The sequence below is a fragment of the Mastacembelus armatus genome, chromosome 13 (assembly GCF_900324485.2).
Source record: "Mastacembelus armatus chromosome 13, fMasArm1.2, whole genome shotgun sequence".
NCBI lineage: Eukaryota > Metazoa > Chordata > Actinopteri > Synbranchiformes > Mastacembelidae > Mastacembelus > Mastacembelus armatus.
Window position 1 is genome coordinate 11,473,273 of NC_046645.1, and position 124,326 is coordinate 11,597,598.

The 124,326-nt window shown below is 40.1% G+C and overlaps 3 protein-coding genes across 10 annotated transcripts; all 3 read left to right on the forward strand.

The window, feature by feature from the left end:
- Positions 1-2,231: 2,231 nt before the first annotated feature.
- LOC113145705 (muscleblind-like protein 1) lies at positions 2,232-66,674 on the forward strand. Of its 8 annotated transcripts, none has more exons than XM_026332744.2 (11): positions 2,232-2,597; positions 20,170-21,218; positions 48,246-48,416; positions 52,237-52,452; positions 55,435-55,674; positions 57,679-57,732; positions 58,617-58,767; positions 60,183-60,218; positions 61,143-61,234; positions 61,593-61,666; positions 62,922-66,674. In XM_026332744.2, the coding sequence occupies exons 2-10, from the start codon at positions 21,045-21,047 to the stop codon at positions 61,647-61,649; spliced, it is 1,191 nt and encodes a 396-aa protein (XP_026188529.1). In that variant the 5' UTR covers positions 2,232-2,597; positions 20,170-21,044; the 3' UTR covers positions 61,650-61,666; positions 62,922-66,674. The 8 variants fall into 8 exon arrangements, with proteins under 8 accessions (XP_026188529.1, XP_026188520.1, XP_026188537.1 ...); XM_026332735.1 differs by lacking the exon at positions 2,232-2,597 and adding an exon at positions 7,976-8,117; XM_033325520.1 differs by lacking the exon at positions 2,232-2,597 and adding an exon at positions 47,902-48,050 and having other exon boundaries at positions 21,102-21,218.
- Positions 66,675-84,043: 17,369 nt separating this feature from the next.
- On the forward strand, positions 84,044-87,054 carry p2ry1 (purinergic receptor P2Y1). The gene is made up of 2 exons (XM_026299217.2): positions 84,044-84,394; positions 84,678-87,054. The coding sequence occupies exon 2, from the start codon at positions 84,705-84,707 to the stop codon at positions 85,764-85,766; it is 1,062 nt and encodes a 353-aa protein (XP_026155002.1). The 5' UTR covers positions 84,044-84,394; positions 84,678-84,704; the 3' UTR covers positions 85,767-87,054.
- A 14,943-nt stretch (positions 87,055-101,997) lies between these two features.
- LOC113123067 (ras-related protein Rap-2b) lies at positions 101,998-105,452 on the forward strand. The gene is made up of 2 exons (XM_026294836.2): positions 101,998-103,173; positions 103,710-105,452. The coding sequence occupies exon 1, from the start codon at positions 102,569-102,571 to the stop codon at positions 103,118-103,120; it is 552 nt and encodes a 183-aa protein (XP_026150621.1). The 5' UTR covers positions 101,998-102,568; the 3' UTR covers positions 103,121-103,173; positions 103,710-105,452.
- The last annotated feature ends 18,874 nt before the right edge of the window (positions 105,453-124,326 follow it).

Here is a 124,326-nt window from a genome sequence, read left to right on the forward strand (position 1 = left end):
TATACTGTGATTATGAAGTGTTCCCTTAAACGTTTCAAGCATCACCCAAGAATCCTGTACGAGAAAAAAGCAGCATGCACAGGTCAGAAACCTTGTTTTTTTTTCTCCTGCAGTGATAAATTAGTTGAGTTACTCTACTCAGCGCACACACGTGATGCTGTATGTAGGATTACTGTCGGTATACAGTATGTTACAAGGAGGCGCAATGTCGACACTTCTGGCATAAAAAAAATCAAAACCCAGCTGAACAAAAGTCTGAGTAGTAATAATTCCCCCAGAATTTCCAGCACTATCATTATGCATATGCCTAATCAATGGTCATTGCGCTTAAGGGGAGCTGTGACACAGTTAATGAATAGTTCCAATGAGCAGCAAGCTCTGTGTGTGTGTGCGTGTGTGTGTATGTGTGTATATGTGTGTGACTGGTTAGTGTTAATGTCTCTAATGAATAGATGTGGCACACAGGGCCCGTGGACACCTACTGTTGCCATTAGTTCCAAAGAGCAGACTAATCACCTTGGTTTTCAAATCTGAGCAGGTTATTCAGTGTCCCTCAAACTCAAGGACCCTTCATTACATGGAGCACATGAGTGCTGAGTGATAATGCCAGCTCGTTCAGATATATGCTTCTACCAGAGGCAAAAAAAAAAAAAAAAAAAAAAAAAGCAAAAGCCATGGAAAATCCCCTTTTATTTATTTAATGCAGCTTTTTCTCCCACAGAGCTGAACGCCCAGAGCAGTAGCTTTAACTTAATGGTGCATTCTCCACAGACCAAGAATAAAGTAGAGCAGCAAGTATGAATTGGCAACTTTCATGGCCAATCAACACATGCTGTATCTTGGCACAGAGTCACACTCAAAACCACCTGTTGCCACCCACTTTGTCTGTACCTTTCTCTCCTCCCTTCTCTTTCTTTTGCCAAGCCCATGTGTACAGTAAATTATATTTGCACGAATTAAAAACAATCAGCACTCGGTGAATGTCAGTTTTTACTTGTTCCCATGACTACCAGACAGAAAACTGGATTCTGGGAGATGTAGTTTTGTATTACCTGCTTCAACTACTCAGATTATTTTTAGGTCATGTGGCATCATTTGTCTTGATGTAAATATGAACACATAATATACATGTTATGGTGGCAGAGAGGAGTCTTGTCGAGTCAGGGTGGCAGCCAAAAACGGGGCAGTGCAAGACTGGGAGACAGACAAAAAGAGAGCGATGACAGCTACAAGAGAAACAACAACAAAAATAAAGAACAGTAAAGCTTGAGTGTTTAGGGTTCCCATTGCAATGGCTGCACTGGAAGACTCTGCTAATTTATAGGACCTGAAGGACAGCCCAGGCCTTCCACCCACTCGGTCGCCATGGGAGACGGTGGAGCGGAGTTCTCATCTCTTTTTCTTCCTCTTTTCTTCTTTCATTCAATCTCTTTTGTGGTATTTATCGTTCTATTTCTCTTATTCCCCTTCTTCCTTTGTCTCTCTGTGTTTTCTGTGTCTCAATTTCCTCCCTTTCTTGATAACCCATTGAGCTCCTATTATCATTCTAAATCAGCCCACTAAAGAACAGTTAAAACCAGCCTTCAGGAAGGCGAATAATAATGGAAATCGAAATAATTACACCAGAGGGCACAGTCTTTTCCATGTGTCTATCTGTCTGCAAGCATGTGTGTACACGACCCATTCATTTCATTGGTCAGTCCAGCTGTACTTCCCTTGTTGGTAATGTGACTGAATGTGTGTTATCAAAGGGCTGCAGGCCTCAGTGAACTGGCAGTAGCAATGGAGAAATGGAAAGAAACCACATACAGGAACTATAGCCTGCTTCCAAGAACCACCACGCCAACCCACACACACACACACGCACACACACACACACACAGAAGCACAGAGATGCGTGTGCATGCACTCAAACACTCAGTATCTTTGTCTGTCTCTGTTCCCTCTTATTACACACCGCCCTCTCTTTATCTTAGAAGGCAGAAGCAACAGTTGGTGATCACGTGACCACCAAGACTCTCTCCTCATTTTCTGTGTTAGCCACTTAGCTCAGGCTTAAAGTAAATGTTGAACAGAAGATATAGAGGCAAGTGGAATGGATGTGGATTGAGAAATGTTTTTTTTAATTTTTATTTTTTATTCCAGTCTATTTTACAATTTAAACAGAATATGTTGAGAGGGAGCCTGAAGAGCCACAGGAACGAGGTAAGAGTAGAGGGAGAGAGGGAGGCTGTTGCCACGGCAACCGGAGCCGCGGTGGTCGTCATCATGAAGCTTCTTCTGCATTGTGCATGTGTGTGTGTGGACACAGCGCATGTGAGTTCACCCTCTTCTCTCCAGACGTGAAGCGAGGACATCCCCCTCTAACACTGTGCCAACAGGGAGAGGAAATAAGAAAGAGAGAGACACCCACTCTGCTCGGACAGAGAGAAAGAGAGAGAGAGAGGGAGAGAGAGTGAGACTGAAACCCCATAATGCACTGCACGCTGCAGGGCTGAAGTCGTGCAGATTCATCAGTTCCTGTTTAGAGGGATTGTGTGTGAGCACACACACTCATACACCCGGACCGACAGCAAGAGAAACACACAGACAGGCAGGTAAGGCAGCTTTTCTCTGTCCAAGTGGACGGCTCCTGGGTTTACAAGCTGATCTGTTTATCCGCCTGTTACAGCCTCGTGAGAGGAGGTGATGGGAGAGTTGCTCTATACAGACGACAGGGTGTCATTAATATTTGACATGTTATGATTCCGACAACTTCCCTGCCTGTTGCTAATGACTGCTGCTGTATTTTTTTCGAACTTGGACATATCTGAGTTTGAGATTTTTTTAAAAGAGAGGAGATTTGAAATGGATGATATAAATATCTGTGTTAGTTTTGGTCTGTCACTGGCTTTGTTTTGTCACTGGCATAGGTTTTATTTTTCCTTGCAGCTTGAAGAGACTGTTTAACTGTGTCTGATTTGAATTTGCTGGAAAGGTTTTGTGTGTACTTCCATTACGGGAGTGTTGATTAAGAGTGTAAGTTTGAAGAAAGGATAACTTGTAACCTGAGATTTTACAGTATCCATATGTCATTCTGAATACGTTTTAATATACATTTCATAATGTTTCAGATACAAAATAATGAATTAAAATATAAATATGATTTAATTAATTCAGGAATAATATATAAAGTTTTGTTTCAAATGTTTAATTGTATAACGTCCAGTTAATGTTGCATGATTCTGTGTGATATGCTTCATGTAACACTAAAGTGAGATTAATAATATTATTTAAAATGTGAGCCTAATGTGGCCAATCAAAAAAACTCAAATCAATGATTATAAGTAACATCTATAACTGATGAGGCTTTTCATGCTTTTTTTTTTTTTTTGACCTATTAGATTTTGAAAGTTCTTTGTAATGGAAAATTAAATACACAGTAACTGGTTTCATATCACAGATGCTTAAAACAAAACTACACCTGTTTTTGAGACATCTATTTATTTGCGTAGTGCAAGCTGATTGGTCGGTAGAAATGTGGACCCTCCATTACAGGTCATTTTGTGGTTTAACGGCCACTGAGGCTTGTGACCATATCTGTTGCACCAGAAACCCAGACAGGCTGGAAAGCACGACTGCAGCAGCTTAGGGCAGGGACTCTTAAACTGTATTACCCCAGAACTCAAATGGGAAATTTCAGTCCTCCACCCTGGGACGCCATTGTGAAATCATGTTTCAACACAGTCTTGTGCAGACACAACAAACGGTCAAAATGAGGTCTTAGAGTAAGAAATTGGTTTGAAATAAAATGGACGGTTTGTACGTTAAGCCGCTGTCCCAAAGGGACATAATTTAAATGTTAGTCATACATGCTAATCCCTGAAGAAAACCGAAAAAAACATCAATTGTATTATCAAAATTCAGCTTTTTATACATATGGCTCAAGGTAATTTTATTTATATTACTCTTTATCACATGAAAGTCTCCAAGAAGCTTTATTTTTATATCTTGGCACCTTTTGATGGTGTGTATTACATGGACGTAGGAAGCTGTTTATGCTGAACATTGTAACGGACTATGCAAAGAGCTTTCGTGGGTTAGGAATTGAAATGCAAAAAGGCCATCATGCAGATCAGACCAAAAAAAAAAAAAAAGAAAAAAATCTGTTTAATATTCTGTTTGTCTCCATTTAGCAATGACAGAGCACTGCTTATACAGTATCTGCTCTTCCACTGCAGAAATCCACCTGTCAAAACTTAAAATGAAGAGGCTCCACTATTTCATTATGGTGGCTTTCATTAAGAGCTCCCTTTCAGTGTGTTGTGGCCTGATAGAATCATCCACCAGACACCTATAAGACAGTAGCATCCGTATCAGTCTATTCTCTGTAATAGTTTGCCACCGGTGTGTGTACATTTATGTTCGTGTTAACTGTAGTCATCTGGGTGCATAATGTGTTTTCGAAAGTGTGTATGTGTTTTTTTAGTGAGCACAAGATAAGGGTGAGAGATGAGTGAGAAAAAGATGCAGGTCTGTCTTAAGTTATAAGCTGGAAGAAAGCGGTTTGTTGGTATTTAATGCTGGCTCAAGTCCAGCAGAGCTCAGAATAACAGTTTTCATACCAGGATTATTTCAGTGGTGACTTTCAGAGTTTGTGAGGTTTCTGAACAATGGTCATTCATAGAATATATTCCACTACTGGTCTGTTACAGAGCTCTGTGTTGACTGATTCCCAGAGTTTCCAATGAGGTCACATCTTGGGATCCCAGAATATGTTGGTACCAGAACACCGAGCTATTCTGAGGAGAAAGACGCAGGTGTGTTAGGTCATGCAGTAACTGACTCCTTTTAGTTGATGAAGATGCTCTGTTGAATGATTTGAATGCTCAAACAACAGAACCACGGTCTGGTATGAATGTTGAAACTCTGAGATGCACACCGGGTTGTACTGTTGGATTTTCCATTTGGTAAGATCCTTGAGGTTTTCCAAAAAAATACTCTTTTGCTCTCGGCCCAGCTCTGGCTTTACTTAGCAGTGTGAATCAAAGATGATATATGGATCCAGATCTCCTCGTCAAACTTTAATTCCTCTTCTCGCTGTTATTTTTCTCAAAATTTCCCCCATTCCTGTATTTAATGATCTGGAACCTGAGGGATCACTGGCCCTTGTGTTGATATGATCAAAACGAGTGAGGATGTGAGGGATACTGGCTCGTGTTGGAAAGCAGTGCCTGAGAAGTCCTTTTTGTTCTTTGCTCTGTACACAGACATCACCAGAGCAGTGAGCAGGAACCTTAGTGTGCATTAAATTATCTGCAATTGCAGCAATTATCTGCAAGTGCAAAACCTTTCACTGTGCTCTGTTTCTTCATCACTGTGTCTCTCCCTTTAGACCAGATGTCTGCCAGAAGAAAGTACATCTACTCATGTATGGTACTTAGGCGTGATTATGAAGTACTTATTTACTTCCATTTCCATTTTATACTTATTTGAACTTCTACTTTACTATGTCACAGGGGTACAAGTGCTTTGCCAATCTATATTTTTAAAACCTTTCAATGAGCATTTTAAAATGTTTTGTTATACAATAACTTAAACTACTTATAATTGTGTCATATAAAAGCCATAAAACCAACAGGGGCCATTCTGCCTCCAAATTGAGATAATAAGTACATTTATCTTAATGCACCTCTTAAAGTTGCACTGATCGGTATTTTTTATGTGCGTTTATGTGGAACCTAACTACAATTTTAGCATTTTCTAGCTCCATGATTTGGTTTTCTGACCCGAACTTTTACTGTTTTGACGTTCATTCTCACCCATTCTCATAGAGCTAAAAGTGAATGTTACTTACCAGTTCATTAGAAAAATAACTTCAGGTGGATGGATAGTGATGTTGCTCCATATTTGTTGAATGTTTAAACTGACAATTGTTTGCTAACAGGTTTGGTTAAAAATAAATAACTGTGGTCTGTGCAGTTTGATTTTGCTGCCCTCATGTGGCCGAAAAAACATCTGTAAATGCAATACATTTTGCTAAAAGCACTTTTTTTGTTTTGCTGCATTGCTGTCTTAGCATATGTCTAAAACCAGCTAACCTGCTGTATTGTCGATGGGCAAGACACTAGATCTGTAGCTGAACCGTGCTCTAAACAAGCCAGGTAAAAATAAACATTTCCTTACAGAGCATAACTTGGGCATACTGTACACACAAGGCTTTTCTCTTTTTTTTTTTTTTTTCCAGACAAAAAGTGCTGTCATGTTATATTTTTAGAATCCATGTGTATGCTAGACAATCAAAATGCAACATGCACACACTTGGAGACACCATATGCCGTTTACAATTCACCGTAATCCTGGAGGACAACTGCAGGGCCTTTTTTGGGCACAGGACAGTGACTTGCCAGCTCTAAAATCACTGGTGTCACTAGTATGCTGCTTTGACTCTATGAACGAATTGATAAATATTTATAGAAGCTGAAGCTAAACATTAACACTTAGAGCAGCACAGAGATCCATCATAGGTGCTTTTGACAGCAGGCTGCAGGCTTCTGTTCAATCAACACCTTTCTTTTTACACTTTCTCACACACACGCACAAAAGCCAATACAGTGATAAATTCCAAACACCCTGATGTATTGCAGCCACAATTCAGTGATGTGGCTCTGAGTCACTTGGTAACACCCACCTGATACATACACACACAAACACACACACACACACACCTCCACAAACACACCCACGCACAATGCCACACACTCTCACACGTGTTCAAATGGACACACATGCACCTGATGTAGTGTTTGATGGAGTTGGACACCATGGCAACAGAGCTGTGACTCTTGCTGTCCTGTGAGTGGACTGGAGCTGTGGAGGAGGGAGGAGAAAGCTACCAGCTAGCACTGCTACTCAAGTGCAGCTATTATTATTCCCAGTCTCTCTCGTTCCCTCTTATCCCAGCATCTCCTTTTTCTTTCTTTTCTCCACGACTGCTGTCTGCATGCTACATTTCTATTTTTTTCCCCAAATGAGATATAAAAGCTATGCATTGAAAAAAAGAAAAAAAAAATCAACCGGGGGAAGCAGAAGAGGCAAAAGAGAGGTCAGCAAGCATGTATTTTTAAAGCCATCGATTGCGCAAAACCTGACACATCATCAGAGGGAATTGCGCTGACTCTCACGGCCGCAACCACACAGCACTCCGGATGGTTTCTTATTTGTTGACATATTATTTTTATTCTGCACTCTTCACTCATTGCATTTCCCTGTTCCAATCATAAGGACAAAAAAAAAAAAGCTTTAACTCCTCCTTTCTTTTCCTGGCGGTTTAACCCTTCTGAAATTTTATTTGTCTTGCAGTCTTTTTTTTTTCTCCTTCTCTCCCTGTTCCTGTCAGTCATGTTTTTATAAAGCTAGAAGCACAGATAGGCAGAGCAGATGGAGGTATAGCAAGGTGTAGGTATGGAGAAAGGGGCTCGTGGAGGTGGACAGGTCTCATAAACAGCATCTGTGTGAGATTTACTGCCTGCAGATACAGATGGTGAGGAGACAGGGAGGAGGAAAAGAGGGAGAGGGAGGTGTTGGAACAGTGCAGGTGAATTGCATTTTGGTCTCCGGTAGCATTTTCACGGTCTGATTGTCAGCATTTGTTAACATACACACATGCAGATGCAAACATACTCACACACACTGTGAAATTGTGGGAACGTGGCTGTTGACAGTAGAAGTTTGTCTGAGTTAAGTTCCCCCTGCGTTGCCCTCCCTCCCTCTCTGCTTTACTCTCCTCCCTCTTTTGCATATGATCCAAGCTCAAGCTGTGAAAGGTGAACTTGCAGCCTGCTGTGGATAAATTATGTGTGACATGTTTAGCTGTGCCGCCTTATATGGAAACTGGTGTATCTGAATACAGTAGAGCTTTGCCAAAGAGGGAAGGAAGGAGAGAGGAGAAGCGAGGGAGTGAAGGGCAGGGAAGGAAGGAGGAGGAGGAGGAGGAGGAGGAGGAAGGAAAAGAGGCAGGGGAGGGAGAAAGTGAAGGAAAAAGGAGGGAGGAGGGGGCAGTGCTGCGAAGCAAGCATGAGGTTTTCACTTTCCATTCTCCCCTCAGCAGCAGTCAGATGAGTCCGTGCAGAGATACAGTAAGTCTTTGCTGTTTACACTGTGTGCGCGTGTGTGTACGTAGGGTGTGTGTTACTTTGTGTTTGTTTTTGACACAAGACTGAATTGTCCCTGCTGACATTTTCTGCTTTGTTCTGCCATGTCGCTTGTGGAATTTTTATCCACCATCTGGATGTTGATTGGGAAGTGTTGATGTGTGTTTGAGTGAGTTGTATGTCTGGTTGTAAAGCATGTGTGTGTATAAATTCAGATGGCCACCATGCTTCACTCTAATGTGTGGTAGATTGAGGCACGACAGTTTTAATGTGGAAAAGAGCTGAGCAGACAAAAGAATGGGTAACGTTGGTGTTTAATGTTCCGCAGAGTAGTTAGCATGCACACACACTCACAGACACACACACACAAACACATTGACACACATTCTCTTTTCTGGCAGACTACACTCTGTCTTGCGCTTTTTCTCTGGTAATACGCTGAATGAATGAATGAAAACACAGACACAGAAACACACACACACACTCACTCACACACACACACACACACACACACACCCATACGAACAGCCCTATGCTCCTGTGTAATGACAGAACTACTGGTGTTTACACTACAGCGGCCCTCAGGAAATGATTAAACTCCTGCTTTACCCAGGCTGTCTGTGTCTGTCTGGTACACAAAAACATTAACACACATATATGTGCACACGCAAAATGGTCAAAATCATTGAAATTTCCTTGTTGTAAAAATGCCAAAAGTGAACATACCTTAGATAAAGCTTTGGTTGAATACACTTTAGGTATATTTGTAAATCAGTTTAGAGATTAATTAATAAAGCTGCATATATTGATGCTGTTATATTTTGTCAGATTTTTCAATATCAGTGATACTGACAGTCATTACTAATATGCATTATGGGTTTATAAAGGGCTATGCTGAATACATGTGTGCTATTTTTATGAAGGACATAATAGAATAAACAGACAAGTGACTTTTTATTTTTTACTAGTAGTCAGGATTTTAGAACACTTGTTTGATTTGTGTTAAAAGCCTAATTACTCAATGAGCTGAAAGTTCCTGAAAGTAATAATAAAATAATAAATAAATAAATATCAGGATCTATCCACATCACAGGTGTTGCAGTGGTTTGCTAGTGAAAAACAATTATTCTAAAACTGAGGCAGAGAGTGACAGGAAAAACTAAAAGTAATGAATCCAATAAGCTACACTGGAATAGAAGATGTCATGGTGCATGAATGTTGATGGGTATTTGTGAATGACCCACATGCTAATATGTAAAGGCAGTATGAGTATTTTCTATATTTGTTGATTGTTTTTAAACCGATTACTGTAGTTTCACCTGTCACACGTGATTTTCTGATTTACCCGAATCACTCTGTAACCCACTGCGTCTGATCTATAATTTCCCTCTTGTTTTGAGTACACACCTTCTTCTCACCCACTAATCTTAACACCTCTCTCGCTGCCGCTGTGTCACAGTTTCACTTCATCACCCCTCTCCGTCTTTGTCTGTCTCTCAGCACCTTTCAGCCATATTCTCTGTCTTTCTGCTTTTTTTTTTAATTTTTTTTTTTTATGGCTCACTGTGTGTTTCTCATTCGCTGTCTGGCCCTCAGTGGGTTGAAAAAGCTTCTCTGCAGATCAGAGCAGGCAGATTTACAAGGTCATTAGAGTATAGAAAAGAGAGAACGCAGAGGCGCTCAGATACATACTGAATTTCATAGCACATGAGTCTGACTAAACAACTATGTGTATGAGAGAAGAAAGATCAACAGAGGGGTAAGGGAAAGGATACATGGTTACTTTTGAGTTTATTTACATACATGAGAAATAAAGTTATTCTGTGGATTTCTTTTTTCCTCTTTTCTTTTCCTCCTCTGCCTTTTTGCTTTATCCCTCAAATAATTTGTCCTTTAGAAGTGATGTCATCTGCCCACTGTCCTCGGCGGGCACAGGGCAGTCTGTCGAATGCAGATGAGCGGCGAGGTTGTGTGAGAAAATCAGTGTTGATGTGCATAATGATATCAGCACACCTTTTACCCTGCTGTATTTTATTCAGTTAGCAAGAAAAAAAGAAAATAGGGCGGATGCTCAGGTCAAGGTGATCGCAGGAAAATACGAGTGAAGATGACTTTGAGGTCCCAAGCACTGGAAATTCAACACGGAGCATGTTACTGGAAGAGTCAGTCACTCAGACAAATGGCTGGGGAAGTCCTACGAGGCCATTTGGCGAGTGGCAGAATCACAGTGAGTCAGTCAATGGTGTATGATTGCTGTTTTTCCTGCAGTCTGCAAAGCTGTCACTGGTCTAATGCACACTAGTGGAAGATGTAATCTATAGTAAATACAGTTGGCTCCACGGAAGAGTCCTCTGTGATTTCCACAGATTAAGGTGTCAAACTGAATCACTGGTCACAGACAGCTGAGGAGAACAGATTATCCCCCCCTGTTTGGCCAAATGCTGCTCTGATGACAAGTCAGGGATTCTGCACTTCATGTGCGTGTGCGTGATTGCGCTTGGAAGGCTGACATTTTCTTTTGGGGAGCATCCACTCCTTCGGTATTTCCTGATTTGATCAAAAATACCAGACTGTGGAATGTGAAGAATTCACAGAAGGCTGAATCATTAGTGTTAATCATCTTCATCTCCTGAGCTTCATGATCTTCAAAATAATTGTGCTATTAAGCTTTTTAGTCGTTTAACTTCTAATCAGTGATCATGTTGCTGCTACTGAACTGTCTCCTGTCATGGATTTTCCACTGCCAAAGTTTGTCATAAATTATTCTTATCTTGCTGTACTCACTGTATCTCCCAGTCTGTCTGAAACCTCACTTACTGTTCTTCCATCCCATCATACTACAGTATATGCTGAACACCACTCCACTCCAGTACACTCAGGACATGCCACCTGTACCTCCTCCCTGTCTACCTGTCCGTCCATCTGTCTCTCAGTCTGTCTTTTTCGGTTTTATCATTCTTCTATTCACCTGTCTGCCTGCATTGTCTGAAAGTGCAAGTATAAGAATGAAAGATGTGTGTTTTTTATGTCTGATTAAGGTCTTTGATGCGACATGCGGAAGTGGTAAATTTACACAAAGATGCCACCCTTCAACTTATTGGATCTATATCCGCTGGACTTTCCATCATCCTCTGTCTGTTGCTTATACTCTGCCTCTCTCTCTCTCTCTGTGTGACTCTTCCTTTCATTCTCCCTGTTTTCCAATCTTTCTTGATCTATCCTTCCTCCCACCCACACTGGTAGTCACACCTCCTCCATTGCTATTCCTGAGAGGAGCAGACTAGTCTGGCAGTGGGTTGGTTTATGTCCATGAACTCAGCGACACCCTCTCTGCCGCTGCATTACACCACAATGGCACAACCACAGTCAGGTAGCCACACTGCAGTGAAAATAGGAGTAAAAAGTAGTTTCTGCCGCCCTATCACACACAAATGAATATGTAACCATGTATATAAATCTATATTATCTTGCATCCCTAATCATGTAGGTGTCTGCCATAACTGCCTCACATCTCTATGTGCATGTCGGGCTGTTTAAACACTTGCACTGATATCACAGCACAGACGACAGCTTGCACATGTGCCACATGACTGCCCTCGTTGCTTCCCCACCCCTTTGTTTGTCTTACATCTGACAGAGGGAGTCATAGATTGTGTGTGTTTATGTGTGGATGAGAGTGGTAGTTGATGTTGTGCATATGCATACGTATTACTCATATAGCTGTGTCCTGAATATCAATGCACTGACTGACCTTCCATTCATCTCTATAGCTGTCTATCTTCTATAGATGATGCAGATTTGCTGCCTCATGGTTAGTGGTCAATACTAATATATTTGTCTGTGTGTGTGTGTGTGTGTGTGTGTGTGAGGGTGTGTGTGCGTGTGTGTGTGTGTGTGTGTGTGTGTGCGTGCGTGCGTGCGTGTGTGTGTGTGTGTGTGTGTGTGTGTGTGTGTGTGTGTGTGCGCGTGTGTGTGTGGAATAAGGTCTAAGATTATCCTGATGGTACAATCTGTGGAAGCATCATTGTGATGGAGTATCATTTCAGAATGACCAGCAATGAGCTGAAATCAGATCAGATCTCAAGCTTGCATGGGTGGGGACTGAGCATTTGTCGAACAGGGTTCACACATGTGAGCCTTAATATAGCCCCTCAGCAAGGTGTCTTTGCTCATTAGTGTCACCAAGGTGTCCATCATTCATTTCCTCTAGTAGTTTTAGCAGGGAAAAAGCTGTTTTCACTGTGACTGAGGCATGCATTATGAAGCCCAAATGCAATATCTAAAGTAAAATGGGAAACTTCCATTGTCCATTATGCAGTGTCACGTAACTTAATTTTTTCTTAATGAGGAGTGTCTCCATCAATAATGAGGATATTATATAAATCTTGACTCATATTTATAGAAGAAAAAATAAAATCTCATCCTGCTTTGATGTCAGCTAGTTCCATACATCAAATTAGCACACAAACACTGCTCCTATGTGACTAAAGTGAATAAACATTGTACTGTATAGTTTGCTAATACAGTGAGATCCCTTAAATGGGTCTGTCAGTGAACATCTCTATATTAGCTTGGCTTTAAAGCTGCTGTAAGCAAATATTGCACTCATTTAACACAGAACACCACAGCAGTAATCTAATGTAGCACTAAAATACTAATCATACAAAAGAACCGCGCTACCATGTGTACTATAAAATACTATGAAATACTCAGGAGTGAGCTGCTTTGTATTCCTTTTGCAATTTGTGTTATCCAAATAAATGGAATCAGTTGCTTGGCACATAACCCCTGAGGGTGCAACTCATCTCCTGCCCTATGTCAAGTGATCAGCCAGCTGATGATCAGCAGTTATCTGTCAGTAATGCCAGCTAAAAATACACTGAAAAAGAGGGATGCACCAACAAAGCCAAGTGAGCTCACACTGTGTTTCCATATCACCAGCAAATGCTGTCATTTGCTGCATTTAGAGACAATAAAAGTCCAACTTACTTTGCAAGCTACTGTAGCTATTGTCCCTCTGGCATCGCTACCTCAATGTTCAGGATATGTCAAATCCATAAGTAATATTATACTAGATGGCAAAATATATGAAATAGGTCATTTTAAAAAGTGAGACTCGTAGGATAATGTAACACTATCTGGCTTCTGAGTCAGAACAATCTATGTTAAACTAAAAACTGTGATTTCTGTCTGCCAGTTTCTTGTCTGCTGTGACTTTTCTGTGCTAGACTCTTTTTTACTCTTAATCTTGCAGCCATTCAGTCTAAAATCCCCCAAAAAAGAACATTTGATAATCTTATTTTAACATTAGCCTGCTTTTTTAAAACTATTTGTCAGCATGCTGGCCTGCATGTTTTTCGTAGTTTGTCCCAGCTGTTTTCTTAATATCTTTTTGTCTGATTGTCAGTGGGATTGTAGATGAATTTAGTCCATAAATATGCCGCTTTTTTCCCCTTCCAATATGTGTTGACGCCAGCTAAAATTATTGGCAGAAACATAGAATTACTTCAATGTAAAAAATCTGCTATTCATGCAACAGGTCAAGCAGCTAAAATAAATGCTGATGGTTATGGGCAGACAACTGATCAATAGCATACAATGTGATGCAAAAATTGGAATATATTTCATCATAATGTTTTCACAGGTGTGTTTTTGTTTAGTTTAGTCTGGTTTTTGTCATGAAAACTGGCTTGTCAAAAATTTTCATCATAATTCATGTTGATGACATTAGCTGGATAAAATAAGACACAGCCTGCACTGATTTGTGAAAATATGGCTCAAGTGTGAAATTGGAACATATGAGTCAGGGATAATATCTAGAGGCCATCAAACTGACAAGGTCAAGCTCTATTGACAGAACATTATGAGAAATTTTAATGTGGGATTCGCTCATCCTTATTACTGCAATTGGATACAGCTTGCACAGTTGTCAAGAAGGTTGCTGAATTTTCCAGTCCTGTCTAGCCCTGTCAGTGTTCAAGCTCTGATTACACTGGCTCCCTTACATGCCCTTATAAAAGCGGCATTTCAGCGATTCCCTTCTAATAGAAGTCCTTAAATTTTGTTTCAAAAAAATTAATTTTTAACACATTTGCAGAAAGTCTGTCCATTGAGGAAGCCGGTGTACGAGGATTAAACCCATAAAGAGAGAGGGTGAACATGGGGTTCGAACCTGGAACCTTTTCGCTGTGCAGTGATTGTGCCAGTCACTGCAACACGGTGTCCACCACGCCGCACTGGAGAGTAAATTTGCTGCATGTATCATATTTGTTTAAAGGAAGCTTTAATAACAAAGCACCCTCAGCCAACTGCTCTGGCCTTATTAACCGATGATGTTCAGATGTTACGCGTGGCCCTTGAATCCTTTCACATGATGTCAACCATATTGCTATGAAATCAGCCTGGGCCCGACACCATTAAGCACTTTATCCTTGCTTTAAAGATGTTTTTTTTTCTAGTTGAGATGACCTTGCAGCACATTACATTGTGAAACTGCAGCATAAGGTGTTGTTTGAACTCACGACGAGAGGGGAGACAACGAGAAAGGGAAGTAGAGGGTGTGGAGACAGTGGGCGAATAAAAATGAGGACAGCTACTATTAAAAGATGAGCTTCGTTGACAAAGTTGTTTATGTCACATGATACTCGGAGTGCAACTTTACAGGAGGCGAACAGATTTCAGAAACGAAGGACGACTTGGGGAGAGAAAAGTGGAAAACACTGGAGCATATGCGTGAAGAGAAATAGGAAAGGAGAACAGGTGGGGATCAGAGAAAGATAAATGAAGAAAGATGAGAAATGTCAAGATGGTATCACAGTGAGGCACTAGCAGTGCTTTGAAATGGAACTAAATTCAGCTTTTTCCCTTTCTACTTTTCCCTGTTATTCCTGTCACTACTCACCCTGTTTCTCCTCTCAGTACCAGACATCAACCTCTGTCTCTCACCAACTTATACTAATTGCTCCTGTTTGCCTCCGATCACTCTTCCTCCAGCCTCTCTCCTTTCACTGTCACCACCTCTGATCTCCTTCGCTCTGTTTGTCTCACACAGCCTGTTCCCCTCCCCTCTCCCTGATGCTCCTATCAGTATAAAGGGCAGCTCAGGTCATATATACATAATATCCCGGTCAGCCGGTGATGCGATGTAATATGAAGCGTCCAGCATCTGCTTTTTGCTGCTGCAGTCAGCACCCTTTAACCTCTTGAATTACTGAATCCCCCCTCCCCTCCCTTTTATCTTTCATTCTTGTTTTTTCTTTCACTTTCTGGAACGTGCACAACTAACACCACTGACTTCTGACTTGTTGAAGAAACTTGCTGTGTAATTGCATTTCATCTGAATTATAATAATATGTTTTTTTTAACTGTATTTCCTAGCAGTCTCAGAGAAAGAGCATGGAAATCCGAATTTTAAACCCTCCATTGAATTTGTAACATTTAAGGAATGTCTGACCTGTCAACTTTTCGCCTAAGCAAACAATACCCTGATTGCTGGACAGTAGCTCCTAAGGCACTTTAAAAAGATCACAATTTATACTGTGATCCTCTTGGGAAATTTTGTTTTGAAGTGAATTTTCAGTGTTGACTACTGGTCTTTTCTGTATCTCAGTTGTATTTCAAAGGTCAGCCATAGGAAATCAAACATAGAGAGAGCTGTTTTCTTCTCAACACTTTCCCTCACTTTTTTTTTTTTTTCCTCTGGAAGAAATTCAAGGTGCATAAACGGGTCCCACCTCTGGCCCCGGTTCACTCCATTTGTATTGCTCTCAAATGCAGGGCTGTATGTGGGTTGTGTTAACGGATCGATTCCACATGCTTTGCATAAACACTGCATAAACAATGACCAATTTCTTGTAAACCTAAAGTCTTTCACATCATCGACTGTATTTTGATGCTCAGTACTAATTTGCAAATGCTGCAATACTAACACACTCAAGTAAGAACATGCTGTATATTGTATTTGCTTGACATCAGCACATCATCGTATTAACATGTTGATGTTAACATTTAGCTCAGACTGAGCCTCTCAAAGCTGCTAGTAGGGATAAGGTTCAGTCTGGTTCATAGATTCTCAACAATAACAAGTTCCAGCTTTTGCTATGATTTCTAAAGTTTCTTAATGTAGACTGTGGGAATAGTAGACAGATTAGGTCTTATAAATCAGTAATTCAGCTGCCTTAGTGTCACTGGAGGCTAAAATGGTGTGGTTTTTCTGGACAGTTGTCATAGACATGGAATAATCCAGAGTTCAGCCAAACGAGTGGCACCATTTTAGCACAGGGATTAGCACTGGATCAGGTGGCTTTCTTTAAACGAGGAGATACATGAACCTCACTGACACTCTCGGCATTACACTCAGCTTTGTGCAGACCACATGTCAAAGGCTCAAGATGGTCAAAAGTGAGACAAAATCTTTAACCACGATTTTGTATTCTGTAATAATTTTAATGAAGTGCATGCATTTGTCGTGTGCGGGGGTTTTTTTGTGTGTGTGTGCGCACACTATTATTGTGTTGGAGGACTTTGGGTGTTAGGCGGTTCAGGGTGCATAATATCCCCAGCCCTTCTCCACCTCACTCTCCTTTCCAACTTATTACCTTGGCTAGTTGATCTGATGGTGTAATAATATCTCCAGCCTCTGGCTACGGGAAATGGCCACATACATTATTCACACATGCTAAGATGCTTATTGATGACTCCTTTATTTATATATTTTCTCAAAGCCGGAGTCATTTCTCACTTTTTTTTTTTTTTTTTTTTTACCCTTTAGTTTTAATCCTCTGTTATGATGTGAGCCTTGTTCAAAGAGCCTTGTTCAATGCCGCTCATTGTCGGCGTTTAAATGTATTGTGCTTAATCATTTAGTTCAAGCTTTTGGCGAGAGATACATCTGTGTGGAACTGGGGCTAGTAATACATTCAGGTGGAGCCCCATTTATTAAATTTACCTTATTTCATATAAAAGCTCATGGGTGCTCATTTTTGTGTATTGCCACAGTGCTGTATAAACATCCACAAACAAAATAACTTCTGTAAGAAGACTAACATCACCTTAGAACTCCAGTATAAGTTTGTCTAATCTATTCTGTGTACATTCTCCAGCTATTTGTCAACTTTTCATTCATGCAATCATTTTAAATGGAGCATATGCACTTTTATGATGAGGATATGTCGGAGTTCAGTGCCGCTGGCTGTTTAGTTGGTTTTTCTCCTTGAACTCACCTCTCCTTTCTGCTTAGACCTATAGCCTCTGATGCAGCCACAGCAGAAAAGTGATGAGCCATATTTCTGGCAAGAAACTGGTAATTGTCCTGATAGACAATTATTTTACATTTTAAACCTTAACACACTACACATGATATAGCTCATGTTCCGGTGTTTGGTTTGCGTTAATTAAGCATATGTAATGTAGAGTAAAGCTATTCCCATTCCAAAATGCATACATGATCATGTCATCATCAGAAATCCAGATATTGGTAGAGTACATCATTTAGTTTCAGCAGTTAGCAGTTAGATACATAATCTAATGTCTGTTACTTTTGCATGGGGTGTTTATACAAGCATTCATAAAACTGAGGTTTACTTAGAAAGGTTTAGTAGGTGTGCAGCCTTTTGCCCAAAAATATGTTGTTTTGTTGGAGATGTGTTTGCAACCGTGTTAGCAGCAGAGCAGTAGCACCAGCTTAAATACGACTGATGACTGAAAAACAGGCTTGACACGCATCCTGTGTATACAAACCTTTTAACATGGACCCAGAAAAAATCAGCTATAGCTTGAACAACAAATGTTTTCCCTTTAAGTTCATGAACTCAATATTACTACTGACATCATGTACTTTCATTTGCAAGCAGGAAATTCCATGAAGCATTCCACTATAGGGGGTTTAGGGATGCAATAGAGAGAAAAAAATAAAGTTACGGGAGAGGTCAGGAAGTGAGTAAGAATAGGCAATGCAAAAGACTAATTTTGCTACTCCATATTTAATGTACTGTTAATGGTAGCCCTTTCTGTATTCTCTTCCTTACCACAGTCTTCCTGCCAGATACATTGGGCTGCCCTGGCCTCTTGTCTGCACAGGCATGCACTGCCTAAAATATCAGCTTTGGGTTGAAAAAAAGTAGTTCACCACAATGACTGACCCAAATAGGAAAAGGGAGCATGACACATAAGCAATCGATGTTTGACCAAGGGAGTATTTTTATTTCTTCCTTCCTCTCTCTTACTTTTCTCCTTTTTTGTGCTCATTTTTCTTCAAGCCACAGTTTTTTGCAATAGCCTATCAGTGACTGAGGATCAGAAAAGAATCAATCTTTAATGCTCTACCTGTTAAACGTCATCAGTCTGGGATGCTCAGTGTTTTCCAGGGTTATTTTGTGATTAATAACTGTAAATCACGTTTGTAGTATAGCTTACCCCTTTTTTAATGTGACTTATCTTGATGATTACTTTCATTTTCCAGATTGCATCGTACATGACAGTCCCAAGAGAAAAGTGTCAGTACATCCACTACAGCACATACAAGTAGTAAAATGTTAGTAGGTAGAGTGATTTTTTTTTTTCCCATTCAAATGAAGGACTTGATGTTTATCCATGGCCAGAGAAACATTTTTCAATTAAACAAGACCCATGCCATTTTTATTTGTAGTCCTAAAGCTGGCAAACGCAGTCTTTAAATGCAAGATACTGTACTACCAACAGCTTTTTCACATCATTCATCATTGTTGCTGTTTGTCTTCTTGGATTTAGTTCCTAATAAAATAGCTTGTAAAAGTGTTTGGCAGCTCACTGTCCAGTTTTAGATGTGTGTGTTTCTTAGCGCCCACCCAGCAAACACAGCCTGGGGCCATTCTGTTTTTGACTCAAACCAAGGTCATGACTAATAGTAAAAATGCACATCTGACCTGAACTCTGACATACAGTAGTCTGCTTAAAAATAAAGAAGTGGTACATCCTGCTGATGCTACTGGAGTATCTGGGGTTGCTTTAAATAAAGCGTTTTTAACGTTGCCCACAAGCTTTGTCTGGATGGTTGCTTTAAGATCATAGCAGTGCTGAATAAGTGCATATTCATTCATTCATTCAAAAAAAAAAAACAAGAAGTGATGTAACCACATGTAGGATGTAGGTTTCACGGTACTAAATGTAAGCGTAGCAGCTGTAAGAGTTTTTAGGAGGGCAGTGTGATCCTTTCTAAATCCGGATGTGAGCAGAGATGTCAGCTGGTGTGTTGATAAGGGGATTTATGGAGCAGGGTGACAAATTTAACAGCAGAAAAGAAAAAAAAAAGTCACATTCTCTCTCTCTCTCTCTCTCTCTCTCTCTCTCTTTCATTGAAACCTCATCTGTTCATTATCTCTTTTGTCTTACCTGTCCACCTACCAACAGTGATGTGGGGGCTATCTAGCCAGCTGATTGGCTGGTTCCAGACTCACCAGGGATGGGTAGATTGCTAACACCCTAATAAGCCCTTTGATAGTGTGTACAAATCTTTAATGAGTTTATTTCTCTTTCACTTTATTTTCTTTTTGTCAAAATGTATTTTTATTAAAGTTTTTAAAAGGTAATTTTGTCAAATTACACAATTTAAAAGTAATTACTATTGTATTATAGTATAATTCATATTGTTGACTGTTATAGTACTTATATCAGTACTAAAGTTTTGAACATCACAGTTCAGTCACAATGCAGACACACATTTTGGACACACACAAATGCATACACCAAATTCTTCCCACATTCTGTCTTTTTTTTTTCTGTTCCTTGATCTCTCTCTCTCTTCTTCAGTGTCTTCCTTTGAAATAAATTGTCTGCGCCTGAATGCGTGAGCTTTACTGTTAGTGATATGGTGTTTGATTTGATTTTCCAGCTGAGAGCCTGGCAGTCTCTGTGAGGGCTTCTGTGAGAGAGGATGAGAACGAGAATGAATGGGAAACATGTTCGTATGAATCCAAATGTGCGTCTGTGTTGTGTGTGTGTTTCCGTGCATGTGTGTGAGTTAAGCCCTACTCCACTGACACTATTCCCTCCTTCTCCACAGAGAAGTGCCTTCTTTCGCTGACTCCTGTGTCTGCTTGGCTCCACTGAAGCCGCCGCTGCCTCTGTGCCTGTCCATGTCTGCCGCAGTTGCCAGCCACACCAGGAGCCCCAGGACTGCCAGAACTGCCAATCCCATCCACTGAGCCAGTCCCCACACCAGTGACACCTATATCCTTCCCTCCATCTCCTGCGCTGTCTGCCAGACAGACCTCTGTTCATCCATGCCATTCAGCCCTCCTCTGTGGAAGTCAGCCACTCCCATCTCCTCTCCAGCAAGAGTCTGATACTGAAGACAAACAGCTTTTATCGGCTCCGCGAGTGGAAGGAGATTGTCTCTTTGCTGTCCCCTCCACCACAGCCTTTTCATCCTCTTTCCTTTTTCCCCTTTCTCCTCCTTCCTTCCTCCTTTCCTCCAGCCCTGCATCTTTTCATCATGGGCCAACTCGATCGATAATGCGTTTTGCCATTCGTCTCATCTGACAGGAGTGAAGCAATAGAACCGGTGTGTGCATGTGTGTGTGTGCGCGCGTGTGTGCCTGACAGTGAGAACTAGAGAGAGAGAGAGATTACGAAGCAAAACTGTGTGGCCATTCCCAGCCCTGGCCCTTGGTGACTGGTGGAGGAGGACTCACTATTAAAGCTGCAAACTGAATCTTGGGATGGGCCACAGGTGGTAGAAGAGACCCAGGCCTCAGAGGCTTTACTACAGAATCTAATCCTGGGGACAAAACCTCTTACACCTGGCTTTTTTCCCATGTCCTTTATCTATTCATTCTACTCATTTGTCCCAGTGTCATTAGAAACATACAGAAGCACACCTAATTGCATTTGCTGGAAATCCATTCCTCTTAATTGGCCCCTCCTGCCTGCTTCAAAATGGCAGTAAATGTCACACCGATCCGGGACACAAAGTGGCTGACATTGGAGGTTTGTCGGGAATTCCAGAGAGGAACGTGTTCACGACCGGACAGCGAGTGCAAGTTTGCCCACCCTGCCAAGAGCTGTCAAGTGGAAAATGGCAGAGTCATTGCCTGTTTTGACTCACTCAAGGTGAGTATGACAAACACCCATAACATTTATTCATCAATGCTTTTTGCTTTTTTTTTTTTTTTTTTTTTTTTTTGTAGCTAGCATGGTTGACCAGAATTGTCTTAGGATGTTGTAAGATTTTCTTGAGGGGTTTTATGGAAACCAGATTCAGGCCCAGATGCAGAAAAGGTCAGGAAAACCGGCATTACTTGAGGATATTAGGGCTTCTTTTTCTCCGAGAACAATCTCTAAAGTTGCAAGGAAACAGTTGTCGAGTGCGATTTAGTTTCTTAAGTGTAACGTCAAGTAAAGCCATGGTGAGGGAATGAATACATATCTGTAATAATACTTTTTACTGTGTGTATGTGTGTGTCTGTTGGTAAGCTGACATGTGGCTGTGATTCACATTAACATCTGTGAAACAGACTCAGAGTTTCCTTTGCTGGCACACATGTTTAGTTGCAGGACTGTCAGTTGGCATGTTGCAAAAGCTTCTGTGTGATCGTCACATCAACAGGCTGAATAGGAAATATAGAAGTAGGGCAGCATACTGTGTGTTTCATGTTTGCATGTGAGCCTGCAAGTGTATGTCTGTGTGTGTTATTTTGAGGTCATGCAGCACAGTGGGGTGTTCTCAGAAGGCTCTGTAATTTACTGTCTATTTTTGCCCTGGCACTGAGACAACACACTCCCACTATTCAGCTCCTCTCTCTCAGAGACAGGGTGGGAGACAAATCAAACAGGAGAGAAGATAGAAAAAAAGGAGGGAAATATAACGGACTGCGCCAAGAAGTAGTGAAGAAAACAAAAATATGTATTAACGGATTCACTTCAGGTCGCAAAATCCTAAACCCGATGTTTAAAAGTGCAGCTGATTAGAAACTTTAGACTGTAAGTGTTTAGTCTGGATTTGTTTAAAACTTCAAGAACTGTAGCGAGTCTGGAGTCATTTGTGTTACCATATGCGTGAGCCAGTTTGGTCTCCTGTAAATTCCATTTGTATAATACTAATTGAACAGGGGGTCTTCATCCATGCTAACAGCTCTGTGATGGCAAATGTCAACTTCATTGTGGAAGTCAGTGTCCTCTGGGGACCATGAACGTTTTTATAAAATTTAATGTCAATCTATTCAGTAATTGTGATATTTCAGCCTAGACTAAAGCAGTGGACTTTAGAACCAACAGACAAACTTATATTGCCAAAGGGCCATACTGCTGTTATGGCTAAGTACTAAACAACCCTATTTTATGCTTTAATTGACTTTTTCAATGCACATTTCTCCCAGAATGTATTATTATATAAACTTTTCACTTCAGCTGAAATTCTGCCAGAGTAAGAAAAGACAAGAAAAAGGAATGAGTGTTGGACATAACACATTATCCTTTTAGTCACATATAGAGTGTGGTACTTTGTTTTGAAAGCCCATACATTGTGAGTGCACCGCTAGTCACACTTGTAATTTAGCAACAACAGAGTGTGTAAAGGGTCAGCTGTGGCAGAATGTGCAACATCTAAGGGCCAAGTGAACACAATGGCTTATATACTGTATATTATATATACAGATCCTCCATATGTACCTGGACATGTACATATGGAGAATACAGTACAAGGCACATGCACATACAACATAAGCACAAACTAACTACACTGCAGTATTAGTTTGCTGGCTCGTTATACCAGGCGCTGTAAATGTATTAGATACGGTCATATCGGTTAAGTCAGTCTGGGGCATTTTGGCTCAAGTGGGCACATGGATCCTGGATTCTGCAGTCTATGGTGTTATGCACATGTCCTGTAATTTGCCTCCTATCTGATTGGCAAGCAGGGTGTTCAGTGTAATTGGAGACCAGAGCTGGAAGTCAGTCAAGCCAGCCCAGAACCACAGCTTACCTTGCTTTATAACTGGGGGGATTTCGTGTTAAGCCAGGCACTGCGTTATTACAGTTCTGGGCTGCTTGGCTGGGTTTGGTTGGCACAGGTAAGGCAGGAATGCAGGAATGGGTACAGGGGGGGCTGCTGGGGCATCGCATGAATCATGAAAGCAGACAGGCAGACTGAGCCTGAGCGGGCGAGAGCAGGCGCAGCAGGGAATGCATGAGGAAGCGTAGCACTAATGCTCAGAGCCTATCCCAGCTTTCAGTGCCAGGGCATTCCACAGTCTACCTCCCTTCCCTGCCTTCATGACAGAATGATAGATCTGCTTTGTCTGCAGATGAATTCATAACACATAGCTAGGCATGGAGAGAGAGGGGCAAGGGGATAAGGAAGGACAGGTTGGACGAGGTGGAGAGGAAAAAAACTGAATAAAGGCATGGATGGTGGTACACGTGGCTTCGCACTTCTGGACAATTTGTCATACCACCCACTCTTCATTCCTTTTGTAGACTGTCAAAGGAAGGGAGGGTCTGTAGAAGGAGCAATAGAAAGGCACATCTCTTCCTTTTCCATTTTCTGCATGTATTCAGTGTTTTTATGACAGACTTGTGTCTTTTTAGGAGTAAATAAGTACCCTTGGTTTCTATACAAATGTCTTTATTCTTCTCTTTCTCTCATAAACCTTATTAACATTCAGTGTTAATAAGGTTATCACACAAAAAGGTGTTTGTCAGCAGTGAAATTTCCATTTGATGGGTGGAGTAACAGAGGATGGAGTTATTACGGTCAGCTGGAAATGAGTCAAAAGGAGAGGCTCTGGGTCGGCTGATATTACTCAGCCTGGAACCACAGCAATAGCAAAGTGAAGTAGCCTTACAAAGATGTAAGGCCACAATGAAAATCATTTATTTAGAGTTTATTTACTCCCTGTTCAAATCCTTAAAACTACACATTTATGTTTTTCTAATGAGCTTTTTTTTTTCATTTTTAAGGTGTTTAGTAAATACACAATGCTGCTTTTTGGTTGAGTTTGACTACTGAACTATTTTCTGCAGTATGTGGTTATCTGTACCAAGCAACCAATATAGTATTCTGCTGAAGTTAGATATAGTTAAAGTAGCTTTATTTACATTGACTGTGAACTCATGAGGACTCTCTATGTTATTTTCCTCTGGTGTCTCTTTTGTCCTCTCGTCTCTGTACTTTTATTATGTGGATCTAGTGCATATTTTGTGCTTAGCTGGACGTATATTTGCTTCAGTTCATGCTTTTGGGAAAGAATTAGAATCAGTTAGCGCTCGCTCACGTCTCCACCGTGACACTATGTGCACTCATGCAACGTTTAATACATGCTCTGTCTCATCGCACCTTACGAATCATGACTAGTAACGAATAATGTCCTTTCTTGGTAGTGTGCAGTGCAAAAATACTTGGGAAGAAGCAAAGGCTGGGTGCGCAAAGACCTTGACATGCATGCAAGAGACAGTTATTGTTCTGAAGATGAACATGAATACAGTCGTGAATAAGAAGATGTAGTTGTGATAAAAGCAAAACGTTAGCCAAAGAAATGGTCATAAAGCACTCATTTGAGTCACAGAGTTAACTTGGAAGGCACAGACAAACAAGGGTTGCTTGTCCTTTTTGGCTCCTGTTACAGGAATTCAACAGGTTGTTGCTATTAGCAGCTGGAGACAAAACTGCTTTCATTGTAAGAGAATAAATAGCAAATCTGGAGGTATTTAGGCTGATGAAATACAATAAATTCACCATTGTGTTGTGATAGGAATCAGATGGAGTGGATTGAGAAGACACAGGGGCCACTATAGAGGACCTGCTGACCATGTTGAAATTGCTGGATAGTGGTTTGACTGCCTTATTAAGGTTTTAATTCTTTTCGTGGACATTTTGATAGTTCCTCGACTTTTGATTCCGCTATCTCTTTCATGGCAGGAGATGAGTGTTTAAAACTATATTTTGGGTGGCTTGTTGAGCAATTGAACATCCCTAGATTGCCTCTGAGCTGCCAAAATGGTACAAAGTTAAAGTTGACAGAGCGTTACTCATTTGTTAATTGATTTTTACTACTGGGAATATATTATTACATGAGGGATAGATACGATAGGGATTTGATTTTAGTTTTGGAGAGTGGCTGTTCTAATCAGTTTTCCTATCTTCAAAGATTTTCTTTCCTGTGCTGATTATATCTAAGCCACAAATAGAGATTGTTGCTCAGTGTTAACACACAGTCTAACAAGCCTGCTGAGGATTTACCAATTTGTTTGTTTCAAAGAAAACACTGAATGGAAACATTCAAAGTGGTCAAAGATATGAATTAGCGATGATTACGTTTTGTTGTTAGGGGAAATGGTTTATGATGAGGATGTCATTAAAAGCTATATATAACCTGTAGATGCTTTTTTTTTTCTCTCATTCTCCTCTTTTTTTGTCTGTTACAGTTGGACATTTGAAAGAAGAATATGTTATTTTATTTGGATCATGTACATATAAGGATAGAGATGGGAATTTAATTTTACCAGTGTTCAAAGACTGTGGGCTCCAGAGCCAAAACAAGATTGTTTTACCAAAAAAATATTCTATTAGAACAAGGTTTTAAAATGCGAATGACATGGTTACAAAAGTTCCTACTTCAAATTCATTATGAGGAAGCACTGCTATAAATGGGTGCAATAGAGATTTGACGTAACATTTATCTCTACCTAAGCTGTTTTCCAACTTATGTTTTCATTGATTGATTGAGTACTACAAGGGCAGTAAATTATACCTTCTTGAGTCTGCAGCCCTTCCATATTATGTTGTATGTCAGCAAATGTAAAAAATGTATGCTTTGAGTAAAGATAGTTAAACATATTAGGGTCAGTACAGTGATCCGCCTAACACTAAGGTGTTTACATTGAATTGCAATTAGTTTGGGTGTTTATAAGTCAGCAGCTGGAATAAACTGTGACGTTGTCAAAGAGTAAAGCACTTGTGTTTCATTCCTTGAAGGGGAAAGTTATGTTAGTGATGCCACATGACTTTGATAATGGTTGAAGTTAGGACATTCCTTACTGTCATCATGGTGATGCTGCTGTGTATTATGTTCCTATAATCACATTAAACTAGCCTGCTCAATGTGAAATGGCTATCATAAAGAGAATCCAATAAATATTCTCCTGAAGTTGCATACGTAAGAATCATGTACTCCATACATGCTCAAATCATAGAAACTAATAACACAGCTACCAGGTGGAACATTATTAAAGAGACACATTGTGATAAAAAAATATAAGGTATTTTTATATTTGTTCCCCAAGGTACTTAAATTAATGCAAGATTAAATTATTAAAACTGAAAAAGCAAACAAACATAAAACAACACCAACTCTACAGTAAAACTCAGTGTAGCCTTTGAAGCAACAGCTGTCTCAGCCTCTTGTTTCCTGCCCTTTACTTTCTGTACTCTCAGTCCCAATCCCGTCTGCAGGTGTCTCGGGATTTTCCCACTGACTCTGCCCTGCACACCTGCCTGCCATTCAGAATCAGAATATTTGTTGGTGTAGAGCTGGAAGAGCAGGGGGGAGAGCACACATCCTTGGAGGCTCCTAGGCTGATTGACCAGGTGCTGGATATGGTTCTCCCAGCCTCACCTGCTGTCTTTTGTCTATGAGAAAGCTGGTTATCCACTGACAGGTGGGGGCTGGTACAGTGAGCTGGGTGAATTTGGACCAGAGGATGTCTGGGACGATGGTGTTGAATTCTGAGCTGAAGTCCACAAAAAGCACAAGAGCATAGGTCCCTGGGCAGTCGAGATATTGCAGGATGTTGACTGGCATGTTGACTGGATCCTCCACCGACCTGTTTGCCCAATAGGGGGTCCAGCAACAGGCCTGTGATGTCCTTCAGATATCAGAATGACAGGTCTGTAGTCATTCAGTCCAGTGGTGGAGGGCTTCTTAGGAACCAGGAGAATTGTGGTGCTAGTGCTTTCCTAATCCTCTGTCTCTGAAAGGTGTCTCTCACTTCAACTTCACGGATCATCAGGGCTGGGCTGTCAGAGGTGGGGGGAGGGTGTGCAGCTGCTGGTGGGGTGTCTGAGGTGAGGCGGGTGAGAGGTGAGAGATGTTGCTTCTCAAATCTACTATAGAACTCATTCAGGTCATCTGCCAGTCTTTTATTCTCCACAGTCTTGGGCGATCATCTCTTGTAGCCAGTGACGTCCTTTAGGGATCTCCACACTGATGCAGGATCGTTGGTTGAAAGCTGTTTTTTCAGCTTTTTAGTGTAATTCTTCTTAGGTACTCTGATTTCCCTGTTCAGTGTGTTCCTGGCCTGGCTGTACAGAGTCTTGTCCCGACTCCTGTAGGCCTCCACCTTACCATGATGAAGCTGCCTGAGTTTTACTGTGAATCAGGAGTTTTTGTTGTTGTACTGTATCTGTAAAAGGTCTTTGTGGGCGCACGCATGTCTTCGTGGAAGCTGATGTACAATGCCTCAGTGTCAGTGAGTGCATTCAGGTCTCTGGATGCATCCCTAAACACATTCCAATCTGTACATTCAAAACAGGTCTGTAGCTCTGACATTGCCTCCTCACACCATCTCTTCACAGTTTTAGCCACTGGCCATGAAGCTTTAGGTTTCTGCCTGTGGTTTGGTATGAGGTGGATCTGGCAGTGATCAGAGTGACCCAGTGCTGCTTGAGGGACAGAACAACAGAAAGCAACAGTGTAGCTGTAAAAACAGATTAAAAAAAGCACGAGAGAGAGCAGGACTGAGGCAGCCATCTTTTAGCAGCGCCACATTCACACACACAATCCCACATTCCCTCACCCACCACACCTGTCTACACTTACCTGATTAGCTCCTTTTGCTCTACATGCTACATGTTTCACCCCATGCTTTGTGTTTTCAGCCTCAGCATTCTTGTAACTTGTTAGTTCCTGTTTATCCTAAATTTACCAGTTTTGTTCTAGACTGTTCTATGTAGTGATTCAGCTTGCTGTGGACTCTTCCTCTTGCCTTTTTCTTTGTATTTATTTCTTCAGCTCAAACTGTTCATATGTGTCAGACCCCCACTTGGACTATGAGTCTGCCTCTGGTTATACCTGCCTGATCTTGTTTGCCTGGACTCTTAAGTAAACCTTGTCTTCCCCTCACAGTTAAGAAACAATTAAACAATATCTGTCAGTTTGTGTGATTGTCTTTGATTCTAGTGTGTTCCTTCACAAGTTTGCGACACCAACTTGGTGGTATCTACCATAAAAACTCCTACGTTAATATCAGTATGTTCAGGAATATGTTTGAAAATAACTGTACATATATACTTACCACCAATTACTTTATATACATTATGAGACAGACGTATGCACAGATATCCCCTTAAACATGAGCTAAACAAGACTGGATGTATGGTGATCTACATTTGTATATACTTCAGAGTCCTTGAAATGACACACTAGGAGTGTATAGGAAGGTAAATGCAGAAGACGGTAAGTGAGAGACAGGAAAGCAAAGAGGACAGAAAACAGCAGAATAAGACAATATGTAGGGATATGCGAGCCCAGTGGAAAACAAAGGTAGAGGTGTGAATGTTAGTGTGCAGTGCACAGAGGGATGCGTTATATTGGATAAGAACTCTTTGAAAGGGAAACGTACTCCAACGTGCTAATCTGCTCTGTATCTGTATTCTACTGTCATGCTCTTTGCTCTCATCCTCTCCTCTCATTACTTGTGTTAATCTGTCTCCACTCAGCCCTCCCTACACCCTCCTGTTCTCTCCCAGGCACTTTCATTTCCATTGTACACACAGTGACTTTTGTTTGATTGTTTGTTTTAATTTTTGTCATATTTTAGGGAAGACATTTCTTTGTCTTGAGCACTTTTTTTTGGTATGCAGTTAGGAAGGAAGAATTAATCAGATCTCCACTAGTGTTGCACGCTATTCCAAGGAAGGAAAGGTATCACAATGCACTGCAATTAAAAACAGTAGTATACTTCATTTTATATAAGTGGGAACCTGAACGACAGTTTTAATAAGAGATGCATTGCTGTGAGCGTGTGTGTGCAGTGCTCTGCATCCACTTCAGGCGAAGTGGGCATATCAGCATGTTTTTTTTATTTTAATGCTTCTCTATACAAAAAAAAATGGCTGCAACTAAAGTGCTCTTCCTGACTGTCTACAGCTTGTTAAAATAGATGAATGAAATAAGGTATTATTTTGCAAGCCTATGGACACTGCAATGGCCATCTGTAAAAGATGTTTCAATACTATACAAACCAACATGTCCAAGTTGGCATAGCACCTCACAGAAGTGCCTACTACTAGTTTAAATAATTTAAAGAGCAACAGGTTAGCAATTAATGACTGATAGAACTACACCATGCCATGTCAAGTCAAAGGAGTGTGATTTATTTTGTAATGAGCAAACTTTTTTCACAACTGGAGTTTGACAAAGAAATAATGGGCAACTGTCTAATTTAAGCACAGTGGCTTGGTGGTTAGCACCGTTGCCTCACAGCAAGAAGGTTCCTGGTTCAATACCCGTCAGGGACCTTTCTGTGTGGATTTTTCATGTTCTCCCCGTACTTGCATGGTTTTTCTCTGGGTAGTCTGGTTTCAAAAACGTGTCAGGTTGTTTGGTGACTCTAAATTGCTCATAGGAGTGAGTGTGAGTGCGTGTGGTTGTTTGTCTCTATGTGGCCCTGTGATGGACTGGTGACCTGTCCAGGGTGTACGCCTACCTTTTGCCCAAAGAGAGCTGGGATAGACTCCAGCAGATCCCTGTGACCCTAAATAGGAATAAACGGGTATAGATAATGGATGGAGGGATGGACTTACCAATGTGACTAATATAATTCACTCCTATTGTTTTATGGTTTATGGCCTCTTTTCACATTCTTCCTGGCACTGACATTGTCAAAATATTTTTTTCCATGTTATTGTTTCAGTATTGTTATCGAGATACTTAGGGTGATATTGGTATCGGAGTCATAATTTTAGTATCGTCACAAGAATCACCTTCGCCGCTGACTTGTCTTCATTAGACTCTGATCTGCAGGGGTCACCAAAGGCATCAGTGTTTAGACTATGTCTACACTAAACTGGCTATATCTGAAAATGCTGTGGTGATGAAATCATGTCTTGGTTCAATAGTCAGCTTTGTGGCAGTTTGGGGGTGTTTGGGGGTTCCACACTAGTGGTTATGTTTACGCAAAACTTTTGTTTCTTTGAATTATAAGTATATGTCTAAAAATATCCCCTGAGCATTTTTGGAGAGATGTTACTGGAGTAAGAGACTTTCAAAAACATTAGTGTTAGCAAGTGGGTGTACTCCTTCTGTTATCATCTAGTGCCCTGCAGATCCATTTATAGAATAGATATTTTGGGCCTAACTAAACAGGATATACCATATCTGATTTCTGACATAGCCCAGCCTACATAGGACATAATAAAGAAGCTTTTATTAGCACATTGCTATGAAGTAAGCAGCGAGCACGCGGCAAGCAGCTATTGGTTTTGTCTGGCTCTGTCCATGACTTGAGTTCTTCTTGAAACGACTCCTCTAAATGTCTCTCTGTCCTCAGAGAGGCCAATATTTCTACATCCATCTGTGGATACGCTGCCTCAGCATAGACACACAAGCACACACACACATCCATCTTTAAACATGATGCATCAGCATGGGGACATGACACATCAGAGCCAAAATACATACAAGGGCATTCAGGAATAGCTTCCCATCCACATGCAGTTGTCTCACTTTCACCTTTTGGACCCCTTCATTCCCTGAAGTTTAATCTTACCTCAAACTACCACTCTCTCTAAAGTTCTTTCCAGATATGACCGTTTTTTAGCAGTGCGTATATGTTTTCATATGAGACTGGAAAGCTCTAGACACTACACAGTCTGAAGGTAATATCAGCATCTCTGAGTGCTGAGTCGTGATGTCCCATTGCTATTGCTGCTCCTGCTGCTCCTGCTGCTCTTGCTGTTGTGAACAGAATATCTAATCATTTATGACCTGATCCCTGTTAGAGTGTGGGCCCCCCCCCCCCCCCCCCCCCCCCCAGACCCTGCCGCCGGCTCACCAAACAAACGCCCTATCTTTCTCAAAGTAAACCAAACATATCCACTCCTTTCCCACTTCCTCCACCCCACGTCTTTTATTCCACCATCTTCTAAATGCATTTGAAGCACACTATTTGTAAATCTTAATCTTTCAGAGTGACGCCATAAAACAAACATTCAAATTAGACAAGTAAGGTGTACGGGGGTGGAGGGAGAAGTAGTTGGTGAGTGGGAGCAAAGGAACAGTAATTCACTGCAGGACAGCCAGTCGTCTGCCAACGTGTCCTCCTGCTTTTGTTGTTTGGCAGCACTTTAAGTCTCTCTACTCCAGTCTTGCCTTTCCTCCCATCTCCTCTTCCCTCTATCTGCCACTGACCCTTTTGCTCTTCATCTGATCTCAGGAGTTTGGGTGTTTTGCAGTTTCACTTCACAAACATAATCTTTCACTTTCAATCCCAAACACATAAACACACACACATTGATGCAAATATACACTCTACTGCAGGCAGCCACACACGCACACACGCACGCATATACACGCATCTCGGTAAAGCAGCAAGAGCTCTATGAAATCATGAGCATTCACCTCAGGTAGATAATCACGTTAGGGCTTTGGTGCCTGGTATTGCAAGTTGCAATGGGCAGGAAGCTGGAGGCTGGGCAAGACTCTCACTGCTGTGATACTGGACATTTTGAATTGATTATGTATATGTATGTTGTTATGGAAGCGATTGCATAATAGCTAATGGAACAGAGCAATTAAAATGGGACCAAAGAAAGTTTGGATGATTTAACATGTAAACAAAGAGCAGTTGTGTTGCTCTGGATCAAACACAGCAGTGCAGACCAGAACGGTGGTGGGCTATGATTGTGGTGTTTGCACGTCCTCTATATTATCAGCATGTGTTTCTTCTGAGCATTCCGGTTTCTTCCTACAGTCCAAAGGTTAGGTTCATTGGCAACTTGAAAGAAGTTGTTGTTAATGGTTTGTCTGTCTCTTAGGAACCTTTACACTGCAGGAACTCATCGAACATTGTCCAAGGTTCTACGTCTGTTTCCACTGGCCTGTAGCGGAAAAGCCAGTCCAGTGTGTAACCTGCCTATATGTTAGGATCCACCCACCCTTGCAAAGGATAAGCAGATATAGATAAGTGTAAGATGTATATGATAAACCTATTATTAATTAGGATATTTATTTATGTATTTTGAATGTACAGCAGTCTATATATTTTTGAGAGACATTTAATTCTATCTGCAAGGCAAAATGTTGTTCTGCCATTTGGTCATTCAGGACTGAAATAATCAATGGATAAAAATGGATGGTCTAATATTTGTGATGCCCTGAGGATGAACCTTGCAGACTTTGACAACCACTGATTTTTACCATAAGGATAACATTTGTGGTCTTGGGTGGACTATTGGATAGAATTAGCCTGTCCCTAAAATGAATATCCCTGCAAAAGGAATTAGAGTAACTTTGGTGTAACACCATCATCAGGACAATATTTTAGTTTGTCCTTTATGACAAATTAACCACATTCCCTTTTAGTATTATTTATTTTTATAGGGAGTCATGCGGTTGGTTAGGATTAAAGAACAGTTGCATCACCCTCAGCATTTTTAGCATTGTTTTGATATAACCAAAACCACTATCTTAAACAAGCTCAAACCTAAACCAAACCTGCTTATACACAAGACTTGTACACAAGGCTAGTATCATTAGCACATTGTGTGCTCATCATCCACCCTGACCACCTCCCTATGACTTACATGTACCAGATCATATGTTGTTGTTCCTTTAGAAATGCAATAATTTGGTAAACAAATACAATAACTAACGTAATATAAACTGAGCTCCTAACAGATAGGATATTTGTGAGGGGTACGTTATTTTGAGAGAATTTCTGACTTCTAAACCTGCTGCTCTACCGGAAATCCTGCTCAGTGTCACAACTAATACAACTTAAAACATTTCAGTATTTTCCCACCAGATGCATACATATCATACATGATGAATATGATTTTATATTTTTAATTTTCTTAAGTTTTGCAAACTTTTTTTTTTTCTGCCGAACAACCTCTGTTTCTGAGGGACTGTGGTAAACAAGGCTCCAGTGACTATGATTTCTGTCTCCGTGCCTGTCATCAACATGTTTGTTGTTTTATTTTTTCCCCCGCAGTTATAAACATGTATTCATGAATTTACTCATAGCCCCCATCACTCACCCCTTTAATTAGAAAATAATCAGAGTTGGATGAGAGGTTCATTAAATCTTGTCCTTGAGAGCCATCAGGCTCAAACACAGGAGTGGGATATTTATCACGCTTATGAAAAGAACTCAGCTACCTCCTCTTGCTTTGTTTTCTCTGCTGAGAGACACAACATTGGTTGGGAGGACAGAATCAACATACTTAGTCAGAGGGGTGAACAAGTGATGAAGCCAAAGAAAGAAAGGGTTTTAATGGAAAGGAGCAATAAAATGCGAGAGTGGGAGGGAAGTACAGAAAATAAAGGAGTGGGGAAGGGAGAAGGGGAGAAAGAGAGAGAGAGAGAGATCATTAGAGAAGTGCTAATTAACAGAAACCACACTGTTTAGCAGCACTTTGTCTCCATGCAATATTGATTCTTGATGACCATTATGGAGTGGATGTTTTTTTGCGGCTTTCGGTGTAGGTTTTCCGTTTTCTTTCTCCAAAAGTTAATACATCAACTCTGAATCACAGTCTTACAGGAAACTGTAAAATGCATTTTTATTTTTTCCAGCATGTCTGCAGCAAAAAAAAAAAAAAAAAAAAACTAAAATAGTTGTGAAATGACTCAAGAAGCCAATTTTGTTGTGGAATTGCCTGCAACTGTAATTGCATCTTCATGACATAAAATATGAGGCAAAGACTGTGATCCCTGCAAAGACAGGCAGACAGACAGGCAGACAGGAGGGTGGTGTCAACAAGCAGATTAGATCCAGGGAGAAAAGGAGAATGTGCAGCAATGAAATAGAGTGAAAAAGAGCAAAGGAGTGATGAATGGGTGCACTGACATTAAAGGGTGTAACATGGACAGTGATGGACAGATGGAGAGGAAAGAACAGCAGCGAGCTGGTGTGCGGATGGAGAAAAAAGTAATAACAGAAGGAGAGCGTAGAAGTGAACGGGAGTCATGTCGGTCGTCTGTTTGGTGCGCATGAGATTGAAGAATGTCTGTAATATCCCTTTATTGTTATAGTGCATGTTGCGGAGCTTGCTGTTGGACATTGTGATTCTTCAAAAGGCTTTAAGCTGATTATAGCGGTATCAGGCTCAGCCATCAGAGAGAGATAGAGCAGCTGTGTTGTTGTCTGTCACCGCATTGTCTCTCACTCCTGCTTCCCTGGTGATATTTGAAGTTTAGACTGGTCGACATCAAAATGTGTGATCTATATCACGGTGTTAGCTTCAGTATAACTTAAGTTCAATTTTAGACCAAGTTTGATAACATTTGTATCTGACCTTTATGTCTTTTTAAAGCGGATTTTGGCTTCATTGACAGACAAAACTACTTCCATGGCTGCAGTATGTGGCACTGGCATGTCTGTCAACCAATGAGTCCATTGTGCGAGAGGTTGCCTGCTGTTCCCCTGCTCTTTCTTGAAGTGGTACGAGCCGACTTTGATCAATGTGGATCGATGTGGATGAGTGTGCAGCCGGAAGGCTCTACGTGGAGAAGGAGGGGTTGATGGCACTGTGTGTGTGTGTGTGTGTGTGTGTGTGTGTGTGTGTGTGTGGGAATTAAGACACATCGTGTCATGCTTTTCTACATGATGTATCACACTAACAAAATATATCCTTGACCTATAAATGACTCTCTTTGTCTCTGTTTCTATTTTGTTCTGTCTGTCTGTGTCTGTATCTGCCTCTTGCTTTTGCAGGACAGTGCCTGCTGAATACTTCTTTGCCTTGGTGAAACCAAGGTCCTGTGGGGGGAAAAAACTTTCAACTCTTGCTTCAAATCTCGCTTTTGTACTGTATTCTTAGACAGAACATACTCCACATGAAAACACAGAGAAATTAAAAGATTCTTACAAATCAAATTCTGAAATATTAATCCTTATCTGTTCCTTTTGTATTGTTGTCCTTCTTTTCTTTTTCCAGTAAATTGTCTGAATTCATCATGAATACCCTAGACTACAGTTTGAGGATCTTTCAGCTCTGCAGTTGTTGATGATACAAAGGATTACATTCTGTTGCTCTGTACTGTTTCCTTTTGCATATCTCTTTGAATGTCGCTGTAGACGACTGTAGTCAAAAAGAGAAGCTGTACAATGGCTGGAGAAAAAGTCTTGCGATTCTCCCTTGTCTGTGTGCGCCCTGAGCATGTGCACCGTGTGTGTCTGTGTTTGCGGTGGGTATCATCACTGTATAGAGTAATGAATGCTAATCCTCTCTTATCTGCTTTAACCTCGAGGCAATGACACTGGCTGCTGATGTCAGTGCAGTGACACTCTTCGTTGAAGGAGAATAGGAGTGTGTGTGTGTGTGTGAGTGTGTGTGAGTGTGTGTGCGCATGGAGACGTGTTTGACATGTGCATCTAAGAAAAGATGATGTCTCTATCTGCATCGGACATCGTTCTCTCAGTTTTTCTCACTCAGTAACTTGGGAGCTTCAGGGTGTGGTGCCGTGGTTATCTGCCACGTCCCCCATGACTCATCAGAAGTAAAATAGAATAGAACATTCCAGCACTTTGGCTCGACGCAATCTGATCCCCTCTCATTTCATCTCGAGTGAAAAAAAAAAAAAAAAAGATAATCATTTGACAACATTAACAATCTTTCATCTTCAACAATTTTGGTGTGTCCACGTAACTCTGTTTCTGTTTGCTGTGTGTGTGTGTGTGTGTGTGTCCTCTCACTATGTGAGGGCAGCACCCTGCCTGTTGCCGACAGCGTCTTTTGTTTTCACTTCAGAGCCACTTTGTGTAGCTGGTAAAGATCAGGGCACAAACCAAAGGTAGCTGCCATTCTTTGTCAGTGAGCATTTTTTTCTTCATTCACAAGGACAGCTTCGTCTTCCCCGTTTCCTTTTTTCACTCGCTTGTTTTCTGTCTTCAAATACAGATACGAGCAAAGAATTTTTTTTAAAAAAGGTTGTCGTTGCCTAACTCTTGATGAACACTTAATGACAATGACTGTGAAGCAATCTAGGGAGAGTGTGAAAATAGGAGAAGATTGAGATATGAAAAATGGGAGGTGGTTTGGAAAAAAAAAATGAAAGAGGTCTATTCCCAGCAGCGAGTGAGGCCCATATATCTACAGAATGAGCGTTACAAAGATGGGCAGAAAATAATTAGGCCTAAAAGCTGTTGAATCCTGTGTGCCTGTTCACCAGTCTTCCATTAAGGCTGTTTTAATGGGTCTGCTCTCTGCCTGCCTCCTTGGCACAGTGAACGGGAGATAAAACTGAATTAGTCTAAACTTTAGAGATTGTGAAGAGAGAACGTTTGAGAGTGAAGAAGAGATGAAGGCAGTAAGAAAAAGATGAACAGATAGAGGATGGAAGAAGAGGGTTAATTGAAAGCGAAATAGAGAAGAAGGGCCAGATCTCAAGGGCTGGGGGGGGGGGGGTGGCCTCTCTCTCTCCTGTGTCTACATCACTATCTATCTATATGTGTGTGTGTGTGTCCGTGCTGGTGAATGTGTGTGTTTGTCTGTCTGAGGGAAGATAGTGTTGTAGACCTAATGAGAACAAAGCTAATTAGACACTTTGCCTTGCACAATTCTACACTGACGTTCTCGCAGGAGCCAGGAAAACACTTGCCACCTATACTGCACCCTCCAGAGAGAGAGAGACAGAGGCTGTAGAGACTTTTTTTTTTTCACTCTTGGAAGTTTCTTCATGCTTTTTCATTTCAAGCTGATTTTACAAGCAAGTGAAAAATGAAAGAGCTATGTTACTGAAGCTGGGTCCATAAAAGTAGCACAGTGAGCAAAGCTGAAAGGGAGGCTCTGCTGCTGACTTTGACATTATATTTAATCCTTTTACTCCCCTTACTGCCAGACTTACTTTCCAAATACCAGTGGTGACTTTTCTGATCATGGGGATCTCAGCTAAGCAAAGCCTAGTATAAGTTGGCTTGATACAAGACATGCTGGAATAGTTGCACACCACCATTTGTACTTGTACACCTATGTCCATTTGGTCCACTGCTGTTATATTCACAGTCAGGGACAAAGCACCTGCATATAGGAGGTTGACATGAACAGTTTTTCCAAGTCATCTGCCCATAGTTATGGGCCAAACAGTGTGATCAGAATACAGCATTACATGCCATCCGTCCTGTAGACTTGAACGGGCAAAAGGCGGGCTGAGGAAAAACTGGCCCCTGGATGGGTCACCAGTCTATCACAGGATTAATGTATAATGACACACAAGTACATTCACACCCACAAGACAGAAACAAACAAATAAATAAACAAATAAGAGTTTCTAGCTAAACTTGGACTACAAATCAAGAGCATATAGACAACTCCACAAAGGCATGGAAAGACAAGAGTTGAAGTGGAATTTGTACCTTGATAAATTAAACCACTGAAGCTCATAAAACGCACTCATCACTTAAATAATTAATTGATTGGAAATGAATTTGTAACAAGTTTTAATGATCAGTTAATTGTTTAAATCATTTATCAAGCATAAGTTAGCTAAAGTCAGTCACCTGCAGTGTGAAAGTAGCAATGACTCACTGTGGCACATGTTAAAAGTTTGCATTAAAATGTTAACTTTTGTTTCATTTCATTATAAACAATACAGAGTACAGTGTGCGTTTGGTTTTGAATATTCCATAACTTTGTATAGTGTTTATTGTATAATGATTATAACCTGGTCATAAATAACTCAGCTTTTTATTTTCCACTACCTCAATGATCACGAAAAACATTGATAATCATTAGCAAATGTCATTTTGACATGGATCACTTGAGCCAGACATTTCAGCTCTGTATGACACTACAGGACAAACATGGAATAGCTCAGCCAGACGGTGACATTCATTAGCCACGATGGCCAATGATTTTGCCCTATCATTAGCTTCCTGTACTAACGATTTTTGCACCCACACCCACCCAAAACACACTAACACACTGCCAGGCTAAGTGGTATTTTTAGGGGCTGTAATTGGTGTTTTGGCTAATTGAGCACTATGGCTAAAAGCTTTCCACAGACTCTGCATCATTTGTGACGTTCGGGGGCGCTTCGCTTTTTAAGCAACATTTTTTCTGTGAACTCATCAGCTGTTTAATCTCAGTTATATTTTCTAATAATGACGTTGCGTCACCTCCGTCTACCGCTCTCTGTGATTCTTCTGTTCGCATATATATCTTTGCCATCTCAAAGGCTTATCCCTCTGCCCGGTTAAATGAGATTTTAAGGTCATTAACTGATCCAGGCTAGTATGCTAATGCACCAGGGGTGTTCCGGATTTGATAAATGATTATCAAGATATAATGAGACTTAAATGGACATTTACAGTGGCACACAGCAAAACCTAAGAAAAAAACCTAAGAATATAGGATTTTTTTTTCATTATTTATTTATTCAAAGATCCCTGAAACATGTTTATCATTAGAATGACTTCCTACCATGCAGCATGATAGGCCAGTGGTTTTCAGCCAGGGCATATTGCTTAATAAATGTGCCGTGTTATTGTGTATGCACTTGTGTGTGTTATTGCCCTGTCTGGCAGCACACTCAGTCCTCAGACAGGCCGTTCTTTGTTGCTGTGTCTGATGTCATAATTTGTCTGACGTATGCTTGCCAAAAGGAATCTTTGGTCAGAAATGCTTGTGTGTGTGTGTGTGTGTGTGTGCGCGTGGGTGTGAGCACATATATGCTTGTGTATTCGCGTCACAGCCCTCATCCAGACAGCGCTTTTTTGATTGATGGTTGTCTTTGGGAGCAGGAGGGAGAGGCAGTGCCACTGGGAGAGAATTAATAATGCACAGGGGTTTGGGATGGTGGCTGTCCAGACCTGAGCTCTACAGTTGTCTCACTGGCCACGGTGCAGCAGCAGCCACGGTCTGAGTAGAGCTCAGATGCGACGAGACCAGAGAGAAAAAGAGAGAATGCTGAAAAGATCAGAGGTTGTTGGATTATGTGTGGTTAAGTTGGAATGAGTCATTCTGGATGGGTAGATTAAAAGATCATTTAGAATCGGTGGGTGATTACTGGAGTGAACATGCACTGGTAGAAAGCCATGTGCCATTCAGCCCTTTGGAGGATGTAAATATATGCCAGCAAAGACGCTGGCGAAATCACTTGCACAGACTGCTTTGATTAATATTAATAGGAAAAGCACAGTCCACATCTGTCCCTCTCTCTCTCTCTCACCCTCTCTTTCTTTTTCCCTCTGTGTTTGTATTTCTCTCCTGACAGCCTACCTTCCTCTCCTTCTCTTCATGTTTTTGTCTCTGTTGCTAGTCCGTGAGAGGAATTCTGCCACGTGTTTTATTCTCTGGGATTCCACAGACACATCCTTCTAAGAAGGAACAACAGGCAGCAAATAATACTGGCAGTTTGAGGTAGCAATCATATACTGCAGTCACACGCACAAACATACAGACGCACGTGTAATAGTAAGATGGGGATTTCAGATACGTATTAATCAAGGGCGGCTTGGACTTTTAACAATTTTCAACTGGACTTCTTAAACATTTATTTCACCATTCCTGATCTGTCACCACGCATTTAAATGACTTGGATCAAACTGATGACAAAAATGCTCGAGAAGAGATAGGGATAATGATTGGACAGAATGAAAACCATAGGTCACGAAGAAAATGAATGACAAAGCAGTAGCATATATGTTTGTTGTGACAGAGTTAAAGTAACGCTGCTGTATAGCAGAGATAAACACTTAAAATATACAATTTAGAAATGTCACGTCTCTTTAGCTCTATTTAGGGTCTCTATCATGTTCTGGGGGAAAAAAGTGTCTGTTTAACTGCTAAATACCCACTTTGTTCTTTAGCATGTCCTTCATTTTATCTGTCTTCATTTTTATCTAATGGGTTTATCTAAGCTTTTTTTTTTTTGTTGTTGCTGAAAACAGCTGCCTGATGTGACCAGGTAAAACAATAAAATGTGGTGCTTAGCAATAAACTGAAACACATTCCAGTGTTGCATGAAGCTAAAGAGGGACTGAAAACCATCGGATGAGATGGTTGATTTGTCAGTTTCATGAGTGACACCATTGAAATTTTACAGTCCTGTGCCCAGGTATTCAAATATAGAGCAGCATTAAAAGTATGGTGTGTCCAGAAGGTGGGAATTAAACGCTTCAAAAAACAAAAAAATCCAGTGTCCACTGTTCTGACTAACTGCTGTTTTTTGTGGACAGTTTTGTTGATGTAACCTAGTCACAGAGGATTATGTGAAGCTGATTAGAACCATGTTGTTTTCGAGGTCAGAAACAGCCACATGGGTGATACCTGAAACTGCAGTGAAAATGCCGCAGTGGTAATTGAAGTAACTCAAGGTTAGGACATGTGTGTGGGTGTATGTTGTTTGCTACATTATGGGGACTGAAATCTGTTTACGAAGTGACCGATAAGGACTCAGCTTCCTTGTGGGGACAAAATCCATGTAAATGAATTTTTAAGAAATGACTTGATTTAAAGTTAGGGTGAGGTTAGGGTTGGGTTAAGGTTTAGGGCAAGTCTTTAGGAAGTCGATATAAGACGTAGGATATAACATAGGATGGCTTAGTGACTTAGCATCACTAATATTCTTTCACTCTAAACCATTATATTGTGTGTGTGCATGCACTTGTCTTCACACATATGTGCATGTATATGAGTGTGCCCAGGAGCTAAAATATGGCTGAAAGATATCTGGTGTAATGAGGCCAGCGTGATTTATAAAAGCACATTGCTCAATTCCCTTGCAAGTACATGCACACACATACACTTAAGAGTGGGACTGTGACAGCTGGTTCACTTTCTTTTAATTGCTTGCCAATTAAAAGCAAGTGAAACTGTGCTTTGCCACAGCCAAAACCTGGCAAAAGCAAATTGGTTCAAGTTTCAAAATTTATATTTAACTCTCTGAGAAGGCTGTTTTCCAAAAGCCTCACCCTGACATGCTGTAAGATGTAGCTTTGAAACAAGAAACAATAATTTGTTTGGTGGAAAGGTTTGCCGAGAGAACAGACTAGTCCAGACAAATTACCTCAAAGGTAGGACAGGAGAGGGCGTGGGGGTGGGGGGGTTTGTAGGAGGAAGATGGAGCAATTGAGAGTGCGTGAACGACAGATGCACATACTGCGTTAACATATTAGCGTCTCAATGGAGGACGGGCAGACAGGTGAAGGCGGAACAGAGTCAACTTGAGTGGAGTCTGATAGTCACACACTCTAGCCAGAGGGAGCACTGCTTTGGATCAGATGGGCTTACCATTAACCTGTACTGACACTGTTTAGACAGCAGGGAAAATGGCAGAGAAAAGAGGCAGGAGGGGAGTCAGGACATTAGCATCACAAGCGTGATCGGCAGGGACTTTAGGATCGCACAGGAACAGACAACACAGCAACAGATAATGGCGCTATTGGTGAAAACAGATGGGTGGGGAGATGTCAAGATGCTGACCTTTCTGAATGCAGCTGATAAAATGCACAGAGGTAAACTACCATTACTACTGGCATAATAACTCTGATTTCACCTTTATCCTAATGATAATACTTTATCACCGTAATGTGTTCACTGTGCTTTCTGTCTCCAAGGACCAAAATTATCTACAGTGCTTCTTCCTCAAACATAATCATGAAGAAATCAGATTGCACGGTGTTATAACTGCAGCAACACTTTAAGCCGTGTTATTCTACTACTACAACTAATTATGCATCCAGATAATCACATTAAAGCCAATGACCCTACCCTTTAAGATATGAGAGGAAACATAACCATCATAGGAAAACACATTCTACAACAAAGCTCTTTTGATAGATCATGATATTGTGTTTTCTTTTTACAAGTATTTTTCATTTCCCTCCAGCTCTGGTGAGGGCATAAAAAAAAGTGTATAAAGTCTGCTCATTCTAGTGCGGAACCTGTGTTTTCTTGAATACAAAAACACTTTTACTTTTAATGCTCATCAAGGCTTCATAAAGGAAGGTTTTATAAGTTTTACTTTACATAATAACAGAGAATTATGGACAAAAAAGACAAAGTCAGAATTTTATGACAAAAACTGTAATATTATGGGGAAACCATGTGTGTGTGGTGATCTAAAGACCCGATTTGACATGGAAAAGATAGTTGCCATCTGTGGTGAAGAGACTGAGATCTAAAAACGTCCAGACTTTTCAGATAATGGATCATCTATATTGGTTTTAAAATGAAAACATTAATCATTCAAAATGAAATCAAAATAATCATGAAGTATTGCACAATGGCAAAAAGGCCATCCAGAAAAATACACTGATGTACACTATTGATAACCTTATGTGCTGTATGCAGTGTTTATCAGCAGCTATTAAGGTAGTAGGTTAACATAGCATTGGCCCCTTAAGTTCTAGTGTTTTATTATAGTTGCATAAATCTTCCAGCTTTTCTACAAACTTCATCACAGCTTCATGCTTCAGTGGAGGTTTTCCAACCCATTACCCTCTGATTCTGTCTCTCTCGAGAGGAGTAACAAGCTGAATTAGCTGACCAGACACGATTGAGCGTCATTCTTGGAGCTTTCTTTTGGACTTCAAAAATTAGAAAGCAGTGACAAGGGTCAAATCTGTGACGTCAGATCTTCTCAATAGTCTTCTGACTCCCCGACCCATCCTTTGGTTAAGTCACATTTCTTTTGTGTCTCTCCTTTGGCCAACAGACTTCAGACTTCACTAAGTTATGAGATGACTGAATCCATGAACATTCCTTTAACACCCTGAGCTATTTGGTCAAATACGTACGTGTAGGAGCTGTATTACGTAGAGCCTTGGACATTTTGGGAGTGGAAAATTCACTCAGCCTCATAAAAATCACAACTTTCATGTAGTCCTATGCTATGCAGAGCTATTTAGTTAAAAGCAGTTTCACCTTTTTTTCTTTTCTGGGCAATTAACTCTTTGCTTTGGGTGTTGTCCAAAGGAAATGTTTGGACTACACTTAACTAGCCATGGTGAAATGGAAAGGCATTGGAGTATCTCAAGTATCTTGTTCTACGCACCCAAACTATAAGAAATAAAGCAAAGCACTGCTGCTGTCAGTGCCCAGGGAGTTTCAGAGCTTTACTTTTACCATTTGACTCCCAAGAGGTGCATTTGACTTTTAAGACCAAAGTGAACAATTTTTAAGAATTAAAGCTTAAAGGTCTTAAAGGATAGTAATAGTGCTGCTCTGGAGTTCTAAGGTTAATCTCAGGATCTGCTGTGAATTTTGTCTACACCTAATGTAAACATTCAAAAACTACGGCAAATAGGAGTGAATTAACTCTATTTGAAGTATAAAGTGTACGTATTAAGTACTTTTAGAGGGCTGCTTGTAAGATTTGAGTTCGCTTCTTATGAGGATCAGCGAATTGGAAAGTCCAACAGACAAAGCGAAGACTTGAAAAGCACTGAGACACTGAGAGACAACCTCCCAGTGGGGGCATGGTAGGTTTGTTCATGAACGGAAGGCACCAGGAATGTCTGTACCTGGAGAATCAAATTACTCTTGTAACCAGACAGCTAGAAGATGGTTATAAACCGTGAGAGGCTAGTGTTTTGCTGCATGATGGTGGTAGAGTTTAAGTGTATGTATACTGTTCTGCACACTGCAACATGTCATACCATGCTGTAAAAAAAGAAAGCAGTAGATAGTTCATTAGTTTCTGTATTCTCACTATTTTCTAATGTTGCTTTAATGTTTTTGTTGCTCACCTCACTTATATTTTGAGGGGTGATTACTGGGTCTATACTGTGTTCTTTTATCCAAAAGCAACAGTGCCAATCGATGGCACTCAAATAATCATATAAATGACACTATTACACATTACATTTTCAACAGTGAGTGAAGCTAGATTTAGCTTCACAGGTTGAAAACCATCTGGGAAAGTAAGACAGTGCTTTGTTGTGTCAGTGAAACCTTTTTACTACATTATTGTGATGATGGCAGAACCTGATTATTAATACCTTTTAATCTTTATTTCCTTGTAAAAACTTGTGTGTATCCATCTTCATGCTATCAGTCCCCCATTACTGCTGCTCCCAGCCAAAGGCCAGTATGCAGCTGGCTTTCAGCCACCCCACGCCAGCCCTGCCCCCCTCTATTGTTGCCACGTAAGGCCTGTTTACAGTCGATCCCACAACAAGCACCATTCATCAGTTTGCGTGGGGTTACCGTTTGTTGGCACTTTGTTCACATAAACCCATTGCTTGAATGTAAAGGTGCCCGAAAACAGCTGGGATAGACTCCAGCAGATACCCATGACCCTAAATAATAATAAGCACGTATAGATAATGGATGCATGGACTTACTGTAGTTGCTGGAATTAGGAACTACAAACATTACTTTTCTTATGTACATATTTTTACCTATAAACCTAGAATTTACCATCTATCCTCACATCATAAGGACATTGATGTTACAGGAGTAAACATTTCTCCTGTATCAATATGTTCAAAATATGTACATAAAATATTCACACCCAATACTCTGTTGATTCTATAATTACAAAAAACTACAAGAAATCTTTTACTCTATGTTGTTTCTTGAGTGAGGATGATAATGAATTGTTATTATTTATATTTGTAATATATCCTCAACAGTGACAAATTTGGTCTGAGTACTATATTAACAAAACACTTGTGGAACGTGTGGAATTTCTCTTCAACGGGTTTATGTTTGCATCCGTCTGAGAAAGTCATTAGGGGTCAGTAAGTAGCAGACTATTATTAAGGGTCAGTAAGTAGCAGACTATTATCAACATCAAGCAAGCACATTGGAATGCAATCACAGCACCAACAAACATTCATATACAGTATAAGTAGATTAAAGGCACAAGTATATTTTAAACTTTACTGAAATCCAGGTTTGTTTTTAAAGTTCATTCTAGGTGTTTTTGAAGGGATTCATTTCAAAGAAATGGTTTTTCTTTTTATTAGATTTTAAAATCTTTTTTTCACACTATTTTCATTTCAATACAATGAGAAGCGAAAAACTATAGTCATTCACACTATGGAAGAGTGTGAACAAACAATGTGTTTGACTGAGTTGTTAACAACCCCGCTCAAACCTGTAGCACTCCACATTGCACAGCAAATACTGGTCCTGCTGCTGGGCTGTTGCCATTCTACTGCCCTGTCAAGCTCTCCTGGTGTAATGGCCGGTCCGCCAGTATCTCCTCCATGCTCTTGAGACTGTGCTTGATGATGCAGCAAACCTTCTTGTGACTGCATATATAGATGTGCCATCTTGGAGTAACTAGACTACCTGTGCAACCTGATTGAGCTGTAGCTATTGCCTCATGCTGCTACCAGTAGTGTGTCAAGGACAACAGCAAAACCTCAAACCTGAGCAGAATCAGCCATCAAGAATAAGGAGAAAACATTTATCTGTGGTCACCACATGTAAAACCTTGCTTTGGTGTCTGCATTTCACTTAATGTGCACTTAATACTTTCATTTGCTATTTGCCAAGCAGAAGACAATGATTCACAATCTTCCTAAATAGACAGATTGATATTGCTGAAATTTAACTGACTTGGTGTTACGCTGTGATGAAGTCTCCTCTTCAGCTTTTTAAGCAGTTTATATTAATCTATGTGGATTTTCTTTTTAGAAAAAAAAATTGAGGTATTATGTAAGGTACGCCAAACAGTGGATCTCCAAAGTGCCTCCTGTTGGCTCGCTGGTCCACTGTTGAAGATTATGTAATAATGGGAAGGTCCACTGTTGGACAGGTACACGCACAAGCACACATGACTGGAGCTGGCATGCTGGAATATAGTCACCCAGAGGGAATGTGACCTGAAAATCAAAAGACATTAGCCAATTAGCGTAGATCAATAGTCACAACCACAGGGATGAGCCAGACTACAAGCACTGTTAATGTGTGCCTCTAGGCCAATCAGCAGGCTGGGAATACTATCCCTCTCAGCTCTCAGCCAATGAAAAAGGTGGAAGAACTCTCTTTCTGCAGCTCTCCAATGCAAAGTACCTTCGCTGCTGTAGCTAGGCAGAATAGGCTGCACGAGGGCAAAAAAGGGAGAGATGGAGAGATAGAGCAACACAAGGAAATGAAAGGAGGAGAAAGAAGAGGGATGGGAGGAATACAGGAGGAGTGGGAGCATTTATGTCTTAGGCTGTGAAAGCAGATGTCATAGTGGGCCACAGTGGGCAGCAGGTAATCTCACTGAGATAAGCAGCAGCATGACAGCCAACCTTTAATTCCCCATGGGAGGTGGTACGGTAGAGTTGTCACAGGGTTGGCCTTTCCTCCCCTGGAAATAGATTTATATAAAGTAATAATGGGAAGAGATGATAGAGGATGCATTTTGATGGGAGAAAAATTGACGTTTAGAGAAGAAGAACTAGTGAACCTGGGAAAGACAGAGAGACAGTAGGACTTCTGCACACACACACGGACATGTTCACATATAAAGATCACAGCAGCACCTCTGTGCCTGCACTGCTCTGCATCGACGATGAGGAGAGCAAATAACAGCATGGGGTTGTGATGTATGGGAGGTTGAGGCAATAGGAAGAGAATGAAGGTGAAAGGGAGAATAAAAAAAAAGAGGAGGAGATATCTAAGATATTACACTTATCCAGGGGAGTGTTCAGTGGAGCAGGCATTATGAGAGTGTAAATTACATTCCCTCCTTCCCCCCGTGGGCTGCCAGCTGCTGGATGAATATAATCACCCACAGCACAAGCACCCAGACGCACGCCGTACTGTCTACAGACACCAGCAGAATATTAGATAGAGTGCCGTGATGTGTGTATGTTTATTGTCGCAGAAGTCTCCAATCATGTATCGATTCTGCATCACTTCTCCAGCCCAGTTCTTTTCTGAAATGATGTAAAATATTGACACATAACTCATTCATCTCAATTGGGGAGAGATCAATAGTGATTCACCAGGCCTTGTAAAACATCGAGCATCAAGTGGGACAGGACTGAGGAGAGCGCAGGTCTTTGCGAACTGGAATTCCCAAAACAATTTGTGTTTAGGATTAGAGCAGTTCAGGGAGCAAGTAAAAAGCTGAACTTTTTTTTTTTTCCTCATCTTTACTTTTCTTTTCATTTCTTAAACAATTGTTATGCAAAGAATTACGCTCCTGACCTTTTTGAACTTAAGCCTCTCCCTGTAATTTCATGTGACTCAAGAAAGGAAGATCTTTGAATCTACAGTTTCCTGCAGAAGTTGAACATTGAAGTTAAAACATTTTAACTGATTAGTCAGCTGACAAAAGATTAATCAATTTTCAAGAACAATGTCAAACATTATATGAATTCAGATTCCTAAAGATATGCATTTGCTGCTTTTCTTTGCCATATGTGATAGTAAGCTGAATATCTTTAGATTTTGGACTTTTGTTCAAACCAAAGAAAGGCATTGCAAATTAGTAAAATAATGATAATAATTATTTGCAGTTGCATTAAATACAAAAACTATAAAGTGAAAAGTGTTTTTATGTCTTCATTGGTCATTGGGAAAGTGCATGATTCTCCATAGCTCTGTCTCTGTCTCTCTCCTTTTCTTTCTGTGTATTAGCAGAAGCAGATAGACAACTAATCCTCTTTATCTGTGCTCCTGAAGCTAATTTGTCTCTCGATGGGGCCTTGAGGAAATAGAGGAGGTAGCGAAGCACAAGTCTTTGGTCACAAAGAGGGTGGGGTGGTTGATCAGAACTGATCGGTCTTCTTTACGACAAACCCAGTGGCAGGCCCAGATGTCAGGGATGTTAGGTCAGTGCCTGCTAAATGGGAGGGCAGCAACTTGAGTCAAGGCTCATTACTTCTTTACATTAGGAAACAGTTAAGGGGAAAACGTTATTCTAATTCAGTTTTTCCCATGTCGTTCTCCTTGTCTGACTCTCGTTCCTTCTTCTTCTCCTTCTTCGGCTCCTCCTACTTTCCCCTCCTCTTCTCTCACCCCATCAGGGCCGCTGCTCCAGGGAGAACTGTAAGTACCTGCATCCTCCTCCCCACCTAAAGACTCAGCTGGAGATCAATGGAAGAAACAACCTTATCCAGCAGAAAAACATGGCCATGCTGGCCCAGCAGATGCAGCTCGCCAATGCCATGATGCCCGGCACGCAGCTACAGCCAGTGGTGAGAGAACACAAATACAGAGACAGAAATATACAACATGAGAACATGAAAACTACAAATGTGCGCATTCATAAATTCAAACACTCATTTTCCACACAGAAAAGTGTACTTTTTGCTGGTTCCCTGAAAATATCTTAGAATTTATCTCTAGCTCCCCGTTAGACTTTTTTTAGCTGATGTTGCTACAGTACATCCCCAGATCTCAGCAATTACTTTTGCTACCTCAGTGCTACCGTATAGAATAACCACAGCCAAGAAAATAAAACCAGTCATGATAAACCATAGCTGAAACCTGCAACTGCAGGCTTATCAACAATCAGATCACCACCACCACCATGCAGTGCAATTTCATTTTCAAATGAAGTGAAATAAACATGAAGTACGTGATAAAAGAAATGAGACAAAATAAAATCTGTACAATAAAAAAATAAATGAACTTAAATTTAGTTTACGGTCATACTGTATGTGGAAAAGAGACAAAATCAGCTAAAACTTTGTTTTTAACTAAACCCACCCCAAAGAAACACTGGATTTATTTATGACATTCAAAGTAAGATTGTTTTGTAAACTCTCAAGCTCTGAAAGCTTGCCAGAAATTTGTTATGCAGTTTCATCTCAGGGTTAAGAGTGCCTTATGAGAGAGTTTGGCAGAATTTCACTTCACTGAATACTTTTAAGGTTGCTCAGTTTTAAATTAACGAAAAAATGGGATTTCTTTTGCAACTATCCTGTGACAGCCACTGCAATGATCAGCCAAGTGTTGTTCACAGGATTGTTGATGATTATAGCTTTCTGCCTGTTTCCTTTATTTCAAACACATTTCCTCGCCAAGATAAACAAGTGTTCAGATTGTGCTTGAAGAACCAGGTTAGCAGGAAGAAATGACAGGATCAGATTTATGGTCTTACAGTCTTAGCTTATGATCCACTTCCTAGCCTTTTCATAGCAACCTTCAGTACAGAGTTTGCGCATTGAGCAATCTAGAAAATTAAAAATCTAGTATCAACTCCAGCAAAGGCTGGAAAGTGCACCCTGAGATTTTAGCCTAGGTTAAATTATCACCATTTGACAAACTGGGCCCAATTATTTTATACAGCAATCTATAAATATTAATATTTAACACACCCACAAGCACCTGCACTAAAGTTCATCAAAATTAACTCTGTGCTGCTTACACCAAGGATGTTCAAGGTGATGACCAGAGCCCCAATCAGCTGGTTCAAATGATCCTTCCCTGTCTGGCCCATTAGACCTCACAGAGTCAATGAGACCTGTCAGTCAGGCTTGGAGTAATTCCTGTGTTTTCCCCTCTGTCCCTTTATGTTTAAGTGAGAGCAGTGGAGTGAATTTGTTTCAGACTATTCAAAAGACCTGCAGATGCTACACGCTCAGTCTCTCTCTCTCTCTCACACACACACACATGCACACTTAACTGATGGCTTATCACCCTTATCTGGGAAGAGAGAAACTGAGTTGAGAGGCCCATTGAGAGGAACAGAGGAAACCATGAAAGGGTTTAAAGAAGCAATAGATCTCCCTGGGACTGCAGAGCCTTCCTTTTCTGTTTATGTCATGGGGAGAGCGAAAGTAAGGAGTGGAGAGGAGAAGGAAGATAGGCTGACACAGATGGACACAGCATAAGAAGAAAGGGAAGACCAAGCAAAGTAGGAAGAGATAAATGGGCAGAGTAGAGACAGGTAGGTAAAGTGAAGGAGACAGGGTGGCAGCAGTGAGGAGAAGTGGCTTTAGACCTACAGTACAAAGAAAAGTTAAGAAAACATATAGCCATGTCATGTGCAAAGGGAACAAAGGGTAAGCTTGCCTGTCCAGGACTTTCTTCCCCAATCCCTCCCCTGTGTGTTAGTTTGCTGCCTGGTCCATGAGCACATCCTCAGTATCTCAAACAGATTTTTTATCCACTCCTCTCTGGCCATCCACCCTCCCTCCCTCCACGCGTAGGAGAGTGCTTTCATTTCACGCATGGAACTGTGCAGAGGGTGAACTAATTAGGGTCCATTATAGCTGGCTGCGAGTGATGGTGCTCATGACGCTTTTTATTACACAGTCAACGTCAGCGGACTGCCCACATTACATTTACATCTATCAGGAATCACTCGCTTGCTCACTCAACACCAGGAAAAGTGGTGTACTTGTTTTGTGCAGACAGTGTTTAAACGTAAGTTAAAATCATGAAACCCACATGGGAAGGGCATTCCAGTGGTCTCATACTTGTGCAATTAGATGTATCTCCATGTTTTGGGTGGGAGTGAGAGTGGGTGATGGTAGGAGGGGGGCGAGGTGTGGAGGTCAGCCGACAGGTAGCGTGGTGTTGAAAAATGGCTGCACCATAACGAACACAGCCCACATTGTGTTCCAGCACTCTTCCATAATGATAAATACTCTTTAAAATGGTTAGATTTAGTTTGTTAGTTAACAGCTTTTAAACAACAACCAAAAATCTCTGTGTGCTTTTATTAAAGATGAAATAATGTGGTTCGGTTTCTTGTTATAAGTTAATTTCTCCTATTCATTCTGTTTAGTTATTGAATTATTTTCTGTATTTTATAGTATTACCTATATCTGTCATATTTTATTGTTTACGTTGCTTACCTTGGTTATTGTGTAACAGTGCAACAGCTTTAAAGGTGCTCTATGGATTTTGTTTTAGATGGTTTACATTTTATCACAATGAAATCTTTTGGAATTACTGACATTGTTATCTGTGTAACTAAACTGTTAAAGAAACAGCTGCACACACATAACATCTGTGCTAGGCATGCAGTGGTTGCTTCTTTGTACATGTGCTCAACTTAACATGGTGATTTATAGCAAGAATCCACATTGGTATATCATTATTGGAATCAGTTCAGTGTTAAGTGAAGAGACAGTCCAGACAAGGCCATCAACAAGGTCAAAAACATTTTGCAGGATGATATCACCAAATAGTTTAAGCCTCATGACTGTGAGTCTTTACAATGACATCATACCTACCTCACCCCAGCCTTGAACTGTGAGTATCCCAATCTGATATTTCAGCACATCTGCTTTTCCTGAGCACCTTATGATAGGACATAATTCTTCAGACATTCCAGAGGGATGCACTGGAAGAATTAGAAATCCCACGCCACTGTTTGTGATTGTCTGAGTCACCCCAGAGCAGCAAGGACATTGGGGAGGAATGTAGCCGTCCAGCCCTGGCTGGTGCTGCTCTATTACTCACTGTGTTGTCTTGGCGGGGACTGGGGAGACAGAATCCTCAGAGTGGGGCCGAGGTCAGAAACGTGCAGGAAAAACTTGCTGGGTGCTACGTCAGCTGGCAAATTCTTTAGTCTTCCTCTTGGAGAATGTCAGTAGGAACTGTGGCCAGGAATATTTTTTTTTTCTCTTTCCACCTCCAGTATAACACATACATTGTTGTACATTATACTTCCTCCCATGTGAACACAATCCTGCATCATTATAACTCATATCTGTATGGAACCGTGTGATTCTGTCAAATCCATGTGGGAACTGCCTGGCACCACATACATAGACTAGATCTCCTCTATGTGTTGGAGCAAATGAAACACAAGCAGCAACCCAATATTGTTTTTATTCTTTCTCAGTCCATTAATTGTCCACAGTATTTTTGCCATCTTATTTCCCTCCACAGCCACAAGCTGTAATTTGAGTAGGAGTGTGGAAGGATGGCATTATACTTATTGGTAGATGTAATTAAATATTCAACATTTTTATATATAGACATTCTGAGACATTTCAGTGAGATGATTGTGCTCAGTTGTGACCAGCTCTCTCATTTCAGTTTTACATGTGCCCACAGCCCATGTTTTCAGTCACACCCAGCCTTGCAACCAATGCCAATGCTGCAGCAGCAGCAGCCGCTGCATTTAACCCCTATCTTGGCCCTGTGTCGCCCGGCCTGATGCCCGCTGACATCTTGCCCAGTGGCCCTGTACTGGTCACCAGCAACCCCAGTGTCCCTGTACCTGCTGCTGCTGCTGCTGCACAGAAACTCATGAGGACAGACAGACTGGAGGTGAGAAACACACACATTTACACACACGAACGCACGCACACGCACGGGGACAAGTGGGGGAAAAATATGACGCTCACACCACTGAACACACTTATGATAGGATTTACATGATTATTTTGTCCCTTTCATAGCAGTCACAGATGCAAAGGCAGATTAACAAAACTCTAGTAAACACTGTACCCGGTGAGGCTCTTTTTCCCAGCTATGCACAGAGACTTTGCTTTGAAAATGTAGACTGAGACTCTTTGAATATTAAAGGCAGGAGTTGGAAAGTCTTGCCTCACCAGTTCCTGTTTGTAGACTTTAATTATGTATCTTGTACACAGTTTCTTTTACAGTAACTACATCTCATTACCATAATATAGTCATTACACAGACTTAAGCAAAGAGAAAGAGGCGTTAATGAGAGTATCTCTCTACAAACATTGCAGTTGTCAATGGTGCATCCCATCAAGAAGCAGCAAACATTGTCTGGCACAAGCTCAAGAGTATATACTATCAGTGTGTCATTTTCAGAAAAATCTTTGCTTCTTCTATGAAAACAATCAGTCATTTGAAACCTGGTAAGTGCTGCTCCTGTAGCTGTGTTCAGATAATCATTAATTGGACAGTAAGTCAATCTCATCCATTATGTAGCCCCACCCGGGAAACACTCGCAGCGGAATAATGGGGAAATCGTTGGAGGCAGGCAGGAGGCGTGTGAGAACGATAGGAAGGTTACATTTAAAATGTGATGCTGGGTAGCTGGGTAATTAATGGGGGTGAGGCTGAGGAAGTCTCTTGGCCCAATGAACAAGTGGACAACACGCAGAGCGAAGGAATGGGTCAATGACAGGAAAAACAGACGAAGGGGAGGATAGGAAATCAATCTCTAGACCTGTTGTGATCATCAGGAAAGGGGAGGGGTCAAGCACAGACAAAGATAACAGAAGCAAAGGACAGATTTGTGACTGAATTTCACTGAAGAGTCGCAACTAGTGAGAAGTTACTGAGTAAAGAAGTTTTTAACAGGAGAATAATATGCAGGACTTTATTCAAACGACTGAAACAGTGGCAAATGATTGATTGCACTCTGCCCCAAAGTCCAGTAAACAGATATAAAATATTAATGAGCCAAACACCAATGATTTTTCCTTATAGCTATTTAAACCTGATACTGGTGAAGCTTTCTCATTGGGAGAATTCATATCCAAGCCTTAGTTGTCATGAAATGTGTTTACTAAAGATATCCTAGAGAAAAGCACCAGCCCTGTCTTAGTTTCTAGCGTGTGTCATTCAAAATAAACATAGCTGGAATTCTGTGGACCGACACACATACCAGTCAGTAGATATGTTACAGACTGTTTCCTTGAGGCTGACAGAAATTCCTATTTTAGAAGACAGTCCTCCAGACTGTTTTCCTGAAGAAAAATTTTCCATCAGTATTTCTGTCTTGATTTCATATAGAGTTATATCACCAGCATTTCAGCATCTGAAAAATCGTATGTTGCTTACCTACAACCATGGTGACGTAACCGGCTCAGAGGGCCAGCTACCATGGGGACAGAAACATGATTAACAGGCCCTTTATTTGTTGGTCTGACTAAGCACTTTAACTTGGTTAGCTCTCACTAATGCACGATTAGCCACTGTTAAGCGAAACACACCTGGTGCTGAGAACATCAGGTATCTTCCATTAAGTCTTTCCTTTCTGCTCCAGTTTTTTTTTTTTTTTTTATGCCAGCCACACTCACACAATCCCCAAAGACTCTCACTCTGTCTCCTTGATCCCCATCTCTCTGTCCTTTACTCTTTATTCATCAACCACGCTTACATATTCTCCTCTCTCTCTCCCTTGTTTCTCGCCCCCCCCCCCAGCCTCACATGCCTCTCCAACATCTGCCTGACAACAGGGTAGTCTTGTTTTTTTTTTTTTTTTTTAATAAGACCAGCAGTAGCAGTAGTGATGGTGACAGGGGTGGAGAATGAATGCGTGTGAGTGTGCGTGTGTGTAGGTGTACTTTGATATGTGAATGTGCGACTGCAGAAGAGAGGTACCTAAGAGAAAGAAGAGACAGACAGAGGGAGAATCCTTGATTGTGGATGATGGGCTGTCATGATGGGAGACAGAGCAGGGTTAGCTTGTAGATAATGGCACTGGTGGCCTTTTCTCTGGAAGCCAGTCCACCACAAATTAAAGCCTTTATGCATGCAGACAGTGAAGCTAGTAAACAAATATTTAGTAAATGGTTTGTTTTAGCACAATACCTGATAGATCAATACTGTGTAACACGGAATGACTTGTCATTTAGGAGTAGGATAGGACAGGGTCAGCAGTGGCTGAATAAGTGCACCTGGGGATCTTAGATAAATGCACAGCCCTTTAAGTGTCAATTCTGGATAAAAAAAAAAAAATGCTCCTTCATAATTTTTATGTGCATCCACCTTTTATTTGTGTGTGGGTGTCTGTGTGTGTGTGTGTATGTGTGTGTTATTATGTGCGGGGTGGGGATTACGTCAGCTACAGCCTCCCTTGAGAAGCAGCCTCATATTTCCCATGAGCCTCATTGAGAACCCTGTATTCAGGCTGAGGCACTCACCTTCCCAACTGTTCACGCAGGTGCTGCCCCCTTCTGTCCGTCTCAGAAAGAACAACAACAGCAGCCCAACAGTTCATTTCAATAATGGATAAATGTTGCGTGATCGATGAGTCTGTAAATGCTGCTTACGGTATGTTCTGCTTATCAATCAACAGTAATGGCCGAGGTTGTCATTAAGATTGGTTAGTTCTGTCTGGTAAAGTGATTGTCAAGTTCTGAAATGACTGAACAGATTGATTGCTTCATGAAGTAAATTGAACATTAACTTCATAATGTACATGTGGCTATGGTGTTTGCGTGCTTGTATGTGTTTGTGTTTTAGGTTTATGATGACATTCTTAATGTCATGTAAACGAGATTTAAAACAAAAAAAAAAACAGCACAATGTGTGTTTGTGCCCAAGGTATGTCGGGAATACCAGCGGGGTAACTGTACACGTGGGGAGAACGACTGTCGCTTTGCCCACCCTGCAGATAGCACTATGATTGACACCAACGACAACACGGTCACTGTGTGTATGGACTACATAAAGGGACGCTGTTCGAGGGAGAAGTGCAAGTACTTTCACCCTCCAGCTCACCTGCAGGCCAAGATCAAAGCCGCCCAACACCAAGTCAACCAGGCTGCGGCTGCTGCGGCCATGGTAGGTATCTGTCCACAGTTTACACCACCTAGGACTCCAACTAACAAACATCTAACGTCTCCTCAGCCAAGTGCATCCAGAGAAATCACTGTCACTTAAAACAAATAAAATGTAACCTACAATATACTTCATGGAGTTCTTATTAAAGATGAGGAGAAGCTATAGTAGCAAGAAAAATTATGCGAATCCTTTGGAATTATCTGTTTTTTAAAATTACTTTTCCATGAAATGTGATCATATATTCTTCTACATCACAACAGACAAACACAATGTGCTTAAACTGAAAACAGACAAATGATTCTCACACCCATTAAACATTCACAGTGCTGAAGAAAAAAGTAAGTAAACCTTTGGAGTTATTATATGGTAAATTAATGGAGAAGAGGAGTTAATTCCAGGGGCTTCATACGCTCCTGCCACTGTATGTTTGATTTTTCATATGATGACCTAAAACAAATCATTAAGCTCTTCATTAGTTAATGTTTATTGCCCACAGACATACATACAGTATAAAACAAACAAAAAGTTACATGGTACAGTACAATATACTGCAAGCACTGTTTTGAGTCAACATCAACTACCCTGTGCTTTTACTCAAGCTCCTAGCAGACATTCCAGTCTCCACTTCTGTCTTCAGCTCTGACTCAGTCCGCACTGATACAAGTGCTTTATTAGCAGCAGGCTGTAGTGATCATGCTAATATGTGACTAAGCCTACTTCTCTCTCCTGCTCCTCCCTGTGTTGCTGCTTTGTTAGCTGCGTATTTTGCTGTTGCTCGCAGTCAGTAGGTATGTTACAGTTATGTTACTGACAACTGTGAGCACTACTCTTCACTTCAATCTTGTTTCTGCAATGCATTGATAATTTTCTGTAAAGACACAGTAAGAGTTTTGCTCAGTACTGTAGATGACATTATGCAGCATGGAATCGAGAAATGAGGGTAAGGCTGATTTCAGTTTAAGTTATCCTATATAACTAAATGATGCCCTGTATGATTAGGCCTGCTTCCTCAGCTGAACAGTAGTGCTACCTGTCCTCTTTTCTTTAAACTGTTAATTATGGCAAGCGGGTTCAGTCTCTAATGTTATTTAGCTCGTATGGCATTTAAAATAACAACAAATGGTAAAAATGTTAATTTACAGAGTAGCATCAGATTTAAATTAAATTGTATTTAATAGCTTTTATTATTTATTTTACTTATATCAATAATAAAAACACTATAGTCCAGTAGATTAAACCACACAGGTTCAACATCTATACAGGGTATAACAGCTGATCTTTAAAAGAAAATACTGGAGCAGTGATGGGGAATGTAAAAACAGTTTAGTTTTATATTTGAGCAGACAATATTTCCATTATAACTGACAGATGATAGCTACTGTAATTGTGGCAAAGGTAGTCAGAATTTTGATTTATGGCCATTGTATAATGAGATAAAGGTGTGCCGAGGCAGAACGTTGGTGAAACAGTATTTGCACAAAATGATTGAGAGCTGAATTTGCTCTTATAGCAACATTTAGGGCAACAGTTACTGTGGCCCACAGTAACTAGCTATTGTAGGCTATTGTAGGCTATTCTCAATATGGGGCAGGGGTCAGAAGTATATAACATCATGCTGACAATGCACTGAATTTCTATACAATCATCTAGGCATTTTTTTTAACAAATCAGAGTAATTAGCTTATCCTCTTCTCTTGACCAGAACACAATTAGACTCAAAGTTTAGGAAAGAGCATTTTTCGGCTGAAAATAAATGAATTGTCAATGGCCATAATTCTTTGCAGTAACCCTACAGCCATTAATGTGCATGCCCTAGTCTTGTTATTGTTGTATATTGCATTACAATGATTTGTTTTTTTGTTTGTTTTTTGTTTTGTTTTTTTTTTCTCACCAACCCACACTGCACTGCTGCCCCCATGATGCACCTCCGCTTGCTGGTTTTTGTTAATGCGCTTGAACCCCATTGGCCCATTGCCATCATGTGCTCGCTGCCTGCTAATTAAGACTCAGTCGACTGTCAAATCACTGAAGCGACCCCTCGACGCAACTTTTGACCTGGTACTATGACCTTTCACCTTTTAGCTTGGCCTGTAGCTGTGATGTAGTAGATAATATCTTTTGTAGTTTTAAAATAAAGTTGATATTTAATAATATGAACACTGAGTGGTGGTGAACTGATTGCAGTCATTAATTTGTAGCATATGTATTTTTGAAAAAATCAAATCCCATTTTAACATTAAATTAAATCATAAGGCACCAAAAAAAGAAAATTATTCAAACTACTCTTTTTTTTGCTGTGAATGGTCAGTTCATCACCTTAGGTGAATCCTAAAATTAATGAATTTGTGGCATGAAAATGAAATATTTATTGTCTAATAAGGTATATGGTAGACTTTGCATGATTTTGTCACTTCCCATTTTGCATGTGTGATAGTTGAAGAGGTGTCATGACAGTCTTAATATGGCTTATAGTATACTATTATCATGGAGCTGGCAGTGCAGCTTTCCCTAACTACATCATTTCTGTTGATGGTCCAACAATCAGTTCAATAACTTGCATTATAGCTGTCATTATACACAGAAAGATCTAGTTATTCCTTAGCCTGCAAATAATGAAAATAAAATCAATAAAAAATATAATTTTTGTACTGTATTATTCATAAATCTTTTTATAATGTTGATGTCATTGTGCTGAAGATTGTTTTTTGTTGTCACTAGTAAGCTGTTGCAGTTTGTCAGCTATAGCACCACCGTATCTGTGTGTTTTGCTCTGACAGAGGTAGTGTAGTCCACTGCTTGCTTGCCAATGTTTGTAATAGCTGTTTGGAAGGGCAACTTCTTCTAATGAACTTCTTTCCTCTCTCTGTTCTGAATGTCACTGCTACCATCCTTTGATTTCCCTCACTTCCCATTCCTTTATTTTCGTGTTGTCCCCTCTTCAGGGGCTGCCTTCCGTCTTGCCTCCTTTACCAAAGAGACCTGCACTTGAAAAAGCCAATGGTGCCACCACTATGTTCAATGCTGGCGTTTTCCAGTACCAACAGGCCCTGGCCAACATGCAGTTTCAGCAGCAGGCTGCCTTCATACCATCAGGTAAGGCCTGAATCTTCTCTAATCTTCTTTAATGTTTGTGGCAGTTATGTCATCGCTATTGGCTATCAAATTGCATCACTGATTATGTTTTGGCATTGGCAGTGAATGGCTACTTGTGTGATTTCGTTGTTGGTGACAAGATGGAAAAACTTGCATGGATTTAACTGCACATCTACGTGCAGCATGGGCATAAGATTATTGTCAGAGGCCAGTTATTTTTGTAAAATACTATGATCACTATTTTCTGCATATGTAGCATGGAGAACAACACAATTAACAGTGTGGTGATCTTTATTCTCTCAATGTCAGTATTTTAAGGGTCATAGCTTAACCCTCCTGAAATGATCCAGAAATATAAACCTTTGAACCTCATCATATTTGCATCTTTAAGCATATATTAATTTTTTTATTAACACTGCTGTCTTTTACTGCCTTGTCTTTGACTCATGATTTATTTTCTTAATTTTTCTTTTTAAGAAGTAATAACAATTTCACACAGTCCACTGTAAATCCTAACCCATAAGGCTATGTGTCGCTATTTTCAACTCCACATATCAATACTAATGGCAGTCTCACAGACAAAATCAGGGCATTAAAATGCAGTCAATCAATCAATCAATCAATACTTTTTGCAGCTGGACAATATGATGAGACACATTAGAAATAGTAAGTTAAACTGAAACTGCTAAATAGGGGCAAAAAAGAGTTATTTTGAAAAGAGAGGGACATGTGTTTCTGCTCCATCCCCAGTGGAAATTACAAAATATACCACTTTTACTGCAGACACACTCACATACATACACACACACAGGCATAGAAGGAGTTTATTTAAACCGCACTTCTCTGGCCGCTGCGTAGTCATTTTACACCGCGTCCCATATTCTTGTCTGACAGCCTAAGAATAGCCTGCCATCGATTCCCTTCAGTGAGAGATTCGGATACTCAGATCCTCATATGTCCCACTCTATTGGACTGTCAGGTCACTGCAACACACTTTGAGGGTTTTGAAAGCAGGTCATTCAAAACTACAACTGCGCAAACAGCTCCCACACTGCTGATGGGAAAATGGGATCACTGATAATGTTTTTTAATAGAGCAGTTGAACCTTAAACTGGGGCTGGACCAAGCTCTTCACAGCTCTCACTTATATGTTTCTTTTGCTATCTAGTTTTTCTGGTTGCAGCAAACATGTGCAAGTGAAGAATTACTATGTGTAATTATCAATAATCAATATTGTTTCATAATCATTTTCAGCTATTGTACTAGAGCAAAAAGGTTTACATATTCACAGCACACTACTGGTCATATCCAGGATTAAATCAATATTGTCTGACTTTATAACACTTGTAATGGGTTTTCTTGATTTCTTTTCCTCCCTATTCACTCCACTCCCTGTTGCAATGCATGATGGGCAGGCTCGATATTGTGCATGACACCTGCAACAAGTGTTGGTAGGTGCCAGCTTTCCTTATTGATTATCTTTGAGCCCATTTTAGTCACTTACGTTTCATTTAATTCACCACATGTGAGCACATTCTCCATTTTGTGAATTCAGACTAAGTCCAAAATGGCATATGTAATCTTTCTTACATGCAGTGTACAATGTCGCTGATAGAACATGAACTGCAGATTTTGATTTTGAATTTGATTGTGTATCAATTGGAAGTTATGTGTTTTATTATACTCTGCGCTTTAGCTTTATGGTATGGAACGAACCTCTTTTTTGCTCTGTCACGGGTCTGTCTGTCACCTAATGCTTGTTGCAGTTCAAATTCCCCCTGACCCCCTCCCCCCCCCCAACTCCCCCCGCTTCATTATACTGCCATCCCAAGCGCTCTAACCTGTAGAGCACCTCATTATGCTGTCTGCAAATAAATGCCATATAAACATGAGGAGTTATTATTGGTAGTAACAGCAGTGGTAGACGTAGCAGCAGTTGTTTAAGTTTTTTGCTTAATTTATAGTTTTAATTGTACTGTTATTTCACTTTTATGGAGGCAAAACCGTTAGCCAATTAACTATTTTATTTGGTGTGGATGTAAAAAAAGATACTGCCATCTGAAGTCACATTCTGTTTTTTCAAATTTGCCAGTTAGCTACCTTGCATTCTAAAGAATTTTTATTTTCATTGTCTCTTTCATTGTCTTCCTCCACATCACATCTGTCACTCTTATCTCTAATTCGTAGAGTATGTTTGAGAAAGGACAGTAAAAGTCACAAAAAAAAAAGCTGATTTGATTCTAAGCTATTTAAAGGAATGAACAGATTTTCCCATGTTTATTAGCATTCAATAGACAGACATAAAAATGAAGTGTTAACACAAACGGCTTAAAATCTGCTCTGGTTCAACTGCCTGTGTGATCTTTCCCTCCAAGTACCCATGATGCACGGTGCTACCCCAGCCACTGTGTCTGCAGCCACCACATCTGCCACAAGTGTTCCCTTTGCAACTGCAACAGCCAATCAGGTTTGCTCCTCTCCTGCCTCCTCTCACTCTCTTTCACCTCTGGTATAAGTTCTGACTTTTTAGTATCTGTGTTTTTTTTTTTTGTCTTTTTTTTCTATCTTATGATTCCAATGTGCCTCTTAATGAAAAATGCATGAATGCACGAGGATCGTCTCTGATCTTTGCGAGCTATTCAGAGCATCTGATACTGTGATTATTTAAATAATTACAGTCCTTATCTTTATTATCAATTTGGTTTGAAGTGTTGGTTGTCCTCATTTCAACTGATGTCTCTGTCTCCCTCCTTTGCCCCTCTCTTTATTTCTCTTTTCCCCCCTCTCCCCCTCCTTGTTGTCCCTCTTTCCTCCCTTTCAATCAGATTCCAATAATATCTGCAGACCATCTGACTAGTCACAAGTATGTGACCCAGATGTAGGCGTCTCAGTCTGAACAGTATGTACTGCACCTACTTCTCATCTCACACACCAGACATTAAACCAGACATTACTCTTCCCCACAAACAGCAATAAAACCTGCATGTGCAGGAGTTTAAACACCTTTTTTCACAGGTGAAAATGTCTCGTCATTTTTTGTAACTACTATCTACATAGTAGTAGCACTGGTAGTAATCATTAAATATTTATAAAAATATGCTTGTTTTTTTTTTTAGTTAGATAAAAAGATTGATCATGTTTGTGAGTTACATATTAAGCTGCACACCGGTAACTGGTTAGGTTAGTCTTGTATACGGAATAGAAACAGGGGGAAATGGTTAACCTGAGTCTGCCTAAAGGTAAAAACATCTGCCTACCAACATGTTTAAAGCTTGCTTAATAACATAATATATGTTGTCTTTTTATTTTGAATATTTAAACTATTTTTGGTTGTGTGCAATGACTTTCTAGAGTCTCCACTGGTCAGTGCAATGACAAGACTCCAAGAAGAAGGGTATTTTTCCAAAATGTCAAACTCTTTCTTTAAACAAGATGGTTTAATCGAGGCGACAGAAAAATAGATTTCCTGTTATAACTGTAACTAAAAATATAATTGGACCACTGTGGAAGTCAAGCACCATCGGTTGTAAATCGGAACTTTTTGTTCCACTGATTTTCTAATTATATGGCTGTGTTTCACGTTTGAGTTGTTTGATGTGTGACTTGGCAAATGCATACGAGATATGTGGTCGAGTCACTGATTCCTAAACGTTTACTTTGAAAATACAGGAGTAGTGTCTTCACAAAAAGTCACGCCTACAATATGCAATTTATTTATTCAAGGCCAGTATCTCAAGGATACTTGGGTTCGTATTGGATAATTCTGCACTTCACGATTTATGACTTATACTGATGTTCATTGCCAACCCTGGAAGTAATATGCCCTTAGTTTTCCTCCAATCACAGATCTGCAGTTAACATTTAATTAACTAGAACCATGATCTTGCTGTAGTTGTAACAAGGGGTTTTAGTTTGCCTAACCTTGCAGTAGTTTATCTGCTATAACAATACCATAGACTCCATGTGCACATACTTTATTGTAGAAATCAAGTATCTTAAAAATATCTGCAGTCCAGTTATTGTTCAGTATGAAACTTTGTCTGTGAAATAACCAGTTTGATTTCAAACATTAAGAACCTCAGTAATCTTACCCAAAGACTGGTGCAACTTGCGATTCACATCTCATTTTATGTGTTTTGTAAACTTGTTTCCAGGTGGAACTGGAGCGGGTTGTGTGCCAAGTCCAAGATTAACAGTCACCCTTCATGCCTGTAACATCAAGAGCAACGAGAACCAAATCTAAACCGGTTTGGACTAAATCTGCATGTTAACATTGAAGGCACAGTTTGTTAGGATCGTTTCATGTGTACTTCATGCACACTCTTACACAACAGAAAAGAACATCATTTGCATTAGAGACTGCCTTTCACTCTGTAAAGGCGACTTACCTTTATTCACCGGACACACTTTGAATGTTAACATGAGGTAATGTGTGCAGCAGTCATTAAAAAAAAAATCGACTGGATTGGTACGTCCATTGACCAAGAATCATGACTTATGTTGTTTGTTCCTTCATTGGTTGTTGGTCTCGAACCTAAGTGTGTTCATTTGTTTACACAAAGGTGCACCGTCTATTTCAGTTGAGGTGAAAGAGTGATAATCTGACTGAACCACATATGCATGCACAGTGATTTTCTTTGATTTTCTTTTGTTATACCAGTGATAAGGGAAACTACATTTGTGCACTCAGAGGCAAAATAGCAACTGAATGTCTGTGAGGTGTCTTTCGAACCTTTGTAGCCTACCTTTCTATCTCTTAAGCACATGTCTATAACCTTACAGGCATCCCTGTAAAGTGCCATACATCTCAAAATACATTAATGGTATTTAAGCAGTGGTAAAAAAAAAAAAAAAAAAGTGTTAAACTCAGTAATTCCCTTTAATACGTCTCTATTTTCTCTCTTGGACAGCATGTGGTGTCCAGTGTTGTGACCTGTCATTACCTGTGATTCTCAATCACACCACTGTTGATTAGATTACCTTCCCCAGATCGTCTGCTTTACTCACATCTATTACTGAATAACTAGCTTTTTTTTTTTTTTTTTTTTTAATTATTTCTCTGTCAGTTCTTTAGACAGGAAATGAATGAATCTGCTTAAACAGCTCTCTCTGTTTGTCTGCTGACTCTGAAAGTCAGATGAGTTGTATGTGGGGTCTTGGGCTGCTTGAGAGACCAAAGACTCTCTCAGCGATGAAGATGATTTTATGATGAATAGCTTTGAAATCACAGGGTGATGAGTTGGTATCCAAACTGCTGTGAGACAGAAGTCGAAGTATATGTTGCAACTGGTAATGGATATGTGAGAGTGATATGACCTGATTAGATTATCATTTGTACGATTATGCATAATTTAAGGGAGGTCGCAAAAGTAGATTTAGTGTAGTGTACATATAGTCTGACATATTTAAGAATATTTGTTTAAAATGTCTACCTGAGAACTGTTTTCAGATAGTCAGCCAAAGTCGTTTTTTGTGTCACTGTTAGATATTGTAGGTAGGCTAATGGGGCTAGATTTTAAAAAATGTCTGGGTCGCATAAGTGAGCCCAAAGAAGGGTCGGGAGTTTAGAGTAGAGCTCTAGAACTTTTTGTTTTTGTTGTGTTCTGGGTGTATTCAGGCATATTTAATTGGTGGATAGTACAGGGAAAGTGGCAAGAATATAAACGATTGTATTACTCATCCAAAGCCTTAGAATGTACCATCGGGTCAGCACAATGCAACATGCCATTTTGAACCATCCAGTTGCCTAATCCACGCCATATTAACACACACAGAGCACCATGTAATTGTCAGTTTTCTGTCAGTGTTTTCTTAGCTTTCCTGTAGTTTTTCTTTAGATGAGGAGTGTTTTTCTTTGTTTTGTTTGGATGACATTTTGATATTAGTTCTTATTTTTAGTTTGGCTTATTGTATTTATCTTTCTTATAATGAATATAAAAGTGTGTATTTGTGTGGTCCTCATGCACAGTTTCCTGAAATTCCATGTAATGTTAATTTTAGTATGATTATGATTGTAAACTCAGTATTTTCTACGTTATGCATATTGTTGAACTGTATGCATATTGTTCATTTCTCTTTTTTGTGTTCTTTGAACAAAGATGTTTTATATGAGTATCTAACAGTGATGAAATAATAGAACAGAGAGGCTGAGTTGTCACTGTGACAACCGTCGCCAATAACCGAGTAATATTTTAATGATTGTAAGGTTTGTAACTAGTCATATGAGAAAAAAAAAAGACTATTATAAAAATCGAGTTCTTAGATGTTTAGAGTAAAGATGTTATTTTCTACTGTATCCATTTCAAATAGTAACTATTGTTTTAATATTTTTACTCTCCCTGGAAATTGGGCCATGTTGGAAAACAAGCTGCATATTTGATCACTTTTGTGGGGGTGATGCTGGCGGGGTCAGGTGAACGTGGTGAGTGGGGACTGAGTTCGTACACTCATCTCTTACTCAGCCCACTGCAAACAACAAGGGCGGGGTGGGGAATCCCAAGGCGATAAAGGCGATAAAGGTTGACTTTTTTGCACTTCTGTATATAGTCAAAAAAGAGAGAATCATGTATATTGAGATCTTATTTTGAATAAAAAAATAATGTCTATAACGACAAGGAATTTTGCTAGGATAACAAAAAAAATCTTATGAAAGGCTGAACAAAATTGCTTGCATCAAAAGGGCACTGAGTTCTCACTCTCCTACCCCTTTCAGAAAAGGCCAAGTGTTGCTCTTCTTTTTTGTCAGCAGCTTGTAGTTTGCCAGGTAACCTTCCGGAGGAGGCGTTCACTACCCTCCAGCGAATGGGCCTGACTGGGTTTGTCTGGTCCTCCAACCTCCCTGTACTGACAGGTGTGTGTGTCATGGCCACACCCTCCCAGGCCCAACCAATCACAACACGTCCTGTCTCTTACTTTACTCCGAAAGGAATGCATGTTAAAGGAAATACATATACCGTTTTAAAAAAAAAAAAAATCACGACACAGTACTATTGAATAAGAAAACATGTTACACAGAAAGATGTATTTACAGTATACAATATTCTATCAATGTAATGGAATAAAATATATATATATAGAAAAATACAAAAATAGAATAGTGGTTTATTTAAAAAAAAAAGATTCTTGAGGATATACTCACTAAAGTTTCACCACCTGGAGAGTTAAAATACATGCAACACAAACACCATAGCTATAAGTATGTTCTTTATGTTTATGTAAGCTGTGCTTCTAGTAGATGAAATTGACCAAACAGGAAAGTAGTTCAACATCGGGCAGAACTTAAGAAAAATTTCAGACTGAAACACTGTTTTGTAATGCGGTCATTAACTCGTTAGTTTGAAATTTTGTCCTGATCATCTTCGTCATCTGTCATCTTCTACAAGCACGCATGCTTACGTTTATGATAGAATGTAAACAAATTTTTTTGTTTGTTTGTTTGTTGTTTGTTTTCTCTGCTTGTAGTGCTAATATGATGTATTCTGTCTTCTGCTGCAGTTTGTTTCTGCTTGTTTTACTGTTCCAGGCGCCCTGAAAGGATGTGTCATGTTTACTTGCTGACCACCTCCTCTGAAAAGCACCTGTAGAGAAAACCACTGATTGCAACTGTCTAAAGCCATAAAATATAATCTCATCAGAATGAAATGTGTGAGAAGAAACCGGATATTAAATGGAGGTGGTACCTTCTGGAGCTGGCAGGAATGTGTTTGCTGAGGTTTTGCTAACTACATCATGTAATAATAAAGATCATGAATGTAATTAATAATATAATATAATATGGTGTTCCAACATTGATGGATAAGAAGTAAGAATAAGTACATGACACATTTTTTTCACAGGGCCTGCATAGCATATTTGATTCTTGCTGTTATGAATTTTAAAAAAAATGTAATAAAAAAATTACAAATGAACTGAAGTAAAAATAACTTGCTTTAAGATGCATAATTTCATTTATGGGGAATAAAATTATTATACATACAATTTTAGAAAAAACACATCCACCTCAGCCTCCTCCTAAAGCAGTTTTTTTTTGCTCTATACTGTTCCTGTGCTACTGTCATAATTACTATGACAGCTTGTGGTACAAGAAGTATTCCAGATTATTAAAAGTACTTCGGAAATGAAGGTCAAGGTCAGGTCAACTTTCCAAACATCTCCTGGAGCTTTCAGTTGCAACTTATAGTCCTCAATAATGCCTACTGACTTGTATTTTTGTTATTGAGTTTTGTTTAAAAAAAAAAAAAAACTTTTAGTTTTAGCAACAAATCTTCAGTCTCAACCTACCTTGACATATGAAACTATTTGAACTCAGCATGTTTAATCTGTATGTCAAATTCCATCACTCAGTTTTTGTGTTATTGCTGTGGCTTTGAAAATAATCATTTGTCTCTGATAACATTATTAAGCATTGGATCAACATGTTACAATTAGGTTATATTGTAATGCTTCCAGTGCACTCACTGACTACACATTAATTCTGGTGTTCATTAAAAGTCTATTTTAGTTATCACTATGCATAATGCACCAGTTTTTCCTGCACACTGAAGCTTCTAATTAAGAGCAAGATTTTAATTGAGATAGTGTATGTTCCATGTACCTGAGAAATATGCTGATACACTGATAACATTTGAATGTGACTTCGTTTTTTTTTTTAGAAGAAAATCCAGTAAGTGGAATGAGGCATTCCTTACTGCACATACACACACACACACACACACACTGTGGAAGAGCCATTTTGACATTTTAAGTGATGGGAAATGTAAGTGAGCCCTGGCCGGATGTTTTCAATTAATGCGGCTCATTAGAACTGAAGGGTTGAAGGGCAGTCTCTGCATGTCCAAACAGTCAGAAAATAGAAAAAAATGAAAGCACCTGTGAGGGACTGTAGGGCTTTGTATTGTGATGTCTTATCCAAGAATCCCATCCGAGATAAGGTGTCCTCTGCTGGAAAATAAAAAATCCATGTTGCCTTTTAAAGGATGTGATGCACAGCACAGCCACCAGGTAGCACCAATTCTCTGTATACTGCAATTTTTAGTTCAGCTGTCATGGAGCAATGTAAGCAACTGCAATACCACATGTTTTCCCTTTACCAGAGCTCCAGGCTTATATGAAATCTTTGGATATATAAATTAAAAAAGCATTTTATTTAATTGTTCCTAATGTTTTATCTTTTTTAGAAATCTAACCATCTGATAGAGCGGTGGTTCCGAGGGAAACTGAGAAGGAGATGGTTTGATAAGTAGGTGAAAAGATGGAAGTTAACCTTTAAAACATGGATGGGCTGTTTGAAAGCCTGCCTGGTTGAGTTTTTGTGAAAATGTTGGTTAAGGCAGCATTAACAAGAAGCTGTGGGCCATTATCCCTAATGCATTGCTTTGTTACTTTCTGGTTTCTACGTCTGATTATTCATCTGAAAAAAAAAAATCAATAAATTACCTTGAATTACAGAAAATTGTGGTTTTACTCCATGTTTCTCTGGTTCCCTTTTTTTGCATTCTTTGGTAGTTTTCTCCTCCTTCACTTCTTATCAGTTTCCTTTGCCTTGTCTCATTACCTCCATCTCTCCACCCTTCAGCTTTTGTCCTTCCTTCCTTTCTCAGATCTGCATTTCCTATCCTTCTCCTTCCTCCAGTCTTTCTGTCCACAGGCCTCAGCAGCACACTGTTTTGTGTGGAGATTTAATGAAGCAGTGCTGATCCAATAATGGAAGCTTCTGTTGCCTGCCTTGCAAAGTATGATGTACGACCTCGTGTCCATAACACATCATGAATCTCACTTACCACTGCCCCTTACACATGCCTAGTTTTTCAATTAGGCACCATTTAAACAATAGAGAATGCTGAATAATGTGGCAACATGTGGTGGTTGTAGTGGTAGTGGTGGTGGTGTGTGTGTGTGTGTGTGTGTGTGTGTGTGTGTGTGTGTGTGAGAGTATAAAAAAGACTATACTCCCAGCCAAGTGGCCATGTAGGGAAGCACTCAGCCATTAACTCTCCATTAATACAAAATAAATGTCATTTAATGAAGGGGACAAAGTACAATAAAAATATAAACACTTGTATTTTATATATACAGACAGTGATATAGGATGCCTTGACCATAAATGGGTTGATAAGCAATTTCAATTTTTTTTTGGCCTAATGCTCTGACCTCATTATGGAGGCAATAATGAGAAAAACAGGGAGGGAAAAGAAAAGGCCGTGAAACCAAGTGAACAAAAGAAGTGAGAGAGAGAGAGAGAGAGAGAAGAACAGAAGCCGGATGGTGCCAAAATGAAGAATGGAAAGAAGACAATGATGGCAGAAGTGTGTCTTTTAAATCACTGAGTACTAGATGTGGCAGTGAGTGCAAAAGTGAAATATGAGTGTATAAAAAAATAATGATGATGTGTTTCCTCTGAGATGGGAGATAAACAACAGATCAGAGAAAACAAACATCATATGGGCTTTTATGTGCAAAGAAAAAGAAGCAGACAGGTAATTCCAGGGTGGATAGGTAATCATCAAAAAGATAGACAGCTTAGATTATCATCTTCACTCTTACACATTCCCCTCAATGTAATCATTTCATTATTTTTACACACCATTCTCCCCTCTTTGACTTAAACCTTGTTGCCGTCTCTATTTTATCTGTCTGCTGAGTCACCACTTGAATTTCACTGAGTGCTACTTGGAGCACAGCTCGAATTTTCTCGTGTTTACGCAGTAGTGTGTGTGTGTGTATGTGCATGTGTGCATGTATCCAGGTGTATGTGATTACGCTAAGTGCTTTTGTATCTGTATCTGTTTACCGTAAGTGTGTGTGAGTGTTTTCCTGTGCTGATGGAAATCGAGAGTGGGAGAGTTGCAGCAGGTTAGTATAATCACATCTCATCCTAGAAGAGGAATTTAACACCATCGGTCTGCAGTGATGCCAATAGTAGGCATGTGATGTGGCTGTATTCTGATGGAGTCATGTAACTGTATCCTGTTCAAAGACATCTTTCCCAGCCTGTAAGGCTTGGCTATTTTTTATATATATATATAACTACAGCTACTGTTTGTCCTTTGAAAGTTAGAAGCAACTGTCCACCCTTCTATGAACTATCTTTATTTTTGATGGTTACTACATCACTGCCAATTTCAAGGCAACTACCTAATTGTAAACTTCTAAATATTTTACTTTAATGTTTTATCACTTTGACCCTAGGCCTATTTTTTAGAACTCTGGTTGAAATTTGCATGCCCATAATGAAATGAGTATATCTCTGCAACCACAATTATTTGAATACTTTTGGTGTCATATTAAAGGGAAAATTTGTGAGATTTGTTCAGATGTGTAAATATCAGTATATGTGTTACTGGTGAGGAGTAAATGAAGATGGCCCACAGCACAAATTAAAAATTTTCAGTCGTGCCTAAAAGAAAAAAGAAAAAAGCATTTTCAGGATGAGTATATTTTGAGAATGATGCAGCAGCAGCTCTAAACCTCTACGAAATAATAATACAACATGTTAACATTATCTCTGCAATAGTTTATTCTCATAAAGTGAAGCAGATCAAAATTAGAGAGGTTGTAGTACAGAGAGTTTAGGCGAGGTTTTCAAAATGACCATTTTGGCACAATTTGTATTTTCTCATGTAAAAAACAATAATGGTATTCAACACTTTCAAAATTCAAACTACCACCCATTCTCCCTTTGTACGGAAAACACAGAAAACCAAAAAAACAAACAAACAAAAAAAAAATAAACTGCTGTAACAATTGAATTTCCCCTTGGAAATTAATAAAGTCTTCGTCGTCTTCGTCGCCGTCGTCGTCGTCGTCTTCGTCTTCTTCGTCTTCTTCTTCTTCTTCAATTCAAGGTTTCTTGCTACTTCTCCCTGTCATTGCACAGGGATCTAACTCCGCAACGGATTGGTCCGTTTGAGTGATTGGTACCACGTCGTGCTTTGGGAAGACCAGGCTGCTGAATGCCGAAGTGTTGAACTTCTCCCCAGGGTCCTAGAGCCCTCAGAGACACCCGAAATAATTTGAGTGTAACACAAGACATACGTCCAAACAGGATGTCGTGTGTAAAATATACATTTACGGCAAAAACAGCAAAGGTAAGACAAATTTTTACATTTATAGTTTGGCAAACGATTTCTGCTGTTGCTGTGTTTTGCCTTCTATCTCTTGAATGCTTTGTTGTACCGTGTTTTTACACGCATTTTAAGAATCTGCGGATTGTGCCGTAGCGGTAGAGCTGGAAATGTGGCGAGGAGGTAAACACAGCGGTGCTGTGTGGAGTTTGATATTTAGTAACATTAATTGAATTATTTGTCATTTTAGTTGTGTTTGGAGTATGTAAAAAAGGTTATATAGTTTTGTAGCACAGGTTCTGCTGTTTAATTTGATGTGGAACGCTGCTATATTATTTCGGTATGTTTCATGCTGTGTTCACTAATCTCTTCTCAAAGTCCCCAAATTTGGGGACGCTCGGGCTCTTAAGAGAGCTACGTGGATACACAACTAGAAGACAGTTCTAGAAAGATTATTGTATACCGTAGGCAGGTATAAGAATATTACACATTTACTTATAAATGCTCTTTCTTTTGATTATAGCCTGAGTCATAGTTTAAAAGTTACTACTGTCCCCTAGGAAATTTAACCTTAGGGAGAGGTAGTCATTATTAGACCAAAATAAGTGAGGTACAGTAGCAAGAAAAAGTTAGGGACTGAGATATAAATTGCAAAGTGTCCAGAGATTAAAATAAGAATACATAAGAAGCATGTATGCCATGTAAACTTATTCAGTTTTGACATGTTGTATAATCAGTACTGGATCAGCATTAGCAGTACAAAGACTGATAAGAGCTGTAAAAGACGCATGACCAAGATTTATTCCTCAGGGGAGGGAGAAAGCCCAACCAGCACATTCTCATCCCAGAGCATCAAGCGCTGGCTTGTATTCAACTGCCTTTGTTGTCTCCCACAGACATATGCATTCACGGTAGCCCTGCTAGCTCAGCTACAGCACAGGTATCCACAGAGTAATGCTCTCAAAGGGCCGTAAAACATGCTTATAGTGACTGTCAAGAATTCACCAGACTCTGCCTCCTCAGGAGGGAAAGGGACACTGTGACAGTAGCTTCTCATTCTTCCCACAGGCATTTTTTTAGATGCTTGGTGAGATGCTTCCATCAGAATTCACATTTTACAATAATCAGTCCTATTGTGACTTTTATTTATAAGTTCTATGGTGAAGAGTTGGATAATCTCTGGGGTCATCTACGGTTTGCAAACATTGTTTTCCCATGTCTGTTTTCTGTTACTCTTCTGTTATGCTTTTTTGGGCTAAAAAATTCCTGTCCCTCTGCGGTGCTGCCATTTGGTTGTGCTGCCTTGGCCCGAAATGGTTTCAGGGTCATGTATCATAAAACAAACTTCTGATAGGACACACCCTAGGACATGAGGTGTGTATTGGAATTACATTGTTAAGTGCTTGTATGTAAAAGATCAGAGAAAGTTAAAGAACACTTGGAATGTTTGTCCAAATTGAAGTTGAATTACGATTTTCTAACCACAATTAGAACACCACACATCAATTTTAGGCATATTGCATGTCCCTCAGTCTCTACCAAACTTCAGTGACAAAATTTGCAGCGGTCCTGAATTTCCTGAATATTTTAGCTCTTAGATAGCGGAAGCAGAACATAACTAACAGGGCAGTTTGCTGACAGAATATGTGTCATACAAAGAGGGTACTGAGGGCACAGCTGTACCCAGAGATGAACAGCCACTATTCACTTGGTGACAGGATGTCCCTCGGCATTACATGCAGCACAGAAAGACAGGAAATAAAGAAAAGAGAGAGGAGGTCAGGGAAGGCACAGTCTAGGTCCTATTAATGTACTGTAAAATTTCCTTTATTGTGAGTTAATTAGCCGGTCAGTTGTATTTGTTGGACTGTGGTGCTATCTGAGGACAGCAGTTTCGGAGGTGGGGGTTGGTGGGGTGGAACTTGACAGAGAATTATTGCTGTACAGAGATCCCACTGTGATACCAGAGCCCACAGGAAGAAAGAAAAAAATCTGTTGTAACAGCTGTTGTGTAGGCTAAACTTCATCTTTGTGACAAGACTGTGGCCTGCTAGGAGGATGAAGAGTCACATGAGTGAAACATCAAAATGGATTCAAGTCAGTTCTGTCACAGCTTCAACCCAGCTTGTGAAGGTGGGGAGGGGAAGTGGGGATCGCCTTTTCGGTCCAAAGACAGGCCTTGTGAAGTTTTAATATGACTCTGCACTTCAGGGAAGACTGGCTGTAAGTCAGTATGCTGCCTTTGTTTTGTGAGTGTGTGTGTGTGTGTGTGTTTGTGTATTACCCTTAATCTACATCTCTTATTAATGATTTGCCTCAACAGCTCCTTCTTTCTTTTCCTCCCTCACTCACCCTTATCTCATCCATCTCTGCTGCACATGTTTAGCTCAAAAAGCAGCCTGTTCGTCGAGACTATCACCAAGCTACTGGAATAGACGTTGGCACCTAAATCACCCGTGGTGTAATTAATTTGTGGTGATTTAAGAAGACTGAGAAGGGCCCAGTGCTGAGACACGCAGTCTGGCATGCAGGACCTATATGCAGCTCACCCCTTGTCTCGAATGTATCTTTATCAGATTTATCATAACAGTTTTGCTGAGATCTCTAAATGGTTGCAGAATTCTGCCATATTATTTTTTTTTTAATTAATTATCCCAGGATGGTTCTGTAGTTGCCACTTTCCTGAAAGAAAAAACAAACAAAAAGATCAACTTTAATAGTGATGGGGCTTTTTGAGCAAGATTTTTTTAAAAGAGTGGTTTGACATCTATCTTGTCCTTACACGCTTTTTTGCTGAGAGTTCAGAGTTAGATGGAAATACCAGAGTCACTCATGTCGATACAGTTAAAACAAAACTAAGCTAAAGCAGACAGTGGCCGCCACCATTTTCTCCATCATCTCTAATGTAAACATAAAAGAGCAGTGCTGATGAGGTCAGTGGTTTTAGAGTGTACACAAAAAGCAATCACAGCTTTGTTTTTGTTTTTACATATAATCCTTGCAGCCAGGGTCTAAGAAAAGAGGAATCCCAGAATGTACAACAGATATTTATTTCCATAGACACAAACAACAAAGACCGCTTAGCCTGCCAGGTGAATTTCACCCTAATGTACATAAAGGTAACTTCCACACCCTCTCCTTTGCCCTCTGCAGACCAATCCTGCAATGCCTAGAATCCCAGAATGCATTGTGAAATGATTTGCTCATGTCCTATAGAAAAAGGAGTCAAAATAGTTCTATTTGGTCTACGGCAGTAAACTGCTTTTAATAAAATAGTTAGTGGAACTTGTTTAAACACTCAGTATTTATTCTACTCACCTTATTTATAGGTGCATAACATCAACCTGTAGCATGTAGTAGAGTTTACCAGAATAGGATATGTCTGGGAGCTGTGGGAGAGTTGCTGCTTTAAAATATTCAACATTGATGTAAACGGACAGCTCACGCACGGTCTGAAAGCTCCTTTATATTGAACAGACAGACATGAGAGTGGTATCGACCATTTAATCTCACTCTCAGCAAGGAAGAGAATATGCCATGATGCCAAATTATACCTATAAAATGCCTTGTTATCGCGCTGACTCCTCATGCCACATTTTTCCCACTGAGTGGATATTATATCAGTCTTCCATTTTAACTGTTTTTTGTCACACAGAAGAAAGTTTATGCCATTTATTTAAAAGATCGCAGTTGCGGTACAGACAATTTCTCACAGCTTAAGGCAATTTTTTTTTCTTAAAGTTGTCTATTATTTTCTTCTTTGGCCTCACTTAGCACAGAGCATGATTTTTTTTTCCTGAGATTAGGTGTTATCAGGTTGAAGCTATCATTACCCACTTGAAATGGGTTTCAAAAGTTGCTGGAAGTCAGAAGGTGGTAAAGAGAAATGGTGAATGGTTGTTTTATATCGGGTCAGTAAGTTTAATTTCCCTGCTATTTTCTGCTCCTGTGCCCAATCAACCACCATGCTCATCTGTGTGACCTTCAGCTCCAGTGTGTTCATGTAGACGCCAAACCTGAGGCAGGCAGTTTCTCATGAACCCATGTGTGAATAATTCTCAGTAGCACTGTGACCCCAACAGACACTTTATCACACAAGAAAGAGTTGCTGAGGAGGCTTTATTCTTACCTGAACTGATAGCAGTTCCTATTTATTTCAAATCAGACATACTTACGCAACTTTCTATATTTACCAATCTACTATAAATTAGCCAAAATTAATTAAACAGGCCAGTGAATGAAAGTGGATAAGCAAAGTGTTCCTCTTGTAATCCTTCCTGTCACCTTATTAGGCTTGGAAAAACGGCGCTCACCAGACCGTACAGCTATGTAAAATGAAGTTTAAAAATCAGCATAACTGTTCTTTGGTTTAATGGGTCTGAGAAAGAAGGCGGAGAAGAATGTGGAAAGGAGTGAGAGATAAAGACATTAATCTTCTAAAAGTTAAGGGAGGGAGCTTAGTAGTTCAGCACTACTAAAGATACAGTTAAGGGTTGTTTAAAAACCAGAAAGTAATTTTTAGGCTAAAATCTGTTGATACTGTATAGTGAATAAAATTCATGACTTCATCTGCAGTTTAGCTGCTGTTGCTTTTTTTATATCAGTGGAGACTCTCATCCAGGTGTTTATCATGCTTATTACCATAAATCAGTATCTACGGTAGCTCTAAATTGTCTACAACTCTATATTATAAGTGGAATTACACAGTATACTGTGAGTAAGGTTCTGGTTCAAGGCTGAATTAGTGTTTCATTTGTGTGATACTGAATGAGCTTGTCTTACTTCAGCAGCAGAGCAGGAAAGTTCATCCTCAGCATCATTTTCTTCAGTGCTACTCAGTTTGAACCTGGCTCCAAGCCTGCCTTTCTTCATCTCCAATTAAATGCCTCAGAACTCCCATGGTGCACTGCTGCTTTCCTGTTTTTTTTTTTTCTTTTTCTTTTTGCCTCCAATAACAAGAAAGGAGGAATTGTTTCATTCTTGGCGCTCCCTTCTCTCCCAGATGTAATGCACTGTTGCTTCCTCTCTCCCCTCTGTTTTGAGCTCTATATTCACACTCATTCCATCATCCTCCCTCTGTCTCTCTCTTCTTCTCGTTTATTCACTAACCCTTTGGTCTCTCTTTCTGTCACTAATGCTTCCTGTTGTCACAGCTCTCTTCTCTCTGTGTGCTGTCCCTTCATCTGCCTTTCAAGTCTTCCTGCCTCCTGTGCCTCACCCCATCTCTCTTGCTCTCCTGTCATGAATATTGATAACCATCAGGCCAGAGAGGATGGACCCTTAACTCCAATGACTGACAAACATCTTTTTCCCTTTGTTTCTCAGGCATTGGCCCAAGACTTGTTTGCTTCATGTAAGCATGTTATTTTATAATTAAACCTCATCAGGTTTTGTGTGTGCAACCACAACTACTGTTTTGCTTTCTCACTGCAATGGTTTATAATAAAAACACTTATGTTTAGTGTGCATTAAAAGTCAAAGCTTTGGAATGCGGTTAATCTTCTGTGTGCATTGGTTGAGAAAATGTTTAGAGGTGCTAGATTACATTGTCATGCATTAACAACAAGTGTGTGTGTGTGCACCTGCGTGTGTGTGTGGGTGACTCATAAACTTGTTGCATCATGCCATTTTCACTTCTACCTGTCTTTTTCTCATCTTTCATTTTTTTTTACCATTATTGCCAAGTGTGTATTAACACTCCCCAGCATGTTTAGACATGTTATTCTTGTCCCTACTATAAGAAAGGATTTGCTGCTCACATTTTGTGCTTCGTCTCCAATGTTCGCTTCCTGGTATGCGTTTATTAATAAAAGAAGATGATCTAGACATCCCTCATGTGCTCTGGAATTCCAAGTAGTTCGTATCAATCAGCAATTTTTCCTAATGGAAAAAGTTCAACAAACTCATTTTCTCTTCCCTTCATCCCCTTTCTTCCATTTGTCAGTGCTATCTTTTATCATTGGACTTTATTCCATTAAGGATTTAGTGAATCAGAGCCATTCTGGTTTTGGTTCACAGGCAGGACGATAATTTTAATTCTGTAAGGTAATATACATTCAGAAGCATTCATTCAGAAGCATTCATTTTCTCATTTATCTCCTTCCACACAAAATGCGATATTTCGCCAAAGCATTTACATATTAATACAAATATACAGACTTCAATGCATAATACAGCCTATTTTATGCTCAGCACTACCACAGGCACACTGGAAGCCATGGAGGAAATATTTGATTAAAATATAATTTCTGTTGGGATGCTGGCAAAATGTAGATCAATGTGTGGCGCTCCAGGAGACATGGTAATATACATCCTGTATGTTTCACTGAGCCCTTGATTCTCTTTGAGTTAGCATTAGCCCCACTATACAGCCACACAAGAGCTGTGCACTAATGTGCACCATTAGGCCCTACTCTTTCACCCCCACTTTGCTCCAAGCGTTTCAGCATCCCAGTTTCCGACCACCAGGGCAACAAATTATTGAGTAACAAAGAATCTTTTCCATTAGAAAACCTCTCTACACACCAATCCCTCTACATTCCTCACATTCTGACACTTAAAGCTCTTCACTTTGGACATGCTTTGTCATTTTGCCTTACACCTCTCATAAATCAGGCTAAGCACACCATGTCAGCTTCACCGCTGCAATTTGGGTTTTAAAAAATGTGCTTGTTTTCTCATTTACTGTAAGTTTAAAGCATTGTTCATCAGAGTAAAGACAACAGGGCGATGATTCTCCTGAATATTTTTTTTTAATGCTGTGATATTAGTGTTAACTGTGACTCTTTCATTGATGAAAAAGAGATATCTAAAATGAAGTTTAAAGATTACAACTTGAAGTTGTTTGAAGCATAAATTGTAACTAACTCAAGGCTTACTAAAAGTCATCCCAGTGTAAATTTCTCATGCCCTCAGTGTAACAGCTAACCACCACAAGATATATTTTGGTCTGTAAGTTTGTAATGCCCCACAAAGATGTGTCAAGCCAATTTGTGCTTTAGTTAATTTTGCTCCAGTAACCCGCTCCACTAGAGCATTCATTTTTTTAATTGCTAGCACACTTACTTTCATCTTCTGGAGGCACAAATCATCACATACCCTTCAAACACTTTCAGAAAGTTTTGTAATACATTCTTTCATCATTCATTTTAGCACCTTATCACCATCTGACAGATAAACTTGTGTTTCACAGAGTTTGCGTTCTTGATCCTTTTCAATTGTCAGTCTTACTGGGATCTGTTAAAGGATGGTTAGGATGGGAAAGTAATACGATCAAAATTTGTAGCACATAAATGGACAGTCGTGGTGCTTTGTGAGCCATGTGCCATCATGGTTTACTTACTTTTTTCTAATGTTAAGTTCACTCTGCATATTTTGTTTTACATGTAACTGTAACAGAAAAGCAGTTTCGATTGTCAAAAGGAATACTGTATGCATGTGGGCTTGTTACTGAGCACTTGTTGGCTACGTGCTCTGGTTGTTTGATGTCCACAGGGGTCTCATTTGGCCTCAGTTTGGATAAAAAAGAAATAATGACAGGAGAAAATAAACAAGTGAACTGGTTTGTTTATTAGAAATTAATGTCCGGAAATCATTAGCATTATATCCTGGAGAAACAAGTTAGATCAAAAGTTACAAACAAATTCTGCCTATTTCTTCTACTGAGGTGTCTGCGACCTCTTAGGAACATGTAGTGAAATTGCAAGGGGTTTGGAAAATGTAATGATGAATTACTATGTTTATTAGATGTTATGTTAATGCAATATATGTTAATCAGGTTAATGGATATCACCAGATTAGGTGGAAATGATAAATGTTGAACAGTCTGGAATTGGTGATCTCTATACAATCTTAACTTTAGCCCATGAGTGAAGCTTACTTTGAGAAAGACAAATTGTAGTTGTACTGTGATTGGCTTACAAAAACGAACAAATGCCAGCCACGCTTCAATCCCCTGCGCTGTAGCAGGCTTGGCAGAGTGGCAGCCCTGGAACTACATTTCTGTGGTATTTACACAGATACACACTGACCTTCTCTCTGCTTAATAGAAAGCATCTTTGACATTCAGCTGCACTGACCAGATTATAGAACAGTCAGCGTTGCTGAAAGTGGACTAGAAAAAGTAAATGATCTAAACCCTTGCCATTTGGTTCAGATAGACATGTATATATATATATATATATATATAGAGAGAGAGAGAGATGGGGAAGATAGAAAAAAAAAAGAAGAAGAAAAGTGGAGCAGAGGCCCTGTATGGGGTTGGCCATAAGGTTTAGCCTGTTGATCACAGTTGCAGTCAGAGAGGCCCCAGGGAGCAGCTGACCTTTGTGTGTGCATGTGTGTGTGTATGTATGTGTGTGAGTGAGTGAGTGGGAACACACCTGAGCTGTTTACTGAAAACTAAAGAGTGCACCTGACTTAACTGACCTTTCTTTCATGGTCCATAGTGTGAATTCTACCTCCCTGGCAATCATATCAGGACATATCATATCAGGAGGGCATGACTCTTTGGATAAGTTACAAATAACATTGAAAACTTTTTTTAAGGTTGCTGTGATGACGTGGTTATAGAAGGATTACTGGCTGTCCAGTATTTATGGGCTCCTGGAGGTGGCAGAAACAATTTGCAGTATTATCATATTTTAAGTGGATATTGGTGTTAAGAAACATTAGCATTAGATTCAGAAACATTAGCATTGATTTGGAGTCATGTCTTTGGCCACATGGCAAAAGTCAACCATTCAAGTCTCCTTTTCTGTTTTGATCTTAACTAAAGCCTGATGGAAATATCTGGTTCTTTAGCAGCTACACTACACCATTATTTTTGCTAGTTGCTAGTAATGCTTGTTGTTTGGTGAAAATACCAGTTAAGCAGAAAACGTGAATCAAAACAGTAGATCTGTGGGCCACGAAACCAAAACAATGAAAGATGCCAAAATGCCAAGAGGAACTGCAGTATCAGGTGGATTAGTCACTATACCAGTGACTCCTTTCAAGCGTAAGAAATCAATTGATCCTCGATAGTTAGCCTAAAAATATTGAATATTTCATCTTAAATCCAATGATTGCAGACTATAAGAATTAGAGAGAATATATCAGATTGCTTATAGAATAAATACACTGCTGTCCCCATTAAATATAAGCAGTTTTCAGTGCAGTGGACACTTAGCAGCTCAGAGACTACACGAGTAGGATTTTAAACATATTAACAGGTAGCTCTGCATAATGTGTTTATTTCTTCTGTAAATTTAACCTTTGAGATGTCATAGTTCGTGTTAGACTAGTATTACCTTAAATCCACTAGACTAAAAAATGCAGCTGTTAAGACAATGGTCCCATGAGGGAAGGGTTAGCCAGGCTATCAGACATGCTATTACTGAAAATGTGGATAAATGCTTCAGTCTGTATAGAAGTAATGGGTGTTTAGGCTGGAAACACAGTACAAGTACTAGGGAAACAGGCTATTGAAAGTTTCTGTGAAGGTCTTGTACTAAGTTCAAATCACTTCACCTCTCGTATGTCTTCATTTAGGGAAGAGGGTTTGAATGTGGATGCCCAGCTAAAACATTTAAAGATGATTGAGAGGAAGCCTAAGAGAATCATAAAAGAAGCATTGTATAAAAGTAGAATTGTGAACTGCAAAAGAAGAAGAAGGCAAGAAAAATTCATTATTTCCAGCCTAGTCTGTCGGATGGCTGATAAGAGAGATCAGTACCAGTCGTGATGCTCATCGGTCACACATGTTGCGTGTGGTGGTCTTCTTATGTGCATGGGATGAATTTGGTGAAGAAAATTAAAGAAGCCAATAAATTTAATATAAAAACTGTGTAAACGGGGCACAAAGGCAGACAAAGAAAACAAAAAGATGAACAAGAAGACAGAAACATACAATGAGAACAAAGGAGATAAAATAGGATGTGGGCACTGGAGCTCAAGAGATATTGAGGATTATAACAGCAAAGAGGAAAATCATTTTCTCACAAAATCCACTAATTTGACTAATTATATTTTTCTAATGAGTTAGATGCATTCAGGTCTAAGTGGGTTAATGAAGCATTACGGTCTGATTTTCATTGTTGTGTTTCTGCAGACCTAGTTTCACCACAGTTAATAAGAATGACACAAGCAGGAAACACTGTTAGCCGTACCGACTCCGATGGTGATTAGGTTGTCAGAGGAGTCAGCGAAGCGGCATTTAAAGAAATGCAGGTCAGAGCCTGAGACAAATAGAACTTTCCTCCTGTGCTTCATACTTGTCATTATGATTCCATCTGGGACGCAAGGACAAGTGTTATTACATCCAGTCAGTTTGGAGACATAAGGGACCAAATACAGCAGTGCAGCTGAGAAACATACCCACTGGGCTTGTTAAAGTTAAGCATGTGCTCTGAAGTGTTTCCGTATCTGTCAAGTAATGAACTGTTTTTTAAGTATCTACTAGTGTTTCACTTCTCAGTGCTTTCTTCTTGCTTTTCGCACACTTGAGACCAAATGAAGCGGAGGTTAGGATGGTTGGACTGGAAGGCAGTGATCCATAAGCTACACTGAGGATGGGCATGGGGGCTGCTGAATGTAATTTTAGCTGTGTTCTTATCTAACTTCACACCTGGAAGCATGTGCAGGGCAACACTCAGACATGGCCTGGATCTGACTGAGAACACCTGACTCACCAAAATCTGTGACAGTGTGAACAGAGTGGAAGTAAGAGGCCATGTTTATTCATAAATAATTTTCAACATGCAGCACTTTTACAGGGATTTTTTTCATTATACTGTATAAAGAAAACAGTGTACACAGTCTCAGATCACTTTCTATTGATCTAATTAGTAGTATGTTATCTGTGTAACTTTTAAACAGCAGCCACCTTAGCCACAAGGGACAATGACGGTATAATAGTAAATGATACGATATAATGAACATCTTCTAATCTTGAGATGCATGATTTGTCTCCACATTATGTCTGGGGGAAACCAGGCACCTCTCATCAGCTGCCCAATACCGTTGTAGTGTAGGGTGTCATCCAGAAGCAGAACCACAAGATGTCTTGAAACCATTTTGGAAATGTGGTGAAAACATTAATGTCTCACAGCTGCTCCTCTGACAGGCTGCGGTACACTGACCTTAACAGTATTGGTGCTTAATACATTTAAATGAATCTTACAGTGTGTGCATCGAGCCATGCACAATATGTCTCTGTCTCTGCCAGAATAAAGGGCAGAAAACAGAGGTCAGAGACAAATAGAATAGGGTCTTTGGCTGGAAATGTAATGGCAGGTGCAAAGAATATTTCGTAACTTTGCTTCTCCTCGCTTAAGACCTTGAATATTACTATTATTCACATTTGATTTAACTTCTATCTCATTCCGAACACAGCCCAGGGTTGGCAAAGATATGAGAAGATGAGCAGTTGCACAATAAATGTCACCTGTCAAACGTGCTCATCTGTTGTGTTTTGGGAATAAGCTTGCTCAATCAAAAGGCCTGCAGAAATCTGTTTTGACTGAAGTCTACCTCAGTGCGAACAGCTGCACCTTGCTGTGTTTGCACTGCACAGAACGAAATAACCACATGGGGTATATTCCATTGCTCACTCTGCTTTTTGTAGATGTACACTGATATTTTGAACTGTTTATATACCTACAGCAAGTTGCCATGCTTCAAGTTTCCAAAACAAATACTATCAGAATGTACAACTTTTTAATGTCTACGGCCATTATGCAAATTTGTGTGAAATGTGTGGATAAGACCATAATTCGAATTTCTTTGTTGTTTTTCCATTTCTTAGTAATACTGTGTATCACTGTCTGTAACATGTAATCATATGAAGTTATGTATTAGATGTATAGGAAAGGTTCCTCTGGATTTGTGAATACAGACTATTGTTACTAACCTGCTCTATGTTAGCCTATGTAGCCAAGTCCTAAACCCCATGTTAACTGAATCACTGTGGAATGGTTTGATTTTCTAGAGAATCTTGTGGGTTGCATTAAGTTTTAGTAAATTGAATGATTAGCTTTGACATCTAAACCAATATATCCATATATCCTTTTAGCATGTCTGTTGGTCACAAGCAGCCAATCATTATTTGAGATCCCTGAGCATATTGAGCTCACTTTTGTTTTTGATGAATGGATGGGACAGTGGGTATGGTGTCTATTTGGTCAGGCTTTATTTTTTTATGTATATGTTGTTCTCTGTCATATTCTCTATTGTTCAAAATGTAAAAAAAAAAAAAAGTGAAGGAACCACCAAACTATATGTCACCTAATATCCTCTGATGGACCGTGATGTACATCTACCAGGTTCATGAACATTTACTCTGTATCTTAGTAATAACATCCATTAGATTATTGCTACAGTTTTTCCCCATTCCACATTTCCACTATTTTTAAGATCTTTGGCATCAAATGGTAATTAACTCTCACTCCTCTGTCCGATCTCCTCACTATTCTCCACCGTCCATCTCCATCTTCCGTTCCTCCCAGAGTGCTGCTCTGTCCTTGGCTGTGTCAAACAAATCCGACTGTCTGTCTCATCCTTTCAGCAGACCCTAAATGGCCATCTTGATGTACAAAACAAAATTTATTGTTTATGTTTTATTGCTCTTGTCCTGTCTAACATTCTCTTTTCTGTTTTAATCACTGTCTTCATTGGCTCCTAGCTGCCTCATCCTGACTGACAGTAATTGTGCAGGAATATTTTACGCAAAATGGCAAATCCATAACCGTGACATATCTCTGCAGTTCATTATAGTTCTGCCTGCTTCTCATTTAAATGATAATACATGATTTTCTTCTCACTGCTCTGCCACATCACCCACAAATTAAGAAAATATTTTTTTTCACATTTATGGCATACTAATTCCTTTTTTTTTTCTTGTAATTTCAAATTAGCGGTAATGTTATTTGGTATGGTAAATCTGTACATCAGAGTCCAATTCCTTGTCCAAATCTACACAACATAAAATTCAAATGACCTCCTGATCCAACAGGCAAGGAAGCCTAATGTTTGTGATTTTAATTGAAATCATCATAGCTGTTGCCAGAACGCAAATAGGCTGTAATGGCAAAAACAAAACAACAACAAGAACAAAAAAACTCATTCCTATTTATCTTCCATGCTGGTTTATCAGATCTTATAAGGGGCCGCTGGGAGGAGGCAGGGGGGGAAGAGAAAACGCGTTTGGGAACGGCAGGCAGTTACTCAGTGGTTCAGCGTGGTGCGCACCTCCCCTCTCCACAGCGCAAAGAGCCTCTCTCTTATACACAGACTCTGCTTCCAATTCCTGCTCTTCATGCCAGAGCCTGCAGCTGTCTCTCTGTTGCGTCCCACTGCCGCTGTCTTGCGAAGTCGTCGGCCCGGCATGACGAACCGTACTGCAGACTCTCTCCCCTGGAAGTGCCAACGCAAACCCGAAGGATATCGCAACTTTTCAACAATTTCCAGCACCGTTCGGAGACTGAATGAAAGACACCAGAGAGCACGTAACGCCCTGATCCGTGGTGCTGTGAAATCTCCTCAACTGTGAAGGCTATAGGAATGTGGAATACAAGTCTGTGTCAGCGGTGAGTGTGGCATTACGTATATCATTTCTCTGTGTGTGTGTGTGTGTGTATATATACACACACGAGAGACGTTCCGCAAAATTAAGTTTGGAGCTTTAAAATGTGAGTCGTTGCAGGGCTGATTTTTGAAGGCAAACTTCATTTTACAAAACCAAAAGGCGACATTAAGAACATGTTACTGACATTTTTCAGTGGACTGGTTTGTCTTCAAAAATTGCATTTAAATACCAAATATAAGCTTAAACAACAGATATTTCCTTAAATGTCCAACCCTCTCCTGCAGTGAAGACCTGCCTCTGCCCCTGACACCATGACCACAGACTTGAACTTGACCTCCCTGCTCAATGTAACAGATCTCCACAATCACACAAGAGGATGTTCCCTCACCAAGACTGGTTTCCAGTTCTACTACCTGCCAACTGTTTACATCATGGTCTTTATCACGGGGCTGGTGGGCAACAGCCTGGCCATTTGGATGTTTGTGTGTCACATGAGACCCTGGAGCAGCATCTCTGTCTACATGTTCAACCTGGCTCTGGCTGATTTCTGCTACGTTCTCTCCTTGCCCTTCCTCATCTTCTACTACTTCAACAAAACAGACTGGATATTTGGGGATGTTCTGTGCCGGCTGCAACGTTTTATATTCCATGTGAATCTTTACGGGAGCATTCTGTTTCTGACCTGCATCAGTGTTCACAGGTACACCGGGGTGGTGCACCCGCTCAAATCTCTGGGTCGACTGAAGAAGAAAAACGCAGTTATTACCAGTGCGCTGGTGTGGGTGGTGGTGATTATAGGTATCTCCCCCATCCTTTATTATTCCAGGACCGGCTTGAAGCGTAACGCAACCATTTGTTATGACACCACCACTGAGGATGAGTTACCGGGTTATTTCATCTACAGCATGACTTTGACAGTGTTTGGATTCTGCATCCCCTTCATTATCATATTCTGTTGCTATGGCATGATTGTCAAAGCGTTAATCTGCAATGATATGAACAATGCACCCCTGCGGCAGAAATCAATCCATCTGGTTATCATTGTGCTCGCCGTCTTTGCTGTTTCCTACCTGCCTTTCCATGTGATGAAGAACCTCAACATGAGAGCCAGGCTCTACTTCCAGAGCCCTGACATGTGTGATTTTAATAACCGGGTCTATGCCACCTACCAGGTAACGCGAGGGCTGGCCAGCCTCAATAGCTGCGTGGATCCTATTCTTTACTTCCTGGCTGGAGACACCTTCAGGAGGAAGCTCTCACGGGCCACTAAAAAGCCATCCAGGAAGGGGGACCATGTCCTTCAGTCCAAGAGTGAGGAGACGGCACTCAACAGTCTGGCTGATTACGTGGAGAATGGTGACAGGAGGCTGTGACGGGAAGCTGTCATGGCTGTGGATCTCTAGTAGCTTTAGAAACCGCGATGTACTGAATAAATAACTGCACTGTGTGGACTGAAAGCTGGCTGTACAATTTACCGAACGACGGTTTATAGAACTGTAGAATAAATAATCCATTTACCCCTGAGATCATTGCTCACTTGTGTACTGTATTGTCCTGTACATGTAATGTACTCTAAATGTCAGAGCCGTTAGGTAGTAGTTATGGTTGCTTAAACCTTGGACAAAATGAACATCAATTGTCAAAGTGGAGGAAATAGAATTCCCTATAAATAAAACTGCCCTGTTCATCAGTATGTTCATGGATAGTAGCTTCAATGGCCACTGTGCTGATGCTTAATCAATAACTATTAAGCAGGAGAGAGCTTGAGGTTAAGGAAGTATACCGGGGATGGCTTTTAGAGGAAAAGTAAATGCACTGAACCTGAGTACTGCGTGGATGTGCCATGCAGACATTGTAATGCACTATGACTGGGGACTCTCTGCTCAGAGGGCTACCTATCACTCTTCATTTCTTTCTCTGTCTGTTATTGCCCAGGCAAGGGATGTGGTCAACTAGTTTTCCATTTTGACAGCTCTGAGGTAAATGTCTGCAATAGCTGTCTTACCACAATCTTTCTCTCCTTTAAAAAAAAAAACAAACAAACAAAAAAAAAACAAACAAAAAAAAGCAAAGATAACGCTTACAGTATTTTTGTGTACATGACACTACCATTTTTTTTAACATATGCTGTACAGAATGTTGTGATGTTTCTGACCAGTTTGTGCTGTTTTGTTTAAGTCAGTATCACTAATCCAGATCTTTATTGCATGTGTCCAGTATCAAATACCACCAGTGGAGCACTGACTGTTAATAACCAGTACCAACTACTCAATTGTTTATTTCAACATAAGGAGTACCTGCTTATAAATGAGCATAGCAGACACACACACACACACACACACACACTTGATCTCCTACTTTGTGGCTGCATCAACATATTGAAGACTTGTTTGTATGAGATACCTCAAAGTAAAGACTGCACTGTATTTTGAAAGATACTCATTTATGTTTTGTATCTGTTGTAATCATTCTGGAGAAATCACTGTGGAGTTCTCAGTGTATGTTACATCCTGGACTACGTAGATGTTTGATGTCTGTACTAATGCAATTGTAAACCTGTAATGTGGTCAGCTATTGTCAAGAAAGGAAGTGAATCACCTGTACAGGATATCTGGGGCCACATGTATGTTTGTGAATAAATTTTTATTTTTAAAATATGCCGGACAGTGTGATAAGACTCATATAATTGTTTTAAGATAACGGGTGATTTCAAGTTTCTGATTTATAATGCTTGCATTTCCTTGTTTGTACCAGCTGCACATATTCTGGGTCAAATGTGTGGACTTGTTATGAGAGAACAAACTGTTGGTTTTTGAGCCATTCGCACACAATTCAGTCCTGTTGCCGCTCCTCCTCTTTCTCCACGCTGCTGTTGATATTCTTTTTCAACACAGCCATGAGGAAGCGAGAGGACGAGGGAAGAATAAAGAGTGGCACCTTTTTCTCGTGGCTTATTCTAAGACAGCTTTTGTGTCCATCACAATGGTGTAGGAGTTATTAATGCAGACAGGGGTGAGAGGCTGTCACCAGGACCCCAGGGCTGAACTGTATTGTAGGCACAGGAAGCCAACCAAACTTCTACCTCCAAACGGGGCCCATGAATGCAAATGGCTTTTGATTTCCTGGCTTTGAGGCACAAACTGCATAGCTGCCCTTGGAAATTGTGTGTGCATGTGTGTGTCTGTGTTAGAACGCCTGAAAGTAATCTTATTCAAGTCCTTTTATGTGTGTTGATTTCTGGTCCTTATTCAATTTTCAAGAGGAGTCACACAGAGCACAGGCATATTAACACATGTATGTATAAGTGTTTATTTGTGGATTGATTATTGTCTGTGCTTTGTGTAGGCATGATGAGATGAAAGGAAAAGCAGTTCACAGATTCAGCCAGTGCCAAATCCTGTGCCAATGTCAGTGCTTTAGAGCCTGAGTGTCAAATCTTGACTTGCAGAATGGTGGGACAGCTGCCAGCATCTCCTCCCTCCCTTCTCAGCCACCTTTCACCTCTTTTCTCTCACATTTCTCCTTTCTATATTCTGAATCTAAAATAAGAAAAGGGTTTTCTTCACTGCATCTCTCCACCTTCAGGGTTATACTGTTTGAATAAGCAAGAGCAGGCAGTTCAGAAACACAGGAGAACAGAAGGAAGAGTTGAGTGTGAAGAGTGATGGCAGTTGTGGAGAACAAAGTTTGTGTGTGTTTTTCCTGACAACATTCGTGGTGGTGTGTGTGTGTGTGTGTGTGTGTGTGTGTGTGTGTGTGTGTGTGTGTGTGTAAAAGCAAGCTAAACTAAGTGAAACACTGAGCTTTGTCCCTGGAGATTTATAGTGAGCACTGGCACAACCACATCCATCACACTGGCACTTACTGGCCAAGCTAAAAACTACAGTTAACTACACAAAAACCAAACCTGTTTAAAATGTCAGTGGCCTGTCTTTGTGAGTAGCTTGTGATATGGTTAATTTGCAAGTTCCAGTAGATCCATCAGCATTGTCTGACGGTGCATCAGAAACCACATTTGGCAAAATATACTCCTTTATCCTGTATGTATGTAAATTCCCACATTTTTGCCTTATCCTAATTAAACCATGCAATACTCTGAAGCCTTACAATACTTTCGTTAGGCTTCAGGGTATTCATCATAATAAATAACACCTGCAAGATCCGTTTTGCAATGTGAGGTATGTGTAATAAAAGTAACAATATTAAGGTTTACTGGGCACTACAGAGCTATTTAAAAGGCATATAGAGTTTCTGATTATACACAGCACAGTGAAGTTTTTCAAAAGAAGTCACACAACCAGTTACTGGCTTTCCAACTGCAGCAGTAAAGTAAATATGCTAGAATAATATTTTCTCCAGTTACAGCACCTCACTACTGCTATGCTTTACTATTAACGTGCTTACCCATTCCGATCAGGCATCAACAGAAGCACCAAACCCAACAGGAGAGAACTCATGGAGCATTGAGGCACTTATATGGTAATGTCAGACTGTGCTGAAATGTTTTTTGCAGATCTCGTAAACCTTTTGAAAACTAAAACAGAAAGTTTTCCTGCAAAAGTTTTTGCAAAATGGATTTGGGGTTAGACCAAGCACTGAATGGATCACACCCCACTGACAAAGTCAAAATTACTGGTGAATGGATTCAGGCTGTGGATGCATACCCATAAGCAAACAAGTTATTACTGTGTACATTCACTAACAGTTACAGAAGAAGACATCCAACCTGTAAGGTAGCACGTGCAGTTGTACACACAAATGTTAATGGTCAAACAGTGCAAACATTTTCCTGGCCCGAGGGAAGAAGCAAACACAGCCTTAACTGTCACATTATCACTGCTGATGTGTGATGTCAGGATGATGGATGTACACTTTTGAGAGAGTGTGTATCAGGAATGCAGACTGCCTCCTGCAGCAGTGGTATCAGATCTCAGATCAGTGTTTTACACAGTTAAGCAACCTTTTTTGTCAGTGTGTATGTGAATAGGTCTTAAATTGTATTCCTGCAGCAACCCTGCCCTAGAGCTGTACAATTTGGAGGTCCCTACAGCTTACCATAGTACTGTATTTCAGTTTTATTCTAATTTATATTTGTATTCCACCACATTGAGCAGGAGCATATAGACTAAAATACAGTGCACTCTTATACAGCAGAATTAACCACCCAGCAGTATAAAATGGGTAAAATTAGCTCCACCACAGCCAATTACAACAGTAACTTGCTGCTTTTGTCTTAATGTGTGCAATGTAATATATATAATAATGCACAGCTGAAACTTTTTCCTGTGTAGGAAGGAATTTTAATTACCTACTATAAGGACATTTTGCTGATAATATGGATCTATTTTGCAATTCAGTACTTCAGTAAAATTTTAATTGCAATATGGCATGTTGCTACTTTTTCACAAGTAAAGGATCTGATTTTTTTTCCCCCGGCATTGTGCATTACACTTATAACTAAGAAATGTTTTCCAATATACAGTACTTTCAGAAAGTATTCACTTTTTTCAGTTTTGTTATGTTGCATACTACAGTATGTACACCAAGTGAAAACAGAATTTTAGAAATATCTGTAAATTTCTTAAAAACTGAAATATTACATTTACATAAGTATTCAGACCCTTTACTCAGTGCTTAGTTAAAGCACCTTCAGCAGCTATTACAGCCTCAAGTCTTTTTTGGGTATGATGCAACAAGATTTGCACACCTGGATTGTGGGATTTTCTGCCATTCTTCTTTGCAAATCCTCTCAAGCTCAGTCAGGTTGGATGGGGACTGTCAGCGGACAGCCATTTTCAGGTCTCTCCAGAGATGTTCAACAGGGTTCAAGTCAGGGCTCGGGCTGGGCCACTCTAGGACATTCACAGAGTTGTGCCTAAGCCACTCCTGTGTTGTCTTGGCTGTGTGCTTAGGGTCGTTGTCATGTTGGAAAGTGAACCAATCAATTTAATTTACAACATGTAGAATCCAATCAAGGTGGAGAAACATCTCATTAGGTGCCTGATCTAATTTTCACATGTTGTTGCAAAGGGTCTAAATACTTATGTAAATGTGATATGGGGTGTGGCTGCTTTCGATAGTATAAGCTATTTGAAATGAGGCTGTGATAAGTATCTTTGGGGCAGAATGTTTACCGTCACCTCTGACCCTTGTGTTGACAAATGCTTGGGTTTTAAAAACAAATGTAGGCCTTCAGCTAAAACTTGTTTAGACAAGTAAAGACAAAATGAAAGCCACTCTCCAAGCACTTAGTGTACAGATGGGGTTAAGTAATATCTATGAACAGGAATACTAATGTCATTAGTTAGAACTGTGGGTTACTGTAAAGTCATGCTTTTGACTTGGCCTGCTGCCTATAACAATATTAATAGACTGTCTTGTATACAAGATGAGCAAAGGGTTAGATGAGACTGGAAGAACAAGTGGGAGAGTGTGTGTGAGACAGAATATGGGCTGTCATGTTTCAGTGGTCGTAAGATTTATCCTCAATAACTCCCCAGCCACTCCCATCTGGCTTCTTGTTGATTTTCTGTCGCTTCCCTGTGTTGCCATTGATCAACATGACCGATCGACTTACGCGATGACATCTACCAACCTTCGTCTGTGAATTTGTACGATGGCGTCACAATCGAGCAGTTTAACCCGGACCGAGAAGCAGATTTGTGAAGGTCTAAAAGTGGTTTAGCTCGATTGGTTTTTGTACAAAAATTCTAAAGGATTATATCCTTTAGCTTTCATCCAACACGTTGATCTGTTTACAGATTTAGTCAAACTAAAGCTCATACTGTTTTTCTTCTAATAGCCATCACGAGATGTGAAGAGACAGACACGGCTGGGTGATGAGAGCGTTTTCAGACAGTGTGGACGAGTTGGCCTGCTGATAAGAGTTATGAGATAGGAAGCGCTATATCGCTGTGAAATGAACTGAGGTTAAATAACAAGCTGCACACTGCTTTAGAGGAGACAAGATAAGACAAGGTGTGAGAACAAGAAACTCAGAACTATGCTGATAGCAAATGTGCTGTAGGCTCATAAAAAAAAAAAATCAAGAGAAAGAGGAAAGAAAAACAAAATCTGAAAATACAACAGCACATGAAGGCAAAGTGACTTAGACCAGGGGAGCATTAGGTTCTGTACAGTAAATATAGAGGTGGAAGATGTTAGAAACATGGATTACAGTCACAGGAATAAAATACTCAAGCTAGGTGAAGTAACAAACAAACGCTTCCTAATTGTAGCAGTTAAGGACAATTACATCATTAACTGAACAGGCTTCTGCATGTTCTGTTGCTGTGGCCCTCAGTTTATATTATCTGTTTTTTGCCTAATATCTGGCACTCCTTTCTCTAGAAAGGAGCTGAAAGGTAGAATATGAAATATAAAAACAAGATTCACCCAAAACTATGTCACAATAAATTTAATGCTGAGGGCTTGACTGGTAGACCATGCAGTGAACTTGGGAAAAAAAAAAAGCTTTCTGTTTGCAGCTTCTCTTCAGGCTGTGAAGCTACTGTAAAGAGTGATGAGTTATGCACTCCACTAAGTGTCCAGTGCTTTTATTATCTGGCAACCCGTTAATATACTTGTGTGTGTGAAAGGGATAGGCCTTGGCATATTGCTACATACAATGGGTGAATAATAGAAATATTGAGTAAACATGACTATTTGCTCCATCTAAATGAGATCCAGCCCCATCACCCACCTTCACTGGTTCAATCATCTCAGCAAATGTGGTTTGTTGACATGCGGGTCCCGAGCTATGTGCGCAACAGGAAAGACATAATCCTCTGTTTCTGTAAGAAAATAGGATCACTACACGCCCTGTGTTATAGCTGCCCAAGTGAAGATTCACTTTTGTCTCGGTCTGACTTGAGTGGTATTCATAAAACCGGTCCCGAGTTTACACAGCAGTGGTAATGGATCCACTTTAAATGTTTCTTGAGAAAACCACTAGGAGCTGAATTGATCGCATGCCACAGCATCACCTCACAGAGTAATTGTGGCTACTGCATACTGAAGGAGAACTAGAAGCTGTGTTTAAAGATGACACTCTATTCATTCCAGCGAAAGGTCACCTTTTTTGGTCTTTTTGTATTCACCATTTTATAGCTGCTACTTTTTCCAACAAAATCGAATTATTTGTAACTTATTGTTTTACCTTCTCAAATTTAAATCGCCATACAAAATAAAACAAAAACAAAAAAAAGGGATATGATCTTTGTGTTCTCCATAAAAGCAATGGACTTAAGGTATATATGTGTACCTTGGCATAATGTGCAGAAAGGTGGATAAATTAGTCAACATGCTTGTTTGGAATATAGGAATCCAAAACTGAGGAATTCTATATTTCAGATATACCAGAAACAGATAACACCCTATACAAACACCGTAATAAAATCTCTGCCACTTCAAACTCCAAAAGTGAAAGTGAAGTTGAGCAAAAGACCATGAGATCTCTCATCTTCCCATAAACACACCACAAGTATTGTTTATGTTTATTGGCCAAAGACAAGTCTAATATAATTCTTTCACAATCTCCAAAAATCTCTGTCTGTCAGATGGATGTTATTTTGCTTTTGTTTATTTTTCCTGCATGTGGAATGTACTTTGCAGTCTACGTCTTTTATTAAACAAAGAATTCACATATATTTATGCACACTTTTTAAGTCCTATGTAGTAGTTTGAACCTACATTATCTACCATAGATCATAATAATTTTTTTGACATTAAGCTCTAAACCCTTTGTTGCAAACATCCAGTCAACCGCTGGATTAAAAAGGAAAATTGCCAGTATCGCTTAAAACTCTAATACAAACTTATTTTAAACACAGCACTAATGGATGACTTAGTGAAATCCTTTGCAATCTAATTAACTACTGTGGCTTTGAGAATTCACATGAAAAGCAGTGATAGCAGATCTCTTTTAAAGCTGACACATGGTGCTAATTGGTATTTAACTTGCCTTTGTATTTCTGATGTAGCTGGTTCAAAGTTAATCACTTCAAGGTTCTTTTTTTTTTAATTCTGTGCCTCTACTATTTTGTCTCCTTACTTTTTTCCTTCTGCATGCTGTATGCGTGTGTGCGCTGTTAGATTCCTGTATACCATTACCTCATGTGTTGCACATCTATGGCCTGTGCTTGTTAATGATACAACACAGATACAACACAGATAAAACTGTGTTATCAAGACTCTGACCTCAAGGGGAGGTGTGTTTTCTTAGCTCCTTAGCCAGAGATACACCTTGCATGCTTACCAGGTGACACTCAGGTATTATAGCTGCTATTGGTATAGGTGTGTTTAAAATACGAAATGTACCAAGGGAAGGTCTTGTCATTCTCCATGTGCATAAATGCAGTCAGCCAGAAAATAAGAAAAAGTTTTTTGTTTTTTTTAATGTGAAGCAAACAAATTAAATTGAAGTTATTTCCACTTTCTGTCTAACATCAGTCCCTTTTTCTTTCTTTTTTAAAATTCTACTGGCACACACACGCACAAATGAATTCGCAAATATTAACGAGCCCACACACAAATACATCCACAAACTACACTTGCACACACTCCTCCATTAGCAGAAAGAGACTATCAGCAGCCGACTGCATTCTCCTCAAGAAAATAGCTGACAAAACATTTTGCCCCCTAAAACTGCTGCACACACATCCAGAGAACGAGAGCTAATCAAGGTTAAAGACACAAACGCAGCCCACAAGAGTGAAATCTGTATTTGTTATAGCCAACACTTCATGTTACCAATTTCTCCCGTGAACGCTCCTTCTTAACCATAAATATAACATCCCTTCTATGACCTGCCCCAGTGATTAGTCACTCGTTCTCCAGACACTTCTCCTTTCCCATTTTCTCCCTGCCTCTAGCCTCGTTGTTTAGATTCTTTTATCCTGTGCTGCTTGGCTGCCTCACCCTATTAATCCTAGCAGTTCAGTGTGCGTGTGTGTCTTTATGGATGTCTATGTAGGCTATAAGTAGTGCCAGTGTGAGAGTGCAGTGGCTACCTAATGTCTGCAAGTGATTAATGGCTTGGGTTAGACGAGGTGAAAAATGGCAACACACACACACACACACACATACCCACACAGACAGGCACCGACACACATACGCACACACCTACCTTGCGCAGGTGTCCTATTAATATCTTGTCTGGAGGGGTTTGTCCATTTGGGCAAAAAAAAAAAAAAGCAAAAAAGCAAAGCTGTGCCTCTCACAGTGGACTGTTTCACAGAGGGAAGTGAAATGGGGATGTAGTGAAAATAAAGCAGAAGTGGTGTGTTTTTAAAAGGAGCTATGGATCATTAAAGAGGAAAATCATTGTGAAACTACTGCTGCTGACCTTAGCGCCTTGAACGGAGGTGGTAATGCCTTATCACCCCCAAAACAGAAGTATGGCAATGAAAAGAAAACTGCAACAAGTTGTGGTTGTACAACTTTTATTCAGTTTGTGCACAACTTTAGTTTTCTGTGTTTGGGCTACTACATGTGTGCATAGGTTTGTGTGGGTGTGTGTCTGTAAACTAATCCACCCGTCCTAGATTCCCTGATAAATTTAGCCAAGTAATGGAGTGTTCTTCAGTGTGGTGCACAGAGCACTGCACACTGCCTGAGCACCGAGCGCCTATTGCTGCGACCCGCTGATCTCACACATAGTGAACTTGCCAATCAAATTAGTATCGATCCAGTGGGAGACAGAGGTGGGTGGCTCCACTGTGAGTCACAGAAGCAAACAGTGGGTTTAAGGGCATGTCCATACTGTTTCAGATACATGTTAAATAAAGTGAACTTTAGCCTCCTGCATCTGCATCTCACCTCTGGAGACTTCTGTAATTCTTTGTGCTTTCATAAATAGAAAAAATCTCAGCAACTTTACATTGTGGCCTGAATTGGAACTCTTGAGTTTCTACCTTTAACCTCTTTCGCTTATCTCCTATCCCGAAGGGCAGGTGGTATAACCTCAGATGTGTTTTTCTTTCTGGGACCTTTGGTCCCAGAAAGCACTGGGTTGATTCAAGATGAACCGCACCTTGTTTGGAGAGCAGATGAGACAAAGCAGTGGGGAGAAGAGAGCAGTGACTAAAAGCCACAGTCAGCAAGGAGCAGTTTGCAGCTCCTCCATCGCAGTCTGTACAGGAAGTTACAGAAACACTCACATCCTGTTAGCCTCAAACAAACCGTTTTAATGAAAGGGAGTGCTGTTTAAACATGTGATCTGAGTTTATGGTTTAACCTCCATATTTTGTGTAAAATTTTAGCCAGGCTAGTGTTCTTCCATATAGACATGATTTAATAAAATCCAAACATTAATTTAAAACAATCACTAGTCAAATACACAGGAAGTGAAAGAAACAAGATATATTGGATCTGTCAGATATATAGAATGTCAGGGCTTCACATCTGGGCAGATGTTATTTTTATATGACCCATGGTGGACTGTCTTTACATCTGTTTTACTAAATGTTTTTGTTAAGTTTCATTCTTAAGTTAAATTGGTGTAATTATTGCAGGTCAGTTTTTCATTCCTTCATTCTCTGTCTGTGCCGGTCACTCACTAACTCTCCTGACGGTTCATACTCTGCCACTCCCACCTTCTCTGTGGTAACTACAGTTTTGCCACTTTTCCAGCCACCTGATTCTTCCCAGCCCAACTTCTTCTCATCTCCTAACCACATACTGGCATATATACCAGCACATTTCCACAATCTCATTGCCCAATTCTCTGTGGTGCTTTTAAGTAATACTTACCAGTTTTTGCACACCTTTCCTCTGACCTTGTGCCTGGAATATCTACTTGCCTTTTACTCAGTGTCTAGTTGCGCCTGTGAATATTCGTCATCCTGAGCCATTTAATGTATTATTTCAGTATTACGTTAACAAAAACGAATCCTGAAATCCACCTAATACAATCAAAGTATCTCATAATAAACAAGAAGATGAAGTTTGACCACAAAACTTAAAGTCTCCTGATACAAAATGCCGAAACACTTCCTGTATTGACAGTAGATAAAATTATAAGAGATGAGAAGTCAGTGGCTTCATTTGTGCCTATTCAAAGTCTTCCATGGGATCCCAGTGGACCTAAGAGCTTTTTCCAATTCCAATTCCTGTTTAGCAGATTGTGAGCATTTGTGTGAAGTGGCTTAGAGAAAGAGTGCACAAACACACACATACACATGCACACACCTCCTGTTTTAATGGATGAATTCCCCCCATTGTGGCAGTGGCAGTAATTACATTGCTGCTGGGATTCATTCATTCTCTCCGGCCACACTACTGAACCGTGGACATCACATTCCAAAAAACATCATCTGGATATGACAAGAGTATTCACATCTACATGAGGACTTTACAGAACTGCTGCAGCATCCTGAGGCAACCTTCAAGCTCAAAACCATGAAAAGACCTCAATGGCTCAAAGCATTTCTTATTATTATAAACCTCCCCCCATCGGCCTCAGTGAGGAAGTGAGAATGTCAGCCTCTCTGTGCGGATGACGGTTACTGTGGCTCTCAACCTTAAACTTTAACCCCCAGCAGCCAACTATACTGAGATGGATAAAAGTGTATGTATTATTAATGATGGCCAAATTCCACACATGAAAGGCTGGCATTGTGGCCCGAATGAAAGACCCTGTGTGTATTCTTTCTCCGTCCACTCTGCTTCTTTCTATTTGCTTCTTATTTCTGTTTTCTGCTTTCTGTCTTGTCTTACATCATGTGTTAGATTTCACTCTCTCTTTTTTTTTATTTCATTTTGTAATCAGCATAGTTGAAAAGTTATTTGTCACACTGTCAGTGACTCTGTCAGTTTCTCTTCAAACTGTTCCAGCTTTCTCAGTGAGCATAATGGCATTTGACAGAACAGACTTTTGTCTTCATTCTTTCTGCAGTTTGAACAATACTGAATTCTTATCCAGCGAGATGTTAACACAAAATCCTCTTCCTGCTGTTTGTGCATTATATATGTGTCTCTTTCAGTATTGTAAGGCCATGTTACATATTTATACACAAAACATGTTTTGACACAAATCAAAATACAATCACATATTAGTTCTAACGTGTTATGTCTCTCATTTTCATGGGTTATTTATGTTGCCTGTATAAAGTGACAGGCTGCACATACGCTGCACATTTCACAACACTCTCAACTTGGTGTGGAGTTTTTTGCTTTTTTAAGTTGTCAACAACATCTGAATTCATGTAGGAAATATCAGTGCACTCACATGGTTGGATGCAAGTTTGCTGCCCTCAGCTGGACAAGATGCATCACTGCAGAGGAAAGGGGCAGAACTGAAACTCTGTTCCAGAGGTTTTCAACCACAATGAAATGCAAAAACTACACAAAATTTGCAAAATGTAGCAGTTGTTGTTCTATTTAATTTTGTTAATTTTCTTCTGAGTCTCAGGATGGCAGCACAGTGGCTTAGTGGTTAGCACTGTTGCTTCACAGCAAGAAGGTTTGGGAACTTTCTGTGTGGAGTTTGCATGTTCTCCCTGTGCTTGTGGGTTTTCTCCAGGTACTCTAGTTTCCTCTCACAGTCCAAAAACATGTATGTCAGGTTGATTGGTGACTCTAAATTGCCCATAGAAGTGAGTGTGAGTGTGTGAGGTTGTTTGTTTTTGTTTGTCTCTATGTGGCCCTGTGATGGACTGGTGATGTGTTCAGGGTGTACCCCTGCCTTTCACCCAAAGAGAGCTGGGATAGGCTCCAGCAGATCCCTGTGACCCTAAATAGGAATAAGTAGGTATAGATTATGGATTCTCAAACCCTCTTTGGAGATCATGACCCCCGTGGAACCACTGCTCTGTTCTGCAACTTCAGTACAAAATCTTTTCGCTTTTTCTCCCCTTTCCCTCTTTGTTTTGTATCGTAGTGACTCAGATGCAAAGTTAAATTCATGACTGTGAAAGACTTGGCTTGCATCTGGTCCAAAGCAGCTGTCACTCATCTCAGTCTTTCCCATCTGTTTTTCACTGTGACATATGTGCACAAAAAAATACCCCAAAATGCAGTGTGCTGTTCCTGCATAACACTGTTACTCATTTGGAGGGTTATTTAAATCCTGGAGAGGCTTAACTCCCTGTTAAAAACCCTAATAACAAATAACCAAGTAGACTAATTTGGGATTTGGGGAGGGCTGTGTTGCATGAACATGCATCAACACAAATAACTGATATGGAGTGTAATAAAATTCATCATATTTGTCTTACACGCTGTGGACTCTGAACTCCATATAAAAGTGGAGATACTTTAGTGGACTTCTGAAACCTTTTATCATTTCAAAATCATGATTTTAAGCAACTTTCATAAAATCAGGAAAAGTCATTAAACATCAAGCTGACTTTGAAATTTGTTTTTTAGCTGTTAAGTGGGCTGATCTCCAGGGCACCACACAGAACATTAGGCTTAATAGTACATTGTTAATCTAGTATTCCTAAGGTCCATACTATGGTGGATGCATTGTTGGCACTTGTGACCACTCAGGCAACCCTGAGTTGTAGAACTGTGGTTATAAGGTTTTGTAAGAGGGAGAGATAAACATAGGAGAAAATTCTGACATATAGCCTTTATTTTAGCTACTATATATATATATACACACTTCGAAACTTTACTGTCTAAAACATAGCTGCTACATTTTAGGCAGAACTGTGGCTTTATAGCTGTAAATAACAATCCCAAATTGGCTGTGGAAGACATTTTATTCACTTTCTGCTCAGATGCTTTTGAAATGATGAATGGGCATCTCCTTCCACCATTTTAATAATTCATTTATCAAATCACACACAGTGCCACAGAGGATGTGTGGAAATGCAAACTATGACAATAATTAATTCAAGGTCAGGAGGATATAAACATTACATACAAAGCAAGTAACACAAATGTGCCTCTAGTCTTTTCTCTTGCTCCCTAAAACTTGTTGTTTGAAAGGGTTCTGAGTCCCTGTGGGATGAAAACATTGGATGGGACTTATCTCAGTCATTAATTAGCTTGGTGATCTCAGACATTTTAATTAGTCTGCTGTCACTCTCTCGGGACTGGGAGTGAGGATTAAAGACCTGTCAGTGTACATCTTATTGTGTTGTTGTAGATGTTCACCTTTTACTGAATAGATCACACAGGGACAGTCCTTGGGCTATTTCAGGCTGTTTCAATTAGAGCATGCTGGGGATGGTATGAGAGAAAGTGGTATTATGTGAGGGGCAATGAGCCCAGGCCCCTTGGTAGAGATTATAAAGAACCATTACGAGGAAACCTAAGATCTGTGGATTAAGAAAGTTTTAGCAATGCAAACAAAGCACAATACCATAATGTTTAAGGCGACCGGTTTGTCTTTCAATCTGACATGATAAAAAAAGTTTGTAAATGCTTTGTGCAGAATTTAGACTTTAGACACTGTCCCTATCACATCCTGTCATTAAAACTGCTAATAATATATTTTTTTACATCAACAAATGACTGTGTATTTGCAGTAGATGTGGCTAATTACAATATCAATTACTAGTACAATTCCTTTCTGGACATGGACATATGGGTATTGTTTTAAGATACAGACTTGTGTCTTACACTTATAGTATCTAGAGTGTTTCAATAATGGTTAATCCATCAGTATGTGCAAACACTTTAGTCACAGCAGTATTTCTAATACTAAAATATAATTATTGTTGTTCTCCATGAATTATGGAATGTACTGGTTTGCAAAAAATGGCAGTAAAAAATTGTAAAGCATATTATCATTTTTACTTGCATTCCTTAATGGAAAAAAAATTGTAATGGCTAAATGTTATGCTTGATTGTTTTTTTACTGTTGAGAGAAGTCCCATGTGCTGGCTCAAATTTGGGTATAAACATGTAAATTCAATTTGAAATTACTTATTCCTCTTCAAAATGATAAAGCTAATAAATGACAGTAAAATTTTTAGCTTTCTCAAGGAAGCTTTCAGTATCTCCTAGTATGTGTTGTCTTTTGTTAGTGTATCTTGGGTAATGTATGTGTGGATTAGATAGAGAAGTATATGTGTAGAACTGCGTGACTGGTCTGAATTGTTAGAGTCATATCAGATGCATTAAACACCGTGACTCCTTGTAAAAGGCCCTATTATTATAAAGCTCTTTGTTTATTATCGAGAATGCACAAAAGGATTTTGGCATACCTTTAACTGATAAGTGACCACGTCTATCTAATTATCAGTGGTGTGTGAAAATAAACCCTACTCTCACAGGATGGCCTGTTCTTTATGTTAGAGTGATCACTCTCACAGATGTGACAATCCACATCATACGGCTTTAGGTCACATTAACCCTCACTCCCCATGGGGCAGAAGGCTGATTGTCTGACATAGGCTTTGGCTTGTTGTTCCTTAATGGGATTTGGGGAGGAGTTGTCTGCAGGGCACTTGGAAAACCTACATGATGAGCCAATCCACATTTCACCTAAAACCAAACCTGTGGCCTCTGAATTTTTCTAATGTTTGGACTGAACTTCCATCTGTGGTTTAAAGGTTTATATGTGAACACTATGACATATTCTTTGAGCGTCAACAATCAGAGTCATACATACTGACTCATACAGAGATTTCCTTACCATTCACGGGTCTAACCGCACTGTGAGTGTATGTTTTATTAGTGATGGTGATTTGTGGATGAATTAAAACTCTATTGATCCAGCGGAGTTTTCCCAGCTATCCCTCGTGATGATGAGGTCATGGCTGTTTAATCATCAGTGGGACATAGTGATGAATTTGTACACACCCACACACACATACGATCAGAGAAACGAAATTACTCAAATTTTTGATTTTACTTCAAGTTTATCACACGTTCCACTTGGATTAAAGACTACACCAAATCATGAATCATAGATAACTTCTAGATTGGAAATAAGCTTGACAAACACTTGCTGGCAGCCTCTCTGGCAGGTGTGACTCTGATATAAATTTATAGACTACAGATAAGCAGTTCAATCTCACAAGTCAAAGAACAAGGAAATGAAGATTAATCTGATCAGCTGCAGCAAGAAAACAAAAGTGCCGGAATGTCGAGACATGCATGACAAAAGCCTTATGTGTCACGTGTGGGGTCATGCTTTAGAGAAGTGGTGATGTGAGCCACTTCCTCTTTGCTGTTATGTCATTCAGGTTTTCTGATGACTGACCAACATGTAGGCTATATCACAATGGTGAAAATCTGAATGTTTTTTTTTTCCTAATTCAATTTGAAAATACTCCAGATTTGTTGATTTGTCTTGTTTTAAACACATTGTTTGTGATTCAGCTTGAATATGTGATATCTTTTAGAAACATTAAAGCTCCTGTGATCAACCCAAAGTAGTGACTATAACAACAGCACTGTTTGGGATTGAGCAATAAGCTGACTGGAGATAGGACTTTCCAGTAAATTGTGTGAGAATGAGTCAAGCGGTAGTAAGCTCAAGGATCAGTGATGTCGAAACTAAGGTGTGGCAGGTCTGCGTGAGTACTGAGGCAGCGGCCGCGCTGACTGTGCGATAACAGCCGCACTGCACCTTTAACTAAACACCGGAGCGTGTTTGAATGACGTGCGACGCAAACGGCGTGCTGAGTGTGGGCAGGAAGCTCGAGAGAATAAAGCTAACTACAGTCAGCAAGTACTGCGCCGGAAATAAAAAACAGGCTCCAAGAGTGTATAATTACTACGTTTTATAAATAGTTAGCAACAAGAATAGCCAGACCAACCACAATTTTAGCAAATTTATTTATGTGACACTTTATTTCACAAGTATTGAAACCATGACTGCACTGCCTTTACGGGACACACTAAGGTAATACGCGTTTATTTTGAAAGCGCCTACAGGAAACGGTCGTTTCGTGTTGCGGTGGACTTGACTCTGCCAAAGACGGGAACGGGCGGACGGTGGCTACTTGAACGAAAACGGGGGGAGCTCAAGAACCGGTGCTGTGCTGTCGTCGGTAACTCAACATGCTGCAACACAAATGCTGCTGAGCGTGGGTCCGAAACAACCATATTTACCTCCTGAGCGGCGATAGCTGACGGCCACGCCCCGTGTCCACCGACCGGAGCCCGTACAAAACTGCTGGCGGAGGCGCAGCGGTGAGAGGTTTGAGACCCAGCAGGGCGGCTAGCGGGCTCACAGCGGAGAGAGCAAGCAGTAGTGTCGGCTGTTGTGGGAATCATGAGAGAGTACAAAGTAGTGGTTCTCGGGTCCGGAGGCGTCGGTAAATCCGCATTAACCGTGCAGTTCGTGACGGGCTCTTTCATAGAGAAATACGACCCGACGATAGAGGATTTCTACAGGAAGGAGATCGAGGTGGACTCATCTCCGTCCGTCTTGGAGATCCTGGACACGGCGGGGACCGAGCAGTTCGCCTCCATGCGAGATCTGTACATCAAAAACGGGCAGGGTTTCATTCTGGTCTACAGCCTGGTGAACCAGCAGAGCTTCCAGGACATCAAACCGATGAGAGATCAGATCATTCGGGTGAAAAGGTACGAGAGAGTGCCGATGATTCTGGTCGGAAACAAAGCGGACCTGGAGGGGGAAAGGGAGGTCTCGTCCGGCGAAGGGAAGGCGCTGGCGGACGAGTGGAACTGCCCGTTCATGGAAACTTCAGCCAAAAATAAAAGCTCGGTGGACGAACTGTTTGCAGAGATAGTGCGACAGATGAACTATGCCTCAACACCCAATGGCGACGACCAGTGTTGTTCGTCTTGTGTCATTCTTTAAGAAAAAGGACAACCATAAAGTTTTATTCTTTGCTCCGTTTTAAGTTTGCAATGGTAAGTTCAAACACAGTACACTCAAAATACAGAGCTGACATGACTGATTCCTTGGGTGACACCACAGAACTTATCCACTTACTCTAAAGTTGTTGTTGAAACCCTTTCCTTAGCTCCGGTCCATATTAAGTTGACAGTAGTGAACAGTAAAATACCGGAAGTATGTTCGACTTGGCCTCAGTTTAAAATGTGGCTTCAGTTGTTTTGATTATTTTCCTTCACATGAGCTCAGCATTTGTTTCTGATGGAAACCGACAATAGGACAATTGCAGTCTATTGTTCTGGGGAAGTGTCTGACTCATTTGCGGAACTGGAGTGTCAAACCATGACTGACCAGATTAGGATAGATCTGCTACATCTACAGTCTTGTGTTGTTAAATTACCGGTATTTTATATAATTCTTGTAGGGCCTCCAGTCTGGGATCAGCAGGTTGTTGTTCTGTTGAGCTGAGCCAAAAAAATAGTCTTAAAGACTGTGTATTTATCTATCTCTTGTCTGAAGTTCATTCATGACTTTGTTTTATCTGTTGTGGCAGTGTGTTGCAGCAAGTGTGTACTGTTGAGCTCTTCGTCTCTCATCTCACCCTGGCTGTGGAGGAAAATGAAGGGAGGAATGCTGCAGGGGGACCAGAGGAGGAGGGGAGCAACTGAGACAGAGGGAGGGGTCTACTCTTCAGGAATTCTGCTGGGTTGGAGTATCTTTGCTGCACTGCACGCTCAGTGTCCACAATTGATGTCAACTCAGTGTCAGATCACTGTATCCCCAACTGGAAAAGATAAGGAGAGCAACACTTAGAGACACTCATAAAAGGATATTTCTGTATACGAAGAAGACAGAGAGATAGAGTATATTTTGTTAAATAACTGCACAGTCCGGGACAGGTAAAGATCTGGGTGATGTCTCTACCTAACCCGTTTTGGAGCAATGCTTCACAACACTCCAAATCCTAATCCCCCCTCCCCCCAAAGTCAAAAGAAATTTACACCACTTATTTACTGGTGGAGTAAACATGAGTGCCACTTTTTTTTTTTTTTTTTTTCTTCTTCATCTCTTCTTCAGTGTTTGAGAGGACCTTAACTGAAGTGACATAGGGATGGTGACCTGATTGCCCTTGTGTCGAGTGCCTTTCCAAAACAAATCAGCTGTTCAGATTTAGTGCCAACCTTCATGTATCACCAAAAGAACCCTTCAAAATGGCAATCCACAAACTAGCGAACTGCTGTTCTGGATAATCTCGTAGGGGTGGAGGCTGAAAACACAATAAACTACAATAGGCTTTTTGTTAATGGAATGGCAGTTTACTGTATGTTTTACATTGGCCTTTTTGAAGTACAAAGTGTTTGTTTTGCAATGTCTGGCCAATTATATATCTTGAAACGCACAGGTACTGGAGCCTCCTAGACGTGACAACAACAAACAACACTTACCTGCCAGACCTCTTGAATCAAAGGATTTATGTTTCTTCTGTTGGTTTTGTTGTTTTTAACAGGAAATGTGATAATGTACCGCTGACAAATCTAACCTGATTGTAAGTTTAATTTCAGATCAGCCTTTAACAATGGGCTGTCTCTTTTTAAAAACAAGACTTTTAATACAAATTGCATTTTTTAAAAAAGAAACGGACTGTGTTTTCTCTTCTTTTTTTTTTTTTTTTTTTTTTTTTTTTTTTGACTTCTTCTTGTTTCAGCATTTTACCCAAGTGGTTAATCGCCAGTTTCCTGAGACGAAATGAAGTTGTCATGAGCAGTTTGGACAAGGATTTATCATTGCTTAAACACCAGCTTAGTATGTTTGAATACACACAAATAAAACAAACAGTAATGCAGTAGTTCGGAAAGTAAATATGTAGTTGTGTGCATAATTTACTGTAACTTTAACTTCCCCCAAACCCAAATTTACATGCTGTGTTTGATACATCAAGATGTTCAGTAGCCCACAGGCTGACAGGAAATAGAAGCTCAACAGAAAAAAAAAAAAAAATCAATGTGTTTATGGAGTTTTGTGTTGACAGATTTACTGGGCAACTTGATGGATGCTTGATTGCATGTGGCGTTAACTTGTTTTCAATTTTGCCTTTGCCCCAAAACTCTAGTTTCAATTTTCTATTATTGCCTAAGTCATGTTTTTTTTTCTTTTTCTTTTTCCTGAAGCACAGAACTTTCCATTTAGTTAAAGCTGAGGCCATTCTGAGAGTGTGTAAAATCACAAACTAAAAGTAAACAGACCAAGGTGTATACATGGTATGAATAGTTTGAAACAAAGATGAGTACCATGTCTCCATTAGTCTGTTATGGTGTTTTCATTCCATGGTAATCTAAACATGACTACTTTTAGGTTAGTGAAGAATTTTTGGTGGTGGTGTAAAGAAAACTGAAAAGTGCCTGATGAAATCTGTCATTCCTGCCTATTTGATGAACCTTAGCACTCAACCAGTGAAATGGGATCAAGATGCAAGCACCTTAATTTCCTCATAATCCTTACATGCATTAATAGATGGAGCCAGGCAATTCTTCCCAGACATGTCTCTTATTTTATGGGTGTAGTAGTGTTTCAGTCAGTACACAGTGTGTGTGTGTGGGTGTAGTGTTGTGAGGTGGAGTGGTATGACCGAGCAGGCCCTGCTCTGCTCCTGTTTACCTATGGGCATTAGCCAGGCTCGGCTGGCTGGTTGACTGCAGTATGGTTTGGAGCGAGAGAGAATAAACAAGCACAGGAGTCCAGTCTTTCCAAGAGCAGATTTGTGCTGGTCTGGGTTTGTGTTCATCCTGTAGTCTATGCATGTGTTATGTACTGTGTTTGTCTTAGGAGTCTGAGGCTACGTGTCTGCCTTTCACTGTCCTGCACAGGCTCGAAACCCCTACGTTGGACTGTGTTAAACTGTTGGCCGGTATAAACAATGGTGTCATATGTATTTGGCTTTGCCTGCACCATGTGACTCTGTAGCATAGGGAGGTCTGGGTAGAGGGTTTTGTCAGGGGGCAGTACAGCGTGGTTATTGCATCCAACAGGTGCAATCGAACAGGAGTACGAGTTAGAACTGGGCAATATTGCTGAAATGAATATTGTATGATACTAATAACAATATAGGTTATGATGTTGATTTATACCACAACATTAAAATGTCAAACCACACAAAGTAATCAAATTAATGTTAATTGCAATTACCTTTTTGCTGTATATTATATGTAAATTGCTAATTATATGCATGTATTTAAATTTACAGTTCACTTAAAATCACTTAGACTTGAGATATTTGTAACATGTTAAGTCGTCATATAGCACAGCGTCACATCACATATTGAATTACTGCCCAGCCCTAAAGTGATATTATTTGCAGATTCTTCTGTCTGTGTGAGAGTAGCAGCACCATGTGTATGATCACTCAGCATATTTTTTTTCTCACTTTCTAAAGCTGAAGAGACAGTTTTATAGTTTACTATTCAGTTTCATAGCTGAAAGCAGGTCTCAGATCTTCCTTTCAGCCACCCCAAGCCGTGGCTGGTTTACAACTGCGCTGTCCACGTGAAGTCATGGCTAATAGCAGGTTTCCTCTAAGGTCCTGATATAGATTGTGTGAGTAGATGAACGGGCCTGAAGTTGAACTCTGCCTTAAAATAATATAGTTAAACTGGTGGTGGACGAGAGGGAGAAGTTATTATAGCTTTGCCCCAGATACTTTAAATGTACACCCCCCCATCTTCTCCTGCTGTGCAGCTTTAGTCTCTTGCTGTGGTATAAACATCTGATAGCAGAAGAATTTGCCCTTTGCAGAGAAAGGGGCAAGTGGAGTTCCTGTTTCATTTTATCTGTCGCTTTCTAATGAGCGAGAAGGTGAATGTTTCACTTCCTGCCATTTTATGCACAACTCTGCAGCACTGTTGTCTCGGTGCAGCTGACACTTTAATTGGTTTCAGCTTTTTAGGTGTTAAGTTTGAGTATGTTGCAGCCACGTTTTTGTATATTTGATTTACAGGATTGTTTTTTTTTTTTTTTGGTTGGTTGTTTGTTTGATTAAAGACTTTAGTGTGTGCATTTTTAAATGTGTTAGTTTCAGTTGCGGCTGACAGGAAATCAGCTGTGTTCAGGTTTGCGGATGGCTGGTTGATCATGGGAGATGGTCATGTGATGTGGTTGCCATGGTTAAGGGGGGTTGGGATGTGGTATGGCTGCTCGGGGTGGCCTCGTGACCTGTGGGAATTCAGACACTGCTGGAATGGTGACTGTAAGAGAGGAGGGTGTCGGTCTGTTTAATCATTTTTCTCTCAGTTGCCACAAACATATATCTTCTTTGCTCATGACAGGAGGTGTGATTTCGCTTTCAAATATTATTTCTGCTACATAAAGAAAATTTTAGGGGCAGATTTAGCAGTTTTATGTAAAGAATTCCCCCACCTTGGTTACAGTAAACTAAATATTGATTTCTTAATGATTAAGGGTAAAGTGTGTTTATTGCTGCACAGATGCAAGATCTTTTTTTTTTTTTTTTTGCTGCTGGCAGCAATTGCACTGACAGGAAGTGTTGCGACAGAGCCAGTGAGAGTGGGTGGTGTGTGTTTGCATTTTTTTTTTTTTTTTAACATGGGACTTAATCACTATCTAGGCTCCTTGCTGAATTACAGGCTTCTCTTTCTCTCCCAGTATCATCATGCTATTTTTGAGGGTCTGTTGTGTTCAAGAGTGTGATTTTGCTGGGTTTTTTTCTGTCTGTCTCAGGCAGTGTGCTCTCTGAAATGCCATTTGACTGCGTTCTGCTACGTGTATTTTATTTTCAAACATCACTTGATGCTCGTACCTCAACCAGAAATGCATGTGGCAGTGTGTGCATTTAGTTTTTGTGCAGCGGCATTGTTCATTTAGTTGTGCGTGTCACTGTTGCTTCTTTTTGTGCTGGGCATTACCATAACAACACAGGAATAACCATTCGCTGCTTGTTTGTCTTACCCTCAATGCTGAATGAGCTTTGTTTTTTCTCTCTTTCAGTCCACATGAGCACACACACACACACACATTACAGTTAACCTCTTTTGACATACACTGCAGTTTAGATTCCTGCAGGATTCCAGCACCAAGACTTTGTCCAGACAAAAGCAGCTGTGGCATTGCTCACCTTCACTGTTGTTCCCCCACAGAATAACCTACTTCCTAGTTGTTATTTCATGCAATTTATTCTTTATTACTTTGATCCATTATAGCTTGTCTGACAAGAGATTGTTAAACATCTCTAGATATGAAGATTTCCTGTATAAAGTGACAATATCAGTGTTTGGTACAGTAGCATAGCTGTGTCTTTGTACAGAGGTGTGGGCTTGATCACGTACACTGTTTCTTATTGTGTATATCTACTGGTCTGAGTAAACATAACAGGGGCTAGTTGAGATTAAGAAGCGTCATGACTGATCATGCATCAGTTCCTTCATTCAGCTCTCTCTGTAAATCAGGGAGTGGCCTTCTCACTCAGAACTGGCTGTGCCGAGGTGGGAATGCCCCGGGATTCCTCTCATTCCCGTCATTCCTTCAACTGAAATGTCTGGACATGTCGTTAGCCTGAAAAAGATAGAAAAGAGGGAAGAAATTTGGGATGTGATAAGGAGTGGTATTCATGTCATGCATTTCAGGATTCTGACTGTGCATTTCATTGGAAAATACTTTTCCTTTTTGTTTCCTATAGCTTTCCTTTTTTTTTTTTTTTTTTTTTTTTCTTGGTCACAACTCTGATAGAGGCCAAGAGAGGCTACAACAAGCACAAAGGTGGAGAGACGAATTGCAGCAGAGATAAAAGGATACAAGAGAGAGTGCAGAGTTTGTCTAAACAGGCTTCCAGACACCGCCCCACTGTGTCACAAGATGGATCCCACTGGGAACACAGTCAAACTGCTCTTTATACCCATCTTTAGATAATCGTAGCACAGCTGCCTTAGTTGTACGAGGGCTCGATCTGGAAAGGAAACTAGGCCAAAGGAGCAGTTAAACAGGACCAGTTAGTCGCAACATCCGCGGTGTGGATTAATAGCTTTTGTTCACTGATGTCAGTGAGGACAAGTAATGCTTAAGGACCTGATTTGTAATTGAGCTCAGTTACAATCTTTGCTTTAATTATGATGGGAAATAATCAGGTCATTAATTGTGTGGAGGCACGGCAGACTGCAATTTGATCTTTCTGTAGGTATAATTATATATATAATTACTACCTTTGAACTGAACTTTAGGATGTCAAGACCTTCAAAAAATTTCTAAGAGCACAGTGTTACCTTCAGCTTGAGTGAGTCTGGCACTATGTCAGTGGCTTGCTGGCTGTTGCTCTACTGTAGTCTTCAAATGTAGTTCCTGAGGTTTGGGTGTGGTTTCTCACTTGAATGCTAGGCTGGCTTTTCTGCCCCAGGACTTACAAGAAGTGAATGACCTCAAATACTTTCTTGCAGTTTGTTTGTCATTCACCGTTTGATCACAGGCTCGCATCAGATGTTTAGTAATGATGCAGCTGATCGCATGTAGAAAAGGGAAGATGACATCATTTGGACCTGACCATACTCTTTCTGTGATCTTTGAAGGTTTGGGTTGAAACCACAAAAGAACAAAGTTAGAAGGTTGAAACTATTGGTTGTGATAATGCTCAGAGAATTTTTTTTTTTTGGTATAATAATACCCACACCCCTTAATCACTGCTAGCATCATCTGGACATCTAAGGCCACAGTTAGAAATGAAACAGTATCTCTGAGAGTGGACTGGGTTGTACTAGGCATTTTGTAAATCCATTACTAAGCTTGTGTTTAAAGTCTTCTCCAGTGATGTCACTGTAACAACAAGATTGAATTCTGCAGTAAATGAGAGTATGTTTTAACTACACTGCACCTAGGAAGAGTTGGTGCAACTGGCTCCTGGTACTAGTGCGTATTGTCTTGCTATGGACACTGCAGCAGGACAAGATGCTTGATGTGAGCAGGGCATGGACCCTGGGCCTTGTGGTGAAAGAAATCTGTCTTCACCCCATGCATTCCCAGTCATCTGTGCTGCAGAACAAACAGAACCAGTATCAGACGGACTTTGTTTAGCTCCTTCACATACTCATACCTTCATAGTTTCCAAGAAATCAACTTTCAGTTTCACCTTCCTGCAGCCCCGGGCTGGTGCATTTGTAGTAGAAGGAAGAGGAAGAGTTTGTGGCATCCTCAGCTTGACGCTAGTTCACGCAGCTGCCTCCCACCACCCTGAAGTTGCCCTATTGTCACCACAGCAACTTCTGCATTCTGACTAAAATGCCATGACATCTGTGACCTTCCTCCCTCGTTTGCTAACCCATTTCTTTTCCTCGTTCCTTCAACCCATTTCTGAGTTTCTGACTATTCCCTCCATTGCTCCATATTCTGTGAATGCTGCCTTTTTCTACTAATTTACTGTATTTCTTGGGAACATGTCAGTTTTTTGCCTTTTCATTTCAGGGTATGCCTATGAACTGCAGAGGCTTTGTAGACACTACGATGTTACTGACTAGGTATGTTATTAAGTTATTTACTTATCTGTCTCCTTCCTCCTTCCAGTTTTAAGTCCAGATTCATCATCAAACTTTCCTCCTGAGGCAGGTTTATGCAACATGTCTTTTATAACCTGAGCAACCCATGAGGCAGAAAAAGCACCATGTGGGAGAGAGCAACTACAGAAAGAAGAGCTAAAGCCTTATGCACAGTGAGACGTGTGTGTAATACCTTACTGTTTTTATACCAGCATATATATGTTTGCCATCTAGCCCTTATCTTGTCCTTCACATCAGTTTTAAAGTGCATTTAGTTAGGCTATCGCCCACAGCTTCACCTGAAATTGCTGTACAACAATAATCATGACTATCCCAAAATGTCATGTTCATGACTTTTTCATGAACATGACATTTTGGGATAGTCATTAACCATGGAAACAAACACATTATTTTCATAGTAGCTAAAGATTTAATCAAAATTTGCTGTTTTTTTTTTTTTATTTTTTTATCACAAACAGGAAGCAAAACCAACCTTGCAGCTGCGAAGTTTCACACAAAAAGGCTTCACACTAGTGTTTCTCTATATGTATTAAGTTTATTACGCTTTTTTTTTTTTTTTTTTTTTTTTTACAGTAAGTGAACTATTAGCCAAAGCATCAGTACATCTATTTATCTTTTGGAAACATTCTCCAAATATGGTCCTGTCTGGAAGCGTGCTCAGACAAATTAGTGTGTGGCACAGCTGACAGTTGACTTAGTTTACCCTGTAAAATTGCGCAGCAGCCCCACCCAGAAAGCCGGAGTATCTGTCTCACAAGCTGCCAACAAACTGCAGCAAGAGGAAAGCGTGACTGTGCAGCATAAAACATTCATACCTCTACAACCAAATCACTTTGAACAAGTTATTACCACGAGTCACAAGAGGCGCTTTCAATTTCACCAAAACCATTGTGACATTTTTTTGTGCTGACGGGGTACAATTTGTGCGCGTGCAATCACACCTGCATGTACACTTGCTCATTGTTCCCGCATGCAAGAGCATAATGGTCTTACATTAAAGTGTCATTATGGTCCATGGGTTATCTCTAATATGTAAAAGATGCCCTAGATATAACCCCTTGCATTGAATTGATTTCTGGGTAATCTCAGGGAGGGGGGCTAGGCTTTGAGGAAACTGCTCATATCCTGTGTTGAATTGTGGAAGGGGAAGTCTCCAGTGACACTGGGAATCTCCAGTTTACTGACCCACATTTCTGGACTCTGGATCCTGCTGCACTATTCTTACCACTACTTTAACGCTGTAGACTTGAAGTATATATTTTAGATACATCAAAATTTGATTTGAAGTAATAGTTTTTATTTGCAGAACTCCTTTCATTTTGTTCAAAGTGCCTATGGGTTTTCTTGGGAACCAACACAATTGTTTATATTCAGGGTTACTCACAAAATCACATTATGTGTCAAATGTGGTAAATCTGCCTCGTTTTCATGGAACATTTGCAGCATTTGCAAGCCTATTTTTTTTTTTTTCATTTCTTGAAGCCTGTTTTTTTTCCAAAGGCTTTTGCTTCTCCGCTGTTTGCTTTTGAATTTCTACATTTTTTGCCATTGTGTTTTAATCACTGGAATTGCAAGAAAACGTTGATTGCCACAGCATGCTCATGTACAAACATGGAGGCCTGTGTGCATACTAATAAAGCACAGGATACAAATAATAAAACATGTCACAGTCAAAAACCCCACAGTGTCACAGTCAAAACCCCCACAGTGTTATATTTCAGGTGCTTTGGCACAATGGAAAACATTCGTACAATATTGGGGTCAAAACAGATAAATATTGTTTTCCTGTTAGCATCTGTTAATAACCAGGTGAATTCCAAAACAAGCAAATATTATATTGCTAAATTTTACATTAGCTCAATTAATACTATTACTGTTACTACTGGATTGGATTTTATATAAGTGGCAAAGGGTAAACTTATTCTTTGCAACAAGTTGGAGCGCTATAAGAAATTCCTGTTTATGTCACATTCTGAAGTCCAAGGCTGATGTGATGCTGCTTTCCCACTCAGCCGTAAGAAATAATGGTCTCAGTGATGAAATATGAATGCAGATTCAGTATTGAGATCTGTTCAAGTCCATTAGTGCCAAGCTGAAGAGTGTGACATCTGAAGCTAGATTGGGTACAATAGCAAAACAAAGGTATGGAAGTGTATATACTACCCAGTGAAAATTTCTCACTTGCTTTAAGAACATTATAATGATTTGCAGTCTGTTTGCACCCACATGCAAATATCTTCCTAGGATACAGACACAATAAGATAACTGAAAGGCATGTTAACAGGTGGGAGCTGCACATAAATCTGAGGCGCAGTGCTCCTTTTTGTTTTTGGCACCCAATGCTAGGTTACAAAGTAATTTGCTGATCTATGGGTGTGCTCAAATTTACTGCCTGACTGCTGAGTTTTCCATGTGCCCTAATCCTGCCGCTTGTGGGCTTTTACTGAGAGAAAGCTCTACATGTTAGGATAGAATAGATGAAATATATATTCCCCTCTGAGATCTTTTTTTTTCATCACAGGGACTGAAAACAAAAGCAGTAGGTGGGGAAAAACCAGATGCTTCCCAAGAAGATTCAACACTGACTTGGTTCATACGGAGACAGTCTGTTGAACTTGATGCAGCAGGTTTAGTAAACACATAGAGTTGAGTACCACTCTGTATACTGCACAAAGTACTATGCATGTTGCTGTGTACCATAATACTTGTCGCATGTGTCGTGATGTGAGACTGAATGGTGTCCAGTGATCAGTGTGCTGACAGGAAGGAAGGGTGTCTCCATCTAAGACTTCCTGTCCTGCTGTGTGACTCAGTGTTGGTCCTCGTGCTGCTCTTTTTCCCTTCACTCTTCTCTTCCTCCAGGGCATGTCCCCACTTACTTCTCTCCCTCGCATTTTTCTTCTTTCACTTTATTAGCTTTTGTTGGACCATCTGCCCTGGTTGTGAAAGGTCAGCATGTTTAGCCAGCTGCTTGCTGCTGCAAAAGTCATTTTTAAAATATCTCAACTCAAACTCAAAAACCTGTCAGAGTTTTCCAAGGAATATTGAAACCAATCTTTTGTTGGTAAGCTGAACTAACAAAGCCCATTTTATTTTCCAAACTGTTTATTAAGAAGCTGTACTATCGAAAACCGGAAAGCCGCAACAATTCTCGAGATAATTATTTAAACAGGCACGTCTCATCTTTAATATATTAATCACCTCCCTTGATCCTCTTTCAATTAGCAACTGTGAGTTGACTCCAGTGATGGTAATGCTGAGTGATATAGTGGACGTTTATCACCATGCGAGTGTGTGAAGTGTCAGCTGTAATGAGATTTAATTATGAATGTGGGTAGGCCTAATCACTGTAGAGCCTGTGGAAAATAATCTTAAACAAATCAATAAAGAAGATGGAACAGATGAATACAGCTGTATTATGGAGGGGAAGGGAACATAAGCTGACAGATGACAGCAAAAAAGAGAACACTGGGATGTGAGGGATGAGAGGAGCCCATGCTGCAGGTCTCTCATTCAGACTAATACCATTAGTGTCACCGTGCAGCCGGATCATATGACACACAGTCATCACTGCTCTTTATTTATTTACCCTGGCACACACACCTGCATTCCACTGTCACACTCATCCTGAAGAGGCAGTTTCCTACCGCAAACCCGCCGCAGCCTTCAAATCAGACAAATGGCAAACACACACATGGGCCTTTCCTGGAGTGTCACATCTCTGAATGCTCATAACATGGATCCAGACCTCACCCCTCGTTGTTCCTCTTCCTTCTTCATGTCTGTGGATCCAGCCTCTGGGCTTGCCTTCTCATGTCATTTCAGGGTGTGTAAACCTCCAGACCATATGGGCTATGAGGGGCTTAGTGGACCTCCAGCCAGCCCCCCTTGACGGGCCTGCTGGTTGAATGGAATTAAGGAGCATTTTGTCATTTTTTTCAGCTGCTCCAAACTTCCTGTCTGGAGAATGAAAAATAAGACTGAGTGGTTGTTATAATTTTGCTTTTTTCCCTCACCCAGCCCTCTGTCTGATTTTAATTAAGCCCTGGTGTTTTGCACGTTTGTAAGCAAATATAATTCATTGCTTGCCCCTGCACAGTGTTATCTTATTGTATAATTATTATTTGGTTTGGGGATCACAGCAAACCAGGATGGGCAGATGGCTCTGTCTTGCTCACCAATGACTCTCTGTCCCTTTTCCTCTTTTTGCACTCCATCACATGTCTGTGTTCATGTGTGAGGCTATGTCTTTGTGTGTGTGTGTGTGTGTGTGTGTGTGTGTGTGTGTGCGTGTGTGTGCGTGTGTGTGTATGTGTTCTTTTAGGAATATCTACTCTGTGGACCATATGGTACAACACTGCCTGCTGGGCAAAGATAAATCCTGCATGCAAAGGCAACACAGACACCAGTAAACACACACACACACACACACACACACACACAGACACACACACATGTACTCTACACTCTCAGTTAGTCCAGCCTCAGCATCATGCACTTGTACTATGCATTGTAATTAGTCTGCAACTACACATCTGCTGTTGTATAACAGCGATACCCAACAGGCCCATCTTGTGTTCATCTGTCAGTCTCTCTGCTCCCCTTGTTGTCTGCTGTTCTCCTCCTCCTCCTCCTCCTCCTCTCTGACTGGTTTGTTTTCTACCTGCTTGCCTGTACTTGTCTACATTTTCTGATACCCCGCTTTCTCTGAAGCAATTTGCACCCAGCCTACCTAAGTCATCGTACTTTCCCTGAGCCATATTACAGAAGCCAACTCAAACCATCTTCCCACACATCCAACTACCTATACATAAGTTTGTCTATCTGTCTTTTCTGTTACTCCTTTTTCTCTTTCTCTTTTTTCCTTGTTCTGTCTTGGGACTAGTTTGTTCAGAGTGCAGTACAGTCGCGCTATTGCTTCTTTTTTGCTCTTTTTTTTTTTCTTCCTGTGTTCGTACACTATCTCTCTGATTGTGTATGTGAGTCTTACCATGAATTTGCATGGTTTACTTTGTTTACCAAAAACTATACATATACTGTCACTATACTGATGTACTGTCATCCCAGGTAGTCACTCGTTTCCCTAATCTCTTCTTGGTTGTAAAATCAATTAGTAGAGTCTGAAACCTACGTGAGTTGTGTAATGCATCATAAACTCTTTGCTGTTTTTTTTATCGCTCCAGTGACAAATGTACTGTAGTTTAAATGGTAAGTGCCCTTGATTCAGCATGTCTGGTTAACTGCTCAGACAGATTTTGAACACACCCCCAAACACCTGTCACAGTTTACAGACCAACCTTTGGTTTAACTTTGACCTGGCATACTTACTCCAATTAGGTGGGTTAGATAATCTGACTAAGTTGTTGGTACAGTTGATTTGAAAATGCTAACATTATTGCATTTTACTATGACAGATCACATGCTCAAAGTTTCCAGCCTGTTGATTTTCATAATTTCATAATGAAATAAATGTAAACCATTGGATGCCTGGAGCTATTTAAACAATATAAAACATGAATTTTAAAATGCAAGGGCACTAAAATAATGTTTTGTAGTTAAGAAGTTTCAGTGTTGCGAAAACAACTAAGATCCCCATAACCAGTTCAGTGTTTGCATGTTCCTGTCTGTGTAGCTGTCTGTCTGTGTAATACACCTGCACAGACTTGCAGCAGAGCCAGACTGCATAAAAAGGGAAGGTCACTGAAATCAAAGCACTCTAAAGCTCCCACGCTTCTTCTTCAGTCAGCCTTTCTGTCTGAGATTAGACAGATCACATAAAACCATTTATGTCTGTGTCTCCCTACTACTGGCAAAAATTCTTTTCTTCAGAAATGAGGGGAGAGAGCGACTGTGAACCTTCAACCCCCACTACATTTTGGGCCACAGTGTCTGTTAACTGTCTAATATGGTAACGTGGATATAGGCACAACTAGAAAAGAATCAGAATGAGCCGTACAAAGAAAGGGGTGGAGAAGGCAATGAGGCAGTTGGAAGCTGCTTAGCTGAGACTATTTTTGATGGTTTTTTTCCGCCAGTCGAATGGATACATGCAGGGATGAAGTGAGAGACAGAGTCACTAAAGAGATAGGTTAAGGAGAAAAAGATGGGCACAGGAACAAAAGCAATGGCATTTAATATGAAACAGAATTTCAGAGGTGGCCTACTATCTCAGTCACCATGACAACAACACATTTAAGCCAGCATTTAATTTGTGCTGTCTGCGCTTGTCTGTTGTATCTCCATCCACTCCCTCCGTGTACAGTATATAATTACACGGTGATTTGTGGGTATCATGTAGCAGCACAAACCTGACTACGACATATATTATTGTGTTTGGTTAGTAATGCAATACTCTAATATGGCTCAACTTTCTATTACTACCACATGAGATTATGTATGAATTTTTAGATCACCAAAATAAAACCTAACCATTAAATGCAAAGGCCAGGAATATGGTGCCTGTGCTGCATAAGAGTGAACCAAATATTCTTTTTACCAGACAGAATTTTAAGGATTTGAGATTGGAAGAGATTTCTTTTATATTGTTTTAATTGCTTAGAGCAAATATTTAGCATATGAGCCAGTAGGTGATAGGTTATAATTTAGCCAAAGGCTTCTTGAAAAGTCAGACAAAGCCGATTGTAAGTAAAGATACTCACGTTCTGCGTAAGAATAGGGAGGATATATTTGCATTGGCTCTGTACTCACATATGTAAGAGGATGGGGTGGCTTACATTTATTACATCCTACTCAGCTCCTAAAAGCTGTTGTTACTGGACATATGATAAGCTCTCTGCTCATTTTACAGCGAATTTGACTCATTTGTTTGAATGTTTGCTCACAGTCAGCCTCTATATTAGTATAACAAGCAATTAAGATCCACACAGTCACAAAAGGCTTTGCTGTAGTTTTTCGAGTGAAGAGTCCCATGTAGAGTATGTGATGTGGTGTACAGTTCTTGAGACTTATGTACAAAATCCAGGTAAGGTCAGCTGAAAAAATAAAAGAATGTTTTTGGCTTTGTCATTTCTCTTTGAGCGTATCTAGTCACCAGCTTCATCTGACCATCCTTTCTTCAAGATTCAGTATCAATATACAATAACAGTTTTTAGGCATGGACACTCCAAAGGATTTCAGGAGAAAATGAAAGCAAGATAAGGCGATGGTACTGTCATTGGCAAACAGAAATTTTACTGTTTCTTAAGGTGCAGAGCTCTGAATGTGTCAGGCTCCCCATGGGTTATTTGTCTATTTTCAGAGAACTGTAGGCGGTAAAGAGCAAGTATTCAAGCCAGGACAAGATGTAGATGTTTTCTTAAGAATGTAACAGCTGCAGTGACAGATAAGTACATGCACGGAGAGAGGACAATAAGATGATACAAATCACAGTTCAAGTGGGTATATAGGATTAAAGGAGACTTTGTGCAAATAAATCCAAACAACAGACAAATGCTACGAGATATCCCTGTGCAGCTTATGGTTAGAAGGAAGAAAACAAACCTAGACAGAAAAAATAGATATAGCTCCATGCAATTTCTACATACTGGGATTTATTAAGGTCGGAACAAAAACAAAACAAAACAAAAAAAAAAAATTCTGAATTTACCTGATCCCTGATTTTGCAGTTATTACAAAACCATGTGTGCTTCTGTGTGACCCCAAGGAAGGAAATAAACTCAACAAAACGCAGGATTTAATAGAAAAAATGAGTCAAAAGTAGTCACCTTTCACCAAAACCATACAGTAGGTGTTTTGATGTAAAAACACCCAGACTCAGCTGTGCATTCCTGTGAAGTGAATTCATTCCCTGTGCCTCCTGGGGCACACACATTCTCTCTCTTTCTATTTCTCCCTCCCTCACACACACACATACTACAGAGTTTTGTGGCCATGTCTGAGCCTGCAGTTGATAAGATAGGGTTGGGTTGCACGGCTGGCAGGCAGATGCTATTGTAGCCGTTGACAGGAAACTGAAACAGGGCGGGATGGTGCAGCTCCAAATTTACGTGCCTGTTTGTGTGTGTGTGATGCCTGTTTGAACGTTTGCCCTCTCCCCTCCTGTCAGATGCTGGCCAAATGGTTTCCCAAAATCCCTGTTTTCCCTTGATGAATGCTTCTACTCAGTCTTGGACTAAGTGAGCACTTGTGCTTGGTGCGAATGAGTGTATCTGCCCTAAAAAAAAGAGTAAAAAGAGTGGAGCCATACTGTATGTCAGTCTGCATTCTGCCATTCGGCCACCAGACGGGACAGTGGGGCGACTGTACTAGCTGGCACTATTGTATTCTGGTGAATGAAGGCCCTGTCATAGACCCGCAAACACACTGACCTTGCAATCCAAGTCTATGGGATCAAGCGTTGTGTTGTGTATTATTAATGCTATAGGCTCATGTGACTTTCACTTGATTCACATATAAAATGTGAAAAAAAACTTTTTTAAATTTAGTAATATATGTGATACATTTTCAAACATGGATTTTTTGTTATGACGTCTTTTTTTTCTTTATTAAAGAAAGTGCCTCAATTTACACTTGGTTGCCAGTTTATTAGATATCTTAAACAGTCCTGTAATTAAACATTACATTTATAATGGTTGTTCCAAATTTTTGTTGAAACTAGAGAGGTGTCGATTAAACTTTATGGTCATTTTGGACATTGTACTTTAGGGTGTTGTTGAAATATACTTTATTGTACTTATAAAATACTAGAAGCATTAGTTTTGGCTAGGGTTAATACTAACAAAGTAATTCTGCTGAAAAACAGCATTAGGAAATAAAAATGACACTGGGGTAAAACAGTATTGTGAAATAATAGCCAAGATTGGAAAAACAACATTTTGAAATAAAAACTGGATGATGGACTGATGGAATTTAAAAAGGGGTGGGGGTGGGTGCAATAAACTGTGTTATTGTGAAAACAAGCATGATGAAATAATTCAGAAAAATGAGGAACCACTGGACACAAGGTTGTTCCAATTATCCAGTGAATTAACACCTATGACTCCCAGTAATACAAAGAAAATAAGCCCCTCCTATGATACAGTATCATCACTCAATAAGCTAATTCAGACAAACCAAACTGTCATTAGATATGTGGTCACAACTAGTAACTATGCTCTACTATTTCTGACCCATGAAATATGGAATATGGAACACTAAGTGCTGAGTGCATTAAATCCATTGCTGCCTGGATTCCACGGTGTCAGCAGGCTCGATGAACCCTGTAGCCTGTTTTACATACAGTTTTATAATTCAGTTTCAGATGTGAAAGGGTTTCACAGTAAAGTGTTCCATTAGTCTGAGGGGGTCACAGTCAAACAGCTTGTCTGGGAGAGGAGGCTCCTTTCCAGTGTGCCATCCTTAGAGAGAGAGAGAGATTAAGGAGGGGTGAGCTGATAGATGACTCAGTGTGTAGGAGCAAGAAAAATAGATCAGTGTTCTCTGGGTCCTCAGGCTTTTTATTTTATCTTGTGTTGAAAAAGAGTGAAAAAAACTACAAAAATAAAGAAGAGAAAGACTTGCTCTGAGCAACATGGATCTATCTATCTATCTATCTATCTATCTATCTATCTATCTATCTATCTATCTATCTATCTATCTATCTATCTATCTATCTATCTATCTATCTATCTATCTATCTATCTATCTATCTATCTATCTATCTATCTATCTATCATTCTTTCTGTCTAGAATAAATATTTGTTATCTGCTTTCATTCCTCTGTGTCTCTCGTGCTGCGTGGGTGTGTAAAGTGTCAGTCAGCATTCAGCACTGTTCATAAAAAAGAGCAGGCACCTACATTATGGCATTTCTCATTATTGTATATGACTGACGTAAAACAAGATGAGGCATATGCATGTATCAGGTCAAAGACTATAATGATTGTGATAATGTGGGATAGTTTCATATAAATACAGTATGATTTTGTTGCTGTTAGATAGAGAATAATGGTTTTATCAAAGAGCCACTCCACCAAGTTTAGGAGGGTCAGAGTGAGTTTACCAGAGAACAGTGAAAACAGTCATATAATGCCCCTTGTGGCTTTCAATATAAAGAGGCAGTCCACCAGTTTTATATATATGACAGTGAGTTTACTCATCCCAGGGAGGATGGCTCATCCTCTGAAAACAGCTAAATAATGTATTCCCTAGGCTGGAGGAACTTTATCAAATTTTAGGAAAAAAAAACAGGTCAGGATAAGCTCAAAGTAAATAACTGTGCAATTGAAAGATTTGTTCAGAAAAGGTGTAATTATTGACACTTTGATTCATACTAGTGACAAAAAATTAGATAAAATTATTTCTAACTTTGTGCATCAATTGGTACCAATTTTGTAAAATAAGGATACTTTTATTCCCCTGGTATGGCACAGACTGCAGACCCCTTGGATCCAAAGTTTCCCACAATGCTACACAATAACATCTTTCATTGCCAGTTAAATGCCATAATGTTTCAAACTTCACACCCCCAGCTGATAACACAGGCTCCCTGTTTTATCTATATTTCAAGTCCCAAGCGTACCTCAAGATAACTTTGACATCGCTAGGGTCATTTCCTGAAACTCCTCCAGAGCTTCCTACAAGACATTACACATTCATTGTTACCAGCTGAGGATACTAATACCCTCTACGATGAGTAAATTCATCTTTAAGTTTGCAACTGGAAGCTTAACCCTTCAATTCCTGCCTCTGCACGCTGTTCAGTATTACAGAATTATAAGCGTCCATTTTAAATTACATATCAGTTTTGTCTGCCTCATGAAAAATCTCCTTATGTAAATTGATGAGGGTATTTTGTCTCCAAAGTGATTTCAAACACTATGGCTGTCCACAGTCACCTCTAGTTTGTTATAGTGAAGTATATATGTAAGTATAAGTATATATGTATTTTTATTCCACCATCATGCACAATAGAGTGCACACAATGAAAACAAAAAAAAAAAAGAAGTGTTCAGAAAGTGTTCAGAAAAACTGTAATTGTGATGGCTGCGTCTCAAGGACTCACCACATTGTTGAAAGCTCCCTTTAAAAATTCTGCCACATTTCAAGCCCAGATTGACGCTTCAACAGCAAGGCTCGCCAGCTGAACGGAGAGTTCAACTGTGTTGCCACTGAGAGGTGTAAATATCTCACACAGAAATGGCTCAGTTTTAATAGATGTAAAAAATGCAGACATGCATCACTGCACCCATCAATGATGGTGTAAAAACTGCCCAAAGTAAAGTTTCAGAAATCTCTATTTACTGTTTATGATTAACTCATCCTGCTCGTTATGTAGGTGAATGAGCGAATGAGCGAGTTCTATTTTTGACCTCAGTGTTTCAACAACAAAAACAAAATCAGAATCTTATGGACTACTGCTTTAATGGGTAAGACATGAGCTCATCTCTTTCACTGATGAGCTCATGCTGCTGCAGCTTCTTTGTTCGCTCATGGTCAAGATTGCTTCTTTAAAAAAAAAAATTTAAAAAACTGTTCCATACTATTCTGAATTAAAATCTCAACACCACAGCGTTGGGCATACATTTTATTAGTGATGTCAGTCTCTGCAGCCTGATGATATCATTCTTTTTGTGGTGGCAAGTCATCTGAAATCGTTTATTGTAGCTTTCATCAGCACCCTTTGAATATGTGTGTGAGCGTGTGCCACGTCAATAAATCCCTCAGGGTGTTTCCAGAAAATCACATTTTCAGAGGGACAAAAATTTCCTCTGTGCAGCTTTCATAATGTGTCGCAAGCGCTGGTACAGTAACTGACACGGTGGCCTGTCTCTCCTCCAAGTGTCATTTATATCCAGCAAGGTTTATGTGCACACTTTTGCAACTTCGGACAAGGAAAACATAGATCCATGTAGCAACATAGAAAAAAGAAAGATAAGTCAACAGCAATTCCAGAAGAGAAACAGAATCATCTTATAGATTTTGGGGGAATGAAAACCAGTTGCAACACATGGAAAGGAATTTAGCCTGACAGAAAGAGGATGTGAGCAGAGAAAGGGATGCTGCCAAATTTGTCAGCAGCAGACGTGGCATGTTGGGCAGAACTGTCATTCAGCAGTATTCTGGGCCTCTCAGGAACAGTGGATCTACAGCGAGCTGAAAGGTGTGGGAGGGAAGACTGACAAGAGACAGAAAGGAGGGATCTATTCAGAGAGCTTCTCTGTGTTACGACTGAGTGACAGTGAGGAACGTGAGATGGCTCTATATTTGAGTGATTTAGAAGGACAGTAGTGTTGAGCATATTATGTGCTCATGTCAGGCAGAGGAGTCTTTCAAACATCATGATTTTTGCCTCAGTGAGAATGTGTGTGTGCTGTGGCAGGAGCGAAAAGAGCAATTTAGTCTGTCCCTCAAAATATACTCACGCACATTCACAGCTTATTCAGTTGCAGCCAGTTTTTGTGAGTTCAGAATGGCCTAGTAACGTGCATCAACAATATTCAGCACCGATAGATTCACAACCTTGTCACCAAGCTAAAAAAAAAAAAAAAAAAGAAGAGAAAATGTAAAGATGAAACAAAATAAACATGCTATGATGTTTGCTGAGAAAACTAGGCTGGAAATAGCCTTTGGTGCAGTATGACTAAGACTTTAATTGCAGAGGGACAGAGATGTGGCCATCTATTGTGTGTGCTTGTGAGCAGCATGTAGTTATTTGCTTATTTTATTGAGTACACAGATATTGCTTATCATGCACTTTAATGAATAACTGTTTCATGACTGTATCTTCCCTGATTTACCTGTCAGCTCTTTTTCAGTTTATTTGTGTGTGTGTGCGTGTGCGTGTGCGTGTGTGTGGTGTCTGTTTGCACTATGCGAGAAAACTAAACAATGATTGTTTTGGTGGTCATATCCTCCAAGGATAAATTGCTGTAGTTGTTTGCCGACCTCCTTCCCAAACACACACACACACAAACACACACACACAATCACTTTACAATACATCTATATTCCTGCTTCCCCTGAGTCTTTCACACATTTGCTTCCACACATTTTTTTTCTGATGTGATTAGCACCACAAGTGCATCTTCTTCTTCCTCTTTCTTTCTTAATATCTGTCTCTCTTAACATGAGATATTCCATCACCAGATGACTTCAGCTGAAGCCACAGGGTAAATGGCAGGGCTGTTGTTGAATTTTGTGTGTTTGTGAGTGGAAAAACAGTGTGGTGCAAACCTTGGGATTTGTGTCTTGGCTGAAGGAAATCCCAAAGGTAAGCAATTATCCCTAATTACAGTCAACATATTGCTAATGGGTCTCAGTTGTTGCAGCTATTTACCTAAAACATAATCATGAATCAGTAGCTGCTGGGAAATATCCACTGAGGGAATATTGTGTAGATATCAGGAGTCATCAGTTAATCATTTTTCACACTGAAACTATAAGAGAACATTCATTTCGCAGTTTTGGTGAAGATCTATCCCTTCAATCCCTCCAGCATAGTGAAGTAACTGCAGTGGGTAATGAATGTGTTTGTCACTCGCACACGATTTCTTTTCCACAGTCACACACTCAACTGCAGTCTCCACTCCATAGTTATCAGTGAAGAAGTGATGCTATCAGTTTGAGCCAAATGCTAAAACCTGTATGCTTATCTGGTCACAAAGACAAAAATGCTTTTATACCA

Excerpts from the sequence above, each read along its gene's own strand:
- LOC113145705 (XM_026332744.2), top strand. The coding sequence starts at position 21,045 with ATGGCAGTAAATGTCACACCGATCCGGGACACAAAGTGGCTGACATTG. Across the intron at positions 52,453-55,434 it reads TGAGGACAGACAGACTGGAG|GTATGTCGGGAATACCAGCG; the intron begins GTGAGAAACACA and ends TTTGTGCCCAAG. Across the intron at positions 61,235-61,592 it reads CAACTGCAACAGCCAATCAG|ATTCCAATAATATCTGCAGA; the intron begins GTTTGCTCCTCT and ends CCTTTCAATCAG.
- p2ry1 (XM_026299217.2), top strand. The coding sequence starts at position 84,705 with ATGACCACAGACTTGAACTTGACCTCCCTGCTCAATGTAACAGATCTC.
- LOC113123067 (XM_026294836.2), top strand. The coding sequence starts at position 102,569 with ATGAGAGAGTACAAAGTAGTGGTTCTCGGGTCCGGAGGCGTCGGTAAA.